Source organism: Nannobrachium achirus (genome assembly GCF_963921795.1).
Source record: "Nannobrachium achirus genome assembly, chromosome: 23".
Classification (NCBI taxonomy): Eukaryota; Metazoa; Chordata; class Actinopteri; order Myctophiformes; family Myctophidae; genus Nannobrachium; species Nannobrachium achirus.
In genome coordinates, this window is record NC_137830.1 from 50,564,501 (window position 1) to 50,702,706 (window position 138,206).

General features: G+C 43.2%; 1 protein-coding gene across 1 annotated transcript; it reads right to left on the reverse strand.

The window, feature by feature from the left end:
• Nucleotides 1–47,438: 47,438 nt before the first annotated feature.
• LOC308308971 (uncharacterized protein) lies at nt 47,439–119,804 on the reverse strand (the record flags this gene model as incomplete). The annotated part of the gene is made up of 18 exons (XM_080754424.1): nt 47,439–48,052; nt 50,467–50,488; nt 53,102–53,186; nt 53,270–53,391; nt 59,224–59,361; nt 59,522–59,707; nt 59,858–59,947; nt 64,634–66,511; nt 80,818–80,914; nt 93,034–93,320; nt 103,401–103,411; nt 103,984–104,107; nt 106,396–106,628; nt 108,301–108,409; nt 109,521–109,568; nt 110,741–110,968; nt 111,615–111,666; nt 119,671–119,804. 18 exons carry the CDS (start codon nt 119,802–119,804, stop codon nt 47,439–47,441), a joined length of 4,458 nt encoding a protein of 1,485 aa, XP_080610550.1.
• Nucleotides 119,805–138,206: the final 18,402 nt, after the last annotated feature.

Consider the following 138,206-nt stretch of genomic DNA (forward strand, 5'->3'; position numbering starts at 1 on the left):
GTAACTCCATAGACACAAAACATATTATAACCACACCTGGGGGTCTGTTAGAGTAAAGTTAACTCCATAGACACATACAAAACAGAACAAGTACAAACTGTGGCACCACCTCTTTTAGTAAACAATCCTTGTATGTTTAAAGGGCCATGAAACACAAAATCACTTTTTCTATAAATATATATTATATCAATGATTCACTTGTAATAGGGAGCAGTGATATGGTTCAATTTGCCCATAGGCTTGGGGATTCAGAGCTTTCTGCTGTCTCTGTAGCTATTTCTGTGTAGGCCTACTTCTAGTTATAGGGTAGAAAAGAATTATTTTCACTCATTAAATATTAGCTCACAGTGTACCATTTGTGTGCCGTGACGTTGGCATATCTAATTAATATTAACGTTTGTTTAATATAGAGTTGTATCAAGGGGGGGGGGGGGGGGGGGGCGTGGTTTCATTGTACTGACAAGAGAGTTGCCTTATTTGGAACCGCAGCTTGGAGTCTCGTTGTGTCGTTCAGAGCATACACTGTAGAGCTGTCGCAGTGGGCACTTGTTGCTGTTTGCATTTCGGAAACAAATTTTAAAACCAGCCATTGGAGTTGTAAAACGTATAAAGATTCGGCAACTCCATGTTCTATAACCAGTTAAAATGTGCAAGTATTTTACAAACAAGCTGTCTGAGCTTTTATCCATGGACAAACTTTCTCCAGCTCTGGACTGTTTACCACGGAACCGGAGAAGAATGGACGCTATGCTAGCGCTGATAGCTATTTTCTGTGTAGTGTAGCCTATGTGTCGTGTGCTACTGGCTTCACATGTGTTTAATAAATGTTATTTTCCATGCATTCATTGTATTCTTATGTTTTATGATTTTCCTACACTGAGCCTGTTAGGATAACTCCCTCTTGTGGCTGTTTCTGGTATTATGGATAGAAATGTAACCCAGTCCAAAGCTCTGATCATCATCTAAACCAGTGCTCAACCTGTGGATCGGGACCCCCAGATTATTTTGGGGGGTCCCCAGATGATTAACTTAATGTTGAAACATTGTTTTCTCACTCAACAGTAAACAAACCAACATAAAGTTTAAGTGTATAGTGGTATCTGCACATTTCTAAAGTGACAATTTAAGGAACTTTTTAATACCTCTAAAATTACAAAGCATTGGCAAAAGAATTGTCAAATATTAGAGGCAGAAATTGTGAAAATAGCCGGTCTACATGCTGCTATTTTCACAACAGAACATTGTTTTACAGTACAAGATGCAACTCTTTTTGTTCGTCATATGATTATTTTGGGGGGTCGCGTCCTGAAAAGGTTGAGAACCACTGACCTAAATTGTAACAGGTGTGACAGTGCAACTACAGTAGTAAGTACAGTAGCAGCTGTGATGCTTTCCTCAGCTAGTAAGTAACAGAGTAACTGCTTCAGACACAGATCTTTCTCCCCCTGCCAACACATTGTTTTGTGTGTTTAAAACAGGGCCTTGGAAACTTTGGGCTTGGGCTTTTTACAGATATAATCTGACATTCTTCAACGTTTTTTGGAGATGTGGATTTTTGTTCACTATCTACTGTACATATACACAGCATCAGGGCAGAATAACTAGTAAAGTATTGCGTTATCCTTTTAGCCTTAATGTCATTCATGCCCACTTGCCTGATAAGCAAGTCGTCCATTATAAAAGGATGGTAAAATGTGCGCTTATAGAACAAATTCATGTTAAATGCAACCGATAACGTTCCGAGTGGCGACTGTTGGTCACTTTGAAAAAGCTGAATGAAACAAAGGCAAACTAGAACTCTGTCCAGGTGTTGCACAAGGCCTACTTGTGCACCAGCAGAGTGCATCATAAGGTGTGCTCACCACTGGCATCACCACTGGCATCAGCAGGAATGCTGGTCCCTCATTGGCTGTTAATGATGACGTTGCCAGAAATGCTGGTCCCTGATTGGGCTACAGGCTTAATCACAGGCAGACACCAACATACATACGCAGCCGAACGCAGTACTTATGCGCCCTGCTGGCGCAAGTAATGAGAAAAAGAAAGAGAGACTAGTGTAGCGGAGGTGATCCGAACCTCCCCACCCGGTTTCGAACCCGGGTCTCCCGCGTGAAAGTCCAATATTTTAACCATCACTCCAAAGGGATATCCCTATGGAAACAGATACTAGACTTTTGAGGCTTCAGGCTGGGGATGCGACTCTCTCCGCCACACTAGCTCACCTGCTCCCAGAATGCAACAGTTCTATCCTGGAAGCGTCTCCTTTGGCGAACCTGAAGTCTCCTGTGTACAACACTGTACCCTGAGAGCCTTCAAAGAGAAACCTACATACACACGCACGCACGCGCACACACACACACACACACACACACACACACACACAGAAATGTGATATGACTGTCAAATACTAGGCGGGCCATAACTCATTGAAGACATTAGTATGCAATGTCGCTCCCATATTAGACTCCAGGCAGCGGCTACAGGCTACGGAAACAAATTTGTGTTCATAGGAGAGATGATGTGACTGCTGTGTGGAGACGACGAACAGAGAGGCGGGGGGAGGGGGGAGACACACCACAAACACAGGATCTTTTAATTTTTTGGCATCTAGTGTTAGCTATGGCCATATTATCACTACATCTAGTGTTAGTATAGCTATGGCCATATTATCACTACATCTAGTGTTAGTATAGGTATGGCCATATTATCACTACATCTAGTGTTAGTATAGCTATGGCCATATTATCACTACATCTAGTGTTAGTATAGCTATGGCCATATTATCACTACATCTAGTGTTAGTATAGCTATGGCCATATTATCACTACATCTAGTGTTAGTATAGCTATGGCCATATTATCACTACATCTAGTGTTAGTATAGCTATGGCCATATTATCACTACATCTAGTGTTAGTATAGCTATGGCCATATTATCACTACATCTAGTGTTAGTATAGGTATGGCCATATTATCACTACATCTAGTGTTAGCTATGGCCATATTATCACTACATCTAGTGTTAGTATAGCTATGGCCATATTATCACTACATCTAGTGTTAGTATAGCTATGGCCATATTATCACTACATCTAGTGTTAGTATAGCTATGGCCATATTACCACTACATCTAGTGTTAGTATAGCTATGGCCATATTATCACTACATCTAGTGTTAGTATAGCTATGGCCATATTATCACTACATCTAGTGTTAGTATAGCTATGGCCATATTATCACTACATCTAGTGTTAGTATAGCTATGGCCATATTATCACTACATCTAGTGTTAGTATAGCTATGGCCATATTATCACTACATCTAGTGTTAGTATAGGTATGGCCATATTATCACTACATCTAGTGTTAGTATAGCTATGGCCATATTATCACTACATCTAGTGTTAGTATAGCTATGGCCATATTATCACTACATCTAGTGTTAGTATAGCTATGGCCATATTATCACTACATCTAGTGTTAGTATAGCTATGGCCATATTATCACTACATCTAGTGTTAGTATAGGTATGGCCATATTATCACTACATCTAGTGTTAGCTATGGCCATATTATCACTACATCTAGTGTTAGTATAGCTATGGCCATATTACCACTACATCTAGTGTTAGTATAGCTATGGCCATATTATCACTACATCTAGTGTTAGTATAGCTATGGCCATATTACCACTACATCTAGTGTTAGTATAGGTATGGCCATATTATCACTACATCTAGTGTTAGTATAGGTATGGCCATATTATCACTACATCTAGTGTTAGTATAGGTATGGCCATATTATCACTACATCTAGTGTTAGCTATGGCCATATTATCACTACATCTAGTGTTAGTATAGGTATGGCCATATTATCACTACATCTAGTGTTAGTATAGGTATGGCCATATTATCACTACATCTAGTGTTAGCTATGGCCATATTATCACTACATCTAGTGTTAGTATAGGTATGGCCATATTATCACTACATCTAGTGTTAGTATAGGTATGGCCATATTATCACTACATCTAGTGTTAGTATAGCTATGGCCATATTATCACTACATCTAGTGTTAGCTATGGCCATATTATCACTACATCTAGTGTTAGATGGCCATATTATCACTACATCTAGTGTTAGTATAGGTATGGCCATATTATCACTACATCTAGTGTTAGATGGCCATATTATCACTACATCTAGTGTTAGTATAGCTATGGCCATATTATCACTACATCTAGTGTTAGTATAGCTATGGCCATATTATCACTACATCTAGTGTTAGATGGCCATATTATCACTACATCTAGTGTTAGTATAGCTATGGCCATATTATCACTACATCTAGTGTTAGTATAGCTATGGCCATATTATCACTACATCTAGTGTTAGTATAGGTATGGCCATATTATCACTACATCTAGTGTTAGCTATGGCCATATTATCACTACATCTAGTGTTAGTATAGCTATGGCCATATTATCACTACATCTAGTGTTAGTATAGCTATGGCCATATTATCACTACATCTAGTGTTAGTATAGCTATGGCCATATTACCACTACATCTAGTGTTAGTATAGCTATGGCCATATTATCACTACATCTAGTGTTAGTATAGCTATGGCCATATTATCACTACATCTAGTGTTAGCTATGGCCATATTATCACTACATCTAGTGTTAGTATAGGTATGGCCATATTATCACTACATCTAGTGTTAGTATAGGTATGGCCATATTATCACTACATCTAGTGTTAGTATAGGTATGGCCATATTATCACTACATCTAGTGTTAGCTATGGCCATATTATCACTACATCTAGTGTTAGTATAGGTATGGCCATATTATCACTACATCTAGTGTTAGTATAGGTATGGCCATATTATCACTACATCTAGTGTTAGCTATGGCCATATTATCACTACATCTAGTGTTAGTATAGGTATGGCCATATTATCACTACATCTAGTGTTAGTATAGGTATGGCCATATTATCACTACATCTAGTGTTAGTATAGCTATGGCCATATTATCACTACATCTAGTGTTAGCTATGGCCATATTATCACTACATCTAGTGTTAGATGGCCATATTATCACTACATCTAGTGTTAGTATAGCTATGGCCATATTATCACTACATCTAGTGTTAGTATAGCTATGGCCATATTATCACTACATCTAGTGTTAGCTATGGCCATATTATCACTACATCTAGTGTTAGTATAGCTATGGCCATATTATCACTACATCTAGTGTTAGTATAGCTATGGCCATATTATCACTACATCTAGTGTTAGTATAGGTATGGCCATATTATCACTACATCTAGTGTTAGCTATGGCCATATTATCACTACATCTAGTGTTAGTATAGGTATGGCCATATTATCACTACATCTAGTGTTAGCTATGGCCATATTATCACTACATCTAGTGTTAGTATAGCTATGGCCATATTATCACTACATCTAGTGTTAGTATAGGTATGGCCATATTATCACTACATCTAGTGTTAGCTATGGCCATATTATCACTACATCTAGTGTTAGTATAGCTATGGCCATATTATCACTACATCTAGTGTTAGTATAGGTATGGCCATATTATCACTACATCTAGTGTTAGCTATGGCCATATTATCACTACATCTAGTGTTAGTATAGCTATGGCCATATTATCACTACATCTAGTGTTAGTATAGGTATGGCCATATTATCACTACATCTAGTGTTAGCTATGGCCATATTATCACTACATCTAGTGTTAGTATAGGTATGGCCATATTATCACTACATCTAGTGTTAGTATAGCTATGGCCATATTATCACTACATCTAGTGTTAGTATAGCTATGGCCATATTATCACTACATCTAGTGTTAGTATAGGTATGGCCATATTATCACTACATCTAGTGTTAGCTATGGCCATATTATCACTACATCTAGTGTTAGTATAGGTATGGCCATATTATCACTACATCTAGTGTTAGCTATGGCCATATTATCACTACATCTAGTGTTAGTATAGCTATGGCCATATTATCACTACATCTAGTGTTAGTATAGGTATGGCCATATTATCACTACATCTAGTGTTAGCTATGGCCATATTATCACTACATCTAGTGTTAGTATAGCTATGGCCATATTATCACTACATTTAGTGTTAGTATAGGTATGGCCATATTATCACTACATCTAGTGTTAGCTATGGCCATATTATCACTACATCTAGTGTTAGTATAGCTATGGCCATATTATCACTACATCTAGTGTTAGTATAGGTATGGCCATATTATCACTACATCTAGTGTTAGATGGCCATATTATCACTACATCTAGTGTTAGTATAGCTATGGCCATATTATCACTACATCTAGTGTTAGCTATGGCCATATTATCACTACATCTAGTGTTAGCTATGGCCATATTATCACTACATCTAGTGTTAGTATAGCTATGGCCATATTATCACTACAGATATCTAAAAAAACATATTTTCCCACCAGCAATAAATGTGTCCCAATCTCCCCAGGAGCCAGTCATTGCAATTTTTTTCATTTTCATTTTTTCATTTCATTTGAAAGCTGGGGATCATAGCTACAAAATGATATATTGGTTGTGGAGATTGACCCAACAGTTTTGAAGATATGGCTTATAGAATGATGCCATGCTGAAATAGGACTTTTGAGATATTCAAGTTTTAAATAAATTTCTAACCTGCAATGACCTGACTCCGCCACATGGGGAGCAATCTTCAATTCAATCTTCAATTCAAAGAAGCTTTATTGGCAAGAGAACACAAACGTTTACACAGTGGTGGAAAAAGTACCAACATTTTATAATAAAGTAAAGTATCAATTCTGCAATGTAGAATCACTCTGTTACAAGTAAAAGTCCAGAATAAAAAATGTACTTGAGTAAAAGTACAAAAGTATTGGTATCCAAATGTACTTAAAGTACCAAAAGTAAAAGTACAAAATGTTTGAAAATAGCAGATCTACAAGCTCACAACGCGTCGCACCGCAATGCGTTGTGAGCTTGTAGATCGTCTATTTTCAAATAGCCTTGGTATAACATAGGGCTAAAGTGGTTTATGTATGTTTTAAACTTTAGTTATTGCTCTCTAAAAAGATAATGCCACAACAGCATCTCAAGCATTATTGGGCTAAATGTAAAGACGCTACAGTGCGCCAACCGTGAAGCAGTTTAACCAATTTGCTACATACGTCTACACAAACGGTCAGATTACAAAGATAAATTGCTTAGTGAAGGCTCACAGATGTCACCATATGGTACGCTCCAGCAGAATGTCCCGTAATGATCGTATTATTTAATGAGGAGCATTTTAATCCGATCGGTCGTCGTTTCCTTAAAAAGGTATTAATGTATCTAAGTGCAGTACACCTCGCAACCGATGGGGTCGCATGGCTGAAAAACAACAGAAAATGGCATCTGATCGGATTAAAATGCAGTTTATTAAACAATACGAAAGATACGGGTAATTCTGCTTGAGCGTACCATACTGTGACATCTGTGAGACTTCAGTAAGCACGTTATCTTTGAAATATGAAGGTTTTTGTAGACGTACGTAGCAAATAGGATTAACTGCTCAACACGAGGTTGAAGTGAACTTATTACGTGTGCAACAGGGCTAACTGTGCTAAATGTAGCATAATCAGTGTTTGTGTAACTTCAATCAGAAGGATTATTTGACCTGATAATAAAACACAATCTACAGGCTTAACCGCCTCGCGTTGTGAGCTTGTAGAAGAGAGCAACAATAGAGTTGGGTCACGTTTTATTTGTTTATAGCCTGCAGCTAGCGCTGCAGCTAGCGCTAGCTAACGCTAGCTAGCGTTAGCCGTTAGCCACTCATAGCCAGTCAACCAGAATAGTCTACTCTAAAGTCAACTTTCCGACGGCGAGTGAACGATTGCATTCCATCCATGTTTTCTTGGCTGTCAATTTATTGTCCAAAAAAACAAACACCCTGAACGTTAGAATTAGATAGTTTAGGACGACACTGATCTATTCAATGCTAAGCTAACTCAGTGACAAAGGAAGCTTCCGCACCGGAGCTTCACAGAAGACAAACGCATACGTCACAGACGCCTCCAGGCAGGAACGGATCATTTCACCAGCGTAGAAGAAGAAACAGCGGAAGAACGGCGGAAGAATAATAAATAATAATACACAAAATCATACATTACGTGGTTAATAATTGTTCATTTGGAACACACGTGGCATTAAATTAATGGGATAAATACTGTGGGTTGCTTCGCTAAGTAATGGAGTCCCGATATTACCGCATTTGGCTACAAACGGCTAACAAAGGCTGGCTAGTTAGCATTTTAGCTAATATAAACTGGGAGGACTAACAGAATTATGTACCGATCTCTCACATTAATTAAAAAAAGTCTTATTTACATGCAGAGTTAAGCTCTGGCGTTTAAGTGAAATGTAGCCTAGATATTATGAGATGCTGTTGTGGCATGCTGGGACACTTATAGTGTAACTTATGGTCCACTTACGATGTGGTCCACCCATAATGTTATGATGAAACTTACGATGTGGTCCTCCCATAATGTTATGATCTAACTAGGGATGGAAATCGGAATCGGCCAATATAAAAAATCGGCAGGTATGATATCAAACCGGACGAATCTGTGATCGGCAGGTCACTGACATAAATACCGGTTTTATGCCAATTGTGTCTATGGCACTGAACAGCATGATGCTCTGGTCCTGTGACTAAAGTAAACATAATTAGTAAGTAGCAGCCAGTCTACTTAGTAGCAGCCTAAAGAAAACGGGTAATAATAATAATAATAATAATAAAACTTTATTTGTATAGCACCTTTCATGACATGAAATGCAGCTCAAAGCGCTTTACAGAGCAGAAGATGAAGCAAAGTTCTTAACAGAGAAAATAAATAAATAAATAGTAAATTAGAATGATTACAATAAAGCAGACATTGCACAAAACATTGACATTAGCCATGTTTCCATAAACTTATTCGAATTAGGGAAGCGAATTATCAGAAATACGCATTAAGACAAAGCGAATTTAGCCCGTTTCCATTAAACTGGTGAAATGCGATTCTTGGGAGATCCTGCCTGGGTCCGTCTAACCGACGTGCTGTAAATACTTCCCGCGGGCTTGCCTTGCACACAGTGCACAGAGCTGGGATGGGGGCTGATTTTTTCGGTGTCAGGCATATTCGCCTATAACATTTTCGCCTACACGCATTTGGTCCATTTTCGCCTTGGAGGAGAGTCTTTTCACCTACCTGTCTGAGCCATTTCGCCTACCCTCAATTCTGCTGTCAGACTGTCCATGTTTTCATATTATCTCTTTGTCATTTAAATATTATAGTGACTGTGACAGTGGTGTTACATGTCAAACCTACACACGGCTATCCTATGCACTCCATAGTAATCACATAAATACAGAGCTATTGGAATCAGGTGCGCCCAAATAATTAATTAATCCTTGTCCCGATACTATACATTCTTTGGTGCAGTATTGAACAGTATTGTAAAATGAACAGTAGTGTAGGCCTATATTGTTTTAACATTAGGCTATACAAAATATATATGTAGGCTATTAGCCTATATAGGTCTATATAAGATATATGCTACACCGACCTAAATAGCCTATAGAATCAACCTTGCCTGTCAACAGGCATAAAAAACTATTTTGCCATTTTTTAGGAATAAAATGTGATGTAAATAATAAATGTCAAATAAACTGTTAGATTCACTTGACACCACTGTCAGTCACTATAATATTTAAATGACAAAGAGATAATTTGCAAACATGGACAGTCTGACAGCAGAATTGAGGGTAGGCGAAATGGCTCAGACAGGTAGGTGAGAGACGTGAGGGCACTGCTGTGACTCGCTGCACACACGCATCCCGACCCAGAGCCGGTCGCACCGCCGCAGAGAAAGTGCAGCCGGCGGGAGCACAGAGCAAGCGACCCCGGCCGGGGCGCCCCGAGTGGCGTCCCCGAGCCGAGGCGGCTCGTCCGCCGCCCGATTGAGTCCTCCGGGCAGACTGCATCCTGCAGCATCGCAGATGCAAACTGCTGTGAGCTTGTACGGCCACTTGGCACGCGCATCACGGTGTGATGACGAAGGGTCACTCCGTGTGCAACAACCGGTTTGTTTTGTGGGCTAACGCTATAATACAATGGACGTTAATTAAGCGGCGGGGGAAAGTGTTATAGGAGGACGATATGGACCAGAACGTCATATTTTATCCGCATTTATTGTCTGACCCGTTTCCATTCACTTATGTGCATTTAGTTTATTCGATAAAGGCTCAAAATCCTCCTCCTCCAAGCGGATACATTTTTTTGCGGATAATGAAAGTTTATTCGCATTTTGAAGTGTTTCCATAAAAAGATTTAGCGAATAAGCCGTTAATGCGCAAAAAGTGGCTTTATGGAAACGACACTAGGCCTAATAATAAGCCACTCCCGTCCTACTAATTGTTTATAGAAATTATAGCTACTTATAAGTACAGGAGGATGGAGCACTTCAGCTGGCCTTTTTTATCACAGAGGATGTATGTACAGCTGGAGAAACACAGCACACAGGATACTAGGCAACAGAACAACATGAAAGCTTGTGCATGGTTAGCCTGAATACAATCACTCATACTGACCATCATATAAACATTAACATATGTAAACACAGCCAAACATCAACACATATTCTCTCTCTACCCTGCGCGCGCGCGCGCGCGCGCGCACGCACGCACGCACGCACGCACGCACGCGCACACACACACACACACGTTAAGATGTAGCAATAGACCGTATACTTGGATCACATGACCACATGGGGTGGAGCGATGATCCCAAAATATGAGTTCTATTCAACCAATTTATTTTGATCAAATTGACATCATCCCCAAAAGGATTAGAGCGCTACAGTAACAGGATTGATTACATCCATGGTAACAATATTCAAGGTTAGGTTGTACTGTGTACAAAGACTTGCTATCTGTGCAGTGCTTGCTCCACCATCATATTAACCATTTGTTGTTAGATTGTTCCTGATTAATATGCAAACATCATGATACAGTAAGGGCACGTTCTCACCCAAAGTCCGCTTAGAAGGTCCGGATCAGGGACCAAATGTTTACATTGTTGCATTTTGAATTTGGTCCAGTTAGCGTTCACACAGGACTTTTGTTAAAAGAACCAAATATGTAAACAAGTGACATGTGGTCATATAGGCGGCTGATAAAGCCTTCTTCTTTAATTATTTTAACAATAAATAGCGCAAGAACGAGTGGCCAAATAAAAACAATTAAAGCATCACCGTTTCCACATCAAATAATCACTCTCTGTCTCTCTCTCTTTCTTTCTTTACAAGCAAGTGAAGCAATGGGTCCATAATGATATTTCCTATCCTTATCAGGTTGGAAATGTGAAGCTAAATTAACCTAAATAAAAACAATTAAATAATGTATAATCCCAAATATTGAATCAAGCATATATGCGTGTGAGCCATAACTTTTATATGCGGTGGCGCATGCTTAAAAAGAACATAATGTAACGGGATGCTATAGCTTGCAGATCAGTTCTTTTTAACCACAGGATTCGTTTAGCCCTGAAACATAACAGCCGTGCATCGGACAGTGTTGCAAGCTTTTAAATCCGTTATTTTTGCGCACCGCACCGGGCGCACCCGATGACATGGACATACTGCCGTCCCAAGTTGGGACAACAACGTGAAGAGTTTGACTCGTGCACGCCTGTCCTCAAGGGAACAGCGAGAGAGCGAAGAAAGAGAAAATCCTAATGCCTCGGAAGAAAAGCAAAGTATGACATTTCTGTGTTGTGGTAGGTTGGATGGAAGTTGTGTGCCCAGCGCGCCTCCTTAATTCTCCTCCCGTGTTATACACAAGATGGTGACCTTACTTTTATTTGTGACAGTATTTGTGTCAAAACAAACAATGATCACCGTGTTCGGAGAGCGACCCCTGGAGTCACAGCACAAGATGGGTCACCAGTTTCCATGTAGCTTACAAGACAACGCAGCGCCGGCTCACAGGGAGAAGAGATGATACAATTATTAACTGCAGCTCATGAAGAAATATCAGCGGTCGGGTCATATCAATAATGATTCCCGTAAGAAATTCATGCCTTTAGAACTAATTATTAATCCAGCTTTACAACTGCAAAACATGAAGATTGAAGAGTCATGAGTGTATTCTCTTGTAGCCGAAGTTACAATTGCTTCACGATCGTCGTTTTTTTAAATTATTTTTTCCATATTGTTTTTCAATGAACAACACACAATGCAGAATGTACTGTAGGCTGATCAGACCTACGTTTGGTCCTCTATAAAGTCCGGTTCCGTTCACACCAGCAGAGGACCGGACCATGGTCCGTTTGGAAGGGGACCGAGTCCTGCCTTTTCAAGAGGACCATGGTCCGGACCAAACAAAGGACGTTCACACCAGCGGACCAAAGGAGAAAGAGGACCATGGTCCCTTTTAAGCGGACCAAATAATCCTGGTGTGAACGCCCCCTAAGTTAATATGATGGCAGAGCAAGCATTATAGTCTGCACAGATACTGTAGCAAGTATTTGTACAGAGTAACACTGCAACCTAACTACCATGAATATTGTGGATGTACCCTTCTATTGAATCCTTTTTGGGATGTCGATGTTGTCATCTGCCCATTTGGTAAAAAGAAATTGGTTGAACAGAACTCATATTTTGGGACCATCGCTCCATTGTTCACAATGGTTTGTAATGCAGGCTGCCACCCCAGGTGGTCATGTGATCCAAGATGGACGCGGTGTGAATAGGGTGTGCCAAATGTAGTTCTAAGAGCGGCCATTTCTTGGGACAACACAGCCTTACACAGGTGTTCTGATTAGACTATAGCATTAGTTCTATGCAATCAAACAATTGAAACACCTGTTTTGTCCCAAGAAATGGCCGCTAAGGACTACAATAGTAAGGGGAACATAAGAAAATCTGCAAAGTAAATCGTTACCAAGAAATTTCTTCTCCAATGTGTTTCTAAAGGTGTGTAATAATATGTACTAAAAGGTTGAAATTCAACTCCCGGGGGAAACCTCATAAAATAAATTATTCGTGTTTGTGTCCCATTAATTTACTATACAGGAAAAAATACAAAAAATAAATATGCTTTAAGTAGCATGTGAGGGGTCAAACTAGGGGTTTTTCATGATGCTGAATCCATTGCAAGCATTTGTTTTGCACAAAAAACATTCCGTGGGCTTCAAATGGCCCCTACAAAACGGTGAAAAGTGATGATTCATCTCTTAACCATCGTTTTGTGGGTCCGTTTTTAGCCCAAGGAATGTTTTTCATGCAAAACAAATGCTTGCAATGGATTCAGCATCATGAAAAAACCCTAGTTTGACCCCTCACATGCTACTTAAAGCATATTTATTTTTTGTATTTCTTTTCTGTATAGTAAATTAATGGGACACAAACACAAATCAGTTTTTTATGAGGTTTCCCCCGGGAGTTGAATTTCAACCTTTTAGTACATATTATTACACATCTTTAGAAACACATTGGTGAAGAAATTTCTTGGTAACGATTTACTTCGCAGATTGGTCAAATATCTTATAAAATCCCCTTACTACAATGACGTAGCCGCTGGCACACACTATAAGGTCTATCCACCCGTTTCTGAAAGACTTTACTGTAGCATTATCTGCGGGACACTTCCGGTTAACAGCAGACATACAAGCTCACGTCGTGTCACAGATGCAACCGTTGTGAGCTTGTAGATCACATTCGGCTGCAACGCCGGAAATGCCGCTGGCCTTCTGCGCAATGCACCATGGGATGTTGGAAAGTTGTGGATAACGATTGTCATTGGTGATGATGTCACTAGTGATGTCACTGGTGTACGAAGACAGAACCTTTCTTTTGACAAATCCATTCATGCCAACGAAGCTACATTAGTTCAAATTAGACCCCAAGGATAGAGAAACATTTCACTTTGATGCCCTTCTTTATTTCATTAATATTTCAGCAGCTTTGACAGACAATACATCTTATTACGGTTTTCATTTCAATCTTTTTACTCCACCGGTTTTAAGGGGGTGGAGATTCCCAGATGGAGGCGGGGTGCTGTGTGATGATGAGAGAGGCGGAGTCTATCGGAGGCACAACAAAGAAGAATCTTCAGGTACAATCAAAAAGTGTTCCAAATCCTTCCTCTGCCTTTTCAAGTCTTCACGTTGCTGTAGTTGTGCAGAGGACATAGTCGTGTTCCACCTAATCTACACGAGCCAGAACCACCACTTAAAGACGCGACGTGAGCTTATAAATCGGCTGTTTACGGCGCGCTACTTTTTTTTAAATGTATTTAAAATGTTTGCCTGATGACATGCCTAACATAGGAATGTCAGGTTGCTCAACTTAAAGTGAACCGGGCCAGACCAAAGTGAACCGGGCCAGACCAAAGTGAACCGGGCCAGACCAAAGTGAACCGGGCCAGACCAAAGTGAACCGGGCCAGACCAAAGTGAGCATTTAGTTCAAGTGGGGACTTGGACAGTCACGTACAGATCACGATGGACAATGGGATGGATTGACGGACTGAACTCTGCGTTGTGAATAGGACTGGCTGTCGTGAAGAGCCCGTTTCGCCAGGAACACAAAATCCCTTTTGTTCCATTTGTGTCTGACAGCAGCAACACTGGGCAACACTTTGTCCGTGGAAATAAAAACTACACGTGAAACGTTATGCAAATATAGAAATTGACATAAAAGCACACACACACACGCACACACAGGACTATATACTATAGCCAGGCAGCTCAAATGTGACCATATTTTACTTAGTCGCGGTTTCTAATATGCTTTATATTTATTGGATAACAGATGGGTCACGTTCCCTCCAATCCCCGGTTGCTTGAGAATCCAATGTCTGGAGTTTCCTTAATAGTCGGGGGCCTAAGGGAGATGACATGGTAATCTCGCGCTAATTAGTCTAAAAGCGCGAAATTTTGCACAGATGTAGCCCAGGGTATGCTCTAATGATTTAGCTAGGGCGCCCGAGTCGGCGACCTTCGGGGTCGCCACAGCGGCCAAATTAAGTTGGGCTCCCATTGACTTTCTATACAGGAGGAAAATACCCAGAAAAACACTTTTTTCTGGGTATTTAAGTTGGATTTGAGGGGTCTAGCTAGGGGTTTGTAATGATGCTGAATCCATTGCAAGCATTTGTTTTGCACAAAAAACATTCCTTGGGCTACAAATGGCCTAAGAAAACAATGGTTTAGTGATGAAAAGTGATGAGTCATCAGTTTTCAGAGTTTTTTGGGTGTTTTCTGGAGCTGTGGCGACCCCGAAAGTCGCCGACTCGGGCGCCCTAGCTAAATCATTAGAGCATGCCTGGGCTACATCTGTGCAAAATTTGGCGCTTTTAGACTGATTAGCATGAGAAAAAAAAACCCTAAGGCCTCCGACTAACATGAATGCTCACCCATAAATGCATCGTTTTCTGATGCCATTTCTAGCCCAAGGAATGTTTTTTGTGCAAAACAAATGCTTGCAATGGATTCAGCATGATGACAAACCCCTAGTTAGACCCCTCAGATCCTACTTAAATACCCAGAAAAAAATTTTTTTTCTGGGTATTTTCCTCCTGTATAGAAAGTCAATGGGAGCCCAACTTGATTTGGCCGCTGTGGCGACCCCGAAGGTTGCCGACTCGGGCGCCCTAGCTAAATCATTAGAGCATGCCCTGAGCTACATCTGTGCAAAAGTTCGCGCTTTTAGACTGATTAGCGCGAGATATCCTTAAGTCCCCCGACTATAAGCTACGGGACTGGAGGGAGCGGACAGTGCCCAGGTTTTCAAAGTGCTGCACACTAAAGCTATTTATTTACACGTAGAAAAATAGGGGGAAAGAAAGTCTGTGCAACTGAACTTTTTGGGGAGAACACCGCCGCTAAAAAGCCACGGAACGGAATGTGACTCGTACCGCGTACGAGTTCATTTATTCGCTGTAATGAAATGCTTGTTCTGGCTGCACACGCAAACACACACGCACGCGCACGCACGCACGCACGCACAGCATAGACAATGTCTGTAGAAAAAAAACAACTCTTTGCGTTATGCGTGTTCACATTCTTATACACATGGGCCTACTGTACACTCTACACTCTGATCAACTAGATGTTGTCGTTTTCCCCTCCCCGATATGAAAGCGTTAAATTACATTAAGTTACATTACAGTGCAGTGCAAAATAAGTCACTTTTTTCTTTCTTTTTTTTTCGTAAAGACATTCCTCTGAAGATATGACATTCGATGTTCTTTCGCTCCCGTCTCGGCCATGAGGAAAGGAACTGGGGGATATCGTTTTAGTTTCTTCCTTTTGTATCTTTTAAAACGTAGATACACAGACAGACAAACTGAAAACACACAGAACGATCGCGTCACACTCGAGAGAGTCTGCGTTCATTGCTTTGCGCTGGGGCTGCGTTAGAAAGTGTCAAAGTTGTGCGCTGGCAAAAATAAATCTGGGTGAACTTTGAGAGACTTTTTCCCTCACCCGCCCGACTGCCAAATTGTTGACGTCGCCTAGGATGAGTTAGCAAAAAAAAAAAAAAATGAAAAAAGAAAATAATCCACACAACAAAAAAAAAACAGCCACGTTGCTTGCTAATGCTGCCTCCCGGCGCCTGCGGACAGAGAAAAGCCTGACCCTGACCCTGACCCTGACCCTGACCCTGACCCTAACCCTGGCCCTGACCCTGGCCCTGACCCTAACCCTAACCCTGACCCTGACCCTGACCCTAACTGGTGTTGATCTTGAGACTCTTCATGCGGTGCAGAAGTGAGTCCTTCTCCATCTGGGCCTCGGCCAGCGCCATCTTGGCTCTGGAGAGTTCCACTTTCAGACACTCGTTCTCCTCCATCAGCATCTGAACAAAAACAAAACAAAAAAACAAAAAAAGGTGACCAAGATTAGTGGAAAGGACTCGAACCTGTGTGTGTGTGTGTGTGTGTGTGTGTGTGTGTGTGTGTGTGTGTGTGTGTGTGTGTGTGTGTGTGTGTGTGTGTGTGTGTGTGTGTGTGTGTGTGCGCGCGTGCGTGCGTGCGTGCGTTAAGCCTGGGCGATATTAGGAAAACCTTCAATATTCGATAACGTTGTTGAATACCTCGATATCGATATTACTCACGATATTAGCAAAAACAATTGCATTATATAGTTTTTAATGTTTTTCTGCTTTAGGTCGACTGCCTGCTTAACCCAGATAATGAATGGCATATCCTTTCATGCACACTGCACAGTACACATAGAATAAATAAATTAAATGCCTTATTTCCATTTTCCAACAATGGTTTTATTGAAATAACCACACCTGGTTCCGCACCCAGGATAAGGGGCGTGCAGAGAATGTTAGAGAGGCAGGGGCTGACATTTCTAAAACTGCCTTTTGGTGGAAATATGGAAAACAGCAGACCTCCAAGCTCACAGCGCCCTCTCGCTTGGAGGTCGGCTATTTTCGGTGCGTGATACCACACTGAACTAAGCATAATCATCAATTCTTTCAACACAAGATGCTGCATTCAAGTTCAGGAGAGTTTGGACAAGACAATTCTCTTGAATGCTGCCTTCAGGTATGGCATGGAAAGAGGGGGCATTTGCATTTCTTTCACCAGAGTAAAAACTGCATTCGTGGTCTGGAGAGGGCACTTTATAGCCACTTTTCCACTGACATGGCCCAACACCACTCCACTCCACACCGCCCACTTGTGCCAGGTTTTCCACAACAAGGACCTGGGTAGAGTGGTGTGAAAGCAGTACTAAACGTGGTACTAAAAAGTATCCAATCTAGAGTAGGTCTGAGCTAGGCCAAACAGGGCCAAAACACTTCATAATGAATGATCACTCACTGACTTTTCATTTAGACCACCAGGATATAGTTGTAATACATGATAATAGATTTGTTTCTTACCGATAGGGGGACTTTTGTGCAGTTGAACATGTAGATATTTTTGTGTGGTGTGGTGTTGTGTGGCACTAAAGCTGCAGTCTAAAAGGGTCTTATGTGTGCACGTGGCTGTGTAGCGACCGCGGTTTTCCCAGTGAACCTAAGCACAAAAATAAATAAAGAAATAAGACCTTAAACCTGGCGAAAACAGTTGCGTGCATTAACGCAAGATGACAATAAAGGAAATCATTAAATTAACTTCTGAAAAGCCTACTAGGCCTTAAAACCTGGCGAAAACAGTTGTGTGCATTAGCGCAAGATGACAATAAAGGAAATCATTAAATTAACTTCTGAAAAGCCTACTAGGCCTTAAAACCTGGCGAAAACAGTTGTGTGCATTAGCGCAAGATTAGATGAGGATAAAGGAAATAATTAAATGGAAAACATTAAATTAACTTCTGAAAAGGCCTACACTAGCCTACTAGTAAAACTAGTGGAACCGCGATCTAGCCACACGTGAATAATTGTGGTTGTAAACAATAACACAGACAATATAAATCCTTAGTCTAATAAAGGGAAGAAGGGGTTATCAATCATCATGGCCCCAAATAACTTTTAAATATCTTGCAATTGGCGACGAGTCTCTTCGGCAAGAGTGCCTCTCATTACATAAAGCTATATTATAACCTCTCCATCGATGGCAATAGTCAGTGGTATGGTGTTCCCCACACTCCCAGGCCCCCACCCTTGTGCTCAGGTTCACTGGGAAAACCGCGGTCGCGGCTGTGTAGGCGTGCTCCTCACCTTCTCTTTGCTGGACACGGAGGGGAGGAGGGGGAGGGGTTGGGTCTGCGTGGCTTTGGGGAGGGTGCAGATCACGGCCACGGCCTCGGGGACCGGGCTCAGAGAGGTGTCAATCAGCAGGCCGTCAGTCTGCGGTTGGTTCAGAGAGCTGTCACTCAGCCTCAACGCGCCGCCGCCACCGTCGTCGCGGTCCGTCCTGGCTTTGTCCTCTGCCGCCGGGCCGTTGTTCTCCACTGAGACCACAAGAGGGAGTAGCTGTGAGCCTGGACCAGGGGTTTTCAAAGTGGGTGAAGGGGCACCCTGGGGTGCCGCGAGATCATTTGATAATATTTGGAATTTATTTGGACACTTGAAAAAATATTTAGTATCATTTTAAACTTGAAGTACAAAGTCAGTTCTAACCAAAATGGCTGTTATCTCAACGCTTTCCTCGCAACATAATCACTAAAATATCGTCACTGCCGGGCAGAAACCTCGTATCTCCAAGTTTCAAATGTGTACGTCTTTTGATAAAGCAAAGCCCTGCTTCATCACACAAGACTGTCGCACAAAACTAGTGAAAACAGCAGATCTACAAGCACGCAACGCAATGCGAGGCGTTGTGTGCTTGTAGATCGGCTGTTTTCACTAGTTTAGTACATAGATGATAAATACAAAACGAACGGTTTTGGACATACAAGGTTTCCACCCGACAACGATGATATGCTATAAATATAAGGTGCTGGGAGTGAGAATTATAATGTAGGGGTGCCTCGGATTAAATAAATATTGAGATAAATATTGAGACAAAAAAAATTGGGAACCACTGATCTGGACGACGTCTATGCAGGACCAGTTATGAAATGAAACAGTGGTTGGAGGTGTAAGCATGTGGTCGTGTGTGTGTGTGTGTGTGTGTGTGTGTGTGTGTGTGTGTGTGTGTGTGTGTGTGTGTGTGTGTGTGCGTGCGTGCGTGCGTGCGTGCATCACCTCCTATAAAGAAGGAGCCGTCGTCTCGTCTGTGTATGACCAGACTGTCCACGTGCACGCTGATGGGGGAGGGCTCCGGGTCCGAGGGGTTCTCACGTGGTCCGTCGTCCTGTGGGAGACACACGTTGTGTTTGTTGAAACCCATTAACTCAGCGGGTGCCCACGCGTCAAACTCTTTGATGTCGCTGGAGGCCCACAACGTTTTTTGACGCGTTTACTGTATTCACAGTATTAAATTTAAATCTCACTGTTAGGTGGGGGCTACGCCTGGATGCAGCCCATTCACCGCGGGTCGCTTCGAATCGACGCTGAGAGCATCGCGCGGCCGTTTTTTCTCCATATAATCCAATGCATTTCCCCATCTTTAACGCCCTTTATCTCTGATGTTTGTTTTATGGCTAAAACTGTGGCGGGGTGCGGCAAAATGACCAACTTTTGATCGGCAATGAACAGCTATGATCAACACTGGTCCATACAGTAAGTTACACAATAACATCCTGTCTGCGGTCATGTGACCAAGTGAGGTCATGACGCATGCATTGACGCAGCAGGGCCGGATTCAATAGAATGGTGGTGGGCCTGGGCAGCGAGAGGGGATAAATGGGGCTCAATCTAGGGGCACCCAGTGTGTTAAAGAGTAGTTCACCCCCAAAATGACTTATTTTCTATTGATTACTCACGGAAAACCTACAGTGTGTTTCTATGTCAGTGGTTCTCAAACTTTTTTAATGTCAAGGACCTCCAAATATATGGATTTGGCCACGGATCTCAAAATATTTTGTTCCAGGGACCCCCAGAACAAATATTTGAGATACATTCAAAGATGTGCCCTAAAATGTCACGACTTTTCAAAAATGGCAGATCTACAATCTACTTTTTTGGGGGGCTTGTTCTGCCTTTATTTATAGGAGATGTGTGTGTGTGTGTGTGTGTGTGTGTGTGTGTGTGTGTGTGACCTTCATGTCCAGGTGTGTGTGTGTGTGTGTGTGTGTGTGTGTGTGTGTGTGTGTGTGTGTGTGTGTGTGTGACCTTCATGTCCAGGTGTGTGTGTGTGTGTGTGTGTGTGTGTGTGTGTGTGTGTGTGTGTGTGTGTGTGTGTGTGTGTGTGTGTGTGTGTGTGTGTGTGTGCTGACCTTCATGTCCAGGTGTGTGTGTGTGTGTGTGTGTGTGTGTGTGTGTGTGTGTGTGTGTGTGTGTGTGTGCTGACCTTCATGTCCAGGTGTGTGTGTGTGTGTGTGTGTGTGTGTGTGTGTGTGTGTGTGTGTGTGTGTGTGTGTGTGACCTTCATGTCCAGGTGTGTGTGTGTGTGTGTGTGTGTGTGTGTGTGTGTGTGTGTGTGTGTGTGTGTGTGTGTGTGTGTGTGTGTGTGTGTGTGTGTGCTGACCTTCATGTCCAGGTGTGTGTGTGTGTGTGTGTGTGTGTGTGCTGACCTTCATGTCCAGGTGTGTGTGTGTGTGTGTGTGTGTGTGTGTGTGTGTGTGTGTGTGTGCTGACCTTCATGTCCAGGTGTGTGTCCCCGACGATGATCTCCATGGGCAACACCTGCGGGGCCAAAAGGGAATAAATATGGTTAAGAGCAGGGCAGGAATTTCATTCCGTTGCCCCACAGTTCGGCCTTGTGACCCTCAAACCAACAGCATTTTAGTTTTCTTTATTCTGAACTCCCCAGAGTCCCCATCTTTAAACCAATCCAGTGACTCTGATTGGTGCAGGGCTGAGCATGGATCAGATTGTAAATACCATCATTTATCTATTTCACTGCAGATTAGGTTATAATCCCTAACCCTTAAATTCAACAAATTCTTTCAATGGACTAAAATCTTGTTTTATTTAATGGCCTTCCTGCCCTGGCATTTAGTCTTTGTGCCCTCAACAAATTAACAACACCAAAGGCCAAGTGGCCTTGCCCATAAAATGACGAAATTCCAGGCCTGGTTAAGAGGATACAATGTCTCCACAATATGCCTTTTCAGAGATATCGTATATATTGTGATACAATGAAAATCCTGTTGAAATTGTTGATAGAGCAGATTCATTGCATTGCAGAATTCATTTAAACCTGCATTTTGGTCTAAAGCAGTAGTTCTCAAACTTGAAAATGTCAAGGTCTCCCCTTAACTCTGACAGTATACAAATGAAACCAAATGGACCCGTAAGGGTCCATTTGTATACTGTCAGAGTTACATACTTGTAAGGGTCAATTTAGACCTCCCAAAAGGATCCCAGAGAGTCCCTGGACTCCACTTTGAGGACCACTGGTCTAAATGGTCTGTTACTCCTTTTTCTTTAAGTTTTTGTCTCCTTGTAGGTGGTTGTACTGTTAAGTAACTTGAAAAATCACACCCAATGTGAAGTGAGCGGTGGTCGTACTTGCATAACGTCTTCAATTGGTAATTGGTGATGTAATACAGGCTACATACACACACACACACACACATTGCTATGGCAAAACGCTGAGGAAAAAGACTAGAATATAGGTCTAGGATGTAATTGGTGATGTAATATGGCTACGCAAACACACATATTGCTATGGCAAAACGCTGAGGAAAAGTGGCTACAGACACACGCAGTCGCACAACCAATCTATGGAGCGGTTTACCACCGCTCAAAAATAACCATAAAAACCAACATGAAAAAGAATCGTGATAAGATTGCGTATCGCGATACAGCTTTGGGGAAAATATGTTTTTTTTCCCCATATCACCCCCTCACCTGCGTGTCCTGGTCGTCGTCCTCCAGGAAGGCGGCCAGGTTCCTCAGCGTGGACATCAGCAGCGTGGCGCGGTAGCCGCTCACGCGCAGCCGCAGGAAGCCGTTGCGCTCCGCCAGCGGAGAGCGAGCGGCGGCGCGCGGCCCGCTCTCCAGGCGCGCCTGGACCTCCGGGCCCGGCCGCCGCGCTGGCGGGGGGCCGCTGGCCGTAGCCTCCTCCCCCCCGCCGCCTGGACGGAGAGAGAGAGAGAGAGAGAGAGAGAGAGAGAGAGAGAGAGAGAGGTTAGAATAACAAGGGAGATTAAAGGAGTAGTTCACCCTCAAAATGACCTTTTTTCTATTGATTACTCACACCAAGGAGACTTGAGTTCAATATGTATTTTCTTTTCTTATTTGTGGCATTCCTAAGACAAAAAAATGTGATTATAGTAAATGTACCCCCCATTGATTCCGGATGGGGACCCAAATGTATTTGGGTCTCCATCCGGAATCAATGGGGGGTACATTTATCATTTTGTGGTTTAACTAAAATGAGGGGCAGAGGTTATGAATTGGCATCCAGGGAGAGACAACAGAGGTAAAATACAGTACAAGGGTAAAGTGATGTTTGGATGAATCAAATTCACCGTTTGTCAGCCTTCTGATTGGTCCATGAGACTCCCTGACTGGCCAACCAGAAAAATACATTCACTTTTTGCAAGCGGGGGTGGAGTTCTGCAGTCGGAGAAAGTGGGAGCCGTCTTTCACCGGCTGTCCGCACTGCGGAGCACGGCCAGGCCGCTCGCGACCATAGCGTTTGCGATCATTGTAATGAATAAGCTTCAACAGACTAGTTCACATGGACCTTATCAATGGTCTAACTTGTTACGTTTGGGTACATATATTTTAAATGGGCAGAATTACGAAAAGCCAGCCTATTATGTGAGGAGATGTTGGAGGAGAACAGATTATAGTTCTCCTCTTCCTACCCAAGATGCAATGCGCGATTTCTATTCTCTCTCTGATCCAGAGGATTAAACTAATTAAAACATATATTTTCGGGGGAAAATTACTGTTTTGCTATGTAATTACTGTACCTTTTTCTTCCCTTTTTATTAATATCACGTAGATGTGTTTTTTTTTGGTACTTTATATAGCTGTAATGAGGCTATGAAGGAAAAAAAATCCCATCCACTTCCACTATAAAAGAATCTGCAATAGTGATTCTGTCCACTGGGATTAAACAAATTAAAACATATATTTTCGGGGAAACCCCCTGTTTTGCAATGTAACTACTGTACCTTTGTCTTCCCTTTTTATTAATATCACCTAGATGTTTTTCCTTTGGTACTTTATATAGCTGTAATGAGGCTATGAAAAAATAAAAAATCCCATTCACTGCCACTATAAAAACAATCTGCCCAGGGTTAATGTCCCAGCCTAGTAACAGGGCAGAATGGGGCGGGATTTGCAAACTAGTGAATTGTGTTACGAAATGACAACGCTCTCTCTCTCTCTCTGTCCTGCATGGGAGAGAGAGAGAGAGAGAGAGAGAGGGAGAGAGAGAGAGAGAGAGAGAGAGAGAGAGAGAGGGAGAGAGAGAGAGAGAGAGAGGGAGAGAGAGAGAGACACAGAGTGGGGGGGGGGGTAAGGTAGCGAGGAGGAAAACAGATGGGATTAAGAGAAAGACGAGGAAAAAGAGCTTCAGGGGATGATGAAGGGGAAGGAGGAGAGAGAGAGAGAGAGAGAGAGAGAGAGAGAGAGAGAGAGAGAGAAAGGGAGGCTGAATCAGTGGAGTGAGACTGCAAAGTCTGCTGCAGTGGAAAGATGATGATGATGAGCCAAATTCTTGGCCCTGGTTACAAGGATTCACTGGGACAAGTCTTTGAATGTTTCAAATCCTTCTAAGGTTTTTTTTTTTTTTTTATGTTTCTATGTCAGTGGTGCTCAAACTTTTTCATGTGAAGGACCCCCAAAAATGATATGTATTTGTTTGTTTATTTGGCCACAGACCCCCATCTCAAAATATTTAGTTCCAGGGACCATCCCCCGGAAGCTAAATTTGAGTTACAAATGTTCGCTTAAAAATCACATAAATTCAAAGATTTGCACACATTTTCATGACTTTTTCAAAAATAGCAGATCTAGCTCGCAGCTATTTTTCAATAAATAATTAAGGCTCCCTCCACCTTGGGCCCTAGTAACTCTCCCCCCCCCCCCCCCCCCCCCGCCTCTGATATTTGACAATTTGGCCAATGTTTACTTTGTCATTTTAGAGGTATTAAAAAGTCCTTAAATTGTCACAATGTTGCACATTAAGTTAATCATCAGTGGGGACCCCCCCTCCTAATAATTTGGGGACCCCCCTGGAACACTTCATGTCACACACACACACAACCATGTTGGTCTGTCACGTGTACACAAAGCACCGCACAAAAGTACTCAAATAATTATGAAACACTCACACTGACCAACATTATGCGCACGCACGCACGCACACACACACACACACACACACACACACACACACACACACACACACACACACACACACACACACACACACACACACACACACACACACACACACACACACACACACACACACACACACACACACACACACACACACACACACACGGTGCAACTCAACATGTCTGTGTGTGTCTATGAACCCAACTTTGATTGGCTCCCACAAGTTTCCCATGACAAATCTGCGATGTCCCTATAGCCAAAAATGTTCCATATGGCATGTTCTAACTGTGTGCCAAATGTCATGCTTCTTTCATAAAGTGCACAATTCCATCAAAATACTGCCCGAAACGCCTGCACTATCAAACACTCTACTATACAGGGCAGCTTACAAAGTGCAAGATCAGGGTGAATCAATGGCGTTGCACACAGAGCTGAAGCAGCAGTCCATACATGTTTAAACGCAACGCCCAAAACCCACTGGCTTCAAATGAAAACAAACATAGATTTATTCTTTGATCAGACTTTGTGTGCAAGGCCCTTAGAGCAGTGGTTCTCATCCTTGTCTGGATTAAGGTAGTGTAGGCCAGTCAATCTGAGGTCTGGATCAAGGTAGTGTAGGCCAGTCAATCTGAGGTCTGGATCAAGGTAGTGTAGGCCAGTCAATCTGAGGTCTGGATCAAGGTAGTGTAGGCCAGTCAATCTGAGGTCTGGATCAAGGTAGTGTAGGCCAGTCAATCTGAGGTCTGGATCAAGGTAGTGTAGGCCAGTCAATCTGAGGTCTGGATCAAGGTAGTGTAGGCCAGTCAATCTGAGGTCTGGATCAAGGTAGTGTAGGCCAGTCAATCTGAGGTCTGGATCAAGGTAGTGTAGGCCAGTCAATCTGAGGTCTGGATCAAGGTAGTGTAGGCCAGTCAATCTGAGGTCTGGATCAAGGTAGTGTAGGCCAGTCAATCTGAGGTCTGGATCAAGGTAGTGTAGGCCAGTCAATCTGAGGTCTGGATCAAGGTAGTGTAGGCCAGTCAATCTGAGGTCTGGATCAAGGTAGTGTAGGCCAGTCAATCTGAGGTCTGGATCAAGGTAGTGTAGGCCAGTCAATCTGAGGTCTGGATCAAGGTAGTGTAGGCCAGTCAATCTGAGGTTTGGATCAAGGTAGTGTAGGCCAGTCAATCTGAGGTTTGACCCATCCTTGTCTGGATCAAGGTAGTGTAGGCCAGTCAATCTGAGGTTTGACCCATCCTTGTCTGGATCAAGGTAGTGTAGGCCAGTCAATCTGAGGTCTGGATCAAGGTAGTGTAGGCCAGTCAATCTGAGGTCTGGATCAAGGTAGTGTAGGCCAGTCAATCTGAGGTTTGACCCAAAAAGAAATTGCACTAGTAATGGTTCAAGGTTTTTTATGATCCTTAGGGTCATCCAAAAAAACATGTTAAAAATCCAAAATATTCTTAGTGGATCAAGGTAAATTCAGGGGGTTAACTAACCTGGGCTTTTTCGTGATTCTGAATCCATTGCAAGCAATTGTTTTGCACAAAAAACATTCCTCGGGCTAAAAATTGACCCACCCAAAAGTGTGAAAAGTGATGACTCATCACTACACCATAGTGTTGTGGGTCAGTTTTTGTCCAGGGGAATGTTTTTCGTGCAAAACAAATGCTTGCAATGGATTCAGAATCATGAAAACCCACTAGTTAGACCCCTCACATGCTTGGGGGGTCTTTTTTTTTCTGTATAGTAAGTGAAGGGACCCAAACTTGAACCCCCTGAATTTACCTTGATCCACTAAGAATATTTTTTAAACTTTTAACATGTGTTTTATCGCTACCGCTATGTTGGTTTGTTTACTGTTGAGTGAGGAAAACGACCCCCCCCCCCCCCCCCACACACACACACACACACACAGGTTGAGAACCACTGCCTTAGAGACAAACGACAGAGTAAGGGTCACGTACTTTTAAGTAGAGGAAAACAATTAACCACTTAAACTCTCTATACTTCGCTGACCGGGGTCAGCGAAGTAGAGGTCCCCCAGCCCAGGGGTCCACCAGGGGTCCCCAGTCCTGGGGTCCCCCGGCCCAGGGTTCCCCCAGTCGCCCCTGACTTGGCTCCCTTCTTTTCCCCCTCAACACCAAACAGAGCATCTACAAGCTTGCTGCAACTCGCAGCAGATCATCTATTTTCACCGAATGTTCGTCGGGTATGATGACATCCCAAGAATAGAGAGCCTAAGGTTCAAGTGGTTAAGATCTCTCTCACACACACACACACACACACACACACACACACACACACACACACACACACACACACACACACACACACACACACACACACACACACACACACACACACACACACACACACACACACACACACACACACACACACACACACACAGCTCAGTACGTGCAACTCAACATGTCTGTGTGTGTCTGCATGCAGTCCAACAGATGGAGAAACAGACATGAACAGGAACATCCAGAATATGTGTGTAACGTCCGTCCCGGTCTGATGATTGGATGATTAAAAATGTCCAATGAGACCATACTTTGAGGATTGGTCAAGCTTCACATGACAATTCGGCCCTCCAGATAAAATCTTTCATTCATTCAGAATTGGATGGATGTATAGATCACAGAGTTCATAGCTCTAGAACACATAGAATAAAAGTTCACTGCTTCACTTCGAACCGAGGTTTGATTTTTACTATGGTGAAAGAAATGCAAATGCCCCCTCTTTCCATGCCATACCTGAAGGCAGCGTTCAAGAGAATTGCCTTGTCCAAACTCTCCCTCTCTGCCCTCTCTATGTAGAAATCCATACCGTTCACCACATCTCCAGTATTGACTTGATTATGTTCTTGACTTGTTTAGCTCAGCGTGGTATCAAGCGCCCAAAATAGCCTACCGCTGCGACGCGTTGTGAGCTTGGAGGTCTGCCATTTTCAGTGCCCTTTTAGAAATGTCAGCCCCCGTCACTCTCTGACATTCTCTGCACGTCCCTGGGGTGAAAGGTTGCACCAGTGGGCTCACTCAGCTCAGAGGTGGATGTGTAGAACGGGTACACATTATTGTGTATCATTATTTTATGCTCTAACTATTGAAAAATAGCAGATATACAAGCTCACAGCGCGGCACCGAGTGCCGCGCTGCGAGCTTGTAGATCTGCTATTTTTGAAAAGTCATGAAAATTAGAATTTTGACCCGATTCTATAAGTGCCTTTTGAAGGTTTTTTGAAAAACCCTATGTTTCTATGTCAGCAATCTGGCCGGCCGGCATCAAAGAAAAGGTCCTTTTCACTTAACTGGAGCTCAGTTGGTCTGTTCTTGAGAGACTACTATGTCAGTGGTTCTCAAACCTTTTCATGTGAAGGACCCCCAAAATGATATTTATTTGTCCACGGGCCCCCATCTCAAAATATTTGGTTCCAGGGACCACCCAGAAGCAAAATTTGAGTTACAAACGTTCGCTTTGAAAATACATATATTCAAAGATTTGCACACATTTTCATGACTTTAAAAAAAAAAAGTGAGCTTGTATATCTGCTATTTGCCAGACCCATGAAATGGGTAGGCCTACATAAGCAAATGTCGATCTGTCCCTTTTCTATATAAAGGGTATATATGATGATGACATGATGATGACATGCCTACAAAAGGCATGATGTCATAAATGATGATGACAGACAGGGGGTTGGCAGAACCGGGGTCTGGCACAACCAGGTTGACCGCCAGACCAGGTCAACATGAAAAACAACATGATCCCCTTCCCCCGCCTGCACTTCTTCCTGCTGAGCTTTGCGTCGCAGTTCGACGCCAAGAACATGATGGCGGCGTGCGACCCGCACCACGGCCGCTACTGGATAAACTGGATAAAGGGACAGACAGCCTATAAATGTACCATTAAATTTATAGGCCCAGAGGGTTGGCAGAACCGGGGTCTGGCACAACCAGGTTGACCTGGTCTATTTTTCACTGTATTTTGATGGAATCGTGCATTTTATGAAAGAAGCATGACATTTGGCACACAGTTAGAACATGCCATATGGAAAACTTTTGGCCATAGGGGCATCGCAGATTTGTCTTGGGAAACTTGTGGGAGCCAATCAAAGTTGGGCTCTCATAGACTTTACTATAGAGTAAAATAAAAAATATATATATATATGCTTTAAGTAGCATGTAAGGGGTCAAACTAGGTGAATCCAACTTCTGAATCCAATGCAAACATTTGTTTTGCAGGAAAAACATTCCTTGGGCTAAAAACGGACCCCATAAAACTATGGTTTAGTGATGAGTCATCATTTTTCACAGTTTTGTGGCGGCCATTTCTCGGAAAGGAATGTTTTTCGTGGGATGCCAAACTTTGGGATCCATGCTAAACTTTGCGCACACAATCCTTGTCTGACAAACCACAACCTCCGCCCCTCATTTCTCACATGCCCCTGTTCTAGCGCCACCATGAGGCTGCTTTTTTCTGACAACATTCATGGACACTGCTCCTACAGATCTTGCCTAAAAATCACGCAAAGTGGTAACCACTTAAAAGAAAGTGACCCAGATGCACTTCATAACAAGGCACTCACACACAGAGAAACCCTACGGAGATGCCCCCTCAGCCAACTGGTCCGGGAACACAAACACAAGCAGAGCCACCAGACAGACAATTCACTGGACTAAACCAAATTATAAAACAGCAGAAAGAAAGCTACCTGACACATTGGAGAGAAGCAACCCAAAAGCAGAGCAAACTAGAATGCTATTTGGCCCTAAACAGAGAATACACCATGGCAGAATACCTGAGCAAGTTGGCCGACCCAAAACAAAGAAAAATCTTGACTAGGTACAGACTCAGTGAGCACAGTCTTGCAATCGAGAAAGGACGTCACAGGCATACCTGGCTCCCTAGAGAAAACAGACTTTGCACCCACTGCACACAAAATGAAGTAGAAACAATTTGCAAATATGACCAATGATGAAAAACTCCCATACCTGCTGGGTGAAGTAAAACAATGTGCAAACACAGCAGCAAGATTCGTGAGCTGCTGTGATAAGAGAAGGATATCAAATGGAACCCAACCACCTTAAAAACCATTGTATATATCCCTGCTCTGCCTGCACGTAACTGTGATGCATGAAAACTGTTTTCACCAGAGAGAGATTGTTGTAGTTGCTGTCTGGAGTATGTTTCACATTAAGTTGGTAGTAAAAGTGTACACAGTTCTGCATAGACCATAGTGTTTCTCAAAACTTTCAAAGGCCAAGGTCTTCCCCTTAACTCTGACAAGTGTACAAATGGAACCAAATCATTTGGTTCCATTTGTACACTTGTCAGAGTTACAGACTGGCATGGGTCCATTTACCCCCCCCTAATTAAGGAACCCACAGAGAGAGTCCCTGGAATCCACCTTGAGAAACACTGCTTTAGACCAGTGTTTCTCAACCACTGTGCCTGGGGACCTTTGGTGCCCCTGAGAAGGGTCAAGTGTGCCCCTTAAAACAGCCCGATCTACAAGCACACAACGCCTTGCGGTGCGAGGCGTTGTGTGCTTGTAGATCTGCTGTTTTCACTACTGTTGTGCGACAGCCTTAACATACACCCCCATATTATGTTGGTGTGCCCATGGATTCTTGGGACATGAAAAGTGTGCCCATGCAGAAAAAAGGTTGAGAAACACCGCTGTAGATCATGTTGTCAATAGATATTTCGCACACAGCAGATAACAACCACTAGGGTTATATCACAGCGAATAGCCCTCCCACAGTAGAGCTACAGCAGCAGCACACTATGGTACAACATTACAGTATATGGGGGGACTGCTCATAATTCAGAAATCTCATTAGTCCTACATCTCATTTGTCCGAATTTAGTTAGGGTTAGGTTTAGGAATAGTTTTTATTGAGGTTAGAGTTTGGGTTAGGTTTAGGAATAGTTTTACTGAGGTTAGGGTTAGGTTTAGGAATAGTTTTACTGAGGTATTAGTATTTTTCACCAGATTAAAGGACAACTTTAGTTTTTTTTACAACAAGGGTTCATATTTTAGATTGTAATTAAAGAATATAAAAGATGAGTGTTAAATTGATTTCATTTACTTATTTCTATTGTTGTAGAGATTCTTATTTCAGTGGTTGGTGGCATGCGTACAAGTGGCTAAATATGTCATTTTACACAGAATAAGCCCATTCCCAAGATACAACGCAACCTTTCATGTTTGGATGTGACTTATGGGGGCTAGAAGTGTTACTGTAAACAGCAATAAAGAAACTGCTGGCTTATTCTGTGTAAAAATACATATTTAGCCACGCATGCGTATGCATGGCCCACATTTTAGCACGGTAAACGCCATAAAACAATAGAACGAAGCAAATGAAAACATTTTAACACTCACATTGTCTTTTCTCGAATAACAATCTAAAATATGAACCCTTGTTGTAAAAACAACAAAGTTGTCCTTTAACATCACCAGATTCTGACTACTAATGGGATGTCGGAACAATGAGATTTCGGACCAATGCCATAGGTTGTTATTATCTCTCTCTCACCTCAGTAGACTGGGCAGCGGTATGGACCCGGAGGCTGAGCCCAGGATCCCTCCTCTCCTCCCCGTCAGTAGTTTCTCCACGGTGGCCACATTGCCGGTGCGGGCGGCTTCCAGCAGCTCCTGCTCCTTGCCCATGATGACGACCAGCGATCCAAAGAAATTACACAGAAAAACACGCAAGTTTCACGCAATAAAAGCACGTATAGGAGGTATAATATAATCCGTTCGTTGGTTGGTTGGTTGGTTCTGGGTCGGGGATACCCCAGGCAGCCCCCTCCTCTCCTCCCCACCACCCACCCCAGACTCTGTGATGGTGAGCTTAGTAAGAAGCCATCTGAGTGGAACGGTTCATCCTCCTTCCAACGGCTTCCAACGGTTCACCCTCCACCCGAAAAGCAACAACAGCAACCGTCCGGTCCCGTGTCCCGTCGACGCGATGCTGCAGAGCGGATCTGTGGCTGAGAGGCTCAGCTCAGCTCGGATCGGCTGAGCTCGGCTCCCCCCGGCCCCGGCCCAGGCCCGTTCAGGAGGACCACCGGTCCATTTTCTCCTCCGAACACAAAAACGGAGCCGAACGGAACCGTTGTTGTTGGGTGCCGTGGCGTGCAAAGACAGACAGAAAGGCTGCAGACTGAGCGACTCTAGCAGCCTTAAGTGCACACAGAGAGAGAGAGAGAGATCCTCCTCCTCTGTCCGCTTTTTAAAACAAAAAGACAAAACAGAAAAACGTCGCGTTCCCTTATTGCTCCGTGTGTATCTTAGACCCTCCGTTCACTGCTTTGTTGTCCCATATAATATATATATATATTATGATGGGACCGTTGCTGAATGCTGACCGTTAACTCTGGGTCTGCTGCCTACTGGATTCTTTCTATTCCCAGTCCGAAGCAGCTTCGCTTTTCTCTTTCGCTCGCCACTTTTCCAGCCCGGTGTGTGTGTGTGTGTGTGTGTGTGTGACTGACTGTACACTAGTCAGGGCCGTGCTTACCATACAGGCAAAATAGGCAGCCGCCTGGGGCCCCCTCACAGCCTGGGGGCCTCATGAGATTATTATTATTATTTTATTTTTTAACCAACATGGCCATCAGGGGGCCCCAGTTGAGCTCTCAACTGTGAGACAGAGAACAGCTGAAGTGAGGGTGAGGGTTAACATTAGCTCATTAGAATCTGAAAAGAGCGTGGCTCTCAAAGGTGTGACCAGAGAACAATGGTCCTGATTACCCAAGCGGTTCTTTTGTGTCTGTTCTGTGATGTCACGTACATTACTTTAACTTTAAGAAGGATCGATGCGGGGAATGGATACATTATTTCTAAAGTGTGTGTATATATTTATATTTAGGGCCCCCATATTTATATATACATATAATATATGTGTATCAATTCCATTTCATTTTGGGGGCCCCAGATAGTTTGAAGTGGGGCCCGGGATGAGATCAATATAAAAGAAGGGTAAAAAGGGCCTTAACATGAAATGTGATGTTTAACTTGAAATACTTTCACAGGGTTTACTGGGGCTTCTTAAAGATGGCACGCATAGTTTGTATACTGTTTATTTATATTTAACATTTTGAGGGGCCCAAATATATCCATTTGGGGCCTCTCAATCTCTCAAACAGAAACACCCAGGGGGCTCCATGAGTTATCGTCAAATATAAATAAACAGTAAAAAGGCCCTTAACATAGTCATGTAATGTATGTGTTTAACTTCGAATGTCACAAGTTACTTTAGTCTCCTTAAAAATATAAACAAGATTTATACTGTATATATTTATATTTAACGTTTTGAGGGCCCCCAAATTCATTTGGTGCCCCACCAGCTCTCAAACTCAAGCTCTCAATACCCTCATATAAGGGCCCTTAACAAAAGGCTGTTAACATGGTCATGTAATGTAATGTTTAACTCAGTATTCTTATTCTTATTACTTTACCTGTCCTGTGTTAGTTGCTTCTGGTGAGAGAAGTTGAAGCTCATGCTTTATCTTCTATATGTCTAACATTGTGGCCATCCATAGCTGAGTGGTTAGTGAGCCTGCCAAGGGAACCAGATCCCTGGTTGTCACAGGTACGATTCCAGGCCAGGTTATCAATGTGTTGCAGTGTCCCTGAGTAAAACACCCAACCCCTGTTTTCTCCCTCCTCCTCTTATTATTTTCTCTGGAATTCTTTTGAAAAAGTGCTAGAGTTTATAGGCTATTAAACTTGTGTTATTAAAAAAAAATATATATATATATATATTTTTTTCAAATAATTAAAAGCTAAAATATAGGAAACAAAACATAAGGGAGTATTTATTCGCGACCCCTAGAAATTGGTCTGCGACCCGCATATGGCTCCCGACCCAGGGGCCTCAAACTGGGGTTTGCCTGGGGCCTCCAAATCGCTAAGCACGGCCCTGACACTAGTCTTAGTCTACACACATAACGTGTGTGTGTATGGGCGTGCCGTGGTACGCACCAACAGTAGGCAGGGCAGGAGGAGGAGAATGCCTTTTGTTCATTCAGTCCATTTAAAAACAATAAAAAACTATCATAGCCTCCATTTAATATGAATATTTTACACGTGTGTACAAACAATGTGAAAATGATATCGCTATTAACGTAGGCCTACACACGGCTTGTGAAATGTGTGTATTATTTTGTGCCTTTTATTTTTAAATGCCGTTATCGTCACGCCAGACAGTGCAGATTTAAAACACATTTTCGGTGTAGAAATAATGGTTTGAGGATAATAAATAAAGGGCTGCGTTGTGTCAGTGAACTCATATTGATGCTAGGTGTGCTTTTAATGTGTGACCATTGACAACCTGGGACACAGACACACCCCCTCGCTCCAGGCACGTGCACACATAGACATCAAAGGGGGCTTGAGCCCCTGCCCTTTTATCTGTCTGTAAAAAAAAGTGCCCTCTACAGACCATGAATGCAGTTTTTTAAATATAGTGAAAACTAAGCTACTATTAGGACATAACATGACACTTTAAAACGTACAGGCATACGAAGGATGGCACGATGATGGATCACTAGCTTCCTTTAAAATTGCCCTGAAAAACCACTTACAGGCAGCAGCCGTTCGCAACTGGTAAAAAACTAACCTAGCCCAACCCTACCCTCCCCTGCCCCTTCTTTGTATATACTGTTTGTTTAGACTTACTGTTTTCTTTTTTCTTTTTCATTACATATCTACTGCATAGTACTGTGTTCTATTTGTCTGTCATTCAATGTTATATGAGATACTTAAATGGTTTCCTGGAAATAAGCTTAGTCTTTTCATGGATCTCCTTTTAGTAGACCTTGTACCAGTGAACTGTACCGTCATGAAACTGTACCTTTTCCTATGCAAACTTCTAATAAAGTCTTCAATCAATCAATCAATCAATCTCAAACAACTAATCAGCTCCAACACAACTGTTCTCCACGTTCAAACACTAACGCAGAATGGCCAGTAGGTGGCACCAAATAATCAGCTTCAGTGGTGGAAAAAGGACTCAAATGTTTTGCATTACTTTTGTGTTACACTGAGGTTGTAGATCTGAAGATTTTCAAACAATCTTGAAAACATTAGATTATTATTATTTTGTATTTCTGAATTATTTTAACCACAAATCTTTTATGGCACAAAATATGTCCTGGGCCAAAACCAGTGGTGTGTCCTAGATCATTTTCGGGGTCCTTGAAATGAAAAAGGTTAGATAAACACCGCCATATTTGATGGGTGATGGATATGACGCAGCAACATATTGTGATGGTTCTATAACTCTATCAGGCGTGTGATCCGGTCTCGCGCCCGCCTTCCGTATTCCGTACTCTTGCACGCACACATCCATGCGCACACCACTTCCGTATCCGCCTAGAGAACTTCACCAGATATCAGAGAGCGACACATTTTGTTCCCCGTCGTGCACTGGGCGCACATTGTAGAAAAAAACTAAAAAAAGAACACACAATTCATGATATATTAGTTTGCTTTTTTTGTCAACTCCAACGTCGTGTTCGTGTGCTCAGGTGAGCGGCTAACCTGACTTGCGCCCGATGGTGGCAGTAGTGCGTAGGCTACCGCCCTACTTTACCATCTGAGATCTCTCGGGGGGAGTTGATAACGCTCGTAAAGCCCCGGGCCGGACGAATCAGCGGCAGCTACGGGCGGGCTCTGAGCGGCTCTGAGCCAATAGAGTCTGATTGCAGACCACGTGGGCCAATAGAGTCTGATTGCAGACCATGTGGATGCAGACAGGCCAATATGAGTGGTTGGAGTTGGCACTCCCAGACTGTGATAGAGAGACGGCCACATTCAATCACCTGATAAAGAATTTCAAAAAAATGGCCCTTACATCGGGTCTGCCCGAGAGATCCCAGATGGTAAAGTAGGGCGGTAGCCTACGCACTACTGCCACCATCGGGCACAAGTCAGGTTAGAGCTGCCCTGCCACAAGCCCAATGTCATCTTATTCAAGAAGAATGAATCATTGAGGAATCAGCGTTACTTATTCGTTAATTGTTTTAATTTATTGGGCGACGGACTGTGGGCTAATTGATTGATTGATTGATTGAAGACTTTATTAGAAGTTTGCATAGGAAAAGGTACAGTTTCATGACGGTACAGTTCACTGGTACAAGGTCTACTAAAAGGAGATCCATGAAAAGACTAAGCTTATTTCCACAGGAAACCATTTAAGTATCTCATATAACATTGAATGACAGACGAATAGAACACAGTACTATACAGTAGATATGTAAAGAAAAGAAAATGAAAGAACTAAAAAAAATAAAACAGTAAGTCTAAACAAACAGAAAGTATATACAAAGAAGGGGCAGGGGGGAGGGGGGAGGGCTGAGCTAGGTTTGTTTTTTACCAGTTGCGAACGGCTACTGCTTGTAAGTGTTTTTTTCAGGGCAATTTTAAAGGATGCTAGTGATCCACACTCCTTTATGGCCTTGGTGGTATAGCAGAAGAATGAGTTTGACCCTTTGTTGGTTTTGACTCTGGGTTGAAAGTGATCTGTGGCGCTGCCTCTGGTGTTGTAATTATGGACATCCTTAACGTTTATAAAGTATTTTGACAGGTACTTGGGTATCATAGTGGTGTAGTGTATCTTGTACACCAGGCCCATTGCAAGTTGCTGTACTCTGTTATCTACTCTGAACCACCCCACTCTTAACTGGTGAGTAGCGGTGAGGTGAGTCTGATAGGGAAGGTTAAGCAGGACCCCAATTAGTTTATTTTGGGCTGTTTGGAGTTTAGTTTTTAGGGCTTGTGGGGCGTCACGATACCATACGTGGACTCCGTAGTCAAAGAGGGGCTGGATAATAACTAATTAGCTATAGACGGGTTTCTTGTTTACAAACATTGAGACTAAATGCACAGCTGACTGTATCATGTAATCAATTCCGTCCAATCCCCAAACCTGTTGTTTTGGGGAGCGCTGGTTTCATTGGCTAATTTTGGTACGGACCCTGCGCACGCATCTAGTTTTATCAGTGTAACGTGGACCAGAAACCCGTCTATAGCTAGCATACTCTGATAGAAGGAGGAGGGACCATGGTGTTAACCACGGCTAGAGACATCAATGTCATGTCAACATAATGTAGTTTAATAGCTTATTATGTTGTTTGTTTTACAGCTGCTTGTGGTTTTGGGGTCTTCAACAGAACAGGGGGTCCGGGGCCCTTAGGGGAGGGAGGGGGTCCTCAGAGTTACTACAGGGGGTCCTCCAAATCCTTCTTTTTTTATATAGCCTACCACTTGAATCCTTGCGTCGATATTCTGAGAACTTTAGCCAAAAATAGCAGAGCTACAAGCTTGTGAGCATTGTGAGCTTGTAGATCGGCTATTTTCGGCAAAGAGGTTTGGTGTAGAGGGGAAAAAGAGCAGACTAAGTACAGAGTGAAAAGTTCAAGTTTATTAAAGTATTGACGATTCAAGTGGTTAAATATCTGAAAACACGTACATTAACATGAATCCAAAATACACTGATTGTGCTGTCAGTGTCAAACAATGAAACTATATGGAATCTATGATCAGGTTGTGGGGGTCCCTGCTTCATCTCTCTCTCAACTAAGGGGTCCCTGCTTCATCTCTCTCTCAACTAAGGGGTCCTTGGCCTGAAAACGTTGAAGACCCCTGAGCTATAGCATAGCCTACTTGAAAAAAAAGTGTGGAGACACTTTTGTTGAGCTGACATGACCAATAATCAGTTAACAATCAAGAAACAACTCCCAATAGTACCGGTATATATTTTGGGGGTGAACTACTCCTTTAATAACACAACATTTTGTATAACACGGTTCTATTGTGAAAATAGCAGATCTACATGCTCAAAACGCCTCGCATGTAGATCTATTTTAGCTATTTTTAGCTATTTTCACAATTTCTTCACAATTTCTGCCCGCAATAAATGAATTTGTGGAGACGTAGCCTATTAAAAAGTCCTTAAATTGTCACTTTAGAAATGTGAAAATAACCCTTTATACATTTAAACCTTTTGTTGGTTTGTTTCCTGTTGAGTGAGAAAACAATGTTTGCACATTACAGTTTACAGTTTAGGCATTTAGCTTTTAATCCAAAGCGACTTACAATAAGCAGATAATACAACAAGATAACATGTCAGAACATCAACAACAATCTAACAAATGCATATGAATTTCAATCTAAAACAAAAAATCAGTAAAGAGAAAAAGAAAAAAAAAATGTTGACTAGCTTCATGTATGGTCATTGAGTGTTTCAGTAGTGCTATGGGTCAAGGTGATGGAGTCTGAAAAGGTGAGTCTTCAGTCCACGGCGAAAGCTAGCGAGTGAGTCCGTTGTTCTAAGTGCGTCAGGGAGTTTATTCCACAGCTTAGGGGCCAGAAGGGCAAACTGTCTCGGACGAGTGGATTTTTGCCCTGGGGTTTTTAGCAAGGGTTCTGTCAGCATCCCTGTGTTGGCTGATCTAAGTGAACGGGTGGGAGTGTAGGGGTTGATCAGGTTTTGGAGGTATGGAGGAGCCATACCTTTGGCTGCTTTGAAGGTCAGCATCAGTGTTTTGTATTCAGTGTGGGCCGCAACCGGGAGCCAGTGGAGGCTGCGGAGAAGGGGAGAGACATGTGAGAACTTAGGCTGGTTGAAGACCAGTCGTGCCGCGGCATTTTGGATCAGTTGGAGAGGTTTAAGTGCACATGCCGGGAGACCAGTGAGGAGAGAGTTACAATAGTCAAGTTTTGATATGACAGATGTCTGGATGAGGAGCTGGGCTGCCTCCTGGGTGAGGAAAGGTCTGATTTTACGGATGTTATAGAGTGTGAACCTACAGGACCGGGTGACTGATGCAATGTGTGCCTTGAATGATAGCTGGCTGTCCAGGACCACACCAAGGTTTCTAGCAGTTGGAACTGCTAGAAACTGCAGGTAACTGCCGCTCTGCGAGCTTGTAGATCTGCTATTATTTTTTAATCGTGAAAAATAGAATTTTGACCCGATTAGTGTCTTTTGAATCCTTCTAAGGTTTTTTTGAAAAACCTATGTTTCTATGTCAGCAATCTGGCCAGCCATCGTCAAAGAAAGGGTCCTTTTCACTTAACTGGAACTCAGTTAGTCTGTTCTTGAGAGACCACTATGTCAGTGGTTCTCAAACCTTTTCACGTGAAGGACCCCCAAAATGATATGTATTTGGCCACGGACCCGCATCTTAAAATATTTAGTTCCAGGGACCACCCCAGAAGCAAAATTTGAGTTACAAACGTTCGCTTCAAAAAATACATATATTCATAGATTTGCACACATTTTCACGACTTTTTCAAAAATAGCAGATCTACAAGCTCGCAGCACGCTGTGAGCTTGTATATCTGATCTGCTATTTTTCACTGGTTAAAGCATTCAATAATCCCAGGCCTTAAATAGGTTAATTGTCCCCTGGTTTTCTCACACCAAGCGGTGGAGATCCTGGCCGACATCATTCAGAACAGCACGCTGGGCGCGGCGGAGATCGAGCGCGAGCGAGGAGTCATCCTGAGGGAGATGCAGGAGGTGGAGACCAACCTTCAGGAGGTGGTCTTTGACTACCTCCACGCCACCGCGTACCAGGAGACTGCGCTGGGCAGGACCATCCTCGGCCCCACGGAGAACATCAAGTAAAGCACCTTTATGTTAGCCTGGAACCAGCCTGTTCGCTCCGTTCCCTGCAATACAATGCAATGCTGGTTTTGCCCACACTGCGTTTTGTCAAGTTCAGAGTCAAGACAGTCATCTACCCAGGGATTTTAGAGCACTTAATGCTTCCGTAGGTTGACAAGCTTTATTGAGATGTTGATTTATTTTAGCCAGAAGCACTTGGCACTTGCCCACAGAGCCAAAACTACTAGTAACTGGTGTAGTGACCATGGTATTACTGGCCTTAACTGACCAGCCAACTGGCCTGACCTGAAACCCACAGAGAATCGGTGTTGTGTTGTCCAGAGGAAGATGAGAGACACCAGACTCAACCACACAGATGAGCTTATGGCCTCTATCAAAGCAAACCTGGGCTTCCATAACACTTCAGCAGTACCTTAGGTAGACCACCTTCATGCCACGCCCCACTGATGAAGGCATTGTTCAAAAGTATTCCATACAAAGTACTGAGTGCATAAATTAACATAACCTTTCAGAACTTTGACATTTCTGTATTATAAATGCTTCTTTTGAGTGGCTGTGTGGAATATTCTAATATTTTGAGATATGGATTTTTGATTTTCATGAGCTGTATGCCATAAAAATCTAAATTAAAACAAAACAAAACTTTTGAATATGTCACTGCATGCACAATGGATCTAAACTATATGAAAGTTTAAAAAAAATATTATGTTACAGAAGAAAATTAACTTTTACACAATATTCTAATTTTTTGAGAAGGATCTGTATGTATGCAGCTCGCAGCTCCATAGACCATATTCACACCGTGGCCATCTTGGATCACATGACTTCCTGGAGTAGCAGCCTGCATTACAACCCATTGAGAACAATGGAGCGATGGTCCCAAAATATGAGTTCTATTCAACCAATTTCTTTGAACAAATTGACAAATGGGCAGATGACAACATCGACATCCCCAAAAGGATTAAATAGAAGGGTACATCCACAATATTCATGGTAGTTAGGTTTCAACCTTACTGTGCACAAAGACTTGCTATCTGTGCAGTGCTTGCTCCACTATCATATTAACTATTTGTTGTTAGATTGTTTCTGATTAATATGCAAAAATCACAATACAATAATATTAACTATATGATGGCAGAGCAAGCACTAGTCTGCATACTGCAGCAAGTCTTTGTACAGTGTAACACTGCAACCTAACTACCATGCATATTGTGGATATACCCTTTTATTTAATCATTTTGGGGATGTTGAAGTTGTCATCTGCCCATTTGTCAATTTGGTAAAAAAAAATTGGTTGAATAGAACTCATATTTTGGGACCATCGCTCCATTGTTCTCAATGGGTTGTAATGCAGGTTGCTACTCCAGGAAGTAATGTGATCCAAGATGGCCACGGTGTGAATATGGTCTATGGATCTCCTTCTCTAAAAATATAGAACTACACTCACCTCACGTGCTTCCACTCCGTCACTCAAACGGCTCTGTCTTACTTCCGGTGAACGAGGAGAGATGAAAAGGTTCCGCCCAGCAGTCTGTATTTATGTATCATTATGAAATCATTATATTAATATTTATTAATATATGCTGGGACCTGATCTGTATTTAATTATTATTATTAAATCATTACTAGTAGTAGCCTATTTATTTATCCTGGGACTTCATCTATAGATTTGTATTTATTTATTATTATGAAATCATTATTATTAGTATTTATTTATATCTGCTGGGATCTCATCTGTATTTATTTATTATTATTAAATCATTATTATTATTAGTATGTATTTATTATTATTAAATCATTATTAATAGTATTTATTTATTATTATTAAATCATTATTAGCAGTATTTATTTATTATTATTACATCATTATTAGTATCTATTTATTATTATTAAATCATTAATAGTAGTATATATTTATATAAGCTGGGACTTCAGCTATAGATTTGTATATATTTATTATTTTTGTTAAATAATTGACTATTATTTGTATTCATTTATATTTGCTGGGACCTCATCTATAGATTGGTATTTATTTCTTCTCTCAAAATAGTAGATCTACAAGTGTACAAATGGAACCAAATGGACCCTTACAGCTCTGTAACTCTGAGAGTGTACAAATGGAACCAAATGGACCCTTACAGTTCTGTAACTCTGAGAGTGTACAAATGGAACCAAATGGACCCTTACAGCTCTGTAACTCTGAGAGAGTACAAATGGAACCAAATGGACCCTTACAGCTCTGTAACTCTGAGAGTGTACAAATGGAACCAAATGGACCCTTACAGCTCTGTAACTCTGAGAGTGTACAAATGGACCCTTACAGGTCTGTAACTCTGAGAGTGTACAACTGGAACCAAATGGACCCTTACAGACGGGTCTGTAATTCAGAGTGTACACAAGGATCAAATTTGTTCTCCTGCTATACCACCAAAATGTGGAACACCTTACCGAAGGCCTTAAAGGAGTGCAAATCTCTAGCATCCTTTAAAACCGCCCTGAAAAACAGGCCTTGTATCAGGGAACTGTCATGAAACTGTACCTTTTACTATGCAATACTTCTAATAAATACCTCAATCAATCAATCAATCAATGGAACCAAATTTGGTTCCATGTGTACTCTCTATTTCTGACAGTAATCGTTAGAGCAGTGGTTCTCAACCAGTGGTCCGGGGACCACCTGTGGACCTTGAGGGGGTTCCAGGTGGTCCCCAGCTAAATGATGGAGAGTTGGTAACCAACCATTTGGTTCCATTTTACCCTCTCAAGAGTTAAACTATTGTTAAACATTTGCATTAATTAATTTACAAGAAGTCTAGAAATTAAGAGAATGTAGAAGAATTGTTATTTTGATCAACGTTTGCCTGTTATCTCTCCTATGAGAACTTTAGCCAGAAATAGCAGATCTACAAGCTCACAACGCCTCGCGCGTTGTGAGCTTGTAGATCTGCTACTTTTGGCAAAGAGGTTTGGCGTATAAGGGGAAAAAGAGCAGACTAAGTACAGAGTGAAAGGTCAAGTTTATTGAGTATTGACGGTTCAAGTGGTTAAATATATTGAAAACACAAATTGACATGAATCCAAAATACACTGATGATTGTGCTGTCAAACAATGAAACTATATGGAATCTATGAACAGGTTGTGGGGGTCTCTCTCTCAACTAAGGGGTCCCTGCTTCAACTCTCTCTCAACTAAGGGGTCCCTGCTTCATCTCTCTCTCAACTAATGGGTCCCTGCTTCAACTCTCTGCTAAGGGGTCCCTGCTTCATCTCCCTCTCAACTAAGGGGTCCCTGCTTCATCTCTCTCTCAAATAAGGGGTCCCTGCTTCAACTCTCTCTCTCTCAACTAAGGGGTCCCTCTTCAACTCTCTCTCAACTAAGAGGTCCCTGCTTCAACTCTCTCTCAACTAAGGGGTCCCTCTTCAACTCTCTCTCAACTAAGGGGTCCCTCTTCAACTCTCTCTCAACTAAGGGGTCCCTCTTCAACTCTCTCTCAACTAAGGGGTCCCTCTTCAACTCTCTCTCAACTAAGGGGTCCATCTTCAACTCTCTCTCAACTAAGGGGTCCCTGGCCTGAAAATGTTGAAGACCCCTGATATAGAGTGTTTGGTCTATCAGTGCACTGTGCATCTCAAACCTTTCTGACTTCCCTTTCTGTACTTTCTGAATCAAACTCAAAGTACCCTAAAATTAAGATATTTATGCAAATATATTGTTATATGCAAATAAGTATTAATTTCTACTCTGTAGCAGTTGTGTAGTCAAGGTTTTTTTTAATTTCATTTGGTTTAAAACTTTAGCTTTCAAAACTTAAGGTTCACACAAAGTGTCTTAATGTTTCATAATTAAATACAACTGCATTTCATTATTTCTTTCACTACCCTCTGTAGTACCTCTGAGTACCCCTAGGGGTCAATGTAACCCCATTTATAAAGCTATTTAACACTGTTACTGAACAAACACTCTATAGCGATGATTACTGTCACAATATAGAGCTGTTTAACACTGTTACTGAACAAACACTCTATAGCAATGATTACTGTCACAATATAGAGCTATTTAACACTGTTACTGAACAAACACTCTATAGCAATGATTACTGTCACAATATAGAGCTATTTAACACTGTTACTGAACAAACACTCTATAGCGATGATTACTGTCACAATATAGAGCTATTTAACACTGTTACTGTACAAACACTCTATAGCGATGATTACTGCCACAATATAGAGCTATTTAACACTGTTACTGAACACACACTAATGATTACTGCGTGTGCGCGTGTGTGTATGTGCGCGCGTGTGCGTAAAGAATAACCCTCACTTCAAAAAGTTACATTCAAAATGTTTTAATTTTATAATATTTTATTGTTGTTTTTATCAAAACATTGTATCATGGTTTAATGTAACTTTGGCACAATGTAAATACAATAGCATTGGTTTAATTTGATTGCAAATATGAGTAAATATAAATGTTTTACATTTTATAATTACATCTTACAGGTAAAAACAAACAAACAAAACAAAACAAAAATACATGATTTTCAAAACCCTTCATTAGAGTAATTGTATTTTTGTTTTCATTATCAATAAAACTTTACAGTATTCATGTTTAAATGTTGTAGAGCAGGGGTCTTCAACAGGGGGTCCTCAGAGTTACTACAGGGGGTCAGGGACCCCTAGGGGGTCCTCAGAGTTACTACAGGGGGTCCGGGACCCCTAGGGGGTCCTCAGAGTTACTACAGGGGGTCCGGGACCCCTAGGGGGTCCTCAGAGTTACTATAGGGGGTCCTCCAAATCCTTATGTGATAGGATAATTATTTTAAATGAACAACTTGAACCCTCGCATCATTATTCTGAGTAGAACTTTAGCCAAAAATAGCAGATCTACAAGCTCTCAACGCCTCGCGCTGCGAGGCACCCTGCCCGTCCAGCTTGGCAAAAAGGTTTTGGTGTGGAGGTAAAAAAGAGCAGACCAAGTACAGAGTGAAAGGTCAAGTTTACTAAGTATCGACGATTTAAGATTTTAATTGGTTAAGATTCAAACAAGTCTATGAATCTATCTATGAAATCCATGAGAATCTCCATCACACATTTATACAATATGTAGAGGGGGTCCCTGCTTCATCTCTCTCTGCTAAGGGGTCCCTGCTTCATCTCTCTCTGCTAAGGGGTCCCTGCTTCATCTCTCTCTCTGCTAAGGGGTCCCTGCTTCATCTCTCTCTCTGCTAAGGGGTCCCTGCTTCATCTCTCTCTCAGCTAAGGGGTCCCTGCTTCATCTCTCTCTCAGCTAAGGGGTCCCTGCTTCATCTCTCTCTCTGCTAAGGGGTCCCTGATTCATCTCTCTCTGCTAAGGGGTCCCTGCTTCATCTCTCTCTGCTAAGCCTAAGGGGTCCCTGCTTCATCTCTCTCTCTCTGCTAAGGGGTCCCTGCTTCATCTCTCTCTCTCTCTCTCTCTCTGCTAAGGGGTCCCTGCTTCATCTCTCTCTGCTAAGGGGTCCCTGCTTTATCTCTCTCTCTGCTAAGGGGTCCCTGCTTGATCTCTCTCTCTGCTAAGGGGTCCCTGCTTCATCTCTCTCTCAGCTAAGGGGTCCCTGCTTCATCTCTCTCTCAGCTAAGGGGTCCCTGCTTCATCTCTCTCTCAGCTAAGGGGTCCCCGCTTCATCTCTCTCTCTAAGGGGTCCCTGCTTCAACTCTCTCTGCTAAGGGGTCTCTGCTTCATCGCTCTCTCTCTCTCTCTCTCTCTCTCTCTCTCTCTCTCTCTCTCTCTCTCTCTCTCTCTCTCTCTCTCTCTCTCTCTCTAAGGGGTCCCTGCTTCATCTCTCCCTCTGCTAAGGGGTCCCTGCTTCATCTATATCTCTGCTAAGGGGTCCCGCTTCATCTCTCTCTCTATTAAGGGGTCCCTGCTTCATCTCTCTCTGCTAAAGGGTCCCTGCTTCATCTCTCTCTGCTAAGGGGTCCCTGCTTCATCTCTCTCTCTGCTAAGGGGTCCCTGCTTCATCTCTCTCTGCTAAGGGGTCCCGTTAAGGGGTCCCTGCTTCATCTCTCTCTGCTAAGTGGTCCCTGCTTCATCTCTCTCTCTCTGCTAAGGGGTCCCTGCTTCATCTCTCTCTCTGCTAAGGGGTCCCTGCTTCATCTCTCTCTGCTAAGGGGTCCCGTTAAGGGGTCCCTGCTTCATCTCTCTCTGCTACGGGGTCCCTGCTTCATCTCTCTCTCTCTGCTAAGGGGTCCCTGCTTCATCTCTCTCTCTGCTAAGGGGTCCCTGCTTAATCTCTCTCTGCTAAGGGGTCCCGTTAAGGGGTCCCTGCTTCATCTCTCTCTGCTAAGGGGTCCCTGCTTCATCTCTCTCTCTCTGCTAAGGGGTCCCTGCTTCATCTCTCTCTCTGCTAAGGGGTCCCTGCTTCATCTCTCTCTGCTAAGGGGTCCCGTTAAGGGGTCCCTGCTTCATCTCTCTCTCTCTGCTAAGGGGTCCCTGCTTCATCTCTCTCTCTGCTAAGGGGTCCCTGCTTCATCTCTCTCTGCTAAGGGGTCCCGTTAAGGGGTCCCTGCTTCATCTCTCTCTGCTAAGGGGTCCCTGCTTCATCTCTCTCTCTGCTAAGGGGTCCCTGCTTCATCTCTCTCTCTGCTAAGGGGTCCCTGCTTCATCTCTCTCTGCTAAGGGGTCCCGCTAAGGGGTCCCTGCTTCATCTCTCTCTGCTAAGGGGTCCCGCTAAGGGGTCCCTGCTTCATCTCTCTCTCTAAGGGGTCCCTGCTTCATCTCTCTCTGCTAAGGGGTCCCGCTAAGGGGTCCCTGCTTCATCTCTCTCTGCTAAGGGGTCCCTGCTTCATCTCTCTCTCTCTAAGGGGTCCCTGCTTCATCTCTCTCTCTGCTACGGGGTCCCTGCTTCATCTCTCTCTCTGCTACGGGGTCCCTGCTTCATCTCTCTCTCTGCTAAGGGGTCCCTGCTTCATCTCTCTCTGCTAAGGGGTCCCTGCTTCATCTCTCTCTGCTAAGGGGTCCCTGCTTCATCTCTCTCTCTGCTAAGGGGTCCCTGCTTCATCTCTCTCTGCTAAGGGGTCCCTGCTTCCTCTCTCTCTCTAAGGGGTCCTTGGCCTGAAAACGTTGAAGACCCCTGCTCTATAGCAGATGTTCTCACACTTTATAGGTCACGACCCCCAAAATAATCATATATGAACTGGGGACCCCCCAGTTCAAACAAAGTGTAAATTGTAGAGTTGAAGCATTACATTTAGTTTGACTCAGTTCCACGTTGCAAGGCGTTGTGAGCTTGTAGATCGTCTATTTTCACAATATTTGCCTCTTTATGTTATTTGACAATTTGTCCAATGTTTGACCAGTTTATACTTTGATTACTTTTAAAAGTTCTTTCATTGTCACTTCACTGTCATCTGGGGACCCCCTGGGGGTCCCTCTGGGGGTCCCCAGATGGGGGTCCCTAAGGGGGTCACCGGGTGGGGGTCCCCCTGGGGGTCCAGACCCACAGGTTGAGAACAAACCTTTTCATGTCAATCTGAACAGTTTGTTCCAGAGACTCCATTTTTACAAGATTCATTTTTAGAAAATAGCAGATCTACAAGTTCACAACACGCCGTGATGCGACATGTTGTGTGCTTGTAGATCGTCTATTTTCAAAGAGTCAATTCATACAGTAAATGGTTAAAGTGGTTACACTGATTTTGATGCAATATACATGAATGTTGCTGGGGACCCCCTGGAACGCCTTCAAGGACCCCTGGGGGTCCCCGGACCCCACTTTGAGAATCACTGTATGATGATATCATGATCTATAAATCTGTACAATATTCATGTTTAAATGTGTTACCCCCCCATCGCTATGGAAACCAAACCATATTGATTCTATAAACACCCCCCCCCCCCCACACCCCGTTCCTGATTATTACATTATGATACACCACCCTGTCTGTCTGTCTGTCTGTCTGTCTGTCCTCACAGCCTGTCTGTCTGTCTGTCTGTCCTCACACAGAGACACAGAGGAGTCAGGGTCTAACCCAAAGCCAGCATAGAGAGGTTCAGTAAATGTGTCCTGGACGGTATAAAGGTGTGTCAGTGTCGGTGAGGACACTTCATAGAAGGACAGAGTCCCACCAGGACAGTCCAGATACACTGCTACTCTGTTGGAGCCAGAGGGACGATCAGGAAGGTAAGTGGTCTTACTATTGTGTGTGACAGAGTATCCGTTAACATGGTTACCATCATAACAGAACAGTCTCCATGACATTTTATTGTTTCCAAGGTGACAGTCATCACCCTGTCCTTTCCTACTGATTCCTCTGTAAGTTACTGCTATATCAACCTCTCCACTCCTCTCTACCTCCCAGTAACAGCGTCCAGTCAGACCCTCTGTACACAGAACCTGGACCCGTCCATCAAACCTTTCTGGATGATCAGGATATGAATGAGGCTGTTCCACCCACGTTGCCTTCATGTTGGTCTCAGAGAGAGAGAGGTTTGTGTCTGCTGTGTTTGAGTCCAGTGTGAGGCGATGAGAATCTGATGAGAAAACAACACAGTAAACATTAAATACATCATTCACTGAGTGACACACATACGCACAGGCGCACACACACACGCACGCACGCACGCACGCACGCACGCACGCACGCACGCACGTGCATGCATGCAAATACACCCACCCACACACACACACACACACACACACACACTATAATAATGGATCAGGTAAGGTGTGTGTGTGTGTGTGTGGGGGGGGGGGGGGGGGGGGGGGGGTTACAGAATCAATAAAGTTTGGTTTTCCATAGTGATGGGAGGGGGGTCTCTGTGTGTCTAACACATTTAAACATGAATATTGTACAGATTTATCGATCATGAATACAGTGGTTCTCAAAGTGGGGTCCGGGGACCCCCAGGGGCAGGGGCGGTAACATAGGGTACGCCTGGGAGCTCAAGCGTACAGCTATGAGACGTTCGCCGGAGCCGGGTCTTTTTGGACCGGACTGCCACCCCACTTTTCAGGCTATCGACCTATTTCTTCTGTCATTTGGTCCGTTTTTTCCCCCCAAACGGCGCTATGGTCCCAATGTCCCCATTGTCTTGCTAAATCGCTGCTGGAGCTTGTTGCGACCCCAGTCACTCATGCTAATTGCTTCCAATACACAAGTCTGTCTGCTATTACATGTTCAACCGGTTCTGATGGGCCAGGCTGCAGCGGTGTAAAGTAACAAATTACATTATACTCACTCAAGTAGCCTACTGTAGGCCAAGTACAATTTTGAGGCTTTCTCAGAGGCAAGTATTGTAGGCTACTTTTACTCCACTACACATATTTGTAAACAGCTGTTACTTTGCATATTTCGATTATTATAAAGGCATACATTAACCACTTCAGTCTATATATTTAGGCCATTAGAAATGAAAATACAAGATCACAATGCAGACGCTTAGCTATAATTGTGAGCTTAGAACTGCTAAAATATTTGTATCTATGGTAGGCTGTGAAAACCTGTGAAATGGGACATTCTGCAAATGACTATGTTTTATTTATACAGTACATTTTGATACCAAAACGTCATTATGCAAGTACATTTTGGACATGGGACTTCTAACAGAGTATTTCTACTTTTAGTTACTTAAGTAAAACATGGGAGTACTTTTCTATTTTTCTTCACTGACGGCCGGGCTGCTAATCGAGCATCGGCTCGCTCACTCTCTCTCTCCTCACTCACTGTAGTCAGTGCGATGCAAAGCAGTTCATATCTAACTTTAACAGTAGCTTGAATTTCCCTTCCTTTATTCAACTTAATTTATTTTCTCGAAAATACATTGAGCGTAGCAGAGCCCTAGCTCATCCATAATGCTGAGATTACAGAAGGCATAATATGCCTACAACATTGTAGGGTATAATAATTAATATTGAAATAAGAACAGCAGGATAAAACAAGTTATTTATTGTGAAAAAGGGGTGGGGTCCAAAACGAGCATCCAGCTCAATATTGAAACTTCATCGCCCCTGCCCAGGGGTCCTTGAGGGGGTTCCAGGGGGTCCCCAGCAACATTCATGTATAGCATCAAAATCACTGTAACCACTTTAACCATTTACTGCTGAACGATTGACTACTTGAAAATAGACGATCTACAAGGTCAAAACGCGCCACATTGCGGGACGTTGTGAGCTTGTAGATCTGCTATTTTCAAATGAAGAATATTGGGAAAATGTTGTGTCTGGCACAAACGTTTTTCAGATGGGGTCCTTGACACACACCTAGACACATGCTCTGTGAGCTTGTAGATCTGCAATTTGTAAATAGCCAAGGTGTAAAGTATGGATAAAGTGGTTCAAATGAGTGATGCTGTGAACATTTTGCTGGGGACCCCCTGGAACCCCCTAAGGACCCCTGGGGGTCCCCGGGCCACACTTTGAGAAGCATCAACCACTTTAACCCTTCATCGACCGGTGTCTCCCAGGGCTCTATACCCTCCACACTCCAAAATAGCCGATCTACAAGTTCACAACACGTCGCAGCACGATGAGTTGAGAGCTTGTAGATCTGCTATTTACGGTGAATGTTCACGTATTAAGACATGTCCAACATTGGGACGCGGGGTTTAAATGGTTAATGGTTCAAAGAAGGTTCTTTGAGGAACCATCTGTGGTTGTGAGCTTGTAGATCTGATATTTGGGCGGGCGGACATATCTCAGATCTTAATGGGTTAACCGCTTAAGCCTTATTTAAAATATAGTGAAAATAGCAGATCTTCAAGCTCACAACGCCTCACACTGCGGTGCATTGTGAGCTTGTAGATTGGCTATTTTCACAATATTTAAGCAGTTCTGTTTTAATGCATTTATTTTTGGGGAAATGTTTTTAATTTCAAAACAACAATGGCATTGATGGAAAATAAAGTTCTGTAGTTTGTACTTTTTAATACTTGAGTAGGCTATTTACCTGAGTATTTACTGGAGTAACACTTTCAGGACATAAAAATTTCCAAACATGGAATAAACCCCCAAAATGATATGTGGCCACGGACCCCCATCTCAATATATTTAGTTCCAGGGACCCCGAAGAAGCAAAACTTGAGTTACAAAATACATATATTCAAAGATTTGCACACATTTTCACGACTTTAAAAAAATAGCAGATCTACAAGCACGCAACGCGGCACTCGGTGCCGCGCTGTGAGCTTGTATATCTGCTATCTTTCAATAGTTAAAGCATAAAATACTTTTGGGCCCTAGTACCTCAGTTCCACTTAGGTTTTTTTTAAATCCTCTGAATACAAGGAGGGAGGGGCCAACACAGTATAAAACACTGTATAAAACTGTGTATAAAATGTCAATGTGACAGACAGACAGACAAACAGACAGACAGACAGACAGACAGACAGACAGACAGACAGACACTCACATCTTGTAAGGAGTTGAGGTTTAATCCAGTGTTCTCCTCCATGATTCACACTGTAGGAAATAGAACAACAATGAATCAATGTCTGACTGTCTAACACACACACACACACACACACACACACACACACACACACACACACACACACACACACACACACACACACACACACACACACACACACACACACACACTAGGGTTTAATACCGGGGTCCCGGGATCCGGTCTTCCCGGGCAGAGTGCACGTAATTTCCCTCCCGGGAATTGGCGGCGACACCCGTCGTCCTGGAGGTTGTGTTTTTTCTTGTTAGAAAATACAATTTACTAGCAGCGCAGAGGCAATTAGACTAACTGACACGTTATCCTCACCAGCCGTGCAAGCATCTCATCTGTTTCAGCTGTGTGGAAGGATTTTACCAGTCTCTGTGGGCTGTCAAGCAAGCCTGTCATCGAAGCGTTATTGGAAAGGACACCCGGGCTCCAGGGAAACCCCGCCCACCGAAGCTTTTGATTGGCTGAAGCGGAGCTAGGGAGCGCTCAATTGTAGTCGCTTGGACAGGGCGTTTATCGTGGGCTTGCCCAGGCCTTACGGCCTGGGCATAAATATAACGATTGCATTCACCACGGCTTCGTAACTCGCGCGGCGCTCCGCCGGCCGCGCGGCCCTGGCCCGCACTTCGCGGCCACTCGCGCCTGCGGCGCTCGGGGGCGAAGAGCAGGACCAAGGTCCGCTGGCCTTCGCGCCGCTTGCAATGTCGTGGACAATCGAGCGGCTCCGTCTGTAGCCCGGGTGTCATTTCCAATAACGCGTCATGGAATAGCTGATCTACCATCTCACAACGTAGCGCAAAGTGCCGCGTTGTGAGCTTGTAGATTGGCTGTTTTCACTAGGCAAGTTTACTTCTTAAAGTGATGCGGAGAAAACACTGACAGGTGATAATGGCGCATTTACTTTCTTATTGTTGCATTAATTATGCTCTTAACGTTTTTACATGAGAAACTCTCCAGCAAAAAAAGAAAAAAGGAAAAAAATAGCCTTCTACAATCAGCTAAATGAAGAGCACGCACACAGTTCGTGAGAAGCTGCGGTGCAGTGTCGCGCCCTGTGAGCTTGTATAACTGCTATTTTTCTATAACTATGAAACACTAGATTTGACATACATTGCCAAGATATAAACTGTAAACACCAATAATGCATGCATTATTGATGTGTCCACTCCACTCAGTCAATTACACTCACAAATGGCAACTCTAAATATAAAATGGCCTACTCTGTTGGTTTGCATTTCCACACAATATATTTTAACCAGAATTAAAACATCTGACAGCACTTTGTGACCATTTATGAATTGTATTGGCGTAGGTCTACCTTTCAAAATGAGTGGGATGGTTGCGCACTTGCGCTTGTTTGCTTGAAGTTAGAGAAACACTTTTCTGCTCACTGCAACACAAAGATCATCTTCGCTCTGCTAAGTCGTGATATTTTGTTTTTAAAAAAGTGGGCGCAGAATTTGCAGAAAACGTCTTTTCAAAGAGATTGGCCTACCTACTGTATGTGGCAGGAAAATGAATAACATCCATTGCTGCTTTTGACAGTCCCGTGAATAGCGCAGCCACAGAGACCGTGTGTGGTGGATGATGTGAATTGTTTTTGTAGCCTAATGTCCGCCGATCGGATATAAAGGTCCAACAACAGCGAGTCCTGAACTGAAGTTCTGATGACAGCGAGCCCCCGCGGACTGGCAATGATCATCATATCTTTCTAGTGAACTGAAGTTCTGATGACAGAGCCAAGCCCCCGCCCTGCGGACCGGTGATCATATCTTTCTACTTTTTGTCTCCGCCAGGCCGAGAGATATAGGAGACCGTTTGCACCGTTTTTTTAATATATATGTAAGTATATTAATGGGACATCCCGGGGAGGCCGGGATAAGGTCCGAAAATTCCCGGGAATTAAAATTAGCTAAATCCGGGAAAGTATTAAACCCTAACACACGCGCGCACGCACGCACACACACACACCTAGTCTACTCACTTCAGAGTCTCCAGTTCAACATTGTAAGGAAACACTGCACTAACCAACATGGACACAGTCCAAGTCTACTCACTTCAGAGTCTCCAGTGCAGCAGAGAGCTTCTTCAGACCAGAGCCTCCTAAGTGGCTGAAGTTCAAGTCCAGCTGTTTCAGATGGGAGGAGTTGAAGGTCAGAGCTGAAGCCAGAGAAGAACAGCCTTCCTCTGTGAGCCCACAGCCCGACAACCTGCAGAGAAATCCATATTTAACAAATTGCTGTTGATGTTCAAGTAGAGATCCACACAGAGAGAAAACACACTATTTATTTACCTCAGGATCTGCAGTCTACACTCTTCACTCTTCAGTAGAGCAGAGAGTTGCTCCACTTGTGATTCCTGCAGGCAGTTGAAACTGATGTCCAATTCTCTCAAATGGGAAAGATTAGATCTGAGAGCTGAGAGCAGGATGTCAAATCCTGTCTGTGTGATGTTACAGCCAGCAAGTCTGTAATTAAAGATTACATATCTGGATTGATTATCAGAGTTTTGGAGGAGGGACCAAAGAGATGGAAAGAACAGGCAGGCAGGAATAATGTGAAGTCAATTATGGTCATCTTCCAACAGGAAGCTAACTGACAGGAAACAGGAAGCAGCAAGTTAACATCAGATGATTCAGCAAACTGATAGAGAGAGGACAGACAGACAGACAGACAGACAGACAGACAGACAGACAGACAGACAGACAGACAGACAGACCTGGTAGTTATAGTAATAGTTGTAAAAAGAAAAAAAGTAAAGTGAAAAACCTCCCCGGGGTGGTGACCACAATCGCCTCCTCCTTCAAAGGGAAGCCTACTATATATATACACTTAACACTATGGCCCCCTGTGGACTCAGTGAAGAATTTGACATCAAGCCTTTTTTGTGACATGTTTATATATCTGTATATATTTATTTATATATTTTTTCTATTTGTGTGTACATATGTGTTGTTTTTCTGATGTTACTGTCTTTTATTATTGCCTTTACTCATCTGATTACATTTTGTGTACTGTTTATATATTTTGTTTTGGTCTCTTCTTTAGGCGTATACTGAGGGACTCTGTGTTTTTTTACACATGTTATTTTGTTTACATTGTTTGGCTATTTTATAGCTTTAACCAGGCTACACTGGTAGACTGTTTATAAATATTGTCACTAGCCCAGATCCTCTGATTTTTAAAAGGGCAGTGTTATTAGACTAGATGGGTGTGTCTACCCAGCTGCTACACATGTGTACTGATGAACTTGTTCCATATAACTGGCTAGCAACAACAGACTGCTGGTGCTGGTCGGCTGGGGAACCAGCAAACCTTCCAGTCTGTGTTTACACCAGTTTGACACTCAATGATTGTGTAAGTGGATGTGATAATTCCCTAGCAGCCATGATGGATCACATATTGTATTTACTGTAGCGTATCAGTGTGATGTGATGCCAGAGCATAGGGGAGGCTTAGCCCTAGAATGTCTCCAATATTCGGTCGATTGACTCTCCGAGTAATCCCTCAGATGTGGAGCCATAGAACGCTCCCATGGCGCGGCGGTTAGCAACTAATCTGCGCGGCACTAAAGTGCTGCGCGCTTCTTGTGTACTCACCCAATAATTAATTCCTCAGCCTGGGAGAAAGATATTGTCCTGTAGTGTCATATCCATTTGAAAGTTCTGGCTGAAAACGTGTACTTTGTAAAATATCTCCACTTATCTCGAGCCAACACGGACGACTTACACGACCGGGCGAGGGGCCCGGAATGATTGCTGGACTGAATATATGGGAACATCCGCTGATCGTCACAGACGTCATCACAACTTGACAGGCGCGCTGACATTTGATCATGGGCACCAATTGAGACGTGCCACTGGTGGTTTTGCGTAAGCCGAGTTGATAAAACAAGCACCCCATTCACAGGCAACCCCTCTCACAATAAACGCTCATCAGACCGTGTGTCTGTCGTGTGTATTTATTAAAATACAACATTTAGAAGTTATCGAACTATATTTTTCACATCCAAATATAATTTCACATCATGGCACTCACAGATGAAGAATTTGAAAATTTGATTTTGAGTATTAATTTTCCTTTTCAATTAAAAAACGAACAAAAGCTTATAATTAAATCTTTGTTAAAGGGTCAGGATGTTTTGGCCATTTTACCCACTGGATTTGGGAAAAGTGCCTGTTTTGGGCTTGTTGGTCAATTAATGGACAAGGTAGGTTTAGCCTATAACATACAATTATGAGTGAGTCATTTTAACTGGTATCAACATCTAAACTATGCAACATCTAAAAGCTACATCCAGGTAGTGAGCACTACATGCTCATTATAAGCCCTCTTAAGGCACTGATGTCAGATCAGGTGACACATTGGACAGAGCTTGGGGTTCCAGCTGCAGCCATCCATAGTGACATCCCACAAGACATCAAACTTCGTGAGTAAACTATAAAACCTTTATGCCTCTGTTCTAATACGGATTGATTGATGTACTAATGGAAATTCTTAATTTTGTCACAGAGATTCTTGCTGGAAACATAAAGATGCTTTTCATCTCCCCTGAGAGCATGTTTGTGGACCCTTGGTGGGACTGGTTGAAGAGCAAAAGAAAACAAATATGTCTTGTCACTGTAGATGAGGCTCACTGCATCACTTTATGGTATAGTGCAATATGCTTAATATACCGTAATCTTTTGCATTTGTGATCAAGTAATGAAATAAGTAAACAAAAACAAAACAAATGTCACAAAATCATTTTAATTTCAATAAAGATATTCCACATTGAGTGGCTAATTTTCACATACGGTAGCCCACATTGTTTAGGCTATTTGACAGATGAATAACAAAATAATGTACTAACATCCTTACTGTGGAATCTTTTTTTGTTATTTGATATTTTTAGGGGAGACACATTTAGAGAGGCATATTTGAGAGTGCCAGAGGTCACAAGTATCCTCAACTGCCCTGTGTTGATGCTTACTGCCACTGCCACACAGGAGATGGCTGATGACATCATCCATCGGATGCATGTTGAGAAGGAATCGGTGCTAACTGTATCAGTCAGCTGTAACAGGTATATCTAGTTAATTGTGTTTCCCATAGGTAATAGGATCACTACATAAAGTATAATTTACAACACACAGTAAGTAGCCTTGGGAAGCAACGGTTTCTGAGCCATGTGGTCAGGAGCCTATCTCCTATTTATGTAGCGTGATCCAGCTTGTACAAATATACATCCCCTGGACATGACGCTAGTATGACACTGGGACTTACCCCCAATCCACCCCGTAGTGCTTAGTGCCTAGCAGGGAGTACCAGGGTACCATTTTTATAGTCTTTGGTATGACTCGGCCAGGGATTTAACCCCAACCTGCCAATCTCAGGGCGGACACATTCTTACAAGGCCACTGACCTGCAACACACAATATATACAATGTAATTTTCATTATAGCCTACAATATTATGACACTTCTTTTCCAGGCCAAACATCCATATAACTGTCCAGGGTACCACTGGTACAAACATAGCTGCAGAGGTTGGATGGCTGGTGCAGGATCTGAAAGATAAAGGCACAGATGCAGAAAAATCCATCATCTACTTCAGGTTGTGAAACAAAGCGTATCTCAGTGAATAACCACATATTTGTATCATTTTAGGCTGGTTCTGAAGATGATATATGACTACAAAGTATATTTCCTTATGTCTTACAGATCCATGTCAAAATTGACACAAGCCTTTGGCATGTTTAAGGAGAGCCTTGGCAGTGCTATGTGTCATATTGATGAAAAAAAAGAAACACATCTCCTAGTGGATATGTTTCATAGCCACACATCCCCTAGAAAAAGGGAAGAAATCCTTGCCACATTTGCCACACAAAAGAGCCCCTTAAGATGTGTGCTGGCCACTGTAGCATTTGGGTTAGGGGTTGATATAGGGGATGTGAGGCATGTTGTCCACTGGGGGCCATCTAATGACCTCCTGTCATACTGGCAGGAGGTAGGAAGGTGTGCACCAGATGGTTTGCCAGGAAAAGCACACATGTACATCTACCCAGGGTCAGTGATTAAGGGCCACATAAAGCCTTGTATGCTGTCCCTGGTGGATCAGTACAGACAGAAACGCTGTCTCCGTAAGAGGGTCCTTGACCATCTTTTTGTCAAGGGCACAAACGAGTCAGTTACACATGATGTGTGCATGATGCCAGGCTGCTGCAGTGTGTGTGACACGAAACAGTGACAGAGAAAATGGTTAATTAAACCCAATTCCAAAGCTCTACAAGGCATGTTTTCTGTTTTATTTTTAAATCTGGTTAAGAATATTTTCCATCAAGAAATTAAACTGTTAACGGTCTATTTTATTTTTTGTTTGTTTGTGGTTGGTTGGTTAGTTATTCACATTACTTATGGATACAGTAAGTATCATACTCACGTTACACGTAATTCTTCTGGTCCCACAGATCAATTTCAAATGCCAGGCGTTTTATAGATTTCCCCAGTTTCTCTGGCTTTGTGATGGACTGTGGGTATGTGAATGTATCGTAGCCCTTGTGGTGTCGTCCCGGTATAAAAGAAAATAGGGCATCCTCTCTATATTCCTCAAAAAAGGTAACAATGTCTGATTTCATGCATGGAGAGTTGTTACTGTGGGAGGAAGCGAACTGGCCTATGCCCGAGGACAGGAACAATTGCTCGAAGGCTTTCCCAAATGGCCCAGACATTTCTGCACACCTTGCCACCTGCTCAGCAGTATAGCGGCCCGGGTCCACTTGAGAGTTTCTGAGAGAAAAAAGCAACAACATCATTGTAAGTTGGCTGTGTACTTTATAATCTGTTAACTGGCAAAGAGCACTATGTTAATAGATACCTTTGAATTCATTGTTCATAAATTCATTAACCAGGTCTAAGGGGATATTCTTCCCAGGCCCACCACTTAGGTTGGCCACTCTGCCCCACACCATCTCCATGGCAAGCCGATCGGGCAAATAACCCTCAATTCCTAATGGACAACATAAACCAAGGCATAACAAATTGTAAAGACATTAACCACTATAGATGTTAATTGCATTATACTGCAATCACACTGTTACCAATGATCATTATACCAGTTAGCATTCTGTGGCCAAGTATGAAGTACTTGTGATGTTTTTTTTGCCAGAATGACAGAAGGTCATGCTTCCAGAGTTGCATCAAAGCTGGTCCATCACCCTCTGGGACACAATCCTGCCTGGCCATGTGGCAAAGGCCCCTCCACATCAGTGCCTTGGTATAGGTCAGAACTTTGTCCTGACCTTGATGTGCGCACTCTGGTGAGCAGTACCATTCACCTTTTAGTGGAAATGCAAAAGATTAGTCCAAGTAAGACACATAATATTTTGTATTAAGATCATAATGTCAGTAAGTGGTTTCATTGAGGATGAACCTCTATAGAGGTCAAGCAATAGACACAGTTAATACACTATAATACCCTCAGTTTTCTTCCGCTCCTCAGGCCTCAAACAGCGGATGTGGTACCACTCATTGTGGAGGCATTGGTCTCGGAGATGGCACTGTACCATGGTGCCTCCTTTTTTTATGGCATGTGCAGTATATGTAGTCTACACTGTCCTCACATATGGAACTACAGAACCAATCCCCTTCTGGCGCAGACAGGAGATCAGTACAGGCCAAGTGGGTCCATATGTGAGGACAGTTGTAGTTGCAGCACAGTAGCATTTCTCCGCCTTTCTCTGTTGAGGAAACGGAACAGGCTTGTTCAATCACACACAACTTGTAATGTGTATTATTCACATTTATCTTCACCATATGTGGCCTATGTCTATGTACAACAAAGTGCACCAACAACGTAAAAGAGCCTCCAAATGAGACTTTCCAGTTTGGCAAGCCACGATTTGACCACAATTGCACTTTTGGTGATTAAATGTTCTTTACCTTCCTGGCAATGACAGAAAGGATAGGTCTGTTGGTTGCCACTATCTTTTTGGGCAATTGCTGCCACCAGCTCAATCTCCTCCTGTTTAGGTGCCAACCAACAGAACTCCACCACCTTTTCTGCGAGGTCATGGAGCCATTGCAGTTGGTCAGCAGCCAGGTCAAATTCTGGGACATTGGCATCTGCCCGTTCAATGCCCAGTAAACTGCCTGCATACGCTGTAATGTAGGCAGAGCAACTGAACTGAAAATTAAAGAGATGAATTATTAAAACCTACCAGCTGACAATACAGTACATACAAGCATATTTATTTAATAGGAGATCTTACCACCATCATGTCTGCAGCATGTTGGAAGTTTTTCTTCACCTCCTTTTTTAATGACCTGTGGTCAAAAGCAATCTTGAGCTGAGCAAGTGTGCCCCGTGCTGCCATGCTTTTGTCAGAGTACAGAAGGTCAAAATCATCCTGTAGAAGAAAATGACAGAAGCATATTCTACATGTGATACAAACTAGATGTGATAACATGGATGGTAATACTTGAAAATAACATTTGATCTACCTGCAGAAGGAGCATTTCTTTGTGAAAGTCTTGAGGAGCTTCAACAAGCCCCTCAAGCCTTTCTACTGGGGTGTTATGGGTGACCCTTGTGTGGTGGGCTTCTGTCATGTGTTCGATGCTCAAGCCATCCCCACAGCAGAGCACAGGGAATGGCTTGCCATCTATGATGGGGACATGCTTGTGTAAGGCATCCATCATTTCCATAACCCCAGGAAGAGAGCTGGGATTTGTCTCTATGACACCCAGGTTCACCTAGAGGTGGAATTAATGGAACATTTCATCATATCATTTCAAGTCTTTTATCTTCCAATTATATAGTGAAATAATGTGAGTGACGTTGCTTACTAGTTCACTTTTTTGGGACATCTCATGTCGATATAAATGGTCAATGTGGCGAATGACCATCTTTTGGACAGGCTGCAAGCCTGACAGGTTGTCTGCCAGCACACGCATGACCAAGATGGTCATCCTCTGTTTGATGGCACTGTAATCCTACAAGCAACAGATTATTAGCAGACCCAAATTCACGTGAATTGTTAACAATAGAATGATTAAGATTTATATTTAACATATCTGCCAAGATAAAATATATGACTTATTCCAGGGACCTACCTCCTTCGATGGTAAGATGTGGTAGGGGGACACTTCCATTGCCTTCATTCCAGATCCAGTTAACTGGCTGAAAGACACCTTGTTCAGGTGGGCAAATGAAAGCGCCCATAGGAGGACCTTATTGCCTGGGCTGTCCCTTCTGTGGTGCTTTTCTTGCACATATATCTGCAATGAATCATCATATTATTATTGTAATTTCTTGGTGGATAATTATATTGTCTTATGATGCAGCACTTAGTTAAGCTATATGTCTGAACAATGAATTGGAAGCATAACTGTAACATTCACCTGAACATTGTCCCAAGTCAGGGAAAATGACAGCACTTTTTCAGCTGGATCTTGTGTCTGAAAGTGGAAATATAGTTTCAATTCTGAACACACATATACTCTGTGTGTGTGTGTGTGTGTGTGTGTGTGTGTGTGTGTGTGTGTGTGTGTGTGTGTGTGTGTGTGTGTGTGTGTGTGTGTGTGTGTGTGTGTGTGTGTGTGTGTGTGTGTATATATATATGCTCTAATAAATGCAGTGGCTTTGCAACGCTAACATGGCACATTGACTCTCACCTCTATTTTGTCCTTCCAGACTTTTAATCGTGTGTCAAGACCCTTTCGCAGATCATCGATGAGCCGCCTAGATGCTGGTTTGGACTGGCAGACACCCAGGGAGTTGAGGGTTTGAAATACTTTCCCTGGGCACCCCTGTTTCCACATCGATAATGCTATGCAGCCCTGAACAAAGACAACCTTTGGAACAAAAGTGTTTATTTGCTTTTATGCATCAATGAAAACGTACAAACATCTTGTCAGCAAATAAACGAAAGTGAACCTTTGACATGCATGCTGTGTTTTGCATGATTGCAAGTGCCATGCCTTTCCTCTTGTTCACAAAGGCCTCAGCTTCCTCCTCTGTTTGAATACTGAAACAATAGAAATGTCTTGAATTAAGGGATGCTTCATATTTTGATTCACCCTGGGTGCATTTCCTACTTATCAACCAAACCTTCCATCATTGGAAGGGTTGGAAATAGCACAAGGGTTCCACATATTGTAACTATATTTTATGGTAGTAATTATATTGTGAATTAAATGATTCTGTTGCTACATATATATGTTGTATCATACCGTCTACATCTAAGGCGTCGAACAGATCTGTGGGACCTGATGCTTTCCGGGGAAGGAAACATGCATTGTAGGCACGTGTTTGTAACAGGGGCCTTTACGGAAAGCCACCCCATTGTGTCCTCCCAGGAGAACGTTTCCAGATTCTCCACAGAGGGTTTTTGTCGCAGGGGACTATTTTTGTCCTGGACCATTGCTTTTCTCTGAAAATAAGATAATATCACAGATAGAAATGTATTTGCTTCAGACATTTTAGTAGAGCTCTTTGTGAATAAATATGAACGAGATAGATAATGTGACCCAAAACAGATCAATTGGTAAAAGTAAATAGGATTAATTACCTCTTGGCTAAGTGCCTTGCAAACCACCTGCAGCATGGACTTTCTGGCCATGGTGGTAAAGAGAGCCTTCATTGCTTTGAAGTATTGGCGATGTTTTAAATAGGCAATGGCTTGGCCAACGGTAGTTTGTTTTCCTGTTTTAAAAGACACTCTCTGTTGCTTTAGGGGCCGGGCAGTAGAAGAGGTGCCAGAAGACCCAGTGTCTGGGTTTGAAGGATATGTTCTTTTTCTCCCTGGGCCCTTTGGAACAGTGTTCCTCCTTAATTGGCTTTCACAAGTATAACATATAAATGTGTGGCTCACTGGATCCAGATCTGGAAAAACTATCCCTACAGTCCTTGGACTGGCAATGGATTCTAAATTTGTCCTTTTGAACCCCTTTTTTTTCTTTACAAATGTTGTGTTGCAAATGCAACATTCAGATGCACTCATTTTCACAAATAAGGATTGTACACCTGTATAATACAGGTGTACACCTCTAAAACTGAGGTAGCTAAAAGTAAAAAAAAAAACAATATAATAATATAATAATAATGACAAAAAATAAGTATAATATATATATAAGTTGTAGATATACAAATCTACATAGACTTGATTTTTCAATCTCTTTTTCGTTAGCTTTTTAGTTTCCAAACCTTTCTCAGTTCTCAACAGACACCAAAGTGCGTTTGGGATGCGAGAGAGGTTGCCTGTGAATGGGGTGCTTGTTTTATCAACTCGGCTTACGCAAAACCACCAGTGGCACGTCTCAATTGGTGCCCATGATCAAATGTCAGCGCGCCTGTCAAGTTGTGATGACGTCTGTGACGATCAGCGGATGTTCCCATATATTCAGTCCAGCAATCATTCCGGGCCCCTCGCCCGGTCGTGTAAGTCGTCCGTGTTGGCTCGAGATAAGTGGAGATATTTTACAAAGTACACGTTTTCAGCCAGAACTTTCAAATGGATATGACACTACAGGACAATATCTTTCTCCCAGGCTGAGGAATTAATTATTGGGTGAGTACACAAGAAGCGCGCAGCACTTTAGTGCCGCGCAGATTAGTTGCTAACCGCCGCGCCATGGGAGCGTTCTATGGCTCCACATCTGAGGGATTACTCGGAGAGTCAATCGACCGAATATTGGAGACATTCTAGGGCTAAGGGGAGGCTATGCCTTCCCAAATGCTACTGGGTAGTTTTCAAATTAGGCTATAGCCTAATATACAGTATGAGCGCAGCATTATATAGACAGATTTCTTGTTTACCAAATTTGAGACTTCATGCGCAGGTGCCTAAAATGTAATCAATTCCCCAAATGTGTTGTTTTGGGGTGCGCTCAGCGCTCAGCACGGGTTTCAGTTCATTCGTACTTCTTCTGTGTTGGCTGGTGAGACGTCACCCGGGCCACAACGGCATTGCACGCTGAGAACAGCTGACTGTACAAGCTTCAGTCATACAGTAGCCTACAAGCTCACATCACGTTGTGGATGTGCCTGTAGGGACTCTGAGCTTGGAGGTCTGCTATTCTCTGCGTGCAACATCGTTGGAGAATAAAGGCTTGATCCTGATGGCCATGGGCTGCAGCTGCTGTGATCATACTCATAGAGCGCTCTCTAGTCTCTGTCTCTCCATTCTCAGTGGAAGAAAACGTATTATGATTTTTTTTAAAGTATCAATACTGCATTATTGAAATACTCTGTTACAAGTTAAAGTCCGGAATTCAAAATGTACTTGGGTAAAAGAAGGCTACGAAAGTGATGGCATCAAAATAAGCAATGTGTCACAGCGCGACACGTTGTGAGCTTGTAGATCGGCTATTTTTATTAGTTTTAGGTATAAAACAGGGCTAAAGATGGCTTTATAATATAATCATTTATATCTGCAAAGTAACTCAAGTTTTCATATAATTGTAGAGGAGTGAAAGTAGCCTACAATATTTGGATCCGGAATGTAGTATTGAAAAAAAGAAAAACAGCCTGGCATAGATGCTGTTTGGCTCACCCGCCGCCTAGTGGCCAGAGTGAGTACTAACCAACACCGTATCATGATTCTACCATGATGTCAACTTAATGCACACTCCTCTTATTAGAATCAAACAATAAATAATAAAACAGAACAAATCTAAATAATGCTGGTTAATTAATCTGACCTCAGTATCTCCAGTTCACAATGTGGACTCTTTAATCCAGCAGAGATGAGTTCCATGAATGAATCCTCCACGTTGTTATAACTGAGATCCAATTCTCTGAGATGTGAAGGATTATAGCTGAGAGCTGAAGACACAATTTCATAATCTGGCTCCTCGAGTTTACAGCCAACAAGCCTGTAAATGTAGAATATGTAAAAACAGAGATTATCAACACAGATTAGATCAAGTTCATGTTCAAGGAAAAAGAAAACATGAAAAAAATCATTCAATCCCAAACATGGATCACATGGTGAGGGTTGTATCAACGCAGCCCCAGAAGCATTTCCACTTAAACCAGGAGGAACACTGATGTGAACATTTGAACTGTTTGTTGTGCGTCTTTAATGGTTATTTTATGTTCATAGGAGTTTTGTCATTCTAGGGTCAAGACCACTTGACCTTTGGTGGTGTTGTCGTTTTGAGGGCACAAAGGTCAAATGTCAGGACAGGAAGGTCATCAAATAAAATAATGATTTAACTTCCACATAAATAATTTAATATTTACTGCCAATAATGACTACCGGTATATACTTGTTAATTGAGACGCGCGCAAGCACACACACACACACACACACACACACACACACACACACACACACACACACACACACACACACACACCACAGTGTTTTTTTGGTTAGAGGTGCTACAGGACTGTGGACATAGGAACATAATATCACTGTTGTGATGTCATAATGTATTATACAGTATAACTCCTGTCTGTTTCAGGGTCAATTATAATGTATTAATGTCTTATTAGCCATGGATCTTTTTAATATGACTATTTTTTTATTTGCACATAAACACAATACCACCAGACCTGATTATTATTGGATATTTTACATTAACCATCATTTCTGCTTATAGTGTTGGATGTGAAGGTATATTTATTCTCTCTTCCAATACGTTTTCTATTCACATGACTACTAACCGAGCCTTTCTGGTGTTCCTCACAGCTGGGACCAGCCTGGATTTCCCCCAGCCTGATGTTGTGTTGTATTTGCCCAGGTCCAACTCATCCAGAACCTCCTCTGACGTCAGCAGCATGTGGGCCAGAGTTGAACACTGGCTCTCAGTCAGTTCTGTCTTTGATCTGTCCCCTGACTCCAGGTACTGTTGGATCTCCAGATGCAGTGAGTGGTCATTCATCTCCATCAAACAGTGGAGGATGTTGATAAATCTGTCAGGAGAAATATCTGCATCCTCAAATTTCATCTTCTTCAGGTTGTTGATGGCTCTCTGGATGCTCTTTGGACTGTTTTTTGTCTGAAACAGCAGACCTCCTAACAGACTCTGGTTGGACTCCAGTGAGAGGCCATGAAGGAAGCGGAGAAAGAGGTCCAGGTGACCATTCTTACTCTTCAGGGATTTTTTGAAGGTTCTCTTCAGGAAGACATCCAGGCTCATATATTTTTCTTCTTCTCCTCCTCCTCCTCCTTCTCCTTCTTCTTCTTCTTCCTCTTCTCCTAGGAATGTCTTCAGTACCTCAGTATTCTTCTGTGTGTAACAGTGGAACAGGTAGACTGCAGCCAGAAACTCCTGGATGCTCAGATGAACAAAGCTGTAGACCTTTCCCTCAGATTGAACAGCCTCTTCTTTGAAGATCTCTGTACACACTCCTGAGTACAGCGAGGCGTCTTTCACATCAAGACCACACTCTTCCAGGTCTTCTTGGTAGAACATCATGCTACTTTTCTCCAAATGTTCAAACGCCAGCCTGCCCAGCTTCAGAAGCACCTCCTTGTCAGGGTTGGACATTTGAAGATTGCTAGTTGTTGCACTCACTCCCAGCAGTCTTTGTGTCGTGGTCTTCAACCAGGTCAACCAGGAATTTTCTCTTGGTTTTTGACTCATCGCCCTGTCACCATCACCCTTAACTGAGCTTGAATGCTGTTGATTCACCCCATCCGTCGTGTCATACTTCAGATTCTTCCTCTTGGTCTGAACCCACAGGAAGTGGCTGTACATCGCAGTCTGGGTCTTTGGCAGCTTTTCTGTCTCGTCTGTCTTCAACATGTCCTCCAGAACGGTAGCAGTGATCCAACAGAAGACTGGGATGTGACACATGATGTGGAGGCTCTTTGATGTCTTCACGTGTGAGATGATCTTGTTGGCCATCTTCTCATCACTGAATCTCTTCCTGAAGAACTCCTCCTTCTGGGGGTCTGTGAACCCTCGTACTTCTGTCACCAGGTCAACATGTGCAGGAGGGATCTGATTGGCTGCTGCAGGTCTGGTAGTTATCCAGAGGAGGGCTGAGGGGAGCAGATTCCCCTTGATGAGGTTTGTCAACAGCAAACCCACTGATGATGTCATTGTGACATCAGAGATGATGTCATTGTTGTTGAAGACATCAGAATCAATATCAATGTTCTCGAATTTCAGCGGAAACCTGCTTTCATCCAGACCATCAAAGATGAGGCCAACCTTCCAGACAGCGAGCTGCTCTGCTGTGACATTCTTTAATTCTGGGTGGAAATGATGGATCAGTGAGAGAAGACTGTGCTGCTCATCTCTGACCAAGTTCAGCTCCCGGAATGAGAAGGGAACCAGGAGAATGACATCTTGATTTTCCAAACCCTTTGCCCAGTCCAGAGTGAACTTACGCACAGAAAAGGTTTTTCCAATGCCAGCGATGCCCTTGGTCAGAACTCTTCTGTTGGGTGTCTCTCTGCCAAGGAGGAGGGGCTTAAAGATGTCACTGCATTTGATTGGTTGGTCATGGAGGGTCCTCTTCTTGGAAGCTGTCTCAAGCTGCCAGACCTCATGTTGGGTATTAACCCCTTCACTCTCTCCCGCTGAGAGGTAGAGCTCTGTGTAGATGCTGCTGAGGGAGGGCACTTCAGTGACGTATGTCACACGATCAAGACGGTTCAAACCGACCTTATAAAACTTTAACTGCTCCTGCGGACTGACACCTGCTATGAGAAGACAATGAAGACATGTTAAACACTCAAGTTAATGTATAACTTTACATCTAATATAGCCTACCATTAAAACTATATCTTAAATACCCGCCAGAAAATCTACAATTCGTCCAAAAATAGTAATTAATATGAGATGTAAATTAGTGTAAAATGTGCCTTACTTTGTTCACTTGTGGTTTGACTGGATGTCTTCTGTTCAGGTGTGGTTCTGAGTCTCTCTCTGTGGAGATGAAGACAATATAATATAAATAGGTAATCTAATATATTAAGTTATTTTATTGAATTAACCACTTAAGACCTATATTACTTGTCCTTCAATGAATAGTGCCGATATACAAGCTCACAATTGTAATGTTCATGATCTGACAATATTATAGTTGATCCACAAGGGGGCGCTTGGCATTTGAATATACTAGTAACATCACTGAAGCAGTGCCCCAGATGTAGATCATTGTGTGATGCTCTCCCACCCCCAGATTAATCATTTAATGAATGTATTAATCACCCAGATTCACTTGGCTTCCTCATTGGGGAGGATGTTTGTCTGTGCACCAGCATCAGGGTCTCCTCTGCTGTAAAGCACACAGCCCTGGTTCTGTTGTTGTTGTCATTGTCTCTGGAGCAGCTCTTACAGACAGGCACTACGCTGATTGGTTTGATTAAATTAACGCCCAAACACGCCCATGACTAATTCAGGGCCTTTTACACACATCGCCTTGCCGTACTGCCCTAATTAAGGCACTCATAATAGCAAAATGGCAATTGGTCACGCCTCCATATCTTAGTTTAAGAGCCGGAAACTTCTTAAGAGCTGCTCTTATTAGCTCGTTCAAAATAGACTCCTGAGTTTTGTAGTTAAAGGACAACTTTGTTTTTTTACAACAAGGGTTCATATTTTAGATAGTCATTATAAAAAAGAAAAGATGAGTGTTAAAATGTTTTCATTTACTGCTTTCTATTGTTTTAGAGATTTTAACGATTTCGATTTGCATGCATGCCCCAGGTTGGGGGAATGCATGCATGTGGCTAAATATGTCTTTTTAGTCACAATAGGTTTTCATGGGCAGATGTGACTTATGGGGGCTGGTGTAAATAGTAACAAAGAAATTGCCACCTTATTGTGTCTAAAAAATACATACTTAGCCACTTGTACGCATGCCCCCAACCACTGAAATCAAAATACTAAAATCTCTAAAACAATAGAAAGCAGTAAATGAAAACAGGTTCATCACTGAAGTTGGGATTTTCTCCTTTAGAGCGGTCACTCTTCATAGACACACAGCTGGCTGCTGAAGACTCTGCTCCCCATCTCAAAATATTTAGTTCCAGGGACCCCCCAGAATCAAAATTTTGAGCTACAAATATTCACTTAAAAAATACATATATTCAAAGATTTGCAAACATTTTCACGACTTTTCAAAAATAGCAGATCTACAAGCTTGTATATCTAGTATAGCTTGTAGGGCCCTAGTAACTCAGTCCCACTTTCCCCCCCTTGTGACGCCCCTGGCCTTACCCCTTATCCGTAACACCTTTTACCATGTTTCAATAACTTGAAATACATTTTTAAATTGTTCTAAAAGCTCTCAATGTGTTGATGTAGATTGTAGTCACGAAATATTATCAGACAAATGTCCAATCTGTGAATGAATTCCATTCCAAAGGTTTGTAAATGTGTCTAGTAACTAGGGCTGGGTTCGGTAACCGCCGTACCGCCGTATCGCGGTATACCGCGGCCTACCGCGGTGTCAGGGTCCTTACCGCGGTCAAAAAAGACAAAAAAATAGGCTATTTTTATTGAGAACGAGCGAGTTTTAAAACGGGGGAGAAGCGAGGACCGCATGCGCTCCATGCCGCTCTGCTCTGGGCCGTGTACCACACGTTGGAAGCCGCCCACATACGTCACTCACACACACACAGTGCACGCAGGGCAGTAGAGTACGGAGCACAACTCTATGACGGAGCAGCAATGCAGCATATACTTTCTCTGTAATCCACTCGACACAAGGATGTTAATACATACCTTGTGTTGTGGCATATCTTTTTTTATTCATACGGATTACTGGCGGAGCGCGGGCCGCGTGGACAAAACCGAAAATGAAACTATTTTACTTTCTCCAGCTCCACCGCGTCGCACGTTGTGCTCCGTCCAGCGGCGCGTCGGCGATTTTATAACCTTTTCTGTCAAGTCTTGTAACTAAAACCTGTATATAGCAGCACTCAATCACTGTGATTTGAGAGTTGAGACGTGACGTGAGTTTACAGAATCACTGTACACGATCTGACTACCCTTCCTCTTCTGGTTTGTTCACATAGCTGTTTGTGTCTGAAAAGCCCAAGTAGCTAGCCTACGTTACTATGGTAACCCGACAGTGCAGATCTAAAAGCTCAGAACGCATCGCGGATGCGATGTGGTGTGAGCTTGTAGATCTGCTCCTTTGAAAGCCAGACCCGCTGTGCTGTACGGAGAAGTATATCTCGGGCAGTCAGGCTGTGTCGCCTCTCCACTGTGGAGAGGCGACTTTTGGGAAGATGATTGCAATATTTTGGCTTATCGCCGAACCTTAATTAATAGATACGGGGGTGCGGTAATTACCGCAGTACCGGCGGTAAATGGGAAGACGGTAATCGCGGTAACAAAATGTCCATACCGCCCCAGGCCTACTAGTAACACATCTCACAACGATTTAAATTCAGTTTCCCTAGGAGAATCTGTGACAGCTGCTGAAAGTTGGGGTCCTAATAACTTTATTATACAAGGGAAAAAAGAAGGTTAACAAGTTTGTTAGGGGTCAAACTAGGGTTTTGTCAAGATTCTTACAAATGCTCTCATTGACCAGGATTCCTATCTATACATGGTCGCCTCCATTTCCCCTCTAAAAGACCAAATACATATTCATTTAGGGGGTCTTTGCTAACAACATATCATTTAGGGGGTCCAGAAGGCCAAATACATATCATTTGGGGAGTCCTCGCCAATTGTTGCCAATACTAAGCATATTGTCAGAAAGTGTGCTTTGTTTGGGATGATGTGAAGGCTCATGAAAATTCTACTCTTCTCCCTTCCCTAAAACACCCTGGACGACGCTCCACGCGTCCCAGACTCTTCTCCCTTCACTAAAACGCCCTGGACGACGCTCCACGCGTCCCAGACTCTTCTCCCTTCACTAAAACGCCCTGGACGACGCTCCACGCGTCCCAGACTCTTCTCCCTTCACTAAAACGCCCTGGACGACGCTCCACGCGTCCCAGACTCTTCTCCCTTCACTAAAACGCCCTGGACGACGCTCCACGCGTCCCAGACTCTTCTCCCTTCACTAAAACGCCCTGGACGACGCTCCACGCGTCCCAGACTCTTCTCCCTTCACTAAAACGCCCTGGACGACGCTCCACGCGTCCCAGACTCTTCTCCCTTCACTAAAACACCCTGGACGACGCTCCACGCGTCCCAGACTCTTCTCCCTTCACTAAAACACCCTGGACAACGCTCCACGTGTCCCAGACTCTTCTCCCTTCACTAAAACACCCTGGACGCTCCACGCGTCCCAGGCTCTTCTCCCTTTACTAAAACACCCTGGACAACGCTCCACGCGTCCCAGACTCTTCTCCCTTCACTAAAACACCCTGGACAACGCTCCACGCGTCCCAGACTCTTCTCCCTTCACTAAAACACCCTGGACAACGCTCCACGCATCCCAGACTCTTCTCCCTTCACTAAAACACCCTGGACGACGCTCCACGCGTCCCAGACTCTTCTCCCTTCACTAAAACACCCTGGACGCTCCACGCGTCCCAGACTCTTCTCCCTTCACTAAAACACCCCGGACAACGCTCCACGCGTCCCAGGCTCTTCTCCCTTCACTAAAACACCCTGGACGCTCCACGCGTCCCAGACTCTTCTCCCTTCACTAAAACACCCCGGACAACGCCCCACGCGTCCCAGGCTCTTCTCCCTTCACTAAAACACCCTGGACAACGCTCCACGCGTCCCAGACTCTTCTCCCTTCACTAAAACGCCCTGGACAACGCTCCACGCGTCCCAGACTCTTCTCCCTTCACTAAAACACCCTGGACGCTCCACGCGTCCCAGACTCTTCTCCCTTCACTAAAACACCCCGGACAACGCTCCACGCGTCCCAGGCTCTTCTCCCTTCACTAAAACACCCTGGACGCTCCACGTGTCCCAGGCTCTTCTCCCTTTACTAAAACACCCTGGACGACGCTCCACGCGTCCCAGACTCTTCTCCCTTCCCTATAATATATTGTATAGTGTTATATTGTATATTATATGAGAGGATTCACATACTGTGTGTGTGGAGGTCCAGGTTCATCACTGAAGTCGGGCGCTCCTCCTTTAGAGCGGTCACTCTTCATAGACACACAGCTGGCTGCTGAAGACTCTGCTCTGTGGTCAACACTTCTGCAATCATAAAACATGTTTATATCATATGAGCTCATGATTTTTTCTCCTTGACAATGCAGCAACAAACAATAGAAGAATGGTCTATGAACATACAGTAGGACTAAAACAGTAATATTAAGGATTCACTCTTAGGTTTTCAATGTTCTTCATAGGGGGCCCTCCCCCTGGTTTAACCCATTTAGACTGGAAAACGTATTATTACACATTATTTTGTGCTTTAACTATTGAAAAATAGCAGATATAGGGCCTACAAGCTCACAGCGCGGCACGGCACTGAGTGCTGCGCTGCGAGCTTGTAGATCTGCTATTTGTGAGTAAAAAAAAAATATATATATATATATATATATATTTATGTTTCTATGTCAGTGGTGCTCAAACCTTTTCATGTGAAGGACCCCCAAAATGATATGTATTTGACCACGGACCCCCAAAATAGCAGATCTATAAGCTTGTATATCTGATATTTTTCAATAGCTAAAGTATAAAATAATCAAGGCCCCTCCACCTTGGGCCCTAGTGACTCAGTCCCACTTCCCCCCGTGACGCCCCTGACCTTATCCGTAAAACCTTTTGCCATGTTTCACTATCTTAAAATACATTTTTAAATTGTTCAAATAACCTAACTACAAGCTCTCAACGTGTTGATGTAGATTGTAGTCAGGAAATATTATCAGACAAATGTCCAATCTGTGAATGAATTCCATTCCAAAAGTTTGTAAAGCTGTCTAGCAACACATCTCACAAAGAGTTAAATTCAGTTTCACTAGGAGAATCTGTGAACGCTCCACGCGTCCCAGACTCTTCTCCCTTCACTAAAACACCCTGGACAACGCTCCACGCGTCCCAGACTCTTCTCCCTTCACTAAAACACCCTGGACGACGCTCCACGCGTCCCAGACTCTTCTCCCTTCACTAAAACACCCTGGACGACGCTCCACGCGTCCCAGACTCTTCTCCCTTCACTAAAACGCCCAGGACGACGCTCCACGCGTCCCAGACTCTTCTCCCTTCACTAAAACGCCCTGGACGACGCTCCACGCGTCCCAGGCTCTTCTCCCTTCACTAAAACACCCTGGACTACGCTCCACGCGTCCCAGACTCTTCTCCCCTCCCTAAACCACCCTGGACGACGCTCCACGCGTCCCAGGCTCTTCTCCCTTCCCTAAAACACCCTGGACGACGCTCCACGCGTCCCAGACTCTTCTCCCTTCCCTTTAATATATTGTATAGTGTTATATTGTATATTATATGAGAGGATTCACATACTGTGTGTGTGGAGGTCCAGGTTCATTACTGAAGTCGGGCGCTCCTCCTTTAGAGCGGTCACTCTTCATAGACACGCAGCTGGCTGCTGAAGACTCTGCTCTGTGGTCAACACTTCTGCAATCATAAAACATGTTCATATCATATGAGCTCATGATTTTTTCTCCTTGACAATGCAGCAACAAACAATAGAAGAATGGTCTATGAACATACAGTAGGACTAAAACAGTAATATTAAGGATTCACTCTTAGGTTTTCAATGTTCTTCATAAGGAGCCCTCCCCCTGGCTTAACCCATTTAGACTGGAAAACGTATTATTACACATTATTTTGTGCTTTAACTATTGAAAAATAGCAGATATAGGGCCTACAAGCTCACAGCGCGGCACGGCACTGAGTGCTGCGCTACGAGCTTGTAGATCTGCTATTTGTGAGTAAAAAAAAAAAAAAAAAAAAAAAAAATATATATATATATATATATATATATATATATATATATACATATACAGTGTGTGTATATATATATATATATATATATATATATATATATATATATATATGTTTCTATGTCAGTGGTCTCTCTAGGTCGTCCTCAGACGAGCCTTCCATCGTCGCTTCCAGTCATCCCGGTTCTCCATACATCTGGCCAGCTCGTTGGTGCTTTGTGCTCCTACGTCTTTCTTGAGTACATCCACGTATGTTATTGTGGGACGTCCTCGTGACCGGTGCCCATGTGTTGGTTCCCACAGCACCAGTTTGCCGGCAGGAAGCTCCTGATGTCTTCGGCAGTGTCCTGCTAGTCTCATTCTTCTGGCAGCAATTTTCTCGCTCACCCTTGGTATTCCCTCATACAGGCTCTTGTTGGTAACATGTGCACTCTTGCTGATGTTAAGTACTGCACGCAACATTCTGGTGTAGCACCCGTCTAGAGACTTCTGCAGGGTTGGCTTCAGGGTCCAGCATTCACTGCCATAGAGGAGAACAGACTCTACCGTTGCAAAGAAGAAGCTGAGTTTGATTTGTCGGGGGAGGTTGGAGTTCCATATACTGGCCATGCCATTCAGGGCCCTCCATGCAAGTGCCTTCCTCACTTGAAGATCTTTCTCGGTTGAGTTTGAGTGGTGCTCAAACCTTTTCATGTGAAGGACCCCCAAAATGATATGTATTTAACCACAGACCCCCATCTCAAAATATTTAGTTCCAGGGACCACCCAGAAGCAACATTTTGAGTTACAAATATTCGCTTAATACATATATTCAAAGATTTGCACACATTTTCACAACTTTTCAAAAATAGCAGATCTATAAGCTTGTATATCTGATATTTTTCAATAGTTAAAGTATAAAATAATCAAGGCCCCTCCACCTTGGGCCCTAGTGACTCAGTCCCACTTCCCCCCGTGACGCCCCTGACCTTATCCGTAAAACCTTTTGCCATGTTTCACTATCTTAAAATACATTTTTAAATTGTTCAAATAACCTAACTACAAGCTCTCAACGTGTTGATGTAGATTGTAGTCAGGAAATATTATCAGACAAATGTCCAATCTGTGAATGAATTCCATTCCAAAAGTTTGTAAAGCAACACATCTCACAAAGAGTTAAATTCAGTTTCACTAGGAGAATCTGTGACAGCTGTTGAGTCCTAATAACTTTATTATACGAGGGAAAAAAGAAGAAAACAAGTTTGTTAGGGGTCAAACTAGGGTTTTGTCAAGATTCTTACAAATGCTCCATACAGTATACTTCTATACATGGTCGCCTCCATTTCCACTCTAAAAGACCAAATACATATCATTTAGGGGGTCTTTGCCAAAAACATATCATTTAGGGGGTCCACGCCAATACTGAGCATATTGTCAGAAAGTGTGCTTCGTTTGTGGCTGATGTGAAGGCTCATGAAAATTCTACTCTTCTCCCTTCACTAAAACACCCTGGACGACGCTCCACGCGTCCCAGACTCTTCTCCCTTCACTAAAACGCCCTGGACGACACTCCACGCGTCCCAGGCTCTTCTCCCTTCCCTAAAACACCCTGGACGACGCTCCACGCGTCCCAGACTCTTCTCCCTTCACTAAAACACCCTGGACGACGCTCCACGCGTCCCAGACTCTTCTCCCTTCACTAAAACACCCTGGACGACGCTCCACGCGTCCCAGGCTCTTCTCCCTTCCCTAAAACACCCTGGACAACGCTCCACGCATCCCAGACTCTTCTCCCTTCACTAAAACACCCTGGACGACGCTCCACGCGTCCCAGACTCTTCTCCCTTCACTAAAACACCCTGGACGCTCCACGCGTCCCAGGCTCTTCTCCCTTCACTAAAACACCCTGGACGCTCCACGCGTCCCAGACTCTTCTCCCTTCACTAAAACACCCTGGACGACGCTCCACGCGTCCCAGACTCTTCTCCCTTCACTAAAACACCCTGGACGACGCTCCACGCGTCCCAGGCTCTTCTCCCTTCCCTAAAACACCCTGGACGACGCTCCACGCGTCCCAGACTCTTCTCCCTTCACTAAAACACCCTGGACGACGCTCCACGCGTTCCAGACTCTTCTCCCTTCACTAAAACGCCCTGGACGACGCTCCACGAGTCCCAGACTCTTCTCCCTTCACTAAAACACCCTGGACGCTCCACGCGTCCCAGACTCTTCTCCCTTCCCTAAAACGCCCTGGACGACGCTCCACGCGTTCCAGACTCTTCTCCCTTCACTAAAACACCCTGGACGACGCTCCACGCGTTCCAGACTCTTCTCCCTTCACTAAAACACCCTGGACGACGCTCCACGCGTCCCAGACTCTTCTCCCTTCCCTATAATATATTGTATATTGTATTCATGTTATTCCTGGCCCCGCCCCCGGCTTCCTGTTCATATCCTGAAAGAGGCGGAGGCTGAAAAAGCTGGCCTGAAAATCATCATTTGGTTTCCTGTTGTCCTTGCATTAAAGTGTCAGTAGTTGGCGTTCTAGGCTCTGGGCTCTGAATGTACCTGGGTTGCCATGTCTGCTTATAATAAGCAATTTGTTCTCTAAAAAAATAGTTGCTTATTGGGCTTACTTCCTAATATTTTTTAAACCAGTGGTTCCCAAATCTTTTCATATCAAGGACCCCAGATTACATATTTGTCCACAGTCGCAGACCCCATCTGAAAATATGTGGTGCCAGGGACCTCCACACAGATTTATGTTGTTAATCTTTTTCAAAAATATTCAAAAAAATGTTTTCCCTCAATATTTTTTAAATAGCAAATATATAAGCTCACAATGTGTCGCAATGTGACACAGTGTGAGCTTGCTGATCTGCTATTTTCAAATGTGAATGTAAAGTAGTATAGCCTACTGTAGTTGCTTCTGTTGGGCTTATTTCTTTGGCAAACCTGGCAACAGACAATTCCATGTCACTTCCTTACTTGGGAGGAAGTGAAAAGATGTTTATGAAGCAGCACAAAGAAAAATGCTCCAGCGCCCTCTGTAAAAGGAAAATGGCAGCCTCCATAGAATGGCCAGGAATATGGTGAATATTGTATATTATATGAGATGATTCACATACTGTGTGTGTGGAGGTCCAGGTTCATTACTGAAGTCGGGCGCTCCTCCTTTAGAGCGGTCACTCTTCATAGACACACAGCTGGCTGCTGAAGACTCTGCTCTGTGGTCAACACTTCTGCAATCATAAAACATGTTTATACAATTATTGTGACCGTAGGTCGCTATTTAGTATGAAAACCTCAGCTCATGTCTGTCTGTCTGTCTGTTTGTATACCTAATGTGAGATGACTGACGTCAGACGTATATATATATATGTTACAGTCAGTTTGGGTAACTCAGTGAGATTGTGGTAAGAGCGCTCGTTTTGTAGTTCACCACACACCAATCACCACCAGATGGCGACAACAGCCATTCACTAGTGCAGGCGCTGACGTCACTCGTTTGCGACTCTCTTTCGAAAACAAGTTTGTTAGGGGTCAAACTAGGGTTTTGTCAAGATTCTTACAAATGCTCCATACAGTATACTTCTATACATGGTCGCCTCCATTTCCACTCTAAAAGACCAAATACATATCATTTAGGGGGTCTTTGCCAAAAACATATCATTTAGGGGGTCCACGCCAATACTGAGCATATTGTCAGAAAGTGTGCTTCGTTTGTGGCTGATGTGAAGGCTCATGAAAATTCTACTCTTCTCCCTTCACTAAAACACCCTGGACGACGCTCCACGCGTCCCAGACTCTTCTCCCTTCACTAAAACGCCCTGGACGACACTCCACGCGTCCCAGGCTCTTCTCCCTTCCCTAAAACACCCTGGACGACGCTCCACGCGTCCCAGACTCTTCTCCCTTCACTAAAACACCCTGGACGACGCTCCACGCGTCCCAGACTCTTCTCCCTTCCCTAAAACACCCTGGACGACGCTCCACGCGTCCCAGACTCTTCTCCCTTCACTAAAACACCCTGGACGACGCTCCACGCGTCCCAGACTCTTCTCCCTTCACTAAAACACCCTGGACGCTCCACGCGTCCCAGACTCTTCTCCCTTCCCTAAAACGCCCTGGACGACGCTCCACGCGTTCCAGACTCTTCTCCCTTCACTAAAACACCCTGGACGACGCTCCACGCGTCCCAGACTCTTCTCCCTTCCCTATAATATATTGTATATTGTATTCATGTTATTCCTGGCCCCGCCCCCGGCTTCCTGTTCATATCCTGAAAGAGGCGGAGGCTGAAAAAGCTGGCCTGAAAATCATCATTTGGTTTCCTGTTGTCCTTGCATTAAAGTGTCAGTAGTTGGCGTTCTAGGCTCTGGGCTCTGAATGTACCTGGGTTGCCATGTCTGCTTATAATAAGCAATTTGTTCTCTAAAAAAATAGTTGCTTATTGGGCTTACTTCCTAATATTTTTTAAACCAGTGGTTCCCAAATCTTTTCATATCAAGGACCCCAGATTACATATTTGTCCACAGTCGCAGACCCCATCTGAAAATATGTGGTGCCAGGGACCTCCACACAGATTTATGTTGTTAATCTTTTTCAAAAATATTCAAAAAAATGTTTTCCCTCAATATTTTTTAAATAGCAAATATATAAGCACACAATGTGTCGCAATGTGACACAGTGTGAGCTTGCTGATCTGCTATTTTCAAATGTGAATGTAAAGTAGTATAGCCTACTGTAGTTGCTTCTGTTGGGCTTATTTCTTTGGCAAACCTGGCAACAGACAATTCCATGTCACTTCCTTACTTGGGAGGAAGTGAAAAGATGTTTATGAAGCAGCACAAAGAAAAATGCTCCAGCGCCCTCTGTAAAAGGAAAATGGCAGCCTCCATAGAATGGCCAGGAATATGGTGAATATTGTATATTATATGAGATGATTCACATACTGTGTGTGTGGAGGTCCAGGTTCATTACTGAAGTCGGGCGCTCCTCCTTTAGAGCGGTCACTCTTCATAGACACACAGCTGGCTGCTGAAGACTCTGCTCTGTGGTCAACACTTCTGCAATCATAAAACATGTTTATACAATTATTGTGACCGTAGGTCGCTATTTAGTATGAAAACCTCAGCTCATGTCTGTCTGTCTGTCTGTTTGTATACCTAATGTGAGATGACTGACGTCAGACGTATATATATATATGTTACAGTCAGTTTGGGTAACTCAGTGAGATTGTGGTAAGAGCGCTCGTTTTGTAGTTCACCACACACCAATCACCACCAGATGGCGACAACAGCCATTCACTAGTGCAGGCGCTGACGTCACTCGTTTGCGACTCTCTTTCGTTTATTTACTAGCCCAGCTCGGCTGTGTTTAGCCATTAGCTTACTATGCCTTACTCTAACCCTAACCCTAACCTTAACCTCAGTAAAACAATGCCTAACCCTAACCCTAACCATAACCTCCGTGGGGTGAGGCTATCATTCCTGCCGACGCTACGTTGTTGTGGCTCAAAGCGACCGCTTGTTCCACCCCGCGCCGCACGACGAGCGCTCCGTTTCTCGATCTAACAGTTTCTCTATCTAACCGTGACATATATATATATATATATATACCTCATGAGTCTGACAATATGTCCATATATCAGGCTGGACACATAACTAGTAATACCTCACCCTAAAGGGCAAGGTCTCACCAATTCTTGGTCATTTGACCAGTGATGTATATGGGACCAGTTACCCATGGAGATCCATGTACTGTATATAGTACATCCCTTTTATGCCCATACATGGAGATCCCTGTCTGAACCAGCCACACAGATATGGGCTGTCTTCCTCCATATATGGGCATTCCCATATGAAGTCCTGTTAGATATGGGCTTAATATTGATGACATCAGGGATCTCCATGTATGGGCATAAAAGGGATTCTGTTAGAGTGGTTCCCCTGACACCACAACATACATTCCCCCAAATATCTGGGTATAAAATCAATTGGCAGAAGTCAGAGGTGATGCCTGTATCTAGTTCCTGTCTCCAGTCAGAGGTCTCCAACTTTCCTTTCAGATGGATCCCAGTGGGAATGAAATATCTAGGGTTAAAGTTGAGCGCCGACTTATCTGATATAATGGAAATGAATCATTTATCTTTTGAACTGGCTAAAATAGTGAGGCACTGGGTTGATTATGACTCCCAACCTGATTGGGTGAATATTGAGAGGTATATGGTAGCTCCTTTTAAACCCATACAGGCTCTCTCTCAGATTAGATTAGTAGAGTTTTGATACATTCCCAATGGGTATGGTCTGAAGTGCACAGGTTGATGGGGAAATCACAATACAAACAAGGTTACTCTTCTATATGGAATAATCCACGTATCTTGATAGCTAAACATTCATTTTGCGGGGAGACTTGGCAGAGGAACGGTTTAGATGTGATCAATGATCTGTGTAAGGAAGGAAACTTCAAATCATGTCAGGAGTTAGTAGAACAGTTTAATCTGGCAGGGAGGGGTGAATTTGGGAAATATTCTCAATTAAGGAGTAGTGTGGGAAGTGTGCTCAATGGCAGGACATAACATCCAATGTAGGATGGGCTACAAGGGATATTACGGGCAAATTCATTGATTACAAAATTATACATAGATACTATTATACCCCTGTGAATCTTTTTAGGATGGGTTTAATTGAAGATAAAGATGTTGGAAATGTAAGGGAGATAATTAACATTCATGCATGCTTTTTGGGACTGTCCAGTGGTATTGCCCTTCTGGAAGGAAGTACTTGGGAAACTGTGTGACTGGTTGGGAGTGACTCTGCCAGAATCTCCAGGACTCTGTCTCTTAGGAGACAACAAGCATCTGCCACAAAGAGTCACCAGCAGCAAGGATAATACTGAGGAACTGGAAGAGCTCTGCCACACCGGGGCTCGCAGACTGGACTCAACTTATGACTGAGACTGCGTCATATGAATATATGATTACCAGGAGGAACAATGGTAAAGGGAAGTTCCATTTAATGTGGGACTATTTCTTTGTGTACATTAACACTACTGGTGCCAACCCCGAGTTTCCCGAGTTTGGGCCGTTTTTGAAAAAAAATAAAAAAAATGTAATAGGCATGATCGCGATCGCGAAATTGCATGTTTAACCCCCATACCAACCCATTCTTTCAAACATGGCAGCCATGTTTGTTTACATCTGAAGAAAACATAATGGCTGCTAAATCATGAATGCCTGAACGGATTTCCAAGCGGATTCTTTTGTTTGAAAGCTGTGAACAGCCTGCACACACGTGGTGCATAATCTAGGCATGGGCGTGCACGATCCGTGCACTATGAATTACATGGAAGTCTATGGAGACCATGGCATCGCGGACCTTCAAAGAGAATAATTGATTGCAACTTAAGTGTTAAGGGTCTGCCAGGAGGAACATTGTTTAGGGAGGTTTCCATCTAGGATGGGACTATTTATTTTTGTACATTAAAGGGATATTTCACTTTCAAAAAAACTTTTGGTAATTTTATCGTCTAATCAGGCTTTTGGGAACACCCAGGACAGTTTTTGAATTTCTTCATTCAGTATTTAGATATTTGATATTCATTTCCCTCATTTTGCCCCCTTCCAGGACCTTCCCATACAAACCCATTATAACTTCAAACTCCATTTTAACCATGATAGATTCAATTAAAACACCTGTCCTTTTTTCTGGTGACTCCTGACACCCTCCGAATACGTGAGCAGGTCGTGTTTTTTCGATAACTTTTTTCATTTATTTTGTATAATATTCTATTGTATTTAATCATTTTCATTTTCCCCAAAAAAGAATAGAAATCAATGAAAAATGTTATTGAAAAAACACTGCCTGCTCATGTATTCGGAATTACATCAGAAATACATCTATCTGGTTGTTTTGGACAGTATGATGAGAAAACAAAGGTTATTGATGATGTCATAACCTGTTCATGCTATAAAACTAAATCATCAATGTATTAATTTATACTCTTCATCTGCTGCTCACTAGAGTTCACTTTGATAACAACTAAATGATGTGTTTTACATTCTGACCTGGGATCAGTAGAGTGGTGTCCATCTTTGAAGTTAATACCTCTATCCATGGACTTGTCACTCTTCATGGAGACACAGCTGGGTACAGGAGACCCTGCTCTCTGCTGATGGACCCTGACAGAAAGACAGGATTATTAAAATAGTTCTCACATAAATCCAGCTCACTTGTTCATGTTTCTTTATTGTTACATCTCTTTATACAGCATGTGTCTCATCTACACATTGTAGCATCAAAAAATAAAAGCTAGATGAAACTAGAAATACTGTTCCAACGAAACAGTGTGGGCTCGCATGGATCACCATGTATGGGCATAAAGATCTGCCCAACAGGAACTCCAACATGGATCACCATGTATGGGCATAAAGATCTGCCAAACAGGAACTCCAACATGGATCACCATGTATGGGCATAAAGATCTGACCAACAGGAACTCCAACATGGATCACCATGTATGGGCATAAAGATCTGCCCAACAGGAACTCCAACATGGATCACCATGTATGGGCATAAAGATCTGCCCAACGGGTACTCCAACATTAGGCTACTTCTGAGACTCCTACATTCAATCTCTCAGATACTGAGGGATTGAATGGGTCTCTCTTCTCTCTCCAGACTCATCGGGTGCTTAAAGTTAAATATTTCTAAAAAAGCGATTTCATCAGGTTGCACTTGTTGGTGGTGATGCTCCCTCATTGGCTAAAGGCCCTGCCTTTGTACTGTTGGCCAGTTTTGAGGAGAATAACCTTAATATATAAAGATTAAATATATAAAGGCAGTTTTGAGGAGAATAACCCCGTACGGAGGATTGAGGTCAGATTTTAGGTGAATCGTTCACTTTTTCATAAAAGCGTGAAATTTGGTACACTTGTACAGTTTGGGCCCCTGAACATTTTCAGATATGGAGCCATCGCAAAAACGCCCCCTGGTGGCCATGGTGGCCATTTTAATTTCCGCCATTACCATTGAATGTATTTTTCATCATAACTCCTGAATCGAACAAGACAATACAGAATATGTGACGTCTACACCTATGTTTTGATGGTCAAGGATTCCATTGATATCATGTATAACATCAAAACATGTTCAGGTGAATAGTTAATAGTCAATTCAGTGATGTTGTGAGGTAGTCCCGTGGTTTTGTCCAATTCTTTTTCACTTTTTTATAAAATTACGAAACTTGGTACACTTGAACAGTTTGGGGCCCTGAACATTTTCAGATATGGAGCCATCGCAAAAACGCCCCCCTGGTGGCCATGGCGGCCATTTTAATTTCCACCATTACCAATTTTAACCATGATAGATTCAATTAAAACACCTGTCCTTTTTTCTGGTGACTCCTGACACCCTCCGAATACGTGAGCAGGTCGTGTTTTTTCGATAACTTTTTTCATTTATTTTGTATAATATTTTATTGTATTTAATAATTTTCATTTTCCCCAAAAAAGAATAGAAATCAATGAAAAATGTTATTGAAAAAACACGGCCTGCTCACGTATTCGGAATTACATCAGAAATACATCTACCCATGGAAGTGTCACTCTTCATGGAGACACAGCTGGGTACAGGAGACCCTGCTCTCTGCTGATGGACCCTGACAGAAAGACAGGATTATTAAAATGGTTACAGTTTTGAATCAGGATTATTTCAGGTCAGGATTTAGATGGTGTTTTTAGCATGGGCCTCAGTCCTAAATGGGTAAATGAAATTAACTCATAAATAGTGAACCCTCTTGGGTCCATTTGGTTCCATTTGTACCCTCTCTGAGTGAAGGGGTCCTTACAAATAAAATTTGCAGCTAAAGTGTTACACATAATTCTGAATCTGATTCTGATATTCTGTAAAAAGGAAAATCTAAAATTTGTCACGGACAAGACCAAGTCTTTGCCAGGAACATATTTTGTCCGTGCATTTTGTCCACATATTGATGACCCCTGTGTGAAAGTATAGCAGGGTAAAATGTTTCAGTTTCAACTCCTGGACGTTGCAGCAAAAAAAAAAACATGCACTCAGTCAGTCTGTATCAGGCCTGGAATTGTGTAATTTTAGGGGCGTTGCCACTTGGCCTTTGGTGTTTTTTTTAGGGCAAAAAGGCCAAATACCAGGGCTGGAAGGACATTAAAAAATAAGATTTTAGTTCTTTGAAAGAATTTGTTGAATTTAAGGGTTAGGGATGATAACCTAATCTGCAGTGAAATAGATAAATGATGGTATTTAAAATCTGATTAATCCATTCTCAGCCCTGCACCAATCAAAGTCACTGGATTGGTTTAAAGATGGGGACTTGGGGAGTTAAGATTTCAGAATCTAAAAAAGAGACACTGGTGTCTACATGACCAGACAGAGACACTGGTGTCTACATGACCAGACAGAGACACTGGTGTCTACATGACCAGACAGAGACACTGGTGTCTACATGACCAGACAGAGACACTGGTGTCTACATGACCAGAAAGAGACACTGGTGTCTACATGACCAGAAAGAGACACTGGTGTCTACTGTCTACATATTTACCAGAAAGCGACAGAGCAGAAAGTGGTCCAGTCAGCTGGGGCATTAAGGCCACTGTGGCCTCAGGTCATGCCATTGGTTTGAGGGGCATTAAGGCCACTGTGGTCTCAGGTCATGCCATTGGTTTGAGGGGCATTAAGGCCACTGTGGTCTCAGGTCATGCCATTGGTTTGAGGGGCATTAAGGCCACTGTGGCCTCAGGTCATGCCATTGGTTTGAGGGGCATTAAGGCCACTGTGGCCTCAGGTCATGCCATTGGTTTGAGGGGCATTAAGGCCACTGTGGTCTCAGGTCATGCCATTGGATTGAGGGGCATTAAGGCCACTGTGGCCTCAGGTCATGCCATTGGATTGAGGGGCATTAAGGCCACTGTGGCCTCAGGTCATGCCATTGGATTGAGGGGCAACGACAGCCATGGCCTTCATGGCCTCCATGAAATTCCTGCCCTGGTCTGTATAGTGCAGCTTCACCACTGAACAACACAATGATTTTTAGCACTTCATTCACAAACCTATAATCTATAAACATTGGACAGACATATCAAAGTGTACACATAGTAATTTATAATCTATCCACAAGTTTCCAACATCCCATCGTGCATTGCGCAGAAGTTGCACAGATTTTCCGGCGCCGCAGTCGAGTGTGATCTACAAGCTCACAACGGCTGCATCTGCGACGCGACGCGAGCTTCTATGTCTGCTGTTAACCGGAAGTGTGGTGCAAAAAAATCTCAAGTAAATTCCCGCGGAAAGAGGTGGATAGATAAACATTAATATCAAAGTGTACACATAGTTATTTATAATATATAGATAAACATTAATATCAAAGTGTACACATAGTAACTTAATCTATAGATAAACATTCATATCAAAGTGTACACATAGTTGCGACCGTAGGTCGCAGTTACTTGCACTCCTATACTATCCAAACCTCCACCGGCTGTCAGTCCGTCAGTCAGTCTGTCACACGTCACACTTTTGCCCTGCTCATATCTCCGCAACCGTTGCCCCGATCCATGCCAAATTTTGCACACACACTCCTTACCTGCCAAACTAAAACCCGGAGCTCCAGGGACCCCCAGGTGTAAAAAATGACCAAATGTGCAAAAATGACCAAATGACCACCCCAACGGGGCTGCTCACGGGGAATTCCCGGGGACCACCGACTCCTGGTGCTCCAGAACGGATGCAAAAGTGGTGGCGGACGATTTTTTTAAACACATTTTTGGACACTGCTCCTACAGATTTTGCCCTAAAATCACGCAAATCGGTACACAGTATGTCTACACTCATGTTATCAACATGGATCTGTCCCATATAGCGCCACCTTCAGCCCGATTTTCTCAAACACATTTTTGGACACTGCTCCTACAGATTTTGCCCTAAAAGCACGCAAATCGGTACACAGTATGTCTACACTCATCTCATCAATATGGATCTGTCCCATATAGCGCCACCAACAGGCCTACACATTTTGCCCTAAAATCACACTGCGACCTGGCGGTCGCTTATCTCCCTATTAGGGAGTCTTACTGGTAATCTATAGATAAACATACTCAGTGTGAGGAGCTCCAGCTTGGGGAGGAGATGTTGGAGACTGCTCTGTGGATGAGATGTTTGTCAGCTCCCTCCTCCTCTCTCTGCACACACTCACTCATCTCTGGGTCTTTATTAAACCTGTCAGGGTTACAGTCAATGAAATAGATCATCTCTGGGTCTTTATTAAACCTGTCAGGGTTACAGTCAATGAAACAGATCATCTCTGGGTCTTTATTAAACCTGTCAGGGTTACAGTCAATGAAACAGATCATCTCTGGGTCTTTATTAAACCTGTCAGGGTTACAGTCAATGAAACAGATCATCTCTAGGTCTTTAAACCTGTCAGGGTTACAGTCAATGAAACAGATCAGAAAACACAGTGTTTCCCCTACATGCACCCGCCGCTGCTTCAAATCCGGCCGCCACTGTATGATTTTCACTTTTTTTTTTTTTTTTTTTAAAGATTTTTTTTTACCCCACAACAATGTAGCGCTCATGTGAAGCATAGCGTTTTAACTTCTCTCGCTTACATACGGTTGGAAGGAGATGTATATGTCTAGTTTCTCCCCCTCCCCTCTCATTCATCCAGTCAGTCAGTCAGTCAGGTAGCTGCCTCGTCGCGCTGAGCACCTTTGATTCTGAGCTGACTACGTCTTTGCCCCTCGTTAGTATATTTGCTACTGGTGTGTACAATTAGAAGATTTGGGCTGTGGATAAAAGCAGTGCCTCAGCGACGGGTTTGAATCATGTAGTTTACCGCTGTTGGGCAATAGTAGGCTTACTTGTCGCATGCTAATGAGAGCTAAGTGCTAACACGGTTGTCATTCACTCACTGGTTAGATGTGGAATAGAAACGAGGGATGCATCAACACCACTGTCATCATTAGGCAACAAACATTTTTGACTAGAAAATAAACTTTGCTGCACACAGAATGTGTAGCAGTGGTGTAAAGTAAGTCTACATTTACTGTACAAGTACTGTACTTAAGTACTTCTACTCCACTACATTTATGACATGATGGCTATATGCAAATAGCTGATCTACAAGCTCAAAGTGACGTGTTGTGAGCTTGTAGAGCTTGTAGATCTGCTATTTTTATAGGATTTAAAAAATGTTATACATTTGGAAACTGTTATTATGATTACTGAAAACTTTTAGTACTTAAGTTTATTTTGACACCAATACTTTTGTACCTTTACTTATTCCACTACATTTTCTATTCCAGACATCTACTTGTAAGTTGTAAGACAGTATGTCTACATTAGAATGTTGATACTGTACTTTTTCCACCACTGGTGAGTAGGATTGGTTCTCAAAGTGGGGTCCGGGGACCCCGAGGGGTCCTTGAGGGAGTTCCAGGGGGTCCCCAGGCCCCAGCCAAATGATAGTTATGAACCAAATAGACCCTTATGGGTCTGTAGCGCAGAAGCAAATGGACCCGTTCAACCCCCCCCCGCAATTCTCCCCCACTCCTTCAGCTTCTGGCTAGGGGAAACACTGAAACAAATCTGGTAAATCTGAAAATTCCACCCGATCCAGAAACCTTAGGTTGGGGGGGTCCCTGGTACAACATCTTGTCATATGGGGGTCCCTGGTACAACATCTTTTCATATGGAAACTGCTAGCAAAGTATTCAATCATTCAATCATTCAATCAATCAATAAATCATGGGTATTAATGTAAACAGGATTACACTGCAGACACATTTAAAGGGACAGTCCACCCTAAACCACAACCCACACTGTGCTGTTCCTCTGACAGTTGAGAACCTTTTTAGGTGGAGTTTCCCTTTAAACAGCAGAGAGAGAGAGAGAGAGAGAGAGAGAGAGAGAGAGAGAAAGAGCCCGGCCCAGGCCAGTCATTGCCCAGACACCGTTTGTTATGATGTTATTATATTATCCTCGCAGCAGAAACTTAGGCATTGAATTATCAGCTTGCTGTGGTTCTTTGGTAAAATACGGAGGGCTGTATTTTGATTGAAGTACCTAATTCAGGGTAATGCTTTTCAGAAGCTGCGAGTGACGTCTTTTTGTATTTGAACCGAACCTTTCAGATGAAAAGTCCAGCGGTCAGAGACATTATGGACATGCCTTTAAGTTAAGTCACACAAAGAGTTTATGTGTGACAGTCTTTTCTAGTGCCTAGAAAAACCCTTGTCTCATTGTGGCCAGCTCATTGTCTATAATCCAATGAGAGCTAGTGGTTTCAGTGTTGCTATAGATACGTGAGAGAACCCATAGCCTGGAGTGCTGCCTCCCACACCCCCTCCATTCTAGCTGCGCACACTGAGACGTCATGCTCTAGGGGGAAATGCACAGCAAAATGATCTGAGCCCGTTGGTGAATAAAGAATCGCCCGAGCCTGGCCTGGGCTCTGGCCCTGGTCTGGTCTGGTCTGGTCCACACAGGCCTGCAGGACTAGACAGACAGACAGACAGACAGACAGACAGACAGACAGACAGACAGACAGACAGACAGACAGACGAGGTCGAGGTGTGTCTCTGTACCTCACCTGAACCTGAAGACAGAGAGAGTTTTTTTTCCACTCTGGTTTCTGCCAAACAAGTTCTAACAAGACAATAAAGACAGATACATATCTCTCTACACCATGCTTTATGCACACACACACACACACACACACACACACACACACACACACACACACACACACACACACACACACACACACACACACACACACACACACAGCTCCAACTACAGCGTGACTGCAGTAACATGGCAGTGTGCCCAGAGCTCCTGGGTGTGATGATGATGCAACACAGCTCTGTTTACACAACAGGTTCTCACCCCTATTGCGTCATACAACCGACGCGATCTTAAATACCGAATGCTTCTCACCATAGACGCGGACGGATTGCCTAATGTCTCAAGGGTTAGACGCATTGGGTGGTCTAAGAAGAAAGAAAAAAAAGTAGTTCCTGATGCGGGATTCGATACGCTCTGAAGGCTTCTTGGTTTACCAGCCACCCGTCGCTACCGTTCACGCCACTATAAACGACGGAGCGGTGCCGTCTCAGGCGGCGATGACCCCCGTGAGTCGCCACCGAGGCGAGCGATAGCGAGCCGAGTTGCCGCGACGAGCGGTGGGAACGCCGCATGAGCCGACTCAGCCGCGTTACCGAATTACGTGCCGTTATGGACAGAATAGTAAATCTTGACCAGGGGACTGCTTCCGCCTCCGAATGTGGCTCAAAGAAGGGACTACGTTATCATTTCACGTTTTGTCAAAGATAAATGCACAAAAAAAAAGGTACTTCCCAGTCACTCTCGTTAGCTCAGTCGGTAGAGCATGGAGATACAACCGGGGTTCGATTCCCCGTGACGGCCGTCAGTGAAAAATCTTCCAGTAAACACATGTTGGCGCATGCGTACTAAGACTCTGTCTCGTCCAAAAACTCTCCGTCTCCGTCGCACCCTAGACGCAATAGTCACTCCCAAAACTTCACAGGGGTAAAGGAAAGAAAGACACGGCGTCGGGAGGGTGAAGCAAAGGGAGTGAGAATGGGTTGGTTTACACAATGCAGAACCAACTGTATTCGTTATGTTCCCTTTTCAACTGTTTTATTGTTTAGTATGAGAAACGGCACATCTTGTCTCCGTCCGTCTGTGTACACCTTTTTACAGTCTATGGGTTTGACGCTCTGACATCACGCTCTGACATCACTGTGATGTCAGGGGAATCACACTAACAGAATCCCTTTTCATTCCCATATATGGAGTTCCCTGATGTCATCAATATTAAGTCCATATCTTAACAGGACTTCATAAGGGAATGCCCATATATGGAGGCCACATCGGCCACATACCACACTAACAGAATCCATATATGGCCAAGACAGATGGCAAAGACAGCCCATATCTGTGTGGCTGGTTCTACAGACAGGTATCTCCATATATGGACGTAAAAGGGATTGCAAGGTCGCGCCATGTCTTGGCCATCTGGCCCGGTGATTATATCAGACCAGTTACCCATATATGGAGACCCCTGGTACCCATATATGGAGATCCATCACAGATATGGGCTTAATATTGATGACATCAGGGATCTCCATATATGGGCATAAAAGGGATTTGGTCCCCCTGGCATCACAGGGATCTCCATATCTCCATATATGGGAATAAACGAGATGTGGTTCCCCAGGCTGCTCATCAGGAGCAGTTGGTTCCACACTAACTCTGGGGGAGCCCGGGATCGAACCGGGAACCTTCCGTGTTCTAATGACGGCAACATCAATACATCTACACCAGTGGTTCTTAACATTTTCAGGCCGCAATCCCCAAAATAATCATATTTTAACTGGGGACCCCCCCCCACCCCCACACACACCCTGACACAAAAAGTTGAGGCATTACATTTTGTATAACACGGTTGTACATCTGCTATTTTCACAATTTCTGGTTCTATTTTGACAATTTGGCCGATGTTTAATTTGTCATTTTAGAGGAAGGCAGATACCCTCTATACACTTAAACTTTATGTTGGGTTGTTTACTGTTGAGTGAGAAAACAATGTTGCACATTAAGCTAATCATCTGGGGGTCCCGACCCACAGGTTGAGAATGATAAACCTCTATCGCATCGTCGTAGCTCTGTGTTCTGACAAAATGGAGTCTGAACAAACTGAGCCACTCCCTGACACACACACACACACACACACACACACACACACACACACACACACACACACACACACACACACACACACACACACACACACACACACACACACACACACACACACACACACAATGGCTGGTTCTTCGCTTGCGAAGATCATAGGAGGAGTTTAGAGTTTTGGGTCCTTTTGCTTTGCTTTGAGGCAGGCACGTTGATGTGAAAACAAGCCGATCTTTGACAGGCAGATTTTCGGGCAACTGGTGCACTTGTACTCCTGTCCGACACGCACACGCGCGCACACGCACACACCTACGCACGCACGCACGCAACACACGCACACACGCACGCACACACGCACACACGCACACACGCACACACACACACACACACACTCTCTCTGCTGATGACTAGAGGGCCACTCTGTTGCATAAAGGTTTCATGGACCGGAAATAGCAGATCTACAAGCTCACCTCATATGGCGTCAGCGATGTTCTGTGAACTTGTAGATCTGCTCATTCCGACCCCCTAAACCTAACCCTAAACATAACCCTAACCCTAAACTCAGTAAAACTAACACTGGTGAATGCTAACCTGCCAACGCTGGTGAATGCTAACCTGGAGATCGGAATGGAGACCCGTCCCCGCTCATTTCAGTACGCGACACTGTGGTACCATGAAGTATACATCTGATAAATAATATTAGATACATACATTTTCAAAATAGTCGCTCTACAAGATCAAAACGTCTGGCATTTACTACTTTTATTATTATTATTGTAACTTTACATGAACCTACTGTATTAGTGAGGTTCTAAAAATAGAAATAAATGGGCCTACATTTCTACTCACTCTGTTCACAAAGTTTTAACAGCAAAATGTCCGTCTTCTGTCTGTGTGCGTCGTGTTCCACACCTCTCTCTCTCTGTGTGTCTCTGTCTCTCTGTCTCCTACTGTGAAAACAACTGAAAGAACAAAGAACAGAAACTTTTTGCCTCGAAGAGGAGGAGTGGTTTGTGCAGAGAGAGTTCCTGAAGTCATGTGACTTACAGTAAACAGGTGTGTGTACAGGTGTGTGTGTGTGTGTGTGTGTGTGTGTGTGTGTGTGTGTGTGTGCACGCGTGCTCTCGTGTGTGTACAGGTGAGGATATGGAAGAGTCGTTCCAGGACAGTCTGTTGCATAATAGCTTCAGGGACCGGAAATAGCTGATCTACAAGCTCACCTCTTGTGGCGTCAGCAACGTGCTGTGAACTTGTAGATCTGCTCATTTCAGTGTGCATGTGTATGTACAGTATGAGCCCTAAGTGTTGAGGTGTTTATGAATGGCATGTTTCTCTCCTGCGTGGAGACATGATCGATTGATCACCTCAGCGGTCGGTGTAAGGTGCCCTCCACACTACAGGCGGTTTCCGTCGGGGCTGCCGCTAGGATCAGCAGTGGCCGCACCGTGGTGAGACACAAACACACTCGCTCAGTGACTAAACGCCAAGCGGTATTTCACAAAGATGAACACAATCCATCTCTCACCGCCCGCGTACGCATGCACAAAAAAGCACGCTCACGGGGATTTCCTGGGACCGCGCCCGCTCTCCTCGCCGCCCCAAAACTTCGCTGCGCGGCCAAAATAGCCCCCCCGCCTCTCATTGAAAATGAATTGCTAGGAGGCGGTGACCACGCCTAGTGTGGAGGGCACCTAAAGCTGAAACCAGGTTTTCCCTGCAGGAATTCTGAACAGACTTTATTAGTTTAAAAGGCAAAACGTTATGCTTTTCAGCTCATTTAAACCAGGCTGTTGCAGCTCAAGCTGAAAGTGGGTGAAGGTGGGTAGAGGTGGGTGGAGGTTGTAGATCTGCTATTTTCACTAGTATGGGTCCAGGGTAAACGTCTAATTTCTCTCTTTTTAAAAAAAATTATAAAAGGCAATAAAATATGTCAACAAGAAAATAAGGAGAAAATGAACACTTACCAGTCGACATCAAAGTGAAGCATTATGTTTAAATGAGGGACGTCCATCACTCAATGAACAATGTCTTTATTTCACTCCTTATCTAGAATGTCAATAACATGTTAACAAATACAAAATATACAGTGAATATATACAGTATACAAATACAAAATATACAGTAAATATATACAGTATACAAATACACGGAAAAGAAAACGTCACAATTATCAAGACAATGAATCATCAAGATAGTCTGTGATGTCATCAGCTTTTACTGCTCTTCTGATTGGTCAGTTACTCCAAAACCATGACCTTAAACATGAAACATTCTATATAGAAACGCCTGATTCTTCCAGAGAACTCTGGCTGTTTGTGTAAACATTTGACTGTCAAAACTCTGACACAAACTCTGACGGAACATTTTAAACACAAACATATCAAATGGGGGGCATTACATAATAAGGTTAAAGGAGTAGTTCACCAAAATAAATGTTCATTTTCTGTCACATAGGGTTAGGGTCCATAGTTTGAGGAGGGACAGAGTCTCAAAGAGTCTCCTATTGACAGATGAGCTGTCGTCAGATTACTGTCTCAGATTCAGGAATGTAAGGAAAACTAAATACTCTTGAATTAATTCAAGGCTTCGTGGCTTGAGGAACTGATAGGAAAAATACTTTTTTGGCGTGAACTACTCCTTTAATTTAGCATTACAGTCCGTTTAACCACTGAGGCCCAATCTACACTTGTGTTCTAAATATAAAGGTTATTGAAAAACATAATAATAATTATGTTTCTCAAACCTTTTCATGTCAAGGACCCCCGGAATGATATGCATTTGGCTGTGGACCCCCATCTGAAAAGATTTTGCCTAGAAGCAAACATTTGAGCGGCAAAAGATTGATTTGAAAAGATTTTAAAGATTTGCACAAATGTTCAGGATATTTTTCAAAAATAGCAGATGTAGTAGCTCACTGAGTGCTGCGCTATGAGCTTGTACATCTGGTACTTTTGAATAGCCAAAGAATAAAATAATGATTAAAGTGGTTAAGATCTAAAGATGAGTTCCAGGACTTAATGGGTTAACCTGGAACAAACGCATTACTTTCATGCTTTAACTATTATAAAAACAGCAGATCTACAAGCTCAGATCTGCTATTTTTGAAAAATCTTGAAAAATGTGTGCAAAGTCTTTGAATATTTTTTACCCGATTCTATAAATGTCTTCTAAATCCTTCTTCTAACTCAGTGGTTCTCAAACCTTTTCATATCAAGGACCCCCAAAATTACATGTATTTAGCCGTGGACCCCCATCTCAGAATATGTTGTTGAAGGGACCCCCCAGAAGCAGAGATTTGAGTTACAAAATTCTGCTTTGAAAAAAGATTTGCACACATTTTCCAGATTTTTCCAAAAATTGCAGATCTACAAGCTTGCAGCGCGGCACTCGGTGCCGCGCTGCGAGCTTGTATGTCTGCTATCTTTTAATATCTAAAGTATTACACAATTCCGGGTTGTGATGCTAAATGAACACATTTAACGTTGGACCCCCTGGACCCCCTCAAGGACCCCCACAGGGGTCTCTGAGGGGGGTCCCCACACCTCACATGGAACCCTGACTTCCTCTCCTGGTGACCACTTCCTCTCCGGACGCCAGCTTCCTGTAGAACTGGGCCAGTTCCTGTATGGGCGGGGCTTGGGACCCGGGCGAGCACGGGATGTCAAAGTCCGACGACTCCTGAGACCCCTGCAGCTCCTCCTCCTCCTCCGATTGGACGCTCTGGCTGCCAATCATCTCCTCCTCCCTCTGACGCCGCCCGTCGAAAGAGGCGGGACCTCCTTGCTCCCGGTCGACGAGTGTGGAAGTCGTGGGCGTGTCCTGATCCGATGACGCCTGATTGGACGAAAGAGAGAGACATAAAAACACTAGGGCTGAGAAACTGATTAATTGCGATTAATTAATCATAGCGATGCACCAACCAAGAAGAGACAACAAACGCAAAGGGAGAAGTAGCCGATCAGAGCGCTTTGCTTGGCCCAGTGGATGCGAAATTTAGATTTCAAAAACTCACTCGTTGATTCACTCATACAACAAAATGTGTTTTACTTGAAAAAAAAAATGCTTCTCGGGTCAAATATTAATATGCGATTAAAATGCGATTAATTGCGATTAATTAATTACAAAGCCTGTAATTAATTCGATAATTTTTTTGAATCGCATCCCAGCCCTAAAAAAAAAACGTTTAAAGATGCAGTGTTATGATTTTTTTCTCCGCTAAAACATGATTATCAGGTATTATGATTATAATAGGAGGAGGATTATTTTCCTAAAAAGTGTACAGAAAGAGTTAAAATTTGGTTTTTATGTGGCCACACCCACCAGTTCATTAAGTATGCCTGGTTGTCATGGTGGGTGGTGACCCAACTGAAGTTAGCCACACCCACAGTGTTGGGTGAATGGTAATTAGGGGAGGGGTTGATTCTATGATGTCATTAAATCAGTGTTTTTCGACCGGTCCTTTTGACTCAGAGGCTTTCAGCTTTCAGAAAGAAACCAAAAATACACAGGGAAGGCAAATGTGTACATTATAACAGCACCCGGTGGTCTAGTAGAGTAATGTTAACTCCATAGACACATACAAAACATATTATAACCACACCTGGGGGTCTGTTAGAGTAACTCCATAGACACATACAAAACATATTATAACCACACCTGGGGGTCTGTTAGAGTAACTCCATAGACACATACAAAACATATTATAACCACACCTGGGGGTCTGTTAGAGTAACTCCATAGACACATACAAAACATATTATAACCACACCTGGGGGTCTGTTAGAGTAACTCCATAGACACATACAAAACATATTATAACCACACCTGGGGGTCTGTTAGAGTAACTCCATAGACACATACAAAACATATTATAACCACACCTGGGGGTCTGTTAGAGTAAAGTTAACTCCATAGACACATACAAAACATATTATAACCACACCTGGGGGTCTGTTAGAGTAAAGTTAACTCCATAGACACATACAAAACAGAAAAAGTACAAACTGTGGCACCACCTCTTTTAGTAAACAATCTATTATTACATTCCTCCTATTGCCACATCCCACTTCCAAGCCCATTCACGCCCCCTTTACATCGACTTCAACTCATAGGTAGTCGTCTAGGACGTAAGGAATACCGCCCCTAACGCTATCATTCGCCCCCCGTCGCCATGGTGACCGCCCTCCATTGGCTCATTCCCAGCTATGGGACCGGCGGATCCTATTTCAACCGAGGGGGGCGTAGCCACACACACACACACACACACACACACACACACACACACACACACACACAGCCCCTAGAGAGCGCAGCCCCTCCGAGAGACTATCAGTGCAGAAGCGCGCGTGGAGAGAGAGAGAGAGAGAGAGAGAGAGAGAGAGGCACGTGCCCCTCACAGGCACAGTCAGTGCAGAAGCGCGCACACAGAGAGAGAAGCATTACTGTGCTTTTTGTGGGCAACATGGCTTGGAGCAGCTGTGCGTGTGTGCATGTGAGCACTAGGATGAGCCCGCCGAAGGCGGGCGAAATTCTAGTCCTTTACAAATAACAAACTGAAACTGTATTGTATGTTTAAAGGGCCATGAAACACAAAATCACTTTTTCTATAAATATATATTATATCAATGATTCACTTGTAATAGGGAGCAGTGATATGGTTCAATTTGCCCATAGGCTTGGGGATTCAGAGCTTTCTGCTGTCTCTGTAGCTATTTCTGTGTAGGCCTACTTCTAGTTATAGGGTAGAAAAGAAATATTTTGCGCCACTCATTAAATATTAGCTCACAGTGTACCATTTGTGTGCCGTGACGTTGGCATATCTAATTAATATTAACGTTTGTTTAATATAGAGTTGTATCAAGGGGGGGGCGTGGTTTCATTGTACTGACGAGAGTTGCCTTATTTGGAACCGCAGCTTGGCGTCTCGTTGTGTCGTTCAGAGCATACACTGTAGAGCTGTCGCAGTGGGCACTTGTTGCTGTTTGCATTTCGGAAACAAATTTTAAAAACCAGCCATTGGAGTTGTAAAAAGTATAAAGATTCGGCAACTCCATGTTCTATAACCAGTTAAAATGTGCAGATTAGTATTTTACAAACAAGCTGTCTGAGCTTTTATCCATGGACAAACTTTCTCCAGCTCTGGACTGTTTACCACGGAACCGGAGAAGAATGGACGCTAGGCTAGCGCTGATAGCTATTTTCTGTGTAGTGTAGCCTATGTGTAGTGTGCTACTGGCTTCACATGTGTTTAATAAATGTTATTTTCCATACATTCATTGTATTCTTATGTTTTATGATTTTCCTACACTGAGCCTGTAAGGATAACTCCCTCTTGTGGCTGTTTCTGGTATTATGGATAGAAATGTAACCCAGTCCAAAGCTCTGATCATCATCTAAACCAGTGCTCAACCTGTGGATCGGGACCCCCAGATTATTTTGGGGGGTCCCCAGATGATTAACTTAATGTTGAAACATTGTTTTCTCACTCAACAACAGTAAACAAACCAACATAAAGTTTAAGTGTATAGTGGTATCTGCACATTTCTAAAGTGACAATTTAAGGAACTTTTTAATACCTCTAAAATGACAAAGCATTGGCAAAAGAATTGTCAAATATTAGAGGCAGAAATTGTGAAAATAGCCTATCTACATGCTGCTATTTTCACAACAGAACATTGTTTTACAGTACAAGATGCAACTCTTTTTGTTCGTCATGTGATTATTTTGGGTGTCGCGTCCTGAAAAGGTTGAGAACCACTGACCTAAATTGTAACAGGTGTGACAGTGCAACTACAGTAGTAAGTACAGTAGCAGCTGTGATGCTTTCCTCAGCTAGTAAGTAACAGAGTAACTGCTTCAGACACAGATCTTTCTCCCCCTGCCAACACATTGTTTTGTGTGTTTAAAACAGGGCCTTGGAAACTTTGGGCTTGGGCTTTTTACAGATATAATCTGACATTCTTCAACGTTTTTTGGAGATGTGGATTTTAGTTCACTAGTATCTACTGTACAGATACACAGCATCAGGGCAGAATAACTAGTAAAGTATTGCGTTATCCTTTTAGCCTTAATGTCATTCATGCCCACTTGCCCGATAAGTAAGTCGTCCATTATAAAAGGAGGGTAAAATGTGCGCTTATAGAACAAATTCATGTTAAATGCAACCGATAACGTTCCGAGTGGCGACTGTTGGTCACTTTGAAAAAGCTGAATGAAACAAAGGCAAACTAGAACTCTGTCCAGGTGTTGCACAAGGCCTACTTGTGCACCAGCAGAGTGCATCATAAGCTGTGCTCACCACTGGCATCACCACTGGCATCAGCAGGAATGCTGGTCCCTCATTGGCTGTTAATGATGACGTTGCCAGAAATGCTGGTCCCTGATTGGGCTACAGGCTTAATCACAGGCAGACAACAACATACATACGCAGCCGAACGTAGTACTTATATGCGCCCTGCTGGCACAAGTAATGAGAAAAAGAAAGAGAGACTAGTGTAGCGGAGGTGATCCGAACCTCCCCACCCGGTTTCGAACCCGGGTCTCCCGCGTGAAAGTCCAATATCTTAACCATCACTCCAAAGGGATATCCCTATGGAACGAGAGCAGATACTAGACTTTTGAGGCTTCAGGCTGGGGATGCAACTCTCTCCGCCACACTAGCTCACCTGCTCCCAGAATGCAACAGTTCTATCCTGGAAGCGTCTCCTTTGGCGAACCTGAAGTCTCCTGTGTACAACACTGTACCCTGAGAGCCTTCAAAGAGAAACCTACACACACACACGCGCGCGCACACACGCACACACACACACACACACACACACACACACACACACACAGAAATGTGATATGACTGTCAAATACTAGGCGGGCCATAGACATTAGTATGCAATGTCGCTCCCATATTAGACTCCAGGCAGCGGCTACAGGCTACGGAAACAAATTTGTGTTCATAGGAGAGGAGATGTGACTGCTGTGTGGAGACGACGAACAGAGAGGCGGGGGAAGGGGGGAGACACCACAAACACAGGATCTTTTAATTTTTTGGCATCTAGTGTTAGCTATGGCCATATTATTACTACATCTAGTGTTAGTATAGCTATGGCCATATTATCACTACATCTAGTGTTAGTATAGCTATGGCCATATTATCACTACATCTAGTGTTAGTATAGGTATGGCCATATTATCACTACATCTAGTGTTAGTATAGCTATGGCCATATTATCACTACATCTAGTGTTAGTATAGCTATGGCCATATTATCACTACATCTAGTGTTAGTATAGCTATGGCCATATTATCACTACATCTAGTGTTAGTATAGGTATGGCCATATTATCACTACATCTAGTGTTAGCTATGGCCATATTATCACTACATCTAGTGTTAGTATAGCTATGGCCATATTATCACTACAGATATCTAAAACAACATATTTTCCCACCAGCAATAATGTTATAGTGTAACTTATGGTCCACTTACGATGTGGTCCACCCATAATGTTATGATGTAACTTACGATGTGGTCCTCCCATAATGTTATGATCTAACTAGGGATGGAAATCGGAATCGGCCAATATAAAAAATCGGCAGGTATGATATCAAACCGGGCGAATCTGTGACCGGCAGGTCACTGACATAAATACCGGTTTTATGCCAATTGTGTATGGCACTGAACAGCATGATGCTCTGGTCCTGTGACTAAAGTAAACATAATTAGTAAGTAGCAGCCAGTCTACTTAGTAGCAGCCTAAAGAATACGGGTAATAATAATAATAATAATAATAATAATAATAAAACTTTATTTGTATAGCACCTTTCATGACATGAAATGCAGCTCAAAGCGCTTTACAGAGCAGAAGATGAAGCAAAGTTCTTAACAGAGAAAATAAATAAATAAATAGTTAATTAGAATGATTACAATAAAGCAGACATTGCACAAAACATTGACATTAGCCATGTTTCCATAAACTTATTCGAATTAGGGAAGCGAATTATCAGAAATACGCATTAAGACAAAGCGAATTTAGCCCGTTTCCATTAAACTGGTGAAATGCGATTCTTGGGAGATCCTGCCTGGGTCCGCCTAACCGACGTGCTGTAAATACTTCCCGCGGGCTTGCCTTGCACACAGTGCACAGAGCTGGGATGGGGGCTGATTTTTTCGGTGTCAGGCATATTCGCCTATAACATATTCGCCTACACGCATTTGGTCCTTTCGCCTGGCATTTTCGCCTTGGAGGAGAGTCTTTTCACCTACCTGTCTGAGCCATTTCGCCTACCCTCAATTCTGCTGTCAGACTGTCCATGTTTTCATATTATCTCTTTGTCATTTAAATATTATAGTGACTGTGACAGTGGTGTTACATGTCAAACCTACACACGGCTATCCTATGCACTCCATAGTAATCACATAAATACAGAGCTATTGGAATCAGGTGCGCCCAAATAATTAATTAATCCATGTCCCGATACTATACATTCTTTGGTGCAGTATTGAACAGTATTGTAAAATGAACAGTATTGTAGGCCTATATTGTTTTAACATTAGGCTATACAAAATATATATGTAGGCTATTAGCCTATATAGGTCGATATATGCTACACCGACCTAAATAGCCTATAGAATCAACCTTGCCTGTCAACAGGCATAAAAAACTATTTTGCCATTTTTTAGGAATAAAATGTGATGTAAATAATAAATGTCAAATAAACTGTTAGATTCACTTGATACCACTGTCACAGTCACTATAATATTTAAATGACAAAGAGATAATTTGCAAACATGGACAGTCTGACAGCAGAATTGAGGGTAGGCGAAATGGCTCAGACAGGTAGGTGAGAGACGTGAGGGCACTGCTGTGACTCGCTGCACACACGCATCCCGACCCAGAGCCGGTCGCACCGCCGCGGAGAAAGTGCAGCCGGCGGGAGCACAGAGCAAGCGACCCCGGCCGGGGCGCCCCGAGTGGCGTCCCCGAGCCGAGGCGGCCGCCCCGCCGCCCGGTTGAGTCCTCCGGGCAGACTGCATCCTGCAGCGTCGCAGATGCGATCTGCTGTGAGCTTGTACGGCCACTTGGCACGCGCATCACGGTGTGATGATGAAGGGTCACTCCGTGTGCAACAACCGGTTTGTTTTGTGGGCTAACGCTATACAATGGACGTTAATTAAGCGGCGGGGGAAAGTGTTATAGGAGGACGATATGGACCAGAACGTCATATTTTATTCGCATTTATTGTCTGACCCGTTTCCATTCACTTATGCGCATTTAGTTTATTCGATAAAGGCTCAAAATCCTCCTCCAAGCGGATAATTTATTTTGCGGATAATGAAAGTTTATTCGCATTTTGAAGTGTTCATAAAAAGATTTAGCGAATAAGCCATTAATGCGCAAAAAGTGGCTTTATGGAAACGCCACTAATAATAAGCCACTCCCGCCCTACTAATTGTTTATAGAAATTATAGCTACTTATAAGTACAGGAGGATGGAGCACTTCAGCTGGCCTTTTTTATCACAGAGGATGTATGTACAGTTGGAGAAACACAGCACACAGGATACTAGGCAACAGAACAACATGAAAGCTTGTATGTGTGCATGGTTAGCCTGAATACAATCACTCATACTGACCATCATATAAACATTAACATTTATGTAAACACAGCCAAACATCAACACATATTCTCTCTCTACACACACACACACACACACACACACACACACACACACCCCATTGCAAAGCAATGGTGTTAAGATGTAGCAATAGACCGTATTCACACCGCGGCCATCCTGGATCACATGACCACATGGGGTGGAGCGATGATGAGTTCTATTCAACCAATTTATTTTGACCAAATTGACATAAACATCCCCAAAAGGATTAGAGCGCTACAGTAACAGGATTGATTACATCCATGGTAACAATATTCAAGGTTAGGTTGTACTGTGTACAAAGACTTGCTATCTGTGCAGTGCTTGCTCCACCGTCCATCATATTAACCATTTGTTGTTAGATTGTTCCTGATTAATATGCAAACATCATGATACAGTAAGTTAATATGATGGCAGAGCAAGCATTATAGTCTGCACAGATACTGCAGCAAGTCTTTGTACTTTTGAATCCTTTTTGGGATGTCGATGTTGTCATCTGCCCATTTGGTAAAAATAAATTGGTTGAACAGAACTCATATTTTGGGACCATCGCTCCATTGTTTACAAAGGTTTGTAATGCAGGCTGCCACCCCATGTGGTCATGTGATCCAAGATGGCCGCAGTGTGAATAAGGTCTATCCACCCGTTTCCGCAAGACTTTACTGTAGCATTATCTGCGGGACACTTCCGGTTAACAGCAGACATACAAGCTCGCGTCGCGTCACAGATGCAACCGTTGTGAGCTTGTAGATCACATTCGGCTGCGACGCCGGAAATGCCGCTGGCCTTCTGCGCAATGCACCATGGGATGTTGGAAAGTTGTGGATAACGATCGCAGCCCCAATTTGCTTTGTCATTGGTGATGATGTCACTAGTGATGTCACTGATGTACGAAGACAGAACCTTTCTTTTGACAAATCCATTCATGCCAACGAAGCTACATTAGTTCAAATTAGACACTAGAGAAACATTTCACTTTGATGCCCTTCTTTATTTCATTAATATTTCAGCAGCTTTGACAGACAATACATCTTATTACGGTTTTCATTTCAATCTTTTTACTCCACCGGTTTTAAGGGGGTGGAGATTCCCAGATGGAGGCGGGGCTGTGTGATGATGAGAGAGGCGGAGTCTATCGGAGGCACAACAAAGAAGAATCTTCAGGTACAATCAAAAAGTGTTCCAAATCCTTCCTCTGCCTTTTCAAGTCTTCACGTTGCTGTAGTTGTGCAGAGGACATAGTCGTGTTCCACCTAATCTACACGAGCCAAAACCACCACTTAAAGACGCGACGTGAGCTTATAAATCGGCTGTTTACGGCGCGCTATTTTTTTAAATGTATTTAAAATGTTTGCCTGATGACATGCCTAACATAGGAATGTCAGGTTGCTCAACTTAAAGTGAACCGGGCCAGACCAAAGTGAGCATTTAGTTCAAGTGGGGACTTGGACAGTCACGTACAGATCACGATGAACAATGGGGTGGATTGACGGACTGAACTCTGCGTTGTGAATAGGACTGGCCATCGTGAAGAGCCCGTTTCACCAGGAACACAAAATCAGTTTTGTTCCATTTGTGTCTGACAGCAGCAACACTGGGCAACACTTTGTCCGTGGAAATAAAAACTACACGTGAAACGTTATGCAAATATAGAAATTGACATAAAAGCACACGCACACACGCACACACAGGACTATATACTATAGCCAGGCAGCTCAAATGTGACCATATTTTACTTAGTCGCAGTTTCTAATATGCTTTATATTTATTGGATAACAGATGGGTCACCTTCCCTCGAATCCCCGGTTGCTTGAGAATCCAATGTCTGGAGTTTCCTTAATAGTCGGGGGCCTAAGGGAGATGACATGGTAATCTCGCGCTAATTAGTCTAAAAGCACGAAATCTTGCACAGATGTAGCCCAGGGTATGCTCTAATGATTTAGCTAGGGCGCCCGAGTCGGCGACCTTCGGGGTCGCCACAGTGGCCAAATCAAGTTGGGCTCCCATTGACTTTCTATACAGGAGGAAAATACCCAGAAAAACACTTTTTTCTGGGTATTTAAGTTGGATTTGAGGGGTCTATCTAGGCGTTTGTAATGATGCTGAATCCATTGCAAGCATTTGTTTTGCACAAAAAACATTCCTTGGGCTACAAATGGCCCAAGAAAACAATGGTTTAGTGATGAAAAGTGATGAGTCATCACTTTTCAGAGTTTTTTGGGTGTTTTCTGGAGCTGTGGCGACCCCGAAAGTCGCCGGCTCGGGCGCCCTAGCTAAATCATTAGAGCATGCCTTGGGCTACATCTGTGCAAAATTTGGCGCTTTTAGACTGATTAGCATGAGAAAAAAAACCCCTAAGGCCTCCGACTAACATGAATGCTCACCCATACATGCATAGTTTTCTGAGGCCATTTCTAGCCCAAGGAATGTTTTTTGTGCAAAACAAATGCTTGCAATGGATTCAGCATGATGACAAACCCCTAGTTAGACCCCTCAGATCCTACTTTCTGGGTATTTTCCTCCTGTATAGAAAGTCAATGGGAGCCCAACTTGATTTGGCCGCTGTGGCGACCCCGAAGGTTGCCGACTCGGGCGCCCTAGCTAAATCATTAGAGCATGCCCTGAGCTACATCTGTGCAAAAGTTCACGCTTTTAGACTGATTAGCACGAGATATCCTTAAGTCCCCCGACTATAAGCTACGGGACTGGAGGGAGCGGACAGTGCCCAGGTATTCAAAGTGCTGCACACTAAAGCTATTTATTTACACGTAGAAAAATAGGGGGAAAGAAAGTCTGTGCAACTGGACTTTTTGGGAGCACACCGCCGCTAAAAAGCCACGGAACGGAATGTGACTCGTACCGCGTACGAGTTCATTTATTCGCTGTAATGAAATGCTTGTTCTGGCTGCACACGCAAACACACACGCACGCACACGCACGCACAGCATAAACAATGTCTGTAGAAAAAAAAAACTCTGCGTTATGCGTGTTCACATTCTTATACACATGGGCCTACTGTACACTCTACACTCTGAGCAACTAGATGTTGTCGTTTTCCCCTCCCCGATATGAAAGCGTTAAATTACATTAAGTTACATTACAGTGCAGTGCAAAATAAGTCACTTTTTTCTTTCTTTTTTTTCGTAAAGACATTCCTCTGAAGATATGACATTCGATGTTCTTTCGCTCCCGTCTCGGCCATGAGGAAAGGAACTGGGGGATATCGTTTTAGTTTCTTCCTTTTGTATCTTTTAAAACGTAGATACAGACAGACAAACTGAAAACACACAGAACGATCGCGTCACACTCGAGAGAGTCTGCGTTCATTGCTTTGCGCTGGGGCTGCGCTAAAAAGTGTCAAAGTTGTGCGCTGGCAAAAATAAATCTGGGTGAACTGGGGCTTTGAGAGACTTTTTCCCTCCCCCGCCCGACCGCCAAATTGTTGACGTCGCCTAGGATGAGTTAGCAAAAAAAAAAAAAAAAGAAAAATGAAAAAAGAAAATAATCCACACAAACAAAAAAAAAAACAGCCACGTTGCTTGCTAATGCTGCCTCCCGGCGCCTGCAGACAGAGAGAAGCCTGGCCCTAACCCTGACCCTGACCCTGACCCTGACCCTAACCCTGACCCTGACCCTGACCCTGGCCCTGACCCTGACCCTGACCCTGACCCTGGCCCTGACCCTGACCCTGACCCTAACCCTGGCCCTGACCCTAACCCTGACCCTAACCCTGACCCTAACCCTGACCCTAACCCTGACCCTAACCCTGACCCTGACCCTGACCCTAACCCTGACCCTGACCCTGACCCTAACCCTGACCTTGACCCTGACCCTGACCCTGACCCTAACTGGTGTTGATCTTGAGACTCTTCATGCGGTGCAGAAGTGAGTCCTTCTCCATCTGGGCCTCGGCCAGCGCCATCTTGGCTCTGGAGAGTTCCACTTTCAGACACTCGTTCTCCTCCATCAGCATCTGAACAAACAACCCCAAAAAAAAGGTGACCAAGATTAGTGGAAAAGACTTGAACCTGTGTGTGTGTGTGTGTGTGTGTGTGTGTGTGTGTGTGTGTGTGTGTGCGTGCGTTAAGCCTGGGCGATATTAGGAAAACCTTCAATATTCGATAACGTTGTTGAATACCTCGATATCGATATTACTCACGATATTAGCAAAAACAATTGCATTATATCGTTTTTAATGTTTTTCTGCTTTAGGTCCACTGCCTGCTTAACCCAGATAATGAATAGCATATCCTTTCATGCACACTGCACAGTGCACATAGAATAAAGAAATGAAATGCCTTATTTCCATTTTCCAACAATGGTTTTATTGAAATAACCACACCTGGTTCCGCACCCAGGATAAGGGACGTGCAGAGAATGTTAGAGAGGCAGGGGCTGACATTTCTAAAACTGCCTTTTGGTGGAAATATCGAAAACAGCCGACCTCCAAGCTCACAGCGCCCTCTCGCTTGGAGGTCTGCTATTTTCGGTGCGTGATACCACACTGAACTAAGCTTCTACCACTTTTTCTAGTCACATGTTCAAATACTGGATTCTGATTGGCTAAATTCCGGAGGTTATGGCAGAACAACCGCCGCAGTTGTGTGAGGACGAGATCAATGCGCCTCAGTGTACATCCGGGGACTTCAGGAGGTAGCGGTCCTATGTTTACTAACGTGCGTACGACGTCGCCGATTTATTTGGATCCAATGCAATCCGCCAACTTTAAAGCCCCTTTTCTCTGAACCTATGCCTTTCTGGAAGCGAACAGCCTCTATTTACGGCCGGAACGGTCCTTCTAACTGACGTTAGCTTAGCTGTATGCTAGACATCTTTCTCTGCATGGAGTTGGCGTCATCTGGTGGTGAGTAGAAGATGTTGTTTGTGGAACTATTTGCTGTCGTCGCGGAAGTTTTATAGGCAATAATGATTGTAACTTAATATCCTTGCAAGTTACAACTATGTGTTTTCTTTCATGTATACGGAAAAAAGTGGTAGAAAAGCTATTTACCACTCGGGGTCGGACATTATGCTCTGATAATGTCCTGTGTGAGGGTGTTATCGGACTCGGCTTCGCCTCGTCCGATCACCCCCTCACACAGGACATTATCAGAGCATAATGTCCTCTCACTCGGGGTAAATTGCTTACATAATCATCAATTCTTTCAACATAAGATGCTGCATTCAAGTTCAGGAGAGTTTGGACAAGACAATTCTCTTGAATGCTGCCTACAGGTATGGCATGGAAAGAGGGGGCATTTTAATTTCTTTCACCATAGTAAAAACTGCATTCGTGGTCTGGAGAGGGCACTTTATAGCCACTTTTCCACTGACATGGCCCAACACCACACCACACCACACCGCCCACTTGTGCCAGGTTTTCCACAACAAGGACCTGGGTAGAGTGGTGTGAAAGCAGTACTAAACGTGGTACTAAAAAGTATCCAATCTAGAGTAGGTCTGAGCTAGGCCAAACAGGGCCAAAACACGTCATAATGACTGATCACTCACTGACTTTTCATTTAGACCACCAGGATATAGTTGTAATACATGATAATAGATTTGTTTCTTACCGATAGGGGGACTTTTGTGCAGTTGAACATGTAGATATTTTTGTGTGGTGTGATGTTGTGTGGCGCTAAAGCTGCAGTCTAAAAGGGTCTTATGTGTGCACGTGGCTGTGTAGCGACCGCGGTTTTCCCAGTGAACCTAAGCACAAAAATAAATAAAAAAATAAGACCTTAAACCTGGCGAAAACAGTTGCGTGCATTTAGCGCAAGATGACAATAAAGGAAATCATTAAATTAACTTCTGAAAAGCCTACTAGGCCTTAAAACCTGGTGAAAACAGTTGTGTGCATTAGCGCAAGATTAGATGAGGATAAAGGAAATAATTAAATGGAAAACATTAAATTAACTTCTGAAAAGGCCTACACTAACCTACTAGTAAAACTAGTGGAACTGCGATCTAGCCACACGTGAATAATTGTGGTTGTAAACAATAACACAGACAATATAAATCCTTAGTCTAATAATGGGAAGAAGGGGTTATCATCATGGCCCCAAATAACTTTTAAATATCTTGCAATTGGCGACGAGTCTCTTCGGCAAGAGTGCCTCTCATTACATAAAGCTATATTATAACCTCTCCATCGATGGCAATAGTCAGTGGTATGGTGTTCCCCACACTCCCATGCCCCCACCCTTGTGCTCAGGTTCACTGGGAAAACCGCGGTCGCGGCTGTGTAGGCGTGCTCCTCACCTTCTCTTTGCTGGACACGGAGGGGAGGAGGGGGAGGGGTTGGGTCTGCGTGGCTTTGGGGAGGGTGCAGATCACGGCCACGGCCTCGGGGACCGGGCTCAGAGAGGTGTCAATCAGCAGGCCGTCAGTCTGCGGTTGGTTCAGAGAGCTGTCACTCAGCCTCAACGCGCCGCCGCCACCGTCGTCGCAGTCCGTCCTGGCTTTGTCCTCTGCCGCCGGGCCGTTGTTCTCCACTGAGACCACAAGAGGGAGTAGCTGTGAGCCGCTTAAAGGGCCTACACCATGCTTTTAAAACTATATTTTTTGTATAAATATATGCTCAAAATTGAGTCTTAGACAGGTTTTAACCCTCAACAAACACTCTGACCATTCTTTTTGTTTGTTCTAGCTCTACTATAATGAGGCTCTCCAGCTGCAATACCAAAACGGCCTCTGTTTGCTCAGGGGCGCATCGTAGTGGGGTTTTTCCACCCCTCCCCCCTCCCCTCCTCTTCACTCCTCCCCGGACCCCACGTTGACAACAAATAATGTTAATATTGGGCCAATACAAAAATAGGATAATGTTGCATCTCTGATTATAGCCTACTGTAGGCCTATGTTGTATGTTATAGGCCTACTGTCAAATGACACAGGGCGACCGTTGCTAGACCAGACATTACAGAAAGTTAATCTACATTAGACAATCAACCCCACCTGCATTGTATTTATGTATAAAAAAAAAAAATGTTTTGAAAAAAATGTTTGAGAAAAAAAGAAAAGTTTTTTGAAAAAAAATAAGTTTTTTGAAAAAAAGTTTTTGAAAAAAAAAGTTTTTTGAAAAAAAAGTTTTGAAAAAAAAATTTTTTTTTGAAAAAAAAAAAAATGTTTGGAAAAAAAAAATGTTTGGAAATTATTATTATTATTATTTTTTTTTTTGACTCTGAAAAAAAAAACGGGAATCCGTGTGACGTCACACGGATCAACTCTCAGAACAGCACTGTTCTGAGAACCCGTGGAAAGCTTTTCATCTCTGTCTGCCCAAAACCAGAGAAAGACACAACGGTCAGAAATAGGACTTTGTGAGGATAGAAGGTGCCAGTGGGACCCCAAAAAAAGGTTTTAAAATAGAAAAAGTGAAAATTCATGGTGTAGGTCCTTTAACATCTGGACCAGGGGTTTTCAAAGTGGGTGACGGGGCACCCAGGGGTGCCGTGACGGCAGTCCAGGGGTGATGCGAGATCATTTGATAATATTTGGAATTTATTTGGACACTTGAAAAAATATTTAGTATCATTTTAAACTTGAAGTACAAAGTTATTTTCAGTCAGTTCTAACCAAAATGGCTATTATCTCAACGTTTTCCTCGCAACATAATCGCTAAAATATCGTCACTGCCGGGCAGAAACCTCGTATCTCCAAGTTTCAAATGTGTACGTCTTTTGGTAAAGCAAAGCCCTGCTTCATCATACAAGACTGTCGCACAAAACTAGTGAAAACAGCAGATCTACAAGCACGCAACGCAATGCGAGGCGTTGTGTGATTGTAGATCGGCTGTTTTCACTAGTTTAGTACGTAGATGATAAATACAAAACGAACGGTTTTGGACATACAAGGTTTCCACCCGACAACGATGATATGCTATAAATATAAGGTGCTGGGAGTGAGAATTATAATGTAGGGGTGCCTCGGATTAAATAAATATTGAGATAAATATTGAGACAAAAAAAATTGGGAACCACTGATCTGGACGACGTCTATGCAGGACCAGTTATGAAATGAAACAGTGGTTGGAGGTGTAAGCATGTGGTCGTGTGTGTGTGTGTGTGTGTGTGTGTGTGTGTGTGTGTGTGTGTGTGTGTGTGTGTGTGTGTGTGTGTGTGTGTGTGTGTGTGTGTGTGTGTGTGCGTGCGTGCGTGCGTGTATCACCTCCTATAAAGAAGGAGCCGTCGTCTCGTCTGTGTATGACCAGACTGTCCACGTGCACGCTGATGGGGGAGGGCTCCGGGTCCGAGGGGTTCTCACGTGGTCCGTCGTCCTGTGGGAGAGACACACGTTGTGTTTGTTGAAACCCATTAACTCAGCGGGTGCCCACGCGTCAAACTCTTTGATGTCGCTGGAGGCCCACAACGTTTTTGACGCGTTTACTGTATTCACAGTATTAATTTAAATCTCACTGTTAGGTGGGGGCTACGCCTGGATGTAGCCCATTCACCGCGGGTCGCTTCGAATCGACGCTGAGAGCATCGCGCGGCCGTTTTTTCTCCATATAATCCAATGCATTTCCCCATCTTTAACTCTGATGTTTGTTTTATGGCTAAAACTGTGGCGGGGTGCGGCAAAATGACCAACTTTTGATCGGCAATGAACAGCTATGATCAACACTGGTCCATACAGTAAGTTACACAACAACATCCTGTCTGCGGTCATGTGACCAAGTGAGGTCATGACGCATGCATTGACGCAGCAGGGCCGTATTCAATAGAATGGTGGTGGGCCTGGGCAGCGAGAGGGGATAAATGGGGCTCAATCTAGGGGCACCCAGTGTGTTAAAGAGTAGTTCACCCCCAAAATGACTTATTTTCTATTGATTACTCACGGAAAACCTACAGTGTGTTTCTATGTCAGTGGTTCTCAAACTTTTTTAATGTCAAGGACCTCCAAATATATGGATTTGGCCACGGATCTCAAAATATTTTGTTCCAGGGACCCCCAGAACAAATATTTGAGATACATTCAAAGATGTGCCCCAAAATGTCACGACTTTTCAAAAATGGCAGATCTACAATCTACTTTTTTGGGGGGCTTTTTCTGCCTTTATTTATAGGAGATAGAATGAACAGGAGGACAGCTGACCTTCATGTCCAGGTGTGTGTGTGTGTGTGTGTGTGTGTGTGTGTGTGTGTGTGTGTGTGTGTGTGTGTGTGTGTGTGTGTGTGACCTTCATGTCCAGGTGTGTGTGTGTGTGTGTGTGTGTGTGTGTGTGTGCTGACCTTCATGTCCAGGTGTGTGTGTGTGTGTGTGTGTGTGTGTGTGTGTGTGTGTGTGTGTGTGTGTGTGTGTGTGTGTGTGTGTGTGTGTGCTGACCTTCATGTCCAGGTGTGTGTGTGTGTGTGTGTGTGTGTGTGTGTGTGTGTGTGTGTGCTGACCTTCATGTCCAGGTGCGTGTCCCCGACGATGATCTCCATGGGCAACACCTGCGGGGCCAAAAGGGAATAAATATCGTTAAGAGCAGGGCAGGAATTTCATTCCGTTGCCCCACAGTTCGGCCTTGTGACCCTCAAACCAACAGCATTTTAGTTTTCTTTATTCTGAACTCCCCAGAGTCCCCATCTTTAAACCAATCCAGTGACTCTGATTGGTGCAGGGCTGAGCATGGATCAGATTGTAAATACCATCATTTATCTATTTCACTGCAGATTAGGTTATCATCCCTAACCCTTAAATTCAACAAATTCTTTCAATGGACTAAAATCTTGTTTTATTTAATGGCCTTCCTGCCCTGGCATTTAGTCTTTGTGCCCTCAAAAAATTAACAACACCAAAGGCCAAGTGGCCTTGCCCATAAAATGACGAAATTCCAGGCCTGGTTAAGAGGATACAATGTCTCCACAATATGCCTTTTCAGAGATATCGTATATATCGTGATACAATGAAAATCCTGTTGAAATTGTTGATAGAGCAGATTCATTGCATTGCAGAATTCATTTAAACCTGCATTTTGGTCTAAATCAGTAGTTCTCAAACTTGAAAATGTCAAGGTCTCCCCTTAACTCTGACAGTATACAAATGAAACCAAATGGACCCGTAAGGGTCCATTTGTATACTGTCAGAGTTACATACTTGTTAAGGGTCAATTTAGACCTCCCAAAAGGAACCCAGAGTCCCTGGACTCCACTTTGAGGACCACTGGTCTAAATGGTCTGTTACTCCTTTTTCTTTAAGTTTTTGTCTCCTTGTAGGTGGTTGTACTGTTAAGTAACTTGAAAAATCACACCCAATGTGAAGTGAGCGGTGGTCGTACTTGCATAACGTCTTCAATTGGTAATTGGTGATGTAATACAGGCTACACACACACACACACACATTGCTATGGCAAAACGCTGAGGAAAAAGACTAGAATATAGGTCTAGGATGTAATTGGTGATGTAATATGGCTACGCAAACACACATATTGCTATGGCAAAACGCTGAGGAAAAGTGGCTACAGACACACGCAGTCGCACAACCAATCTATGGAGCGGTTTACCACCGCTCAAAAATAACCATAAAAACCAACATGAAAAAGAATCGTGATAAGATTGTGTATCGCGTATCGCGATACAGCTTTGGGGAAAATATGTTTTTTTTCCCCATATCACCCCCTCACCTGCGTGTCCTGGTCGTCGTCCTCCAGGAAGGCGGCCAGGTTCCTCAGCGTGGACATCAGCAGCGTGGCGCGGTAGCCGCTCACGCGCAGCCGCAGGAAGCCGTTGCGCTCCGCCAGCGGAGAGCGAGCGGCGGCGCGCGGCCCGCTCTCCAGGCGCGCCTGGACCTCCGGGCCCGGCCGCCGCGCTGGCGGGGGGGCCGCCGGCCGTCGCCTCCTCCCCCCCGCCGCCTGGACGGAACAACAAGGACACACCGAGAGAGAGAGAGAGAGAGAGAGAGAGAGAGAGAGAGAGAGAGAGAGAGAGGTTAGAATAACAAGGGAGATTAAAGTAGTAGTTCACCCTCAAAATTACCTTTTTTCTATTGATTACTCACACCAAGGAGACTTGAGTTCAATATGTATTTTTTGTTCTTATTTGTGGCATTCCTAAGACAAAAAAGAATTGATTATAGTAAATTTACCCCCCATTGATTCCGGATGGGGACCCAAATGAATTTGGGTCTCCATCCGGAATCAATGGGGGTACATTTATCATTTTGTGGTTGAACTAAAATGTGGGGCAGAGGTTCTGAATTGGCATCCAGGGAGAGACAACAGAGGTAAAATCAAATTGTGTTACGAAATGACAACGCTCTCTCTCTCTGTCCTGCATGGATGAGAGAGAGAGAGAGAGAGAGAGAGAGAGAGAGAGAGAGAGAGAGACAGAGGGGGGGGGGGGGGTAAGGTAGCGAGGAGGAAAACAGATGGGATTAAGAGAAAGACGAGGAAAAAGAGCTTCAGGGGATGATGAAGGGGGAGGAGAGAGAGAGAGAGAGAGAGAGAGAGAGAGAGAGAGAGAGAGAGAGAAAGGGAGGCTGAATCAGTGGAGTGAGACTGCAAAGTCTGCTGCAGTGGAAAGAGGAGGATGATGAGCCAAATTCTTGGCCCTGGGTACAAGGATTCACTGGGACAAGTCTTTGAATGTTTGAATGTCAAATCCTTCTAAGGTTTTTTTTTTAAATGTTTCTATGTCAGTGGTGCTCAAGCTTTTTCATGTGAAGGACCCCCAAAAATGATATGTATTTGTTCGTTTATTTGGCCACAGACCCCCCATCTCAAAATATTTAGTTCCAGGGACCATCCCCCGGAAGCTAAATTTGAGTTACAAATGTTCGCTTAAAAATTACATAAATTCAAATATTTGCACACATTTTCATGACTTTTTCAAAAATAGCAGATCTACAAGCTCGCTGCAATTTTTTAAAAAGTATAAATAATTAAGGCTCCCTCCACCTTGGGCCCTGGTAACTCAGTCCCACCATCAGTGGGGACCCCCCCCCCCCCCCCCCCTAATAATTTGGGGACCCCCCTGGAACACTTCATGTCACACACACACAACCATGTTGGTCTGTCACGTGTACACAAAGCACCGCACAAAAGTACTCAAATAATTATGAAACACTCACACTGACCAGCACGCACGCACACACACACACACACACACACACACACACACACACACACACACACACACACACACACACACACACACACACACACACACACACACACACACACACACACACACACACACACACACACACACACACACACACACAGCTCAGTGGGTGCAACTCAACATGTCTGTGTGTGTCTGCGAAGCATGCAGTCCAACAGATGGAGAAACAGACATGAAAAGGAACACACTGCTCTAAACAAGCAGGAGTTATTTTATCCAGGCATTCATCATAGTCAGAGCGTTTCAGGCAAAAATCGTGCACTTTATGAAAGAAGCATGACATTTGGCACACAGTTAGAACATGCCATCCCTTCCAAGAAACGGCCCCCACAAAACTGTGAAAAGCATGATGACTCATCACTAAATCATAGTTTTATTGCCAAATTATGGGCCAGTTTTTAGCTCAAGGAATGTTTTTCCTGCAAAACAAATGTTTGCATTGGATTCAGAATCCCGAAAAACACCTAGTTTGACCCCTCACATGCTACTTAAAGCATATTTATTTTTTGTATTATTTTACTCTATAGTAAAGTCTATGAGAGCCCAACTTTGATTGGCTCCCACAAGTTTCCCAAGACAAATCTGCGATGCCCCTATAGCCAAAAATGTTCCATATGTTAGTTCTAACTGTGTGCCAAATGTCATGCTTCTATCATAAAGTGCACAATTCCATCAAAATACTGCCCGAAATGCCTGGACTATCAAACACTCTACTATAGAGGGTATGCACGTCCACTGGGCCCCGCCCCCCTAATCTAGACTGAGTGGCAAAACATTGAGCAGCTTGGAGCACTGGAGTTTGGAAGTGCTAGTTGCAAATCACTCAACGGCCCTGCATACCACCTGTTTCTAATTTGTACATAATGTAGGAGGCAGCAGGATGTTGTGTTGTTGAAAACGAGTGCTTCCAAACTCTGACACTTGGAAAAATTAAAACCTGCACAGAATGTCTTGACAGAAAGTAGCTCATAACATGCCTATGGTGGATTTTTATGAAACAAAAACTTTGCAGATAGAAAGAGGATAATTCAAGCTTTCAGTACAGCCGCAATGTTGGTGAGTTTAACTTTGTTTAATACAATCAGATAGGACTTTTCTGTTTGGATGTATGGGCTGTCAATGGCAGAAATTAGTTTTTTGCCACTCAGTAGGCGTGTTCCCACATAACTTCCAGCAACAGTGATGTCACGCGCATACCCTCTATACAGGGCAGCTTACAAAGTGCAAGATCAGGGTGAATCAATGGCGTTGCACACAGAGCTGAAGCAGCAGCAGTGGCGTAGACAGAATCGAACCGGCGACTGGGCCTGAGCCCAACTGGGTGGGCCTGGGTGCGCGCCGCGCCGCGCGATAGCCATGTTTTTCGGGTCGGATCGGGTCTTCTGGTGCGATTTGGGTCGGGTTTGCATGATTAAATAATCAATTCATGCGTGGTGTCCACTAGTGATGCGCGGGTCATTCCAGCCGTGCAAAAACAGAATGGCATATTGGAGAAGAAGCCGGTAACATGACGGCATGAGATGCTTATTTTAATTGACAACACTCCTGTTAGTATAAGACTATACACACGGAGCACAACGCTAATGTATCACAGAGAGATATTGCAGACTGACCCAGTAGCCTAGTCACTGGTGCAAGACAAAATAAACAACTATGAAGAGAAAAGACCGAAATGTTTAATTGCACCGTCAACTTTTTATCAGAGCTCTGACGCTTCTCCCTCTCCCACAACAAAAACAGCCAAGCCAGCAGAACGTAATTAACCAGTCTCACTCACCTATTGCTGCTTTCAAACGCTGTGTATTGTTTTAAGTCCCAGGAGCATGGTTTCAAATCATGAATATGAACTTTAGATTAGTCAAAAAGCTTGAGTCAGTATAATCCACGTGAATCCTGTATACATTGTGCAGGCTGCAACAACTCTTGACAAGTAGCCCAACACGCTTAAGCATTTCCTGTAACGGTGGATTTCAAAATAAGACCCTGCCGTAATATGATGATATATAAGCAATTGGTTTTATTTTTAAGTCGACTACTTACAGGAAGTAAATGGACTAAATTAGAATTACATGACACACTAGTCTAGACATGCTTGGCTGCGAGCAGGGAAGGACGCTTGTTGCACATTATAGCGTCCACATGATGATGTTATGTTATTTTAGTTGTTGTAAGGATGCGACTATCATCAAAATGACTTAATATGCTATAAAAAATATAATATATGTAATAAAATAAAAAAAATAAAAAAAATATATAATTTTTTATTTTTTATTTTATTTTTTTGGGTGGGCACAAAAACGAAATGGGTGGGCCTAGGCCTAGTCAGGCCCACCCATGGCTACGCCTCTGAGCAGCAGTCCATACATTTTTAAACGCAACGCCCAAAACCCACTGGCTTCAAATGAAAACAAACATGGATTTATTCTTTGATCAGACTTTGTGTGCAAGGCCCTTTAGAGCAGTGGTTCTCATCCTTGTCTGGATCAAGGTAGTGTAGGCCAGTCAATCTGAGGTCTGGATCAAGGTAGTGTAGGCCAGTCAATCTGAGGTCTGGATCAAGGTAGTGTAGGCCAGTCAATCTGAGGTCTGGATCAAGGTAGTGTAGGCCAGTCAATCTGAGGTCTGGATCAAGGTAGTGTAGGCCAGTCAATCTGAGGTTTGACCCAAAAGAAATTGCACTAGTAATGGTTCAAGGTTTTTTATGATCCTTAGGGTCATCCAAAAAACATGTTAAAAATCGTCCAAAATATTCTTAGTGGATCAAGGTAAATTCAGGGGGTTAACTAACTAGGGCTTTTTCATGATTCTGAATCCATTGCAAGCAATTGTTTTGCACAAAAAACATTCCTCGGGCTAAAAATTGACCCACCCAAAAGTGTGAAAAGTGATGACTCATCACAACACCATAGTGTTGTGGGTCAGTTTTTGTCCAGGGGAATGTTTTTCGTGCAAAACAAATGCTTGCAATGGATTCAGAATCATGAAAACCCACTAGTTAGACCCCTCACATGCTTGGGGGGTCTTTTTTTCCTGTATAGTTAAGTGAAGGGACCCAAACTTGAACCCCCTGAATTTACCTTGATCCACTAAGAATATTTTTTAAACATTTAACAAGTGTTTTATCGCTACCGCTATGTTGGTTTGTTTACTGTTGAGTGAGAAAACGACCCCCCCCCCCCCCCCCCACACACACACACACAGGTTGAGAACCACTGCCTTAGAGACAAACGACAGAGTAAGGGTCACATACTTTTAAGTAGAGGAAAACAATTAACCACTTAAACTCTCTCTACTTCGCTGACCGGGGTCAGCGAAGTAGAGGTCCCCCAGCCCAGGGGTCCACCAGGGGTCCCCAGTCCTGGGGTCCCCCGGCCCAGGGTTCCCCCAGTCGCCCCTGACTTGGCTCCCTTCTTTTCCCCCTCAACACCAAACAGAGCATCTACAAGCTTGCTGCAACTCGCAGCAGATCCTCTATTTTCACCGAATGTTCGTCGGGTATGATGACATCCCAAGAATAGAGAGCCTAAGGTTCAAGTGGTTAAGATCTCTCACACACACACACACACACACACACACACACACACACACACACACACACACACACACACACACACACACACACACACACACACACACACACACACACACACACACACACACACACACACACACACACACACACACACACAACTCAACATGTCTGTGTGTGTCTGCATGCAGTCCAACAGATGGAGAAACAGACATGAACAGGAACATCCAGAATATGTGTGTAACGTCCGTCCCGGTCTGATGATTGGATGATTAAAAATGTCCAATGAGACCATACTTTGAGGATTGGTCAAGCTTCACATGACAATTCGGCCCTCCAGAGAAAATCATTCATTCATTCAGAATTGGATGGATGTATAGATCACAGAGTTCATAGCTCTAGAACACATAGAATAAAAGTTCACCGCTTCACTTTGAACCGAGGTTTGATTTTTACTATGGTGAAAGAAATGCAAATGCCCCCTCTTTCCATGCCATACCTGAAGGCAGCGTTCAAGAGAATTGCCTTGTCCAAACTCTCCCTCTCTGCCCTCTCTATGTAGAAATCCATACCGTACACCACATCTCCAGTATTGACTTGATTATGTTCTTGACTTCTTTAGCTCAGCGTGGTATCAAGCACCGAAAATAGCCTACCGCTGCGACGCGTTGTGAGCTTGGAGGTCTGCCATTTTCACTGCCCTTTTCAAAGTTTCAGCCCCCGTCACTCTCTGACATTCTCTGCACGTCCCTGGGGTGAAAGGTCGCACCAGTGGGCTCACTCAGCTCGGAGGTGGATGTGTAGAACGGGTACACATTATTGTGTATCATTATTTTATGCTTTAACTATTGAAAAATAGCAGATCTACAAGCTCGCAGCGCGGCACCGAGTGCCGCGCTGCGAGCTTGTAGATCTGCTATTTTTGAAAAGTCGTGAAAATTTGAATTTTGACCCGATTCTATAAGTGCCTTTTGAAGGTTTTTTGAAAAACCCTATGTCAGCAATCTGGCCGGCCGGCATCAAAGAAAAGGTCCTTTTCACTTCACTGGAGCTCAGTTGGTCTGTTCTTGAGAGACTACTATGTCAGTGGTTCTCAAACCTTTTCATGTGAAGGACCGCCAAAATGATATTTATTTGTCCACGGGCCCCCATCTCAAAATATTTGGTTCCAGGGACCACCCAGAAGCAAAATTTGAGTTACAAACGTTCGCTTTGAAAATACATATATTCAAAGATTTGCACACATTTTCATGACTTTTTTTTTAAAAAGTGAGCTTGTATATCTGCTATTTTTCACTGTATTTTGATGGAATCGTGCATTTTATGAAAGAAGCATGACATTTGGCACACAGTTAGAACATGCCATATGGAAAACTTTTGGCTATAGGGGCATCGCAGATTTGTCTTGGGAAACTTGTGGGAGCCAATCAAAGTTGGGCTCTCATAGACTTTACTATAGAGTAAAATAATACAAAAAATAAATATGCTTTAAGTAGCATGTGAGGGGTCAAACAAGGTGTTTTTCGGGATTCTGAATCCAATGCAAACATTTGTTTTGCAGGAAAAACATTCCTTGGGCTAAAAACGGACCCCATAAAACTATGGTTTAGTGATGAGTCATCATTTTTCACAGTTTTGTGGCGGCCATTTCTCGGAAAGGAATGTTTTTCGTGGGATGCCAAACTTTGGGATCCATGCCAAACTTTGCGCACCCAATCCTTGTCTGACAAACCACAACCTCCGCCGCTCATTTCTCACATGCCCCTGTTCTAGCGCCACCATGAGGCTGCTTTTTTCTGACAACATTCATGGACACTGCTCCTACAGATCTTGCCTAAAAATCACGCAAAGTGGTAACCACTTAAAAGAAAGTGACCCAGATGCACTTCATAACAAGGCACTCACACACAGAGAAACCCTACGGAGATGCCCCCTCAGCTAACTGGTCCGGGAACACAAACACAAGCAGAGCCACCAGACAGACAATTCACTGGACTAAACCAAATTATAAAACAGCAGAAAGAAAGCTACCTGACACATTGGAGAGAAGCAACCCAAAAGCAGAGCAAACTAGAATGCTATTTGGCCCTAAACAGAGAATACACCATGGCAGAATACCTGAGCAAGTTGGCCGACCCAAAACAAAGAAAAATCTTGACTAGGTACAGACTCAGTGAGCACAGTCTTGCAATCAAGAAAGGACGTCACAGGCATACCTGGCTCCCTAGAGAAAACAGACTTTGCACCCACTGCACACAAAATGAAGTGGAAACAATTTGAAAATATGACCAATGATGAAAAACTCCCATACCTGCTGGGTGAAGTAAAACAATGTGCAAACACAGCAGCAAGATTCGTGAGCTGCTGTGATAAGAGAAGGATATCAAATGGAACCCAACCACCTTAAAAACCATTGTATATATCCCTGCTCTGCCTGCACGTAACTGTGATGCATGAAAACTGTTTACACCAGAGAGAGATTGTTGTAGTTGCTGTCTGGAGTATGTTTCACATTAAGTTGGTAGTAAAAGTGTGCACAGTTCTGCATAGACCATAGTGTTTCTCAAAACTTTCAAAGGCCAAGGTCTTCCCCTTAACTCTGACAAGTGTAAAAATGGAACCAAATCATTTGGTTCCATTTGTACACTTGTCAAGAGTTACAGACTGGCACCCCCCCCCCCCCCCCCCCCCCTAATTAAGGAACCCACAGAGAGAGTCCCTGGAATCCACTTTGAGAAACACTGCTTTAGACCAGTGTTTCTCAACCACTGTGCCTGGGGACCTTTGGTGCCCCTGAGAAGGGTCAAGTGTGCCCCTTAAAACAGCCCGATCTACAAGCACACAACGCCTTGCGGTGCGAGGCGTCGTGTGCTTGTAGATCTGCTGTTTTCACTACTGTTGTGCGACAGCCTTAACATACCCCCCCCCCGTATTATGTTGGTGTGCCCATGGATTCTTGGGACATGAAAAGTGTGCCCATGCAGAAAAAAGGTTGAGAAACACCGCTTTAGACCATGTCAATAGATATTTCTCTCCCTCTCTCTCTCTCACGCACGCACACAGCAGATAACAACCACTACGGTTATATCACAGCGAATAGCCCTCCCACAGTAGCTACAGCAGCAGCCGCACACTATGGTACAACATTACAGTATATGGGGGGACTGCCCATAAGTCAGAAATCTCATTAGTCCTACATCTCATTTGTCCGAATTTAGTTAGGGTTAGGTTTAGGCATAGTTTTACTGAGGTTAGAGTTTGGGTTAGGTTTAGGAATAGTTTTACTGAGGTTAGGGTTAGGTTTAGGAATAGTTTTACTGAGGTTAGGGTAAGGTTTAGGTTTATTTTTCACCAGATTAAAGGACAACTTTAGTTTTTTTTACAACAAGGGTTCATATTTTAGATTGTAATTAAAGAATATAAAAGATGAGTGTTAAATTGATTTCATTTACTTCTTTCTATTGTTGTAGAGATTCTTATTTCAGTGGTTGGTGGCATGCGTACAAGTGGCTAAATATGTCATTTTACACAGAATAAGCACATTCCCAAGATACAACGCAACCTTTCATGTTTGGATGTGACTTATGGGGGCTAGAAGTGTTACTGTAAACAGCAATAAAGAAACTGCTGGCTTATTCTGTGTAAAAATACATATTTAGCCACGTATGCGTATGCATGGCCCACATTTTAGCACGGTAAACGCCATAAAACAATAGAACGAAGCAAATGAAAACATTTTAACACTCACATTGTCTTTTCTCGAATAACAATCTAAAATATGAACCCTTGTTGTAAAAACAACAAAGTTGTCCTTTAAACATCACCAGATTCTGACTAATAATGGGATGTCGGAACAATGAGGTTTCGGACCAATGCCATAGGTTGTTATTATCTCTCTCTCACCTCAGTAGACTGGGCAGCGGTATGGACCCGGAGGCTGAGCCCAGGATCCCTCCTCTCCTCCCCGTCAGTAGTTTCTCCACGGTGGCCACATTGCCGGTGCGGGCGGCTTCCAGCAGCTCCTGCTCCTTGCCCATGATGACGACCAGCGATCCAAAGAAATTACACAGAAAAACACGCAAGTTTCACGCAATAAAAGCACGTATAGGAGGTATAATATAATCCGTTCGTTGGTTGGTTGGTTGGTTCTGGGTCGGGGATACCCCAGGCAGCCCCCTCCTCTCCTCCCCACCACCCACCCCAGACTCTGTGATGGTGAGCTTAGTAAGAAGCCATCTGAGTGGAATGGTTCATCCTCCTCCTCCTACGGCTTCCAACGGTTCACCCTCCACCCGAACAACAACAACCGTCCACTCCGGTCCGTGTCCCGTCGACGCGATGCTGCAGAGCGGCTCTGCTGAGAGGCTCAGCTCGGCTCGGCTCGGCTCGGCTCGGCTCCCCCCGGCCCCGGCCCAGGCCCGTTCAGGAAGACCACCGGTCCATTTTCTCCTCCGAACACAAAAACGGAGCCGAACGGAACCGTTGTTGTTGGGTGCCGTACTGGCGTGCAAAGACAGAAAGGCTGCAGACTGAGCGACTCTAGCAGCCTTAAGTGCACAGAGAGAGAGAGAGAGACAGACAGACAGACAGACAGACAGACAGACAGACAGACAGACACAGAGAGAGATCCTCCTCCTCTGTCCGCTTTTTAAAACAAAAAGACAAAACAGAAAAACGTCGCGTTCCCTTATTGCTCCGTGTGTATCTTAGACCCTCCGTTCACTGCTTTGTTGTCCCCTGGTATATAATATAATATATATTATGATGGGACCGTTGCTGAATGTTGACCGTTAACTCTGTGTCTGCTGCCTGCTGGATTCTTTCTATTACCAGTCCGAAGCAGCTCGCTTTTCTCTTTCGCTCGCCACTTTTCCAGCCCGGTGTGTGCAGTGTTGCCGTGGTCTTGGGTCTTGTGTGTGTGTGTGTGTGTGTGTGTGTGTGTGTGTGTGTGTGTGTGTGTGTGTGACTGACTGTACACTAGTCTTAGTCTACACATAACGTGTGTGTGTATGGGCGTGCCGTGGTACGCACCAACAGTAGGCAGGGCAGCAGCAGGAGGAGGAGAATGCCTTTTGTTCATTCAGTCCATTTAAAAACAATAAATAACTATCATAGCCTCCATTTAATATGAATATTTTAACACGTGTGTACAATCAATGTGAAAATGATATCGCTATTAACGTAGGCCTGCCCTACACACGGCTTGTGAAATGTGTGTATTATTTTGTGCCTTTTATTTTTAAATGCCATTATTGTCACGCCAGACAGTGCAGATTTAAAACACATTTTCGGTGGAGAAATAACGGTTTGAGGATAATAAAGGGGTTGCGTTGTGTCAGTGAACTCATATTGATGCTAGGTGTGCTTTTAATGTCTGACCATTGACAACCTGGGACACAGACACACCCCCTCGCTCCAGGCACGTGCACACATAGACATCAAAGGGGGCTTGAGCCCCTGCCCTTTTATCTAAAAAGTGCCCTCTCCAGACCATCAGGGGCGTCACAAGGGGTAGGAAAGTGGGACTGAGTTACCAGGGCCCAAGCCAAGGTGGAGGGGCCCTAGTAACTTTAGCTATTGAAAAATAGCAGATATACAAGCTCACAGCGCGGCACCGAGTGCCGCACTGCGAGCTTGTAGATCTGCTATTTTTGAAAAGTCGTGAAAATGTGCGCAAATCTTTGAATATATGTATTTTTTAAGTGAACATTTGTAACTAAAATTTTGCTTCTGGGGGGTCCCTGGAACTAAATATTTTGAGATGGGGGGTCCTTCACATGAAAAAGTTTGAGCATCACTGACATGGAAACATAGGTTTCTTGGCACACATTTTCACAATTTTTCAAAAATAGCAGATCTACAAGCTCGCAGCTGTGAGCTTGTATATCTGCTATTTTTCAATAGTTAACATTCATGGGGGGCCCGCAGTGAATCCTTGTACCCAGGGCCCAGAATTTGGTGTGACGCCCCTGCAGACCATGAATGCAGTTTTTTAAATATAGTGAAAACTAAGCTACTATTAGGACATAACATGAAACTTTAAAACTTACAGGCATTCGAAGGATGGCACGAGGATGATATTTTTCGGAGCAGCACAGCTGTAGATATCTACTGCATAGTACTGTGTTCTATTCGTCTGTCATTCAATGTTATATGAGATACTTAAATGGTTTCCTGTGGAAATAAGCTTAGTCTTTTCATGGATCTCCTTTTAGTAGACCTTGTACCAGTGAACTGTACCGTCATGAAACTGTACCTTTTCCTATGCAAACTTCTAATAAAGTCTTCAATCAATCAATCAATCAATCAATCTCAAACAACTAATCAGCTCCAACACAACTGTTCTCCACGTTCAAACACTAACGCAGAATGGCCAGTAGGTGGCACCAAATAATCAGCTTCAGTGGTGGAAAAAGGACTCAAATGTTTAGCGTTACTTATGTTACACTGAGGTTGTAGATCTGAAGATTTTCAAACAATCTTGAAAACATTAGATTATTATTATTTTGTATTTCTGAATTATTTTAACCACACATCTTTTATGGCACAAAATATGTCCTGAGCCAAAACCAGTGGTGTGTCCTAGATCATTTTCGGGGTCCTTGAAATGAAAAAGGTTAGATAAACACCGCCATATTTGATGGGTGATGGATATGACGCAGCAACATATTGTGATGGTTCTATAACTCTATCAGGCGTGTGATCCGGTCTCGCGCCCGCCTTCCGTATTCCGTACTCTTGCACGCACACATCCATGCGCACACCACTTCCGTATCCGCCTGGCGCCTAGAGAACTTTACCGGATATCAGAGAGCGACACATTTTGTTCCCCGTCGTGCACTGGGCGCACATTGTAGAAAAAAACAAAAAAAAGAACACACAATTCATGATATATTAGTTTGCTTTTTTGTCAACTCCAACGTCGTGTTCGTGTGCTCAGGTGAGCGGCTAACCTGACTTGCGCCCGATGGTGGCAGTAGTGCGTAGGCTACCGCCCTACTTTACCATCTGAGATCTCTCGGGGGGAGTTGATAACGCTCGTAAAGCCCCGGGCCGGACGAATCAGCGGCAGCTACGGGCGGACTCTGAGCGGCTCTGAGCCAATAGAGTCTGATTGCAGACCACGTGGGCCAATAGAGTCTGATTGCAGACCACGTGGATGCAGACAGGCCAATATGAGTGGTTGGAGTTGGCACTCCCAGACTGTGATAGAGAGACGGCCACATCCAATCACCTGATAAAGAATTTCAAAAAAATGGCCCTTACATCGGGTCTACCCGAGAGATCCCAGATGGTAAAGTAGGGCGGTAGCCTACGCACTACTGCCACCATCGGGCACAAGTCAGGTTAGAGCTGCCCTGCCACAAGCCCAATGTCATCTTATTCAAGAAGAATGAATCATTGAGGAATCAGCGTTAATTATTCGTTAATTGTTTTAATTTATTGGGCGACGGACTGTGGGCTAATTGATTGATTGATTGAAGACTTTGTTAGAAGTTTGCATAGGAAAAGGTACAGTTTCATGACGGTACAGTTCACTGGTACAAGGTCTACTAAAAGGAGATCCATGAAAAGACTAAGCTTATTTCCACAGGAAACCATTTAAGTATCTCATATAACATTGAATGACAGACGAATAGAACACAGTACTATGCAGTAGATATGTAAGGAAGATAAAAAGAAAGAACAAAAAAAAAGAAAACAGTAAGTCTAAACCAGGGATGTCAAACATACGGCCCGGCCCGCGAGATGATTCAATCCGGCCCCAGGCTTGTAGAGCATACATTTCTGAGCATTTTCGGAAAAAAAAGTAAGTCTCTAGCCCAGGGGTGTCGAACTCATTTTGGGGTGAGGGCCGCATTGGATGAAAGGCGACTTGATGAGGGCCGAACCAGTCGCGGATCGGATGGCATGTACACTCGCTCACATGTTCGCTCTGTTTTTCTTCCTGTCGTCTCAGCCACTGCTGTAGCTAGCAGTATAGCAGTATATCATTTTACAAATTGTGTTTATTATTAAGTAAAATAGCTACTTTCATTATTGGTATTACAGTTGCAGTTAGGTACGAGAGATGCTATTTGTTTAAAGGAGTAGTTCATCCCCAAAATGACTTTTTTTTTCTTTGATTACTCACGCCATGGAGACTTGAGTTCAATAATATATTTGTATTTTATTTGTCGCATTACTAAGACAAAAATGTGATAATAGTACACTTCCCCCCATTGATTCCGGATGGGGACCCAAATGCATTTGGGTCCCCATCCGGAATCAATAGGCATGCATTTATTGTAATCAAATTTCTGTTTTAGGAATGAGTCTCACTCTCCATTGGCTCCATGGCATTTTGGGGGTGAACTACTCCTTTAAGAAGTGCCAATAAGAATAAACCATTTGATAATAGAATAATTCAATTCCTGATAGTCTCTGCTATAATTTGTAAATGGCTAAAAAAAATATTATTGATGCAGGACAATAATTATTTTTATTGTATTTTATAATAAAAAGAATAAAAGTAATGAACAATAATGGCATATTCAGAAAATATCTGAATAATAAAACTTTTACATTTTATTATTATTATATTTTTTAAATAAGTTATTTTCTTAACAACATTAATTTCCATGTCTAATATGTGTAATCTTTGAGTACGTACAGTTCGAATATTGTAGGTATGTTCAGGTATTATTCATAGCCAGACCCCCCACCCCATTCCTAGCAATGCTGTCATCTTCAAAGAGAGAGAGAGAGCTGATCACTTAACATTCCAATCAATCAACTCAATCACTGCCAGGTGGGAGAAACCTAGCCTGCAGTGAGAAGGCATTAGTTAGGTTAATTCTTAAAACAATCATAACTCTTGACAGGAATGGGCTAGAGACTTACTTTTTTTTCCGAAAATGCTCAGAAATGTATGCTCTACAAGCCTGGGGCCGGATTGAATCATCTCGCGGGCCGGATCCGGCCCGCGGGCCGTATGTTTGACATCCCTGCTCTAGCCCATTCCTGTCAAGAGTTATGATTGTTTTAAGAATTAACCTAACTAATGCCTTCTCACTGCAGGCTAGGTTTCTCCCACCTGGCAGTGATTGAGTTGATTGATTGGAATGTTAAGTGATCAGCTCTCTCTCTCTCTTTGAAGATGACAGCATTGCTTGGAATGGGGTGGGGGGTCTGGCTATGAATAATACCTGAACATACCTACAATATTCGAACTGTACGTACTCAAAGATTACACATATTAGACATGGAAATTAATGTTGTTAAGAAAATAACTTATTTAAAAAATATAATAATAATAAAATGTAAAAGTTTTATTATTCAGATATTTTCTGAATATGCCATTATTGTTCATTACTTTTATTCTTTTTATTATAAAATACAATAAAAATAATTATTGTCCTGCATCAATAATATTTTTTTAGCCATTTACAAATTATAGCAGAGACTATCAGGAATTGAATTATTCTATTATCAAATGGTTTATTCTTATTGGCACTTCTTAAAGGAGTAGTTCACCCCCAAAATGCCATGGAGCCAATGGAGAGTGAGACTCATTCCTAAAACAGAAATTTGATTACAATAAATGCATGCCTATTGATTCCGGATGGGGACCCAAATGCATTTGGGTCCCCATCCGGAATCAATGGGGGGAAGTGTACTATTATCACATTTTTGTCTTAGTAATGCGACAAATAAAATACAAATATATTATTGAACTCAAGTCTCCATGGCGTGAGTAATCAAAGAAAAAAAAAGTCATTTTGGGGATGAACTACTCCTTTAAACAAATAGCATCTCTCGTACCTAACTGCAACTGTAATACCAATCATGAAAGTAGCTATTTTACTTAATAATAAACACAATTTGTAAAATGATATACTGCTATACTGCTAGCTACAGCAGTGGCTGAGACGACAGGAAGAAAAACAGAGCGAACATGTGCGCGAGTGTGCATGCCATCCGATCGGCGACTGGTTCGGCCCTCATCAAGTCGCCTTTCATCCAATGCGGCCCTCACCCCAAGATGAGTTCGACACCCCTGGTCTAAACAAACAGAAAGTATATACAAAGAAGGGGCAGGGGAGGGGAGGGCTTCTTACCAGTTGCGAACGGCTGCTGCCTGTAAGTGGTTTTTCAGGGCAATTTTAAAGGATGCTAGTGATCCACACTCCTTTATGGCCTTCTGTAAGGCTTTCCACATTTTGGTGGTATAGCAGAAGAAGAAGTTTGACCCTTTGTAGGCTAGGTTTTGACTGGGTTGAAAGTGATCTGTGGCGCTGCCTCTGGTGTTGTAATTATTGACGTCCTTAACGTTTATAAAGTATTTTGACAGGTTGTGCCCGGTTTTGTGCCCGGGTAGCTCAGTCGGTAGAGCTCTCGCCTTTGTACCGCAAGGTCATGGGTTCGATTCCGGGCACCGCCAACTCAGCGTATGAGTAGCACGGCTTGGCAAGTCGTGCGGCAAGTACTGGGAGCTGATGGTAGGTGTGGCGCTCCACCTCAGCAGTCCATCTCCCAGGGGTCTAGCGCATTGTAACGGGGACAGACTCCCGCGTGTTACCGGCTGATACCGACAATAAGCCACTCCCGACCTACTTTGACAGGTACTTGGGTATCATAGTGGTGTAGTGTATCTTGTACACCAGGCCCATTGCAAGTTGCTGTACTCTGTCATCTACTCTGAGCCACCCCACTCTTAACTGGTGAGTAGCGGTGAGGTGAGTCTGATAGGGAAGGTTAAGCAGGACCCTAATTAGTTTATTTTGGGCTGTTTGGACCCTAACCCTAACCCTTTAGTTTTTAGGGCTTGTGGGGCGTCACGATACCATACGTGGACTCCATAGTCAAAGAGGGGCTGGATAATAACTAATTAGCTATAGACGGGTTTCTTGTTTACAAACATTGAGACTAAATGCACAGCTGACTGTATCATGTAATCAATTCCGTCCAATCCCCAAACCTGTTGTTTTGGGGAGCGCTGGTTTCATTGGCTAATTTTGGTACGGACCCTGCGCACGCATCTAGTTTTATCAGTGTAACGTGGACCAGAAACCCGTCTATAGCTAGCATACTAACTCTGATAGAAGGAGGAGGGACCGTGGTGTTAACACCTGCTAGAGACATCAATGTCATGTCAACATAATGTAGTTTAATAGCTTATTATGTTGTTTGTTTTACAGCTGCTTGTGGTTTTGGGGTCTTCAACAGAACAGGGGGTCCGGGGCCCTTAGGGGAGGGAGGGGGTCCTCAGAGTTACTACAGGGGGTCCTCCAAATCTTTTGTGTGATAGAAACCTTTTTCTTCTTTTTTATATAGCCTTCCACTTGAATCCTTGCGTCGATATTCTGAGAACTTTAGCCAAAAATAGCAGAGCTACAAGCTTGTGAGCATTGTGAGCTTGTAGATCGGCTATTTTCGGCAAAGAGGTTTGGTGTAGAGGGGAAAAAGAGCAGACTAAGTACAGAGTGAAAAGTTCAAGTTTATTAAAGTATTGACGATTCAAGTGGTTAAATATCTGAAAACACACATTAACATGAATCCAAAATACACTGATTGTGCTGTCAAACAATGAAACTATATGGAATCTATGATCAGGTTGTGGGGGTCCCTGCTTCATCTCTCTCTCAACTAAGGGGTCCTTGGCCTGAAAACGTTGAAGACCCCTGAGCTATAGCATAGCCTACTTGAAAAAAAAGTGTGGAGACACTTTTGTTGAGCTGACATGACCAATAATCAGTTAACAATCAAGAAACAACTCCCAATAGTATATATTTTGGGGGTGAACTACTCCTTTAATAACACAACATTTTGTATAACATGGTTCTATTGTGAAAATAGCAGATCTACATGCTCACAACGCCTCGCATGTAGATCTATTTTAGCTATTTTTAGCTATTTTCACCATTTCTTCACAATTTCTGCTCCCAATAAATGAATTTGTGGAGACGTAGCCTATTAAAAAGTCCTTAAATTGTCACTTTAGAAATGTGAAAATAACCCTTTATACATTTAAACCGTTTGTTGGTTTGTTTCCTGTTGAGTGAGAAAACAATGTTTGCACATTACAGTTTACAGTTTAGGCATTTAGCAGACGCTTTTAATCCAAAGCGACTTACAATACAACAAGATAACATGTCAGAACATCAACAACAATCTAACAAATGCATATGAATTTCAATCTAAAACAAAAAATCAGTAAAGAGAAAAAAAAAAAAAAAGAAAAACGAAAATGTTGACTAGCTTCATGTATGGTCATTGAGTGTTTCAGTAGTGCTATGGGTCAAGGTGGAGTCTGAAAAGGTGAGTCTTCAGTCCACGGCGAAAGCTAGCGAGTGAGTCCGTTGTTCTAAGTGCGACAGGAAGTTTATTCCACAGCTTGGGGCCCAGAAGGGCAAACTGTCTCGGACGAGTGGATTTCTGTCCTGGGGCCTTCAGCGAGGGTTCTGTCAGCATCCCTGTGTTAGCTGATCTAAGTGAATGGGTGGGGGTGTAGGGGTTGATCAGGTTTTGGAGGTATGGAGGAGCCATACATTTGGCTGCTTTGAAGGTCAGCATCAGTGTTTTGTATTCAGTGCGGGCCGCAACCGGGAGCCAGTGGAGGCTGCGGAGAAGGGGAGAGACATGTGAGAACTTAGGCTGGTTGAAGACCAGTCGTGCCGCGGCATTTTGGATCAGTTGGAGAGGTTTAAGTGCACATGCCGGGAGACCAGTGAGTAGAGAGTTACAATAGTCAAGTTTTGATATGACAGATGTCTGGATGAGGAGCTGGGCTAGGGTTGCCAACTCCCAGAGTTTCAAATACGGGACACTTTCTAAGGAAACATGCGCCGCCAAAGGCGGCGCCGAAAAATCGCATATTTTCGGTTATAAAGTTGGCTAAAACGGGCATTTTCCTATATTAAATCATATTTTTCCTATCACAATATTAATTCGGGTGTCTTTGGGCCGAAAAATCGGATATTTTCGGTTATAAAGTTGGCTAAAATGTGTATTTTCCTCTATTAAATCATATTTTTCCTTTCACAATATTAATTCGGGTGTCTCTCAATTTTCCAAAACATATCGCCTAGGTCTACCTGGTCCTTATGTGCCCACTCTCTGGTTACCCAACACTAGTTTAATCATATTGGCATACAACAATAACCATTAGGTTTTAAAAACAAAATCAACGCATGCTTATGTTATTTCACATACCAGCCTGTCTGGGGTCGCTTTAGTTGGCAGACAAGATTACTGTAGTGTTCCCAGGAATACCAATATCCATGGCTTATTTTCTGTTGCTTGCCTGCTTTTTCACCTTTTTGTTTAGCCTATCACCTATCATGGATTCATGTCTAATATGTTTGTACACAATCTTCTGTCACACGTTTTTTTAAGACATTAAACAATGTTCTGAGCCGAGCACTGTCGTATGGTCGCTCGCACGCACTCGTTTCGTCTCTCGCAGGCAACTTGTGTGGAGTGAACCTACAGCCCATGCTTGGGAAGGGAGTGTGTAGGGGCGGAGACTGTGTCTTAGCAACACTCAGAGCCGTATGTTAATAAGCCAATCAGCTGCTTACAAACAGCGCAGCGCCTCTCACAGCAATGGGATGCAGCACTTGTCTCAGAGGAGAGAGAGCAGAGTGGAAGTGGAAGCTCTCTGACAGGCAGAATCGCTGTCATTTCTCAATTAAATCATCCCGTCATTCATATTTATCCCCCAACCTTAAAATACGGGACAAAGAGCGTCCCGTTTCAGTTCAATACGGGACACGTCTTTTAGTTTCCAAAAAAGGGACGATCCCGTATTTTACGGGACGGTTGGTAACCCTAAGCTGGGCTGCCTCCTGGGTGAGGAAGGGTCTGATTTTACGGATGTTATAGAGTGTGAACCTACAGGACCGGGTGACTGATGCAATGTGCAGGACCACACCAAGGTTTCTAGCAGTTGGAACTGCTAGAAACTGCAGATAACTGCAGATATACAAGCTCACAGCGCAGCACCGAGTGCTGTAGATCTTGTAGATCTGCTATTATTTTTTAATCGTGAAAAATAGAATTTTGACCCGATTCTATAAGTGTCTTTTGAATCCTTCTAAGGTTTTTTTTGAAAAACCTATGTTTCTATGTCAGCAATCTGGCCAGCCATCGTCAAAGAAAGGGTCCTTTTCACTTAACTGGAACTCAGTTAGTCTGTTCTTGAGAGACCACTATGTCAGTGGTTCTCAAACCTTTTCATGTCAAGGACCCCCAAAATGATATGTATTTGGCCACGGACCCGCATCTCAAAATATTTAGTTCCAGGGACCACCCAGAAGCAAAATTTGAGTTACAAACGTTCGCTTCAAAAAATACATATATTCAAAGATTTGCACACATTTTCACGACTTTTTCAAAAATAGCAGATCTACAAGCTCGCAGCACGCTGTGAGCTTGTATATCTGCTATTTTTCACTGGTTAAAGCATTCAATAATCCCAGGCCTAAATAGGTTAATTGTCCCCTGGTTTTTCTCCCACCAAGCGGTGGAGATCCTGGCCGACATCATTCAGAACAGCACGCTGGGCGCGGCGGAGATCGAGCGCGAGCGAGGAGTCATCCTGAGGGAGATGCAGGAGGTGGAGACCAACCTGCAGGAGGGCTGTCACAATTATTACATAATCGTCTAATCGTGATTATTTGACATAATCGCAATTATTTTGTCATAATCGTCATAATCGTGAATGTTAAAAAATGTCTGAAATAGTGGAAATAGCAGATCTACAAGCTCACAACGCGTCGCATCGCGACGCGTTGTGAGCTTGTAGATCGGCTATTTCCACTATCAAAGTAATTTTTTAAGTAGTCAAATATGTCAGTAATGTATTTGTATATTTAGGTTATGTGTCATATCTACCATGTGCAACTTCAAAGCCTAAAAGCCAAACAGAAATGTAATTATCAACGACAAAAATACAATTAAATCGTTAATCGCCAATTATTTGAGTGACAATTAATCGTCATGTAAAATGTCATATCGTGACAGCCCTAACCTGCAGGAGGTGGTCTTTGACTACCTCCACGCCACCGCGTACCAGGAGACGGCACTGGGCAGGACCATCCTCTGCCCCACGGAGAACATCAAGTAAAGCACCTTTATGTTAGCCTGGAACCAGCCTGTTCGCTCCGTTCCCTGCAATACAATGCAATGCTGGTTTTGCCCACACTGCGTTTTGTCAAGTTCAGAGTCAAGACAGTCATCTACCCAGGGATTTTAGAGCACTTAATGCTTCCGTAGGTTGACAAGCTTTATTGAGATGTTGATTTATTTTAGCCAGAAGCACTTGGCACTTGCCCACAGAGCCAAAACTACTAGTAACTGGTGTAGTGACCATGGTATTACTGGCCTTAACTGACCAGCCAACTGGCCTGACCTGAAACCCACAGAGAATCGGTGTTGTGTTGTCCAGAGGAAGATGAGAGACACCAGACTCAACCACACAGATGAGCTTATGGCCTCTATCAAAGCAAACCTGGGCTTCCATAACACCTCAGCAGTACCTCAGGCTGACCACCTTCATGCCACGCCCCACTGATGAAGGCATTGTTCAAAAGTATTCCATACAAAGTACTGAGTGCATAAATTAACATAACCTTTCAGAACTTTGACATTTCTGTATTATAAATGCTTCTTTTGAGTGGCTGTGTGGAATATTCTAATATTTTGAGATATGGATTTTTGATTTTCATGAGCTGTATGCCATAAAAATCTAAATTAAAACAAAACAAAACTTTTGAATATGTCACTGCATGCACAATGGATCTAAACAATATGAAAGTTTAAAAAAAATATTATGTTACAGAAGAAAATGAACTTTTACACAATATTCTAATTTTTTGAGAAGGATCTGTATATGTATGCAGCTCGCAGCTCCTTCTCTAAAAATATAGAACTACACTCACCTCACGCTGCTTCCGCTCCGTCACTCAAACGGCTCCGTCTTACTTCCGGTGAACGAGGAGCGATGAAAAGGTTCCGCCCAGCAGTCTGTATTTATGTATTATTATGAAATCATTATATTAGTATTTATTAATATATACTGGGACCTGATCTGTATTTATTTATTATTATTAAATCATTACTAATAGTAGCCTATTTATTTATGCTGGGACTTCATCTATAGATTTGTATTTATTTATTATTATTAAATCATTATTAGTAGTATTTATTTATATCTGCTGGGATCTCATCTGTATTTATTTATTATTATTAAATCATTATTAGTAGTATTTATTTATATAAGCTGGGACTTCATCTATAGATTTGTATTTATTTATTATTATGAAATCATTATTAGTAGTATTTATTTATATCTGCTGGGACCTGATCTGTATTTATTTATTATTATTAAATCATTATTAGTAGTATTTATTTATTATTATTAAATCATTATTAGTAGTATTTATTTATTATTATTAAATCATTATTATTAGTATTTATTTATATCTGCTGGGACCTCATCTGTATTTATTTATTATTATTAAATCATTATTAGTAGTATTTATTTATTATTATTAAATCATTAATAGTAGTATTATTATATAAGCTGGGACTTCAGCTATAGATTTGTTTATTATTATTGTTAAATAATTGACTATTATTTGTATTCATTTATATTTGCTGGGACCTCATCTATAGATTGGTATTTATTTATTCTCTCAAAATAGTAGATCTACAAGCTCACCAAGAGAGTACAAATGGAACCAAATGGACCCTTGCAGGTCTGTAACTCTGAGAGTGTACAAATGGAACCAAATGGACCCTTACAGCTCTGTAACTCTGAGAGTGTACACATGGAACCAAATGGACCCTTACAGCTCTGTAACTCTGAGAGAGTACAAATGGAACCAAATGGACCCTTACAGCTCTGTAACTCTGAGAGTGTACAAATGGAACCAAATGGACCCTTACAGGTCTGTAACTCTGAGTGTACAAATGGAACCAAATGGACCCTTACAGCCAGGTCTGTAATTCAGAGTGTACACAAGGATCAAATTTGTTCTCCTGCTATACCACCAAAATGTGGAACGCCTTACCGAAGGCCTTAAAGGAGTGCAAATCTCAAGCATCCTTTAAAACCGCCCTGAAAAACCACTCACAGACCTTGTATCAGTGAACTGTCATGAAACTGTACCTTTTACTATGCAATACTTCCAATAAATACCTCAGTCAATCAATCAAACAATGGAACCAGATTTCGTTCCATGTGTACTCTCTATTTCTGACAGTAATCATTAGAGCAGTGGTTCTCAACCAGTGGTCCGGGGACCACCTGTGGACCTTGAGGGGGTTCCAGGTGGTCCCAGCTAAATGATGGAGAGTTGGTAACCAACCATTTGGTTTCATTTTATCCTCTCAAGAGTTAAACTATTGTTAAACATTTGCATTAATTAATTTACAAGAAGTCTAAAAATTAAGAGAATGTAGAAGAATTGTTACTTTGATCAAAGTTTGCCTGTTATCTCTATGAGAACTTTAGCCAAAAATAGCCGATCTACAAGCTCACAACGCCTCGCAGCGCGAGGCGTTGTGAGCTTTTAGATCTGCTATTTGCTGCTATCAAAGAGGTTTGGCGTATAAGGGGGAAAAGAGCAGACTAAGTACAGAGTGAAAGGTCAAGTTTATTGAGTATTGACGGTTCAAGTGGTTAAATATCTGAAAACACAAATTGACATGAATCCAAAATACACTGATGATTGTGCTGTCAAACAATGAAACTATATGGAATCTATGAACAGGTTGTGGGGGTCCCTGCTTCATCTCTCTTTCTCTCAACTAAGGGGTCCCTGCTTCATCTCTCTCTCAACTAAGGGGTCCCTGCTTCAACTCTCTCTCAACTAAGGGGTCCCTGCTTCATCTCTCTTTAAACTAAGGGGTCCCTGCTTCATATCTCTCTCAACTAAGGGGTCCCTGCTTCATCTCTCTCTCAAACTAAAGGGTCCCTGCTTCATCTCTCTCTCAACTAAGCGGTCCCTGCTTCAACTCTCTATCAACTAAGGGGTCCCTGCTTCAACTTTCTCTCAACTAAGGGTTCCCTGCTTCATCTCTCTCTCAACTAAGGGGTCCTTGGCCTGAAAACGTTGAAGACCCCTGATATAGGGTGTTTGGTCTATCAGTGCATCTCAAACGTTTCTGACTTCGGTTCTCCCTTTCTGCATGTGCTTTCTGAATCAAAGTACCCTAAAGTTATTAAAATATTTATGCAAATATATTTTTTATATGCAAAAAGGTATTACTTTCTACTCTGTAACAGTTGTGGTAGTCAGGTTCTTGAAAACTTAGGTTCTCACAAAGTTTCTTAAAGTTTCATAATTAAATACAACTGCATTTCATATTTTCTTTCACATTCCCTCTGTAGTACCTCCGAGTACCCCTAGGGGTCAATGTAGCCCCATTTATAGAGCTATTTAACAGTTACTGAACAAACACTCTATAGAGATGATTACTGTCACAATATAGAGCTATTTAACACTGTTACTGAACAAACACTATAGCAATGATTACTGTCACAATATAGAGCTGTTTAACACTGTTACTGAACAAATACACTATAGCAATGATTACTGTCACAATATACAGTAGAGCTGTTTAGCACTGTTACTGAACAAACACTCTATAGCAATGATTACTGTCACAATATAGAGCTGTTTAGCACTGTTACTGAACAAACACTCTATAGCAATGATTACTGAACAATATAGAGCTATTTAACACTGTTACTGAACAAACACTCTATACTATAGAGTGTTTGTTCAGTAACAGTGTTAAATAGCTCTATATTGTGACAGTAATCATCGCTATAGAGTCTATAGCGATGATTACTGTCACAATATAGAGCTATTTAACACTGTTACTGAACAAACACTCTATAGCGATTACTGTCACAATATAGAGCTATTAACACTGTTGCTGAACAAACACTATAGCGATGATTACTGTCACAATATAGAGCTGTTTAACACTGTTACTGAACACACACTAATGATTACTGCGTGTGCGTGTGTGTATGTGCGCGCGTGTGCGTACAGAATAACCCTCACTTCAAAAAGTTACATTCAAAATGTTTTTATTTTATAATATTTTATTGTTGTTTTTATCAAAACATTGTATCAGGGTTTAATGTAACTTTGGCACAATGTAAATAGAATAGCAATGGTTTCATTTTATTGGAAATATGAGTAAATATAAATGTTTTACATTTTATAAAACCATCTTATAGGTAAAAAAAACAAACAAAAACATAACAAAACAAAAATACATGATTTTCAAAACCCTTCATTAGAGTAATTGTATTTTTGTTTTCATTATCAATAAAACTTTACAGTATTCATGTTTAAATGTTCTAGAGCAGGGGTCTTCAACAGGGGGTCCGGGACCCCTAGGGGGTCCTCAGAGTTACTACAGGGGGGTCCACCAAATCCTTATGTGATAGGATAATTATTTTAAATGATCAACTTGAACCCTCGCATCCTTATTCTGAGGAGAACTGTAGACAAAAATAGCAGATCTACAAGCTCTCAACGCCTCGCGCTGTGAGGCACCCTGCCCGTCCAGCTAGGCAAAAAGGTTTGGTGTAGAGGTAAAAAAGAGCAGACCAAGTACAGAGTGAAAGGTCAAGTTTACTAAGTATCGACGATTTAAGATTTTAATTGGTTAAGATTCAAACAAGTCTATGAATCTATCTATGAAATCCATGAGAATCTCCATCACACATTTATACAACTAGACGCCGGGCGGCCCAGCGTCTAGTCGGCGACCTGGCCAACTCGGAACAATGTAAATAGGGAATGAATGCCCCGCCCTTTAATGCAAACCCCATTATACCTGTTTTCATAGGACCTGTTTTGACCATCTGTCTGCCTGTGTCCATTTATGCCCATATATGGAGATATCTGTATCTGTCTGTCTGTCGGCGTCCATTTTATGTCCATATAGAGATCACTGCAGTTATAGTTCTGGGTCCATTATATACCCATATATGGAGATATCTGTCTATCTGCGTCCATTTTATGCCCATATATGGAGATCTCTGTATCTGTCTGTCTGTGTCCCTTTTATGCCCGTATATGGAGAACTTTGTGATTCTGCGTCCATTGTATGCCCATATATGCCATATATGGAGATATCTGTTTATCTGCGTCCATTTTATGCCCATATATGAGATCTCTGTCGCTTTTTTCAAACAGATGGTCAAAACGGGTCCTATGACAATAGGTATAATGGGGTTTGCATTAAAGGGGGAACCGGCACTGTGTCTGCAACACAGTCGGAGGCACAGACAGATACAGAGATCTCCATAATGGGAATAAAGGGACACAGACAAACAGATGGAGGAGGAGACAAACTTAATGCAAACCCCATTATACCTGTTGTCATAGGACCCGTTTTGACCATCTGTTTGCCTGTGTCCATTTATGCCCATATATGGAGATATCTGTATCTGTCTGTCTGCGTCCACTTTATGCCCATATATGGAGATCTTTGACCATCTGTTTGCCTGTGTCCATTTATGCCCATATATGGAGATATCTGTATCTGTCTGTCTGCATCCATTTTATGCCCATATATGGAGATCTATGCAGACACAGTGTCAGTTCCGGAAAATCCTGATGTCAGACATCAGAATCCGAACCTTTCGTGCTGGTTACAGAAAATCGTGTATCGGGTCGGGTCGAGCTGCACTACCTGCTGCGGTGGGGAACGCGCGTGCCGAATTTGAAATAGGGAATGAATGCCCCACCCTTTATGCAAACCCCATGAATGCCCCACCCTTTAATGCAAACCCCAATATACCTGTTGTCATAGGACCCGTTTTGACCATCTGTTTGTCTTTGTCCACTTATGCCCATATATGAAGATCTCTGGACACACAGTACCGGTTGCGGAAAACTCTGATGTCAGACATCAGCTCCGCATACGGGCATTCATTTTATTCCCATATATGGAGAACGCGCGTGCCGGTGGGACGAACGGTTCTCGAGATACGCGGATTACATACATACATACACACTCACAGAGATTTTTTGTTGACTCATGTGGCGTACGTGATGTCAGAGCCTTTTATGAGGTGATGTCACAAATCTCACAATGAGTCAGCGCTTGCACCGATTTCAGTTCTCAGTCTTATGCCCATATACGGAGATATCTGTCGGGTCGAGGCAAGATGCCCATATATGGAGTTCTCAGTATACGGAGATATCTGTCGGGTCTAGGGTCTGTGTCCCTTTTATGCCTATATACGGAGATATCTGTCTATATATGCCCATATACTGTATGGAGATCTCTGTATCTGCCCATATGCCCATATATGGAGTTCTCAGTCTTATGCCCATATACGGGGGTCGAGGCAAGGCCCGGCACTGCAGTGATGTCACAATGAGTCAGCGCTTGCGCCCGGCACTGCAGTGATGTCACAATGATCGATTTTGCGCCGATTTCCTCCGGAACAGCCTGATGTCAACAATCAGCCCCGCATAAGGAGATTCCGAACGTTTCGCGCCGGTTAGGGAAAACCGCGCGTCGGGTCGGGTCGAGGCCCGGCACTGCACTCCGTGCCGCGGCGGGGAGCGCGCGTGCCGAATCTGAAGCCGGTGGGACGAACGGTTCTCGAGATACGTGGATTACAAACACACACGCAGAGACTTCTCGCATTTATAGATAGATATGTAGAGGGGGTCCCTGCTTCATCTCTCTCTCTGCTAAGGGGTCCCTGCTTCATCTCTATCTCTGCTAAGGGGTCCCTGCTTCATCTCTCTCTCTGCTAAGGGGTCCCTGCTTCATCTCTCTCTCAGCTAAGGGGTCCCTGCTTCATCTCTCTCTCAGCTAAGGGGTCCCTGCTTCATCTCTCTCTCTGCTAAGGGGTCCCTGCTTCATCTCTCTCTGCTAAGGGGTCCCTGCTTCATCTCTCTCTGCTAAGGGGTCCCTGCTTCATCTCTCTCTCTCTGCTAAGGGGTCCCTGCTTCATCTCTCTCTCTCTCTCTCTCTGCTAAGGGGTCCCTGCTTCATCTCTCTCTGCTAAGGGGTCCCTGCTTTATCTCTCTCTCTGCTAAGGGGTCCCTGCTTGATCTCTCTCTCTGCTAAGGGGTCCCTGCTTCATCTCTCTCTCAGCTAAGGGGTCCCTGCTTCATCTCTCTCTCAGCTAAGGGGTCCCTGCTTGATCTCTCTCTCTGCTAAGGGGTCCCTGCTTCATCTCTCTCTCAGCTAAGGGGTCCCCGCTTCATCTCTCTCTCTAAAGGGGTCCCTGCTTCAACTCTCTCTGCTAAGGGGTCTCTGCTTCATCTCTCTCTCTCTCTCTCTCTCTCTCTCTCTCTCTCTCTCTCTCTCTCTCTCTCTAAGGGGTCCCTGCTTCATCTCTCCCTCTGCTAAGGGGTCCCTGCTTCATCTATCTCTCTGCTAAGGGGTCCCCGCTTCATCTCTCT